The following is a 142,381-nucleotide window of genomic DNA, read 5'->3' as shown; positions in this document are numbered from 1 at the left end:
GGTTGATGATGCAGTACTACTCTAGTTGACTATATATATATATATATATACACAAAGCTACCAAGTCGCCGAGCGGTATCGCTCAAGTGTAAAAAAATATTTCTAATTTAATGATTAAAAAAGTAAATTTAAATATCTTAATTTATTTTTTTATTTTTTTAAAAGTGTTTAAATATATTAAATATTTAATGGTTAATGTTTATATGTGTGTATGTGTATATATATATATATATAGATGATCAGTTGTCACCTACCAAGAAATTTAATCATGCGTAATTGAAATCTTTTTTCCTTTTCTTAGGGCACACGTAAAGAAATTAATATTGCATTAATGGAGGTACTTTTCTTGGAAAATCCACTAGACGCTGTCTATATATGTATAGATGCATATTGTCTGATTATAATGTAGTTCTGAAGAAAAAACAAGAAGAAGAAGAAGGAATATTATAGTACGAATTAATGCGTGGATACATATATGCATTAAAAGATCCAACTCTCGAGCATTAATAACATATATACACTATAACAAATTTTGACTTTTGAGACAAAATTATTTTGAGATAAAATGAAATTCGTCTCAAAATATGACTTTAGAGATAAAAATCATATTTCATCTTAAAAATTAGACCAATGTCGTTATCTGTTTGAATATGTAATTGTCCGTTCGAATAGAATATATTAGAATGAACAAATGTCTTTATTTGAACAATCATTCGAACATATACTTAAACGTGTGATTCAAATTAAAGTGAACCTTCAAATAGTTAATTGGAACTGTTGAATATTAAATTGGCAGGTTAAGTTATAAAATTATAATGAGAATTTGAGTTATCGTTTGAACAGTTAATTTTGATATTTGAATTTACCATTCGAACGGAATTTACTTGTCCAAACGAAAATATTTGGCGGGTTAGATGAATAAAGGAAAGTATGGCGGCAGTATTTAACTCGTACATTCAAATATTGATCATGACCTAAAACGTGTGTGTGTGTGTATATATGCATGGTTCAGTTGAAATTTGACAATGTGAAAACCACCAATGTACAAGATCGAGCATGGAACCCCAAAGTTTTCTACAAACAATGGGATCTAGCTCCTCGTCATGTACGTACACTGATATTTTAAGGGATATTGCATTATAAGCTGTTTAATTAGATTTGATATTTTCTTTTAAATTGCTTCGATCGCATATATTAATCTACGTACGTAGTACTGGTAGAGACAAGAAAACGCCCATCATGAATGCTTGTAAATGCATGCATTAATCCAAGAAGATCAACAATAATATTACATGCATGATGACTCGGAGTCGGAGACGCCATTGTCTCTGTACTGATCTCTGCTGAGGTCGGTGGTTGCTAATGCCGGGGCTTCTTTCCATCATCATTGATCTTCTTTTATAAGGAAATTAGTATGCTATGTAACCTTTGATTTTGAACCATTAAGTAGGTCAATTCCATAGCAATATTTATTAGATACTTATTGCTATTAATTTGGGAAATTAGCATGATATTATGTGCATGCATGGTGGGTCCATTTCATTTGTTTATATATATTTCTCTCACTACCTACTTGATCTAGTTCGTCCTAGAGTTCAGTCAAAAACTCTAATTATGGGTCTAAACCCCATTTTGTGAAGTTTATCATGTGGGCTAGCTAGCAGCTTCTTTGTCCAATTAATTTTTAGCTTGGTTTTGTGGAGGAGGATGCATCCTAATTTAAACTGACTGTAAACATGGGAATTTTTCCTTCTAAGTTTTATCAGAGCTTATTATTGCCACACTTCGATTCTACGCATGCACATGCAAACATCTCTGATCAATCGAGGATGAACAAGTACTCCAAAGTATATATGTGAGTCGGTGACAAACTGTACGTCTCCTTTGGATATATTCCTCATGGAGGTAGCAGCTGGTAATGCTAGCAACTGTATATACGACTGCCCCGGGACACAGAGACTCTCCATATATATTTGTTTCCCCATGCATATTATTCTATTCCCCGGCCTCCACTCATCAGTACTCCAGATCACTTTTGTCAGCTAATTCATGTACGTTTACAATTAGGACATAGCACCATTCCAGATTTGCATTAATCCATCTCATTTCTCAGTTTTAGATTTCATTAATGTATATATCATCATGTATATATATTCCACCAACCTGCAAACAGATCATTTTTAAAGAATATATCTTCAGTACCACTCTTGCTGATTCATGTACGTATATACTGCAAATGTTGTAGGATTTGCGAGCCATTTATGATCTCTCCCTTTTTTAATACCTTTCTCCAATATCCCAACCCGCCATATATATATATATATATATATGATGATCTTAGCCTAGCTACCTTTCAACCCCACTAACTAGGAAGCTGGCCGTAACCAAGTTTTGCCCGCGGCCATGATGATCATCACCATGCATATATATATGATTTGCAAAACCCCAAAAATAAGAAAAGCATAACATAATAATGGAGATGAAAACCGCTTTGTAATGAAGTATAAAAGGAGTTTTCGACTTATATAGATCATCTAGAGTAGGCTATATATTGGCCTTATTATTCCAACTAGAAATTAGAACTCATCAGAGCTTATCTATGATTACATACCCAATGAAACTGTATAACTTTATGTAATCGTTTCTTATCGAAATCGACGGAACTTTAAACCCACCGGAAGCCAAAGCATCCTCACAGTGATTGGCATCGTCGGCGGCGATTCTCACGTCATAGCTGGCAACATCAACGTCATCGTCTAACTCTCCGAGTGCACTTCGGAATGATCCAACCGCTGAGTCGTACCAAGAGGAGCACTGTTCGAGGGGTGCACTAGTGCGGTTTTTCTTGAGCAAATCATCACTACAAGAAAAATGGCATTTTGCGGCCAATTTATAGCGGCGAAAAGACTATTAGCAACCAAAATTGGTTGCTAATAGTCTTTTCACCACTATAAATTAACCGCAAAAGACCATTTTTCTTGTAGTGCATCAACGTACGCCTCGCTTACTGTTGCATTGGCTAGACCTAATTCCAGAGCAATTTTAGCAAGAGCTTTGAGATTCGATGTTGTTCGAGTTCGGGAATCAGATTCCAAAGCTTCCAAGCAGCTGTCATAGGTTACAATTCCTTTGGTGTCACGTTCTACAGCTTCCTTGCAAACACATTCGACTAATTCGGTTGCTGCATTCGTTCCTAAAGGGGAGTAGAAAAATAAGCTGAGCATGGAAATTATGGCTAACCCTAATACCAAACGACCTTGGGAATCCATTAATGGCATCTTGCAATGGAGATTGATGTTGCACCTGTTGAGGTTGATGGATCGGAGGGGCTGTGGCTGGCTCTTTTTATAGTCAAAATTAAGAAAGAGTTTGGAAAGTCTTGCATGGGTTTGTATTAGGAAGGTTCATTAATTAGTGTAGGTGAATATATAGTTCATTAATTAGGATGGTTTGGTTTCACATCTTATATCATATAATTATTACAACTTTCTCAAACTTCTATACAAAATATAATAAACAATTCAACTTTTTTAAATTTCAAAACAAAAATTTCATTAAAAGTTTATATTATAATAATATTTTATTCAACTTTTAACAAAATATCTCATCTCATCTTAACTGCGTAACCAAACACAGCTTAAGACAATAAATAAAAAATACTGCTACATCTACAAATGAATCACACAAAAATAATCTTACAAACTGATGTGAATTCATATGATCTATTGGATCTGTTTTATAATAAAAACAACTTTACAATCTGACTAACCACATTAAGCCACATCAATTTATAGGATTACTTTTGTATAATCTCTTTGTACCTAAAGTATTTCCCATAAATTAATAGTTGAACTAGCAGTTCATAGTATAGCCAGTTTAGGACAATCATCTGTCAAAGCTCAATTGCCATTATTTGATTACACATATTGTCTTCATTGATCTCTTTGTTTTAGTGGGATGAGCTGAATTAATTACTAGTGATCCGATCCTAAAAATACCAAAAAGTTGTTCATTGCTGCATGTGTTTATATATATAGGATAGCGCCATGTAATTATTGTATGAGCTAGCTAGGGTTATGATCATCATGATCATCGTTTTAAGATATATATAAGTTCCTCTACTGAATTTTTAATTAAAATTTGAATTATTATATTTAATTTCAATTTGATCATCAGCATTTAATTATCACCTAATTTAGGGTATTAATCTTGCATGACAATTGATCTCTTCCAACTTCGTCGTTTCTTACTAGGTTGAAAATATTGTGACATTTTACAAACTATACTATGTTTACATATGGATCCCTAAGTCATTACATGTATTCTAGATTTATGTTAGAATGTGCACCTTCTTCCCTATTTACTACTAGTCGAATATGTGCAGAAATAATTTAATTTATTAAATAAAAAATATTCTAAATTATAACTTTGGACTGAAGGTGAAAATAAAATAAAATATTTCTTCTCCAAGAAAACCTTTAGTCTCCATCACTAAAACATATACGGGTTATGGCGGCAAAACTACTTGCGGAGAGATCAATGTCTGCAATGAAAATTCAAGAATGCAGGTACTGATCAATCTTCATTATAAACTGAACGGCTTGAAATGAGGAATTTACTTTCAAGTTCAATGCTGTGGGTTTTATTTACACAAAAGAATAAAGCCAGAACTCGAGAATTGATCCAAAAGAGCAAAATACACAATATCCATGGATAAGAAAAAGAATAAAAGGAACAATGGCAAAAGACACTTTCTCCTCATCTCTCAAACAATTACACACATTTATATGCTTTCTGAAAAATAGTAAAGCTACCATTCCCACATTAAGAAATAGATGTCCTATACCTGAAAGGTGGGTAAATTGGAGTCCCCTTGGCATAATTGTAAACCTCTCATCAATCTCAGCTCCCTCCCAAACAAGGAAAAGAACATCAAAGTAATCACACATCACCCAAGTGGTGGTCATGCTCACACTCAAATAAACAAATTACCCTATCATTGACGTGCTTCCTTTGCGGCGACATAACTTCTACTTTCAGTGACATTGGAGTTTGCAAAGACTTCTGGGGCAATTTCCCAGCTCCCACTTCTTCTTCCCCAACTTGAGTGATCACGAGCATCAGACTGAATGGTAGGAGCTCGATGATCCGAACCCAAAACTGAATCAGCATCCAAGATATTATTTGGAGGTCCATTGCTCCCTCTGCTGCGTATGTCTTCATCAAGTTCATCAATATTACGACGCTGGGAGATCTTCAATAGGTCTTCACCAATATCTAGATCATCCTCTACCTTTGAACGAGCATCCACACCTAAATCCTCTGCTGCTACTCCATCCCGAGGGGCAGGCGAAGGGGTAGGCCTTTGTACCTCCTCTTGAACAAAAGCCCGGAAGTTGTTCCTTGAGGGCTTCACTTTTGTGCAAAATACCTCGAGAAAGTTATTCAAACAACCCTGGTCAAAGACATTTCTCCTGTTGTCTGCTCTCTGCCGGAAATTTCCATAGGTAGTCTGAACAACATCAACCAATTAATCAAGCTGGTAAAACCCATATGGTAAACAATGCTGCCAATCTTTCATTTCAACGAAAGAAAAGGTTGATAATAATGATCAAAAGCTACTTGGAACTAAATATGCATATTTCTTGTATATTGGCCACAAACTCATAAAGTTCACACTCAAATGTTTCCCGCCCAAAAAAAAAAAGTTAAAAACAAGGTCTTAAAAAGTTATATACTCAGATAAGGTGATATTTCCTCTCTTTTCCATACACTTTGCCTTTTCAATGTACACGCCTTTTCAGATCATACATAAAATGAGATAATCAATTTCCTCTCTTTTCTACACTGTTTCTTCTTTTTCTGGTGTACTAAACCTTTTCCAATCCTTAATTGAATGAGCTGAGCCTAACATGGAACTTGAATTGCTCAAAGGATCATGCTAAAAGCACAAATTTACAAAAGATAATAACCGACCTGGTTTGTGCCAATAAGGTACAAATGGAAGCCAGTAAGTCCACCGACAAACCACAGAGAAATGAAACAATAGGCCATTAGTATCACAGATGCAGGAGATTCTTTCATTGCTTTCCAGACTGTGCCATCAGCATCCATCAGAACCTTGATGTACAAAGCTGACATGGCAAACACGTAGATGCAAAGAAGAGTTGCAGAAGAAACAAACATAAAGAAGTAACGATAGTTGCGCTGCACAAACAGGGGCCAGGAACACAACATTATGAAAAAAATAGTGGTGTAAGTACAGATCTCATAAGTGAAATAAATTTGATTTCAATGTTAAACAACATACCAGACCAATGCATTGGCCAACCCAAGGGCAATGGTGGTCAAAACGCTCCACACAGTTATTGCAAATGGAGCAATGGGAGCAACGAGGAGGTCTATATAGCATGCAGGTATCACAATACTTCACCTTCACAGTATAGCCATTGACCGTTACTTCTTTTATTCGAGGGAACTGAAGGCTTGGTGTTTGTCGTCCCCCAATGTCGTAAGAAGAGTCGTACCGAATTTCTTCCTCTGGTGGATGTAAATTACGTGGAATAATACCTGGGTCCCGGGCTGAAGTAAGAAAAAGAAGTACCAAGACCTATCAAGATCAACAAAGAATATTAAAGCAATGCCAAAACCTAACAAATCAATAATGAGGAAATTACTTTTAGAACCTATCCAAGAGATAGTTCAAACCTAGAAATTAGAATAATAAGAGTAAAATGAAGAAAAAATACATCTCAGAGGATGAAGAGATTTGTTATAACTCCTTTCCAAATCTGTGCTCATTAAACCCACCCCTGGAGAGAAGAACCCCGGATACCATCCACCAAAACCATGTATCAAATAATCAGAGGAATTCCTAGTGCGAAATCAAACCCAGGATGTTTGAGACTACAGCTCATCCAAAGCCATCCTTTTGACTACTAGGTTGCACGCTGACAGGTAGTTTGTTGTAACTCTTTAAAGGAAAAATACAATTGGTACCTTAATATTAAACTTAAAGTTATACAAGAACACCCAACTCTCCCCAAAGGAAAAACAACTAATATGAATAATCAATTTGTCATTAGAAGGTTAGTAAAATCAGGTTTCAACCACCAATTGTGATATTTACACTCCAAAGTGTTGCGACAGCTGACTTAGGACCTACATATTTTTCTTTTTTTTGGTCACAATTGAAGGGAAAATGACTTGGCAAGAAAATATTTTGAGAAAACGAGCAGAAATAAAGTTGTAAGAAACTCAATGGGTATGGAACGGTTTATGATCAGCTGACAAAAAAATACAGCATCACAATAACATCAACTACATGACACATTTCTACTGACTCTAGTGCCAGATATGTTGCACTTTGGGCTTGGGACTTGGATGTAACGTGTTCTCTAGATCAGTGAGGTCAGATAACCTAATAATGAAATTTGTTACTTGTCTTGATCATAAGATTACAATGCAAAACTTAAGTATTATGTGCCTGTTAATGACTGCACAAGCATTGGTCATCCATCTGAACATGAACATATACCAAAACATGCGATCAAACAAATTCACATCATAACATGAAAATGTTCGGTGGCAAGTAAATAAGAGATTGAGCAGACTTACGTAGATAGTGAAGACAATCGCTACCACCAGGATCACATATCCCACATTATGCTGCAAAAGTTCATGCCGAAGATGCCTTGCAACAAATGCACAAAATATGATAACTGGTACAAGAATAAGCAATAACGTAACAAGCAGTGATCTAGCATCAGGTCCAAATATCAACCTCCCACCAAGGATGAACTTCTGCAAAAGGTAGACGATAAATACTTAAATACAAAATTGAATGGAAACATAACATTCATAAAGCCATATCTTTTGAAACAAATGCAACAGAACATTTAGAGAGACAGATGAGTGAGAGAGAACTTACCTGGGCATATCATCCCACTGAATGGGTAAATTATCTCACATAAGTATGCCCACAAAAAAAATAGCCTTTCAATTATATTACTAACCCAGGATTTCCAATAAAAAATTCTCTAAATTTTCAACCCACGAGCCTTACCTGGGTATACTACCCAATTTCAAGCAACCTCCATTTTTTTCCCCTTTTAGATGACAATTTCACTTATCTACAATGAATAGCATGTGGAGACTGCATTAACCAATATGAAACCTTCAGAAGCTATTAAACATGGTCCTGTTTAGTATGAAACTACAAAGGTTCAAGGAAGATGAAAGTCAAGTATCACAGGATTGGACTGATGCACTCACCCTCAACTTTCTGCCTTGATGTGAAACAAAGCAATATCGCAACCACTCAAAAATACATTTTTGCAACAAATAACACATTGGGAGCTTCATGCGAAATGCCCTTACCCACATAGTACTCATAATTTCATAAACACCCAAAATCAAGCATAACATTACAGCTGGAAGTTAGGGGTTAGGGGAAGTATAACCACCAGTGCAAAAATAGAAAGTTTTTTTTTTTGAAGAGTGAGCACGATGGACTTACTAGACATCTCTGCAAACCTAAACATAAGCATCCGTGTGTCTTGAAATTGAGCCCAACATACAACCCTTTTGAATCAGGTGAGATAACAAGATACTTAAAAAGTTAAAAGATGAATCTTTTAACCAATCAAAGATAATTTCTATGATGCGTCCTTTGACCACCGAACCCAAGTTGATCCCAAGTCAAACTGTAAACAAAATTAAGAAAAGAAAATCAGTCCATAATGAAGTATCTTCATCGATTTTCTTGCTCACTGGATTCTTCCTCCAAACCAGCTCTTGCCACCTCCATTAGTTCCTAAGGGTGTTGAAAATAAAATAAACTTTTCGAAAAGGATTTCTGATTCTAAGCTTAAAATTTCCATTACCGCCAACCCAAATCCACTAAACTAAGCATAACACGTCGAGTTCATCTTCTTGAAAAGAAAAACCTGATGATGATATAGCTAATACGTACGGTCAAACTTCCATTTTATCAGCAAAAAAACACGGAATTAAGTAGAAGCGACCTAATAACCCAATTCCGCAGATGAATTCATCAAAATTAACAAACCTAGTTCCGCACATTCACCGAAAAAATAACAGAATCAACGAAGACCCAGTAATTTTTTCACACCGAGATAGCAAAAAACAAGCTTAAGTTTCAAATGCAAACGGTAAAAAAAAGCAACAAGTGCCTTACATTACTTCCTTTCCAGGTTTCGTACACGCGCTTTGCCATGAGAGAATCGCACGCTGTTAGTCACACTCACGCGGGCACAGAGTCGAAGACTTGGAACATGTGGTTGTTCATCTCACTCGCATTTGGACTCCCCTCCTCCAAATCACTGAAACCACACTCGATTTGCCGTGCTTTTGAGGTGTTAATATATATTGGGGCTCATACCAGGGCCCTCTTCTTCGAGGGTTTCCTTTAAGATTTCAGAGAGAGAGGAAGAGAGGGTGATATCTGAGACTGAGATGGCGGTTTGAAAGTTTGGAATTTTCGGAAGCGTGCCGTCTCTTTTTCCCTTTGCGTGAGATGAGAGAGAGAGAGAGAGAGAGATGCCTTTGTAGGGAAAATGTTCCACACTGTGATAGTGTGATATATGGGGAAATGAAATTCCCCCACTTTTCCTCAGGTCCTTAAAAAGTGAAATTGATTAACTTCTTGAAATGTCTAATCTACCCCCCATTTTAAACTTCTCTTTTCTGCTCTGATCCTGCCACGTCATCAAAACTGATGTTCTTAGTGACGTGGCAAGATCTCAGTTGGGTATGCAGGGGAATATGTGAATATTTTGGTCAAAACATCTGGGAGATCAAAGACAGCCTAGCTGTTGTTTTTTTCTTTTTCTTTTTTTTTTTTTTTTGTAGTTTTGGATGAAGAGAAAAATAAAATAAATAAAAAAGCCAAAAAATAAAGGAAAAAAAAAAAAAAAAAAAAAAAAAACAGTGCCTTTGCCCAATTGTTAGATTCTTTGAAATACCCTCGACTAGGCATTTTTCATGTGTTGCATGAGTCTTTTTTCGCTTAATTTAGATATAGAAATAGTTTCATCTCATTTTATTTTATTATAATAATTTTTTAAAATTTTTATATAAAATATAATAAATAATTCAATTTTTTTAAATTTTAAAATAATAATAATATTAAAAAATAATATTCTAACAATATTTTATTAAAAATACTACACTCACCGACAAATAGATCCCAATTAGGTCCCGATTATTATTATTATTATTTTTATTTTGTGATTAAAGAAGTAATTTTTTAGTATGTTATGAATTTTTAAAAATAAATAAATAAATAAATGAAAAAAAAATTGTTCTTCTCGAGATCGAGCTCATGTATTTTGTTCAATTTTTAACTTTTATTTAAAACTATCTCATCTTATCTCACTATCCAAACTGCACCTTAGTATAATTTGTGTATTTTGTCTTGCCAAGTATTAGTATTAATGAAATGCACTAGATGAGCATCAAAATATGATTAGGCAAATAAAGTTCTTATGATCTATGATGATTTCATGAGCCAACAATTGCAATGTTTGGAACCAAAAAAAAAAAAAAAATCATGATTTAACTAACAACTACTTCCTATCTACAACTATCTGAATGCCTTAAAAACAATTGTCACTTGTTAATTTGAAAAACAAATCAATACCATAGACTTTATAAGGATGCATCATGATTGATATTTGGTTGACTGATTACCACATTACTACATTACTTTTTCAATTTGATTAAACCAAATCAATAATTTGACTTTGGTTATTATCTTCATTTGATTACATAATTACCAAATCTACTGATTTAGTTTTCATAATTATCAAATCAAAAATATTTGATTTTTAAAGATATTTATTTTATCTCATCTTCATGTAATTTCTCTATAAATAGGAACCAATTTTTTTATATTCCATCAAACTTGTCACATTTGAGAATAGCAAATATGTAGCTGTCAATTCTCTTTTATTCATATTATTTTATATTATAATAAGCTATAAGAGTCATTGGCTAATACTAAGTTTGATGGTATAGATTATTTATTTTAAAGTTATTTCACTAGCTTTACATCTCGCAAAATCTTCATTACCATTTTAACTCTGTTTCATCTGAAATCCATATATTCGAAGTATTCTTTTATTAGTTGTGAGTATTATTTGAAGCTTCAAACCCAATTTTGTTCTTTTGATTATGGTCTTATAGTTAATCAAGGTCATATATAGCCCATTGTCAGTTCAATTTTTCGATTTATTGTTAGCCCTTTATTGGTTTTAGTTTATTATCAATTTATTATTGGTCACAACTTTAAATTTGATATTTTAGCTAGTCGTCACTTTTATTATCAATGATATTTTCATCATCTCATCGACAAGTAAAAGTATAGTTGCAAACACAATTGTACACTAATCTGTACACTAATATGATGTGATTAGTAAAAAAATATTAAAAATAGTGTTAATTTAAATTTTAAATATGAATAAATCAATTTTAATACACAAATTAATACGTGACTATATTTATATATAATAAAACTCCATCGACAATCAATCAACGAATATAAAATATATATTCAAATTTCAAACTCAAGACTGATTCTATAATTTGGAGGATGATGTCCTAGATAATAGAATGAGGCCCAACTCTTGGAGGGACTGCACGGTTCGAAATTCGAATCCCACTATGCGGCCTACCAACACTAGACTAACGGCGAGTCGTTCTTCAAGCTTCTCTACGGCGTCGTTTGACAACTTTTGCTTCCCATTCTCTCTCTGCGCAGGCGAATTGGGAATCCCATAAACCCTTGCTTATGCAATTCAGCTTTACGGGCACGTAAGTTTCTCATCTCCATTACATCTTATGATCTTAAAATCATCGAAATTCCAATCATTTAGCTAATCTTCTTTCAGTCTTAATTACATTGCGTAACTTTTTCCTTTTGTTTTTAGAGAGTATGTTATAAAACCTATCAAATAGCATAAAACTGGCTAATTTTTGCTGGTGATGACTCTACATTTATCCCTTTATTTTCAGTATTTGATTTTACTGGAGAATGATCATTCATCATCTGGAGAGGATACGAGAACTGCATGTGTTTCGATTTTGAAATTTAAAGTATGAAGAACTTGAATGTTAATCATGTGTTTCTTGATTTTGATGTGTCAGATATTTAGTAGGTATCGGTGTTGCTTGTAAGGCAGTAAGGGGTTGTAGTTCTGCATTTGCTTAACCAGCCGAAGTGATGCTCGTTGTCTAAGGATTCTGTTTGGAATCTCAATGGTATGCTACTCATTTTTGCTATATGCTTGAAACTTTTTTAGTTTTCCGGACGTACTTTTTCTTAATTTTTTTTATAATGTAGCTTAAACATGTTGTGTGCGATTTTGTTACACTTTCTAAGTTTAACTTGTGAATATGGGGTTTCATACATCTTAATTTATTCATTTATTTTATAAAGTACAATGTATGCACTCCTTATTGATATTGTGTAGCTATCATTGAACTTAATGTCAGTCTGTCCTTGTTTATGCTCTCAGTTCCACTTCACTAAATAATATTTTTTAGTTTCTAGCTCCAATGGGAGGCCTTTTTCCCCTTATTTGTTCCTATTTCCAGAACTTACGTAAGTAACATGGACTATGTTTTGCTTGAAGGACCAACACACTGAAGATCTGCCAGAATATATTGAAATCAATCAAAATGATTTCTCATATCGAAAGTAAGATTTCATTTTTTAGTTTTTGGTTTCCTTTCTTCTTAAGGTTTTCTTTGCTGAATATGTCCTGTTGACCAATTATTTACTTACTTCTTATTTCCTTGCAAGTGAGGCATAGTTATCTATTTGAGAAATCATATAAATACACATTTGGTTCTTAAATAGGTGTATTCACATGTACACTTCCAGTGCACCTGGGCTATGCCTATCTTTATATCAATAAAATTATTACTTATGAAGAATAAATAAATACATATTTGTATGAGACTGAGAGGGAGGGGAAATGGCATATATCCATGGATGATTCAAAGGAAGTACTAGAGATTTATTAGGGCATCATTTATTTATTTTTAATATTTTCTATGTACTAGGCTTGCAATCCTTTTGAAGGTCTGTGAGAGGACGTCAGCAGAACTAAAAGCTAATGTTCAGCTCTCTTGATGATTGTAGGTCTGCTGAAAATAGCTCCTAACGCTCTAGGGTTGAGTCCCTCTGTGCTTGCAAAAAAATTGCATTACTTATATATTTAAAAAAAAAAGTTTACACCCCTTTAAAACTCTAATAAAATTTGTTACTTGTCCCAAAAATTAGCTAATAACTTAGAGCTTTTGAGAGAAGTAGGGTATAAACATGGTTCAAACTTGATGTTTTATGGGCTAGGTGAGATTTTAGCATAAGTATTTTGATTTACTTGATGTCTACCTACAACTGGTTCTTTCCTGGTGAACTGGCTGCTTTTGGATGATTTTCATTTTAATTTTTCATTTTGAGATGTAATCTCTGTTCCCTCTTAAAAGAATTTTTCCAGGCATTCATAATAAGATGTTTGTGGACCATTCGTGGTCGTTTGCGGGGTCAGTCTTGGCTTAAAATGGTTCTAGGACGCCATGGCATATCCATCTTTTTGGGATTGTTGCGATATACTTCACAGTTTCCTCTTCTTACTAGGGAATCATCATGGAAGTTTTGGGATGCTCTATGGAGTATTGAGATATACATAAAGGCTTTGTTAACTATGAGGACATATTGTGGGGTTCTCTTGTAACTTATAACTATAAAAGAAGTGAACATATTGTCCACTTTAGCACGTCTTACTCTGTGGTCAAGTGATTAATAGATGCTGAGTTGTTTTAGATGATATCATCTATTTTCTACCCGCAGCTAGTGTTTTCTTGAGAAAATGGATTCTTATATATATATACATATATATGTATATATATCTTGATATGAGATTTCTAAATTGAGTTCCTTTTGCAAAGGAAAATTTATCTAGGGGAGCACTAAATGTAGCACACTTGAAAATTAAGCTTCAATCCTTTGTGAACCACGCACTCAATCAAAGTGTATGGCAAATGAGTCCTTGGTTAATTTTTGGATTGGTCTTAGTAATATAATCAATGGTTGAGTCTCTTTACATGTAGTTATTTGCACATGAATGGATGTGTCTGCTAACAGCTCTTTCATTGTTAAGAAGAAAATCTCACCTCAATTCTCATATCTAGCTAAGCTTATCTTCAACTGTGAATAATAATAATACAAATAACAGCAATTGTAATTATGAAGAAATTGCGTTTACCAGTTAAGAATAGGAGTTTCAGAAGGTATTCTTGTGTTATCAGCAGCAACCTGTCTTATTAAACAACCATACTGCAGAATTCTGTGAATTTGTACAAATACTTGAAAAAGAGAAAGTGGGGGAGGATCATGAGTGGTGAATGTTAGTTTTTAACATGTTTGTTAATGTTTTTTTTTTTTTTAATATGTTTGTTAATGTTATAAATTTATTTACAAAAACTTAATGTTATTAATTCAATGATACTTACAAAAAAAAATATTATTAATTCAATGATAATATAAAGACTTGTCACTTGTCTATATAATAATTTTTATTTTATTTTTATAAGTATCTATATAATAATTATAGGATGCCAAGTTTTTTTTTCTAGGCACAAGAAGCAAAAGGAGGAGGATATTGCTATCTGTGAATGCAAATATAATGCTAATTATCCTGATAGTGCATGTGGGGAGAGTTGCTGGAATGTACTAACCAGCACAGAATGCACTCCTGGTTACTGCCCTTGTGGTGTCTTCTGCAGGAATCAGGTAATTATGGGATGCCTTTCATGTCTATGTACATCATACAACTCCTTAATTGTGGTAATGTCTTCTTTTTTATGCAAACTTTAGGAGAATAACATGCTCAAAGTAAGTATTCTTTGAGTTTCCTTTTTAATTATGATGATTCTGATATTTGATCCTTTTTATGTGTTTTATTTTCATGTTACAGAGATTTCAGAAATGTGAATATGCTCGAACAAGGTTGTTTAAAACTCAAGGCCGAGGGTGGGGTCTTCTTGCTGATGAGGATATAATGGTTGTAGTATGCTAACCTCATGCAAGCTTTTGCAATCACATAATAGGCATTCATCAGTTGCCCGATATCTGCTATTCTAACATTCATTTCATATCAGCCTACCTATATTATTCACAAAGACGTGACATTTTTTCCTGCTTAGTATATCTTGTTAAAAAACGTATTGTTCATCTGGCACCTTTTTGACCTCATTTATGACAGAACTTACAAATATTAAAAAGCATGATCTGCATTGTTAACTCGTTAGCATGGGATTGATAGAGTAGATTTATGATTATAATTTTTCGTTAACTTTTTTTTTTAATCCAATTCAGGCAGGACAGTTTATCATTGAATACTGTGGAGAAGTAATATCATGGAAAGAAGCCAAGCAAAGATCCCAAGCTTATGAAATTCAGGGTAGAGCATAAATTTATCTTATACATGCCTATATTACTTCTATCTGAAATCCCAATTTACCATCATGTCGATTGATGCAGGTCTCAAGGATGCATTTATCATTTCTCTAAATGCTTCTGAATCTATTGATGCTACTAAAAAGGGAAGCCTTGCTAGGTTTATTAATCATTCATGGTTAGCCACTTGAGACCAAGTTTTTTTTCTTATGAGACAAGTTTAAGTTCATAAAATATGTAAATAGAAAAATATGGCTTGTTATGCTTGAATTTCATATTGACTAAGTTCTTTCTTCATGTTTATAGCCAACCGAATTGTGAGACAAGGAAATGGACCGTGTTGGGGGAAGTAAGGGTTGGAATATTTGCAAAAGAAGATATATCCAAAGGAACAGAATTAGGATATGACTACAATTTTGAATGGTATGGTGGTGCCAAGGTTCGCTGCCTCTGTGGTGCAGCAAGCTGTTGTGGATTTCTTGGGGCAAAATCTCGTGGTTTTCTGGTAAATTTGGATGAAGTAATTGAAGTGCTGACTTGAGATTTTAAAGATACCTTAATTGGTAGAAAAGTGAAGGTGCACATTCACTTTAGGTCATATATTTGGAGATTGGTTAAGTTGGAAATTGGCCAATTTCATTCTGTTGTATCGAACAGACAATGAAGCAACTTAGCAGAAATTAAAAAAAAAAACGAAAATCAAATAGAAAGAGTATAGAAATGAGGAACATTTGGAAGCGGTGCTGAGTAAACTACTAATACAAGCATAGGAAATATCATAGTACCCACGAATAAAGTTTTCTTAGTGCCAGAAAGAGCAATAGTAACTAAAGGTCGCATCATTGCCATTTCCCAATGATCTCTTGTTGTTTGAACTGTTTTGGCATTTTCCAATTGTTGTTCTTCTGATGGATTACTGTTTTCTTTACTTATTTAGGCGGGAACCAGTTTTCTTTTGTTGCCACTTTTCATGATAATTAATATATTTATATCTATGCTTTGTGTGACTTCTTCAACAGGAGGATACTTATGTTTGGGAAGATGACGATGAGAGGCAAGGAACTTTTCATATTTTATGATGCATATTTTTTTTGTTCATTTCCAAGTACTGGGTGCTGTCAGTTCCTTTTTACAGTCTGGATTGTAGTGATTGGGCCTTGCTCAACTGGTCTGGTTGTGTGTGTGTCGGTGTGATCGTGTTTCATTGTTTCTCCTTATTTAGTTTTTGTATTTGGCTTAACTGCTATTTTAGTTCCTAAAACGTGACCTACCCTTAGTTGAACTTAGTGCTAGCAGGTCCTCCGATCTGTTTCTTAATATGGCTTAAAGCTGACATAGCATATGTCAGATGACCTCCATTCTTATGCTTATCAATATATTCTTCTTATCATAAAAAATAAATACAAAAAACCTAGCAAAACCACTAATTTATTGAAAAATATCTTTCTCCAGCTCAACCTCCCACCTCTATCACCCAAGGTCATGACAACCCACAACGGTCATCACTGTAGGATCCTGTGAAGATGATGTTGAAAGAAAGGAACAGGCCATCAGTTCAATGAGTGACTTGATCAGAGTTGTACCAAAAATTTGATAACTTCATTGAAAATCTGAAACTCATAGACCAAGAATTCAGCTAAAACTTGTACATGGACCTTAGCGGTTGATTTCAATGGTTTGGGGCTACATGAGTTCCTTATATCCATTGTTCATACCTAGATGTGGTCTCTAATCTTGTATCAGGCTATTGCCTTCTTTTGATAATATAATTTATTTTACTTATCAAAAAAAAGAATTCAGCTAAAACTTATAGCAATGGCATTATTAACTATTTCTGGTTATTATCCCGTATAGATGTCAGCCCTGTGACCTGATCACTTGTGTTGGATTCTTTCTTTTGTTTGTTGCCTTCTTTTTGATGGCCAGTAAAGGTGGTTTGACCATAGTGACTATATCTTCCCAACTTCAAGAATTCAGTAAACTGATATACTGTGTTTCCTTTTGTTTCTTGTGTGTTGAATCTTTGTGATTTCTATTTTCCTTCTCTCTTTTTGTGTTACCACATTTATTTTGGTTGCAGGTATTCAGTTGAGAAAATCCCGCTTTATGATTCTGCAGAGGATGAGCCTTACTCTAAGCTCCTCAAAAGCATGAACTCGTCAAATTCTGAACATAATGTTGATGGGGAAAATAAATATTCCCTGACAAGGGCTGTTAGTGGAGGATCTCAGAACCAATTTGAATACACTGCTCTTGTTGTCCAGCCACCTGATTTGGTTCCCATGCTAGATGTCGTGAAAGAAATAAAAGCTGAAGCAAGTGAGGAGATTAAATTGTATTCACAAGATACTCAACAGGCCTTTTCACAAAAAAATGCAATGATATCTCGTATTCGAAGTAACAGTGCATGCCGGAATTATCACATAAGTCTGGGGTCCTTGTCAAACAAAAGGTCAAAACAGTATTTCAATGGAAGGCCGAAACAACTTGCACAAAAGCAAGTTGATGCAAAAGCTGCTGCCCTACTTTTTGCATCAAAGGAAGCGCAAGAGGAAATCCTAAGAAATGAGGTAAAAAAACTGATATTCATGTTTTTACCCTGGTTTATGCAATCTGATCTGTGAATCATTTTGGCTTTAAGTTCTTTACTTCAGAATCATGGAGAAAGTGATCAGGCTTTGGGTTGTTTGCGATAGTAATTTGGTGTTGATATGTTTGTTACCGTGGAAATGTAGATTCAGGAATTGAATTGATAGATTCGCCACTAGCATCTGAAGCTCTGCATATTGTCAAAAAAATAAAAATGTAGCATGAAACTAAATGACTTATTTTGGCAATGCGATTCAACTTCTGAATGCTTCATCTAAATGCAGTTTTCTTCTGCTTTCATTGCATGCATATATGGAAATTGGTGAGGTAGAATGATCTTATTATTATTTTCCGTTTGATGTGTTACCTAGAAGATTAAATGGCATATTCTCACAGTGATGATGGATGGATGTTTTATCCTCCACTGCACCAAAACATTTTGTTCTCAATTTGTTTCATGAGACAGTTATTTTTCTATTCTCACATAGATAAGGTTCCATGCAGGCAATAAAGAACGATGCCAACTCCGAGCTTGATTCCTTATACAATGAAATACGACCTGCCATTGAAGAACATGAGAGGGACAACCAAGACAATGTAGCTACTAGTGTAGCAGAGAAGTGGATAGCCGCTTGTTGCTTAGAATTGAAGGCAGAATTTGATCTTCATTCCTCGATTGTTAGAAACATTGTCTGCACACGCCAAAGGCCAATTACCCAAGCAAAACCTTCGGAAGGAGACAGCGAAAATGGAATCATGCATTTAACAAATTAATGTCTGTCTATTGAATGGTACGTCACTATCCTGCCATTATGATTCCCATAGAGACAATTTCCATTAAAAACAAGATGAACTATTGATTACCATTCAAGTACAGATCTTTTTGTTTTTGTTCATGAATTGAGCTTGTTCAAAAGTCTTTAGGAAAAGGTACAGATCACTTAGCTAGGGCAATATTGCACTTATTTCTTCTTGCTTTTTTTTTTTTTTTTTTTGGTTGTATAATTCTAAGTAGGTTGGCTGGACAATAGTTGATAAAAGATAATAGACCTGCCTGTTCACAGGGTTTTTCAAATTTTAATGCTACTTGAATAATCGTTCCAAGTATGTTTCTTTTGTAGGTAATTTTCAAAACCCAAAAATCTCTGAATCTCCTTATCTTAAATATGCAAATGCAATGTACATGTCTAATATCAATCGATCGATCGATCGATCGTTGTCCTTGTATGATCACCGTTGCTAAATGTTTTGGGGACAATATAATATCAGGTATTAAATATAGGCATTTATTTAGAGATAAGTCCCTACAAATTAAAGTGAAGAAGTCGTTGCCAACAAAGTGGAAATCTTCTATTGATCTTCAAATATTGTACGTATTTTAGGTATAATTGAACAAAAATTTTGTGTAGTCATTTTTACATACTTTTTGCATATTTCATTAATGTAATTGACTGCATCACTTTTTTTAATATAAAATAAATGGTTTGACTAATCACATCAATAGAATGTATAAAAAATACGTAAAAGTGATTGTATATAACAAAACTCTTAAATAATATGATTGGTTGCATCATTTTTTTAATATAAAATAATTATTTTAACCAATTACATCATTAGAGGATATAATAAGTATGCAAATCTAACTGTATATAGGATAACTCGACGTTATCTCTATTATTGTATTAAAAAAAGAATTGTGCTATTTTTTTTTTATAAATAATTTCGACTGATTATATTTTAAGAAATAGAGACTTAAATAGTTGCAACATCCCCATCATCAAAATGTTTGTAGTAAATAAATGAATGAATCATTTTTGTCCTTTTTCACATAATTTCCAATGGTTTATATCCTCTCAATTTCCGAATTGATTGCGAAGTCGACCTCTCGAGACTCGAATACTTGGATTCTTCCGGTAAATTATATGATGCATTATTGATTATTGGTCCACGAGTCCTTTCTTTATTTTTTTCTTTCTTGTCTGAGCCGGTGTCCTCGATTTTAGGAAGGACCTACAAAGATAGCGGAGATCCAACCCATGGTTGTTTGGATTTTTCTAAAAGTTTATAATCGATTTATATAATTTTATAAGATATGATAAATTTATGGTATAATAAAAATAATTTTATAATTTAATATATTATAATAAATCACTTTAATTTATAATTTTATTTTTTTTAAAATTTTTCGATGTTAAAACATTTTTCTTTACTTATTATATATTTGAACATACAAAAGATGATGAATAAAGGTTTGATCACTGGATGATCTTAAATGATGTCAAGGGGTGATATTTCCATATTTATGTATTTTCAATACAAATTTGATGAATTAGATGCTAATGATCACACATGAGTTTCGATCTCGTTTATACAATTTCCTGCTGAAATTGATAGTTTCGTGTTTTTTTCATTTTTTCAAGATCAAACAAATGAGAGTAGATGGAAACTCTAAAGCATTCCATGATTTTTAATAAAGAAATACTTTAACCACAAAAAAATTATATAAAAATAAATTTACAAACTGATATGACTTGATATAATACGTTAGATTATAAAATTACTTTGATTATAAAATAGATTTAACATATTTCATGAAATCATATCGATTGTAAATTTATTTTATATAATCTCTTTTTATCTGTAATATTTTTTTTAATAATGGACAATTGCATATTGAAAAGAGGTAGTTAATGAGACTATATATATATAATCGTGGTTTGAAATAATTGAACCTTTTTAACATAAACAACAAGACCATTTAATCTAATGATGTCAAAAAACAAATGCAAATATTTTCAATGTTCATTAATAGATTTTGAAAATATAAAAATATCATCAATGTAGACAATGGTGAAATGAGTAAAGGAATTGTCAATTCGTCTTTCTATCTCTCTCAAATGGTTTTCTCGTGTTACTATTATTGTTTGCTACGAATTTAAGTTTTATGTTGTTGCCATTATTGATTCCGAATCGGATATAAATTGTATTTAAGAAGGATTAATACCTAGTAAATATTATGAAAAATCTACTGAAAAATTATCTGCAGCAAATGAATCTCAAATGAAGATCACTTATGAGCTAAATAATGTTCATGTTTGTCAAGATAATATTTATTTTAAGATTCCTTCTGTTTTAGTTCGAAATATGTCCCACAATGTCATATTAGGAATTTCTTTTATTCCAACTTTATATCCTTTTATTTCTGATAAAGATGAAATTATCACTAATTCTTTTGGACAACAAGTAAAATTTAAATTTGCTTCAAAATTTGAAATTGGCACTAATAAAAATTTAAAATCTTTGCTTTCAACAAAAAATCAACATTTGAATTTCCTTCAACAGAAAATCAAATTCAAAAAGATTTCTAAACAATTATCTAGTCCTCTGTTTTAATAAAAAATTACTGATTTTAACAAATGATGACTATTATATATATATATATATATATATCTTCATTCCTTTTAAAAACGTGATTTTAATTTCTTTTGTTTTCTTTTATTTGGACAATCTCACCGACTCTGACCATCTATATCCTCTTGATCTTAATGATTCAGAACACATGTGGTGAAGAATAAACAATGCATATATCACCCCACCCCCCACCAACCCATCCCCACATTGTCGTTCTATATATTCCGTTTCATGAAACGTGTCCTTTAAGCTTTTTTTTTTTTTTTTTTTTTTTTTCTTTCCTTATTTATTTATTTGGGGACCTCTCAATTTTTATATGATCGGTTTCTTCCCTCGATATTTAGGTTAAATTCTATTATACTAGAAATCATGTGATCTGATATATTCATAATCATAGGTTGTTGTTTCCTAATATATATATATTGATCGAAGCCTCCGGAAACATGGCTTATAATAATTATTTTCTTTAGCTATACATAATAATTATTTAAGAGAATTTATCTGAATTATTTTATTCTCAAATCAATATGTAAACATAATAATTATTTAAGAGAATCTATCTAAATTATTTTATAATCAAATCAATGTGTAGAGCATATTATTTCTCGTCATTTATTATGTCTTTAGGTAGATATAATAATTATTTAAGAGAATCTATTCAAATTATTCTATTATCAAATCAATATACAAATCACATTATTTTCTATCATTTAAATAGTAAAAATATTTGATTTGTAATATTTAAATTTAAAATTTCTTTTTCAACTCAAATTATATAATGTAAACATTAGTACCATCGCCAAAGGCCTGTGACCTGATTGGCATTACCCCCAGCCTCTAAAATTGGGGTGAGTTTAAAACCCCTCTCTCCAAATATATATTAAAAAAAAATATTTATACTATCATCTACATTTGCTTATAAATAGATTTTTTCTTTCCAATAATAGCATATATATATATAGAGAGAGAGAGAGTGTGTGTGTGACGCCCCCAAATTCCGTTTGGGATCAGACGGACATTTGAAGCGTCGAGACATGCAACACAAGGTTACCTGCCCCCGTTCATGACATATGAGATGCAATATTCCTAACATGCATCTAACATTATGCAATATTCGCAGCGGATAATTTTTTTTTTTTTTAGCAATACTATGCACCAAATTGAAAATATCCCAAATGCTTAAAACATACTTAATATATAAAGACCCATTGAACAACTAAGATCATAACACTAGATCAAAATGATTATGATCCAAAAAGTACTGGAGATGCAATTCCATCGTACAAGTAGTAATTTACGTTAACTATTATATTAACATTGACGTTGCATCATCGTTCAGTCGACTGTGTCTAGTTGGTCAGCTCCTGATTCTCCTTCAAGTCCTGTAACAAGATCTACCATTCGGGGGGAATGGTAGTTGGGACTACCACAGTGAGATTTGATTACAAATCTAAGCAAGTTAACAAAAAACTTCCACACAGGCTAATGATGCATGGATGACAGTAAAAGCATAAATGCATAATCAAATTCATAAGTAATTAAAGCATACCTTAGCGTACAACATAGCATAATTGACATAACCTACACAAATTTGACTTAACATGAAAAATACATACTCCACAGTTGTTGTGGCCCCATGTATTCTACGTATAAATACATACTCCACAGTTGTTGTGGCCCCATGTATTCTACACAAACTGAATGTATTCAAGATGAAACGTGACTGGAAAACGAAAGGACTGGAGCCCTGACGTAACATAACGTGATTTGAACATAACTTGAAATACATGACCAACTTAAGATAGAAACATTTCGTAACATGACATAACATATAATAGACAACATATTTAACATGACATACTTGTAATGTATAGTAATACATGACAGAATATATTATGTAACAGATAAAAATTGATGACAGAATAAATTCTGTATAATAGATAATTACGTGATAACTTGGCATGGCATGACATATATGATAACATACATACATACACTATAGTTCCTTTACTTAGCACACATACACAGTAGACTGCTAGTAAGTTAAAAGCTAACTTACCTCGATCTCCGCGTTTCTTATTAAAACCTTAAGCGCGATCACGAGGAACTGTAATTAGTGATTCTAAAAGTTAGCGCTAAATCACTAATAATTTGAAATATGGAAAAATACTAACTTAAAGAGTAAAATTTCTATTTTACTATCTACATGTAGGAAAATGACCGTTTTACCCATAACTTAAGGATTTTGCATACTAACTCCAAAAGTCACCAAAATTTACATGCCTCATATAAATTTTATCCTCAATTCAAATATCAATTTAGAAAAATTTAAAACTAATCACAACTATTAAAACTCCATAGGGCCGAAATTCTCATATGCTATTTCTATTGATTTTTGTTTCCAACTTGTTTTGATCAACCTTTTGATCTATGACTTATAAATATGTGATCTTCAAACCAAACCATCACATGGTTTAAAAGGACGTCCTAAAACATATATAAGCTTCTAATTCAAGATCACATGGTTAAAAATTAACCAAAACATAAATTTAGCCAAGAACATCTACACTTTGGCTTATCTGAATATCTCTTTACATAAAATTTCATATTTTTGAAACTAACATCAAATATCTTCAAAATAATAATATAACATGTATATAAGATGCTTAGGATCCTCCAATAAAATTATCAAAGTCATTAGAATAGGTTTAGACCACTAAAGAGTTAAACTTTCTCAAAACAGAAACTGTTTTTCCTCTTCCAGTTTCTAAGTTTCTAAATCTAAGAAAATTTTTCATCAAAACCTTTAATCATGCAAAAATCCTCAACCAATAGTCATATATACATGTTAACAATACTCCATAAAAATTTCGGACCAATATCTATCCATTAGCTTGGTCAAAAACTCCAAACTATAACATACTCTCCAGATTCACGCCTAGAATGACCTTTCTATGGTTAAAAATACTTTTGACTGACCAAATGACCATGGAATGATACGAAAAATACATCTACAGAAACTAGACTCAAAGAGAAACAACTTATATGAAGGAGACTTTATGATAAAACACTTACAAAAGCTTCGAAATGGGTGTGCAAAAGAACTCCTAAAAGCTGTCCGAGAGAGAGTGTTTGGTATTCTTTCAATGGAAAGCATAAATGAAGATAATTTCGTGGGGAGGGGTGGCTGGAGATACTTGTGGATAAGATATGGAAGAGATGAGGCTGGAGTGAGAGTTAAGTGTAGGACTCTCTTACCCGAAGTGAGAGTTAAGTGTAGGACTCTCTTACTGGAGTGAGAGTGGAGTGTAGGACTCTCTTACCTAATAATATCTACAAAAATCAACTCAAGATATTTTTACCCAATAATATCCACGAAATTAGCTTAAAATATTTTTATCTAATAATATCTACAAAATTAGCTTAAGATATTTTTATCCATTAATATCTACAATTTTGAACAGACGTTTCGCCCGAAATTATGAAAAAATGTTATTGCGCCATAAGACCTTAAATAACCCCCCGAGTCTAATGGCACAAACCATAATACATTTTGACACTTCTAACTATCTCAAATAATCAAAAACACTTCTGATATCATAATGAGTAATAACACTAACTATGTAGTTAGCCTAAAACCTATATGATTAATGGATTCGTGAAAACTTATAGACTATTCACGAGGTTCCTAAAGTCAATAGAAATTCCACAATTGAATTTCTAGCGGGCTGTTACAGAGAGAGAGAGAGAGAGAGAGAGAGAGAGAGAGGTTAATGCATCTAATTACTATATTAATACGTACAGTCCTCATGTTAAAATCCAATAATTAAAATGAATATTGTAAAATATATAGATCATGTCACGTACATAATGTTAATAATTATATCTCAAAGAAAGGTGCATATAATATGTTTTCTTTTTCGGAATGAGTGTATATATATTATAATATTATATAGTTTTGATTACAGATTACAACTTTTTGAGTCGTGCACGAGGTATTTTTTTTTCATATATATTTTTTACTTAGTGATTAAAAAATATTTTTTTAATGATGTTATGTTTTTTGTTTAAAAAATGTTTAAGAATATGAAAAAAAAATAAAAAAATAAAAGATTAAAGAGTTATTCTTGTGCTATACACCCAGTCCCTTTTTTATTTAAAAAAAAAATATTTATTATCTATTTTTTTATTATCATCTTATCTTATAATGTAGAATTAAATAATATATTTATAAGTAAAATATAATAAATAATTTTTAATTATTTAATACCATGTTATAAAATAATGAAAAAATAATAAAAATTAAAATAATGAGTATCAATTACTCTTTTATTTATTGAGGTAGAAATCAGACTGCAATCAGTGAAGGGGAAAATAAGTACATCATGGGGCAAACTTCCAGAAATTTTTGGAGGATGCAGTCTTTCATCATGGAAGGAAGCAGTGAGAATTAATTGTGGCTTATATTTAAAGGTTGAAATAATAATAATGCAGATGAACGATCCTACTAAAATAATGCAATACAGCTGTTTGATAATTGTCTGTAAAGTATTGTACTGTCATCAAATCTTCATCTGCCTCTATATAAAGCGACCTGTTTGGTCCAAATTTCTTTGCAGAACAAACCCATGAGGACTACCATGGCTGGTTTTACTTCTTTTCCTTCTCTGCTTTTGATTTCTTCTCTTTTACTGGCTTCCTATGGCGCCGCTTGTGCCTCAAAGGTACAAGCCTCCGTCACTATAGTGGACGGACTCTCGTGGACATTCTACAATTCTAGCTGCCCTGAGCTTGAATCCATCGTCAGAACCCACCTCAAGACTGTGTTTGAGAAGGACATTGGCCAAGCCGCAGGCTTACTGCGCCTCCATTTCCATGACTGCTTTGTTCAGGTCACAAAAAGATCATCTAACATATTTATATATGTTAGGCAATTGGATCCTAGGCTTTTTCAACTTCTTTGTTGCAGATAATTATAAGCTAAAACGTCGTTTGAATAATATAATTGGCAATTACCCTTTTGTAGGAAAATTGCTGAAAGAATAAAAATTAAGCCAATGAGTTAGCTAGCTAGGTGTTCCTCCATGAAGGCATTTAGTGATTACGTACAGTACATGCAGCCCATGGATCGATGGAGTAGTACTGCTTTGGAAGTTAGTTTGATTGAAATGTCGATGATCTCTTGGTTATGTGTTAATTTCAATGCAGGGATGCGACGGTTCGATCTTGCTTGATGGAACAGACAGTGATCCCAGTGAGAAGGATGCGTCTCCGAACCTCACTTTGAGAGCTAAGGCATTTCAGATCATCGAGGACCTCCGAGAGCTCGTCCACAATACGTGCGGAAGGGTTGTCTCCTGTGCAGACATTGTTACTGTTGCTGCGCGTGATTCTGTTTATCTGGTAACGCTGTACAGCCTCTTTACTTTGTTGTTGCACTGCATGCCCTCGATCATTTATAAATATTGTTCCAATGTGGCCGTCTTTATCTAAATTCTCTGCCGCAAAGAATTGGTGAAATTACGTATTTTTATACTTTCAGTATGAATTTCCATGCCTTTAATTTCCTCGCTCGATTGCTGCAGGCAGGAGGTCCCGAGTACAGTCTGCCATTGGGAAGGAGGGACGGGCTAACCTTTGCTTCACAAGAAACAACGGTGAACAGCCTCCCCTCATCCACAAGCAACGCCAGTGAGCTTGTCGCAGGGCTAGCCAACTTTAACCTTAATGCCACAGATCTAGTTGCCCTCTCGGGCGCCCACACCATTGGGATCGGCCACTGCACTTCTCTAACTTCTCGGCTCTACCCAACTCTAGACTCTACCCTGGACGACACTTTCGCCGACGAACTCCTGGAAATCTGCCCCGATGCAGATTCCAACAGCACCACCGTGCTCGATATCCGGACGCCAAACAAATTTGATAACAAGTACTACATTAACCTCGTGAACCGCCAAGGCTTATTCACATCAGACCAAGATCTTTACATGTATAACGTTACAAGTGACATAGTCACTAGCTTTGCGCTCGACGAGGAGCTCTTCTTTGACAAGTTTGTGGATGCCATGATCAAGATGGGGCAGCTGAGTGTGTTGACGGGCGAGGAAGGGGAAATTCGTGCCAATTGCTCGGTGGCGAATTCCGATAGTACTGTAAAATTGACATCTGCGGAAGGAGATCAAAAGGAGACGGGATCAGCTTATGCTGTCTAAGTAATTATTGTAAGGTATTTTGGGAGAGTACTGTTTGAATGTTTAGCTGTTTAATTCAGACTTTAATGGAACCAGAGTACGTACGTATGACGTTGCAAGTTTGTCTAAATAACGTATAATAACTGGCTGCATGCTTCAGTATCTCGATCGGTCTCTGACTCTCTATGCATGTAGATGATCAGTTTACATAATTTCTTCGGAATAATATTCAATCTTATATGTAAATTAGCTTCGATATTCTTAATTTGTTTTGTTTATAAATAACAGATGGATCCATTAGTGATCATGATAGGGTCTGTCATTAAGATCCATTAGTACGTGAGAGGTAAATGTTATCTTTTGATTATGGGGCACCCTCAAGCGCCTATATATATGTGTACACACACACACACACTCATGATCATTGATTTGAAAAAAGAATTAGTCACAAGTGATCAAAAGCAAAGGTAAGGTTTGCATGATCTCGTTGATCTTGTGTAGATAGGTTGCAATAATGTGAGCTGAGTGGCATGCATGCATGAAGCCTCACGCCTTGGCAAGCCACACTTAATCAGAGCCATGTGCATGACTAATTACACATGAATACAAAGAGCCATATTGTAAAACAGAGTCACAGACACGGCCTCGACCAGTTTGGAAAATTATTGTATTCTTGGGTCAAGCCATGTTTGCCTAAACAGGTTAAAAAAAAGAGCAATGTTACATACAGTCGTGGACCTATAAACGCCAGACAATCGCTTTAAAAAAGAGTGGGGTCCACGATTAAAAAGTTAGTTTTTTTTTTCATGTGGGTTCCATATTAATTCATTTTTTTCAAAGCGACTGCACGCCGCTTATACAACCACGACTGCAAATATCATTTCTCTAAAAAAAAGGACTTTGTTTCCACTTGTCTTGATTAATTTACTTGATCTCCTTGGTAAGTGGTTAATTTCTATAACATCTATATCTTTAAGCCAAGTTGCAATGTAAAACAACGACAACCAGCCGCTTTCAGATCCGTGCAACATGTAATTGATCATGTTTTATATTGTTTCAAGACATGATCGATCAATCCCTTGCATGCAAGTCTAAGGCCATACTTTATTTTAACTGTTCTTGATGAGGTAGCAGCCAGAATTTTCTACCCACCTAAAACCTTAATATGAAAATTTTCCTATAAATAAAGAAAATCCTTAATAATTTATGACTAATCTTATTATAAATAAACCTCAGGCCTGTTGCCTATTGTGCTTGCCAAGAAACCAATTACCATGGCTGGTGCTGCTTGTTTTACCTCTCTTCTTTTCATTTCTTCTCTTTTGCTAGCTTCCCATGATGTTTGTGCCTTAAACACAGAGTCCTCTGCCCCTCTGGCAAATGGAATGTCATGGACTTTCCATGAGTCGAGCTGTCCTGTGCTTGAATCCATCATCAGAAACTACCTCAAGAAGGTATTCAAAGTGAACATTGGCCTAGCTGCCGCCTTGCTTCGCCTCCATTTCCACGACTGCTTTGTTCAGGTGAAGAAAATCTCAGGTCTCCCGGCATTTCTAGCTGTCATGGACGTTATTTTGCTTTAGCGCTTATGACCACTTAGTTATGAACTACGAAGTTTTCCTGTCTCAAATGAAAGTCAATTTTGTTTTGCTCGGCTAATATTTGAAACTGATCCACAGTTTTAGCTACTCCATGAACTTTCCATTAAAATTTTATACTCATTTATGGAACTTTGATGCCCCAGCCCTTTGTATAGTAAATTTTTTTAACGATCATTATTACTTATGTTTTTACATATTTGGAAAAAAGATATATATTGAGAAACAATACGTGGATAGGAAATATGATTAGAATATATAATATTTTGCTGCGATATCGTCTTAAATCATCACCAATTGTCTAAATAACTTAAACCGATAATAAATTGTGAATTTAATCATTTAGAACATAATTTCATATGATAATTTCGTCTATTTTCACCTCTTAACAAGAAAAACAATTGCAGAACTGTGGAAAATTCTCTCTCTCTCTCTCTCTCTCTCTCTCTCTCTCTCTCTCTCTCATCCGGTCCTTCTCGCTTGTAGAAACTGACCCAGATGAAATATAATATTGAATGAATGACGACAATATTTGAATTTCCAGCAAGTAGCTCGTATTCTGAACTTCGCTATCAGATGAGATAGCCTTCAACTACCGTGTAGACATTTTGCTCTTGTAATAGACCTTTTTCTCCCATTGTTTTTTCTTCACAACTTTAATAATGGAACCTTGACTTGTCCATACATGCATGCATGTGACAAAGACTAAAATTTGGTGTATTATATGCAGGGATGTGATGGTTCGGTGCTGCTTGATGAATCGGCGAGCAGACCAAGTGAGAAGGATGCCCCTCCCAACCCAGCTTAATTGAGGGCTGAGTCGTTTCAGATTATCAATAATCTGCGCGAGTTTGTCCACGAGCGGTGTGGAAGGGTCGTCTCTTGCGCTGACATAACTGCCATTGCAGCACGTGATCATGCAGTTTCACTGGTAAATAGTATCTGATTTTCCTCTAATTTTGCCCAAAACCCTGCTGATCTGGTATATGTAACGACACTATCTAAACACTTTGTCCGATTGTAATATTACTACTGTAAGGGAAAATGCTTTATACCGTTTTGAAGTCTCACGCACTCTCTTTGAAAAATGTAAAGAAAATCTGGAATTCATATGAAAAAATCTTTTTCTAATTGGCCAATCCCATTTGAGAATACAAGATTTACCCACCTCTAAAACTGTATTTGGTATTATTCTACTGTAATACAGCCTCCGACGTTGTTTATGAAAGTTAGTTTACTTTTCAAAGCATATGACCACATGGATGCCCATTGAGTTGTTCGATCGATCGGAATATATCAAATAATTAATATGCATGGTTTGTGTTCTTTCTGTACATTATATTTCTTTAATTAATTATTGCAGTCAGGAGGTCCCAACTACAATGTGCCACTAGGGAGGAGGGATGGACTAAACTTTGCTACAATAGAGGTAACATTGGCTAATACTAAAAACTTCGATCCCACCGATGTTGTAGCCCTCTCGGGTGGCCACACCATTGGGATTGGCCACTGCAATGCTTTTACTAACCGTCTCTACCCAACTCAAGACCCAACCATGGATGAGACCTTAGCCACTGAGCTCAAGGAAATCTGTCCCTCTTGCAAATTCCACAAACACTGCTGTGATGGATGTTGGGTCCCCAACTTGTTCGATAACAAGTACTACGTTAATCTCGTGAACCGAAAAGGGTTGTTCACGTCGGACCAAGATTTGTACACTGACAGCAGGACAAGAGACGTTGTTAGCTCTGCTGATGATGAGAACCTGTTCTTTGAGAAGTTTGTGTTGTCGATGATCAAAATGGGGCAGTTGAATGTGTTGACGGGCACGCAAGGGGAAATTCGTGCAAATTGCTCGTCGAGGAATCAAGACATATCGTATTCTTCAACTTTGGAAGAGGACCAGGAACGTGCAGCTGAGCTATGAGCCTATCTATGAGGGTGTTTCTATGTTATATTATAGTTTTTTTTTTTTTAAAACTATATATATATGGGGAATGTTTTAATATTATGTTTGGAACCAGCTTCAGCATGTTACACTACTTATTATAAATAATAACTGGTTTTGCTCAATTATATATCTTTATATTAATAAGTGCCAATAACTTAAGCTACAGTATTTTCGTCTAATATTTTTATTTCCAATTTTTACCCTTAAATTTATTCTAAAATTACAGACAGCTTGTTTTTATTTCTATTTTACCGACAGATGTTTTAGTCTTTTTACATTTATGATCTTTTTTCTTCTTCTTTAGCGCCGACATTCACACCCATTTCTCACAAACCTCTCTCTCTCTCTCTCTCTCTCTCTCTCTCTCTCTCTCTCTCTCTCTTCACTTATTCCTCTTCACCGCCACACCCTCGCCTCTAGCAAAGCAAAACAGAGACACCACCGCCTCCGTCAGTGAAGCACGGTCTCTCGCGTTGGATCTCTGACCCGTGGTTTGATCATCCATCCTCCGTCATACGCATATAAGCATATGTGGCTTTTTCCCTGTTGAGTTTTTATTCAGTATGGTTTTTATTAACTGTTTGGTAATTTGTTTTCCTGTTGCGTATATGCATATGATGTATATGATTGAGCCATTTGCTTTGTGTTTGCTGTGTGGTGGTTGGCCTTGCATGGAAGCTCTGGTTCGGTAGCAGAGGAGCCCGTGTCATGCCGTGTTTAATCTAGGACTTCAAACATTGGGTTTGAGTTTCACTTTCTGAAAGTTATTATTTTTGTTTGTTGAACTTCAATTTCGAATTCAATCGTCTTTGTGTTTGGTTGTTTTTTACTCATGCATATGTGTATCACGAATTTTTTACTCATGCATATGCATATCATGAACTTCATTTTGAACTGAGAGGACAAGAAGCAGAAATCATACCTACGAAATGCCCAAATTATCTCTCTGTATTTTTTTAATTTATGTATTATTTTCTTTATGGATTTGATGATATGTTCTGTGATTTTTGTTTGCAGGAGAAGGAGAATATTACTCCGATTGGCTCAAAGATCACAGTAATTTCAACTTCGTGCCTTGTTTTTTTATGTATTTATTTATCATAACCAGTGTTTCATTTGTTTGCTTAGGAAAGCCTAATGGGTTTTTTATTACTCTGCTTGATTGAAGTGTTTGGTAGAGTTAAAAATTTCCTGAAATGTTTAATTTTAAATTAATCTCACTGCCTTGTATCAGGATCACATGCGACAAGCTGGGGATGTTTGTTTCTCCCAAGTCTTCCGTGAGAATGGTAGGTTTTTAGTTTGAGGATTGGGTTTAATAGTTTGTTGTGATTGTATCCGAACAGCTTGTGGTTTAGCCTTTTATCCGTGGTGGGAAATAATATAGTTTGGGTGAGAGTTATTATGTGCTCTTGTTTTTACTATGGTGGGAAGATTAGCCGCTAAACGATAAAAAAAAAAATCCATTCGTGTCACTAATTTGGTTGCTTATGGAAAATCATTGTTGCTAATTTGGTTTCTTATGGAATTGTGTTATTTTTCTTCGTCTCAAAGTTTGCTAATTTGGGTCTGTTAATTATGCCCCAAGGTTTTTAGTTTCTTACATTTGCTAGAATTATTGATTGTGAAGTTTGGTAATAGTGGATATTAGCTCAACAAGATGATTTGTATGTTTTTTTAACCCATATGTTACTCTGTTTCTTAAAAGCAATGGGACATAGAATTGCTTCACATATCTTGCTTTTTTATTTTGGGTTAAATTCATGCTTAATTTAAATCTTATTAATGATAGAATTCATGAAGTCCATTTCTTTAGTGTCTTGGAAATGAGGAATCATAATTCTTGGAGATTTCAAATCATTTGACTTTCTTTTTTCATCTTAGACCTTTCATCCTTTTTTTTTTGCAATACATGATGGGATATTTGAATGAAAATAGACAAAAATGTATAATTTTTCGCATTTGAAATAGTGGGTTTGGACTTTTGGACGCACGATCACATCACATGGTCTCCTTTTGTTGTTATTGAATTCAACAAAGTAAAGGCAAAAATCTAGATTTTTTTTGTTTGTATTTATTTTAGACATGAGTGCAAGAGTTGGTGATGACTTTCAAAGAAAAATACAAATGTTTTAGCAAATGGGAGATCACATATATGTTAATTATTTCCGGATGTTACCATATATAGATTAAAATATTTTTTTTCTTATAGTATCAGATGAGAGAATTAAAAAAATAAAAAATAAAATTGCATGTGCTCCCGCATATATATATATATATATATATATAATTTTAAATATAAATCCATCATTCAATATACTACATATCATTTATTTTTTTAATTTTTTAATTTTTTAGTATATGAATAATAAATAAAAAAAATTAAATTAATCTTAAAAAATAAATCTAAAAAAATTTAAAAAAATATTTAAAAAATAAAAATATAAAATATGTGGTGTACGAGACTCATTGTATGATCACCGATATAAAAGAATGTTGAAATCAAATTTTGAAGGGATCAAGAGTGGATGCAGACGTTGAGACAGGAGGGATACAAAAATAGTTGGGGGACCTACATCTTGAAACGTGATAAAGTATTTTGAAATTAAGCCAATTCAGACAAATATCAATCATCTATATCGAGTGTTAGGTGTGACATGTATGCTTTTTCCTCATTCTTTAATTTTTAAGTGAAGTAGAAAAAGAAATTGAATTTGAAGAGGGTCAATTTCCAAGTACCTAAAATGGATTGGCTTAACCTTACCTGCCAAAATATTTAAAAATCAATTTAAATAATTTAATTAATATTATATTAATTTTCTTATGTACAGATTAGATTCCTAACACTCAATGGCCACGACTGACGGCAGACAAAAACACATACATAAGAAGACGAGAGATGAGAGCGAGAGAGGTGGGTGCCATGTAATTCCCAATTTTAACTAATAGGCCCCACCATATTTAACAAAAGATGAGCATAACTCTATCATCTAATAAGACAAAACGGTCCTACCATGAGACGATAATTGAATGTGTACAACCTGAAACTGATCATGACTTGGACAGGTAAGAAAAATAAGTCGTGTCTTGGACCAGTTACCAAAATTTGAAGAATTATATTTATTATCTTTACCCAGTACACATCTCGATGTCACCGTCTACAGTTCCCGCGTCTTTCCTCTAAAATCTTTCGAGACTTCCACTTTTGCATTATTGATATGCATGTGCTCGAGATCATAAAAGATATATTCTTCATGCATGTATGCATGCCTTTTAACTTTTTCTTTTCTCGGAAAAGTCTTTCGAAGAAGGCAAGGGATAAGGTTTTAAATACGATCACTTTCAAATGTCCAATATGAGCAAGACTACTTGATTCTTTTCTGAGATGGTAAGTGGTAGTCTTTTAGGATATGGACAATTTCAAATTTCCAACACTTGAAAATTTTCTACATTTTATATGATTTGCTTTGCTTTCAAGAATCATATCGCACTTTAAAAAAATACCAAACACAAGAAAAAATGTAATAGACCATGTATGAGCCAGCCTACCAGAGCGTTGATGCGAGACATTTTAAATTGAAAATCATAAAATTTAAAATAAAAAATAATATTACCTTATTATATTTAAATAGGAGTAAAATATAACGGAAAGGAAGACTAATTAAACTGGCAAAATCATATGGATGGGTTATGTGGTCTTCTATTTTGAACACTTTGTAAAGTATATAGCCTATAGGGTTGGTATAGATATAATAATGAGGTGTGTGTAGGGTTATCCAAGTGCAGGTCACCAAAACCTAATTTTCAAATCGAAGCCAGGGGTCTCTGGTCTGTGTTGGTGTACGTCCCTTTCCCTCTTTTGGAGTTTGGGCAAAATACGCAAACCTTCTGGGGAGTTTTTTTTTGTTTTTTGTTTTTTAAAGAAGAGGACAGCACCTCCAACTTTATTAACAAAATCTGTCATTTATGTTGGAGGAAAATCATAACCAGTAAAACAAATGAGTGAAATGACCAACAAAACAAAAAAGAAAAGGCCTAGAAGGTGGGTGTCGTGGCCTGATTTCATGGGATATTCTCACTTTCCTTGAGCATGCATATCCTGCTTTCTTTAACAGGTCATTAAGTGCAAGTGACATTTTTTTTTCTAACAAACATGTCAGTGTCTTGATGTTGACAAATTGCGTTATGGTATTGAGGATTTGGAGGCTCATGATGAAAATTATATGCATGAAGAATAACTTTTTCCATGTCTCTTAGTAAATCTTCTGGCCATGGAATGCATATATGCTTGCAGCATCATAAATGGTATGATCTGTTGTAAGCTGTTTGTTATATTACGTGGCTCATATAGAATAGAACATGTATTCAGAGGAAAGCAAGTTGATGCTAGAGTAAAGTGCAAGGTATACATTTTCCTCATATTTTGAAATTAAAAATTTTTACATGGTAGTTAAAATATTTTATTTACTGATATCAACGAATGATAATTTATTTATTGCTGTCAGGTGTCGAGTTTACTTAAATGTGTATGATGATACCATATCGACACCCGTTGTTATTTTTGAAATCTATACAATATATTTATATGTTTACAAATTTATATATTTTTAAATTTATACATTTAAATACGTTTAAAATTTTGTATACATTATCTTTTTATATGTTTTTTCATTGTTACAGGAACATCTGCCTTATATTGAAAACATTGCAAACAACATTGAAAATAATGAGTGGATCGTAGTCTTGGGCGCGCAGATTAATGAATCAGTATATCTAGATATACTGATTATTTTTTCTTCTTTTGTAAGAACATGATGAACAAATCGATTGATCCACTGTATTTTTAAGTTGCTTTTTACAATCTGATATGGGTAAAGTGGAGCAGGTCGATAAAAGTTGTATCATAAAGCTATATATATATATATTTAATATTATATGGAAAAGTAATCACGTAGTTAATTCATTCTTTATAAATAGCTAATTAATTAATTAATTAATTAATATCAAAATGCTTGCTTTTGAATTTTGAGCAGACACCAACATATAATTATTATATGATTAGGTCTAATCTTATGATGGTTTAGGCAATGCTCATGAAGTGACATCTTGGTACAACACTTTGGAGATTCTTTTGATCAACTTGTATTATTTTATTGCAAAACAGGACAATTACTTACCAAATTGCATGCATGCTGACAATTTCGTGGATGTGCAGCAGGCCACAATACAAAACAGCATGCAGTATCCACTACTATTACTACATCACTCTTAATTATCCTCACCCCCTTGCCCCCTTGCCCCCTTCAATTTTTTGTTTATGAAAGCATGACATAAGAGTGACTCCATCCATGAATTAATATTGTAATGCATGAAATCGTAATTCGTAAAAAGATGACAGATTTTTTATTTTATTTTTTAGATAATTTAATTAAGATATCTTATTTCTTAAAAGTCAGAGAGAACATTATTACTATTAGAGAACAAATTTGCTAAATATTTTTTAGAGCGAGCATGATCAGAGCTGCATGTCATGTTTTTTAAAGAGTCACACTAATTATGATTTGAAAACGCAACTGCCCATGTGGCTGCGGCATTAATTAATTAATTAGTACTAATTATAATAAGCTGCAGCTGCCTACATCTACGCCAATTATATAATTTTCCACGCCGTGCATGCACGGATATTGCGCCAATTTCGCCAATTAATTTCATGTCTCCTGTCTTTTATTCTATTAGAAAATAAAATAAAATAATATGGACAGCTATTGAGAGTTTCTGCTAGAGCTCTCGTTAGTCCATTTTATTTATTTAATTTTTTTTTTGCTTGCTTGTTTTTTAACATATATTTTTTAACTTTTTAAATATTTTTAAAAAATTAAAATATTATTAAAAAATACTTCATTAATCATTAAATAATAAAAAAATCTCAAACCCCTGCTAAATGACTAGCATTTTCTAAAAAATATTACAACAACCCGGTTTATATGTTTTCTGTTTTTTTTTTTTTTAATTTTTTTTTTCACCAGTTAATCATTGTTAGGTGCTTGACTTGAATAGCGCGTACCTTCGCCGGGAATTGCGTTTAATTTGCTTACTTTTGGAATGAAAGAAAGCAGTCATGAATCATTATGTCTATCGATACTTTTTGGGGGCTTTACACTTACACATGGATCGATTCAGCCGGTGTTATTTTTTTTTTTTTGGTTACTTTTTTAATACTTTTAAAAAAATTCATAATATTATTAAAAAAATTCTTAATTATTAAGTAAAAAAAAAAATTTTAAAAAAATTTGGGACAGGCTAACAGCAGCATTTCTCATACTTTTATTTAAAGAATATTATAAAAGAAAAATATAGTTACAAGTATAATTATGCACTAATCTGTATATCAATATAATGTGACTGTTTAAAAAATAGATTTGATTAAAAATAATATTAATTTAAATTTTAAGTATGAATAAATCAGTATTGATGTATAGATTAGTACGTAACTGTACTTGTATGTAGCAAAACTCTATTATAAATTAGATCTGCTACCGCCACATACAAAAGTCACTGTAGCTATCAAATAGGTTTTTTTTTCTTTATATCTTTTTTTATATCTTTAAATATTTTAAAAAAATTATAATATTATTTAAAAATATTTTCTCAATTATTAAATAAATAAATAAAACAAAAAGAATTGATAGCCACATTGCATGTAGGTTTCCCTTGTGTGTATTGTCACGTACACAAACCTCTCACATTCCTCTCACGAAATAAAACTGTTCTCCATTGACCCACCCCGACTCCTATCATTTCGCTCCTCACCTTCTCTTTCCTCTCACTTATTTTCTCTACTTTGTTTTGTCCTATCTCATAGAATTTGCATGTGGGTTTCCGTTTTTGTTGATAAAGCTCTGTACGAAGAGATTTTGGCCGTTGTCTTCTTTGGTTTTCTCTTTTTTGCTCTGTTTGGAGGGTTTTCTGATGGAAAACGGTGCGGATTCGACCTCCCATGATTTTTTCAGCTGTACCCATGTCTAACATCTTCAGTTTCAGTGGTAAACTCTTAATTGCTTTAGAAAAACATAAATGATATACTTGAAGTGTTCTTCTAAATAACATACTCAGTAAAGAATTCATCAAAATTAAGCTGTTAACCTCTCTCTCTCTCTCTCTCTTTTTCAACAAAAACGGTGACCCTCTGTTTTAGACCAGACAACTCTGATCCATAAGATTTTTACAGGTCTTCTGTAGCTGTCAGGCACCGCAGCTATGATACTACATCGCTCTTCTGTATCTGTCAGACGCAGCAGCTATGATGCTACATCTCTTGTCTCTTGTAGAGAGATGCTTCACGAAAGATGTTATGAAGCAATAGAGTGATATTCTGTCATAATTTTCTCTATAAAAGAATTATTCAGCTCATCTTCTTTCGCATCTCATCTTCTTCACTTTTCTAAATTTAGTCTGCATTCTTACTCTGTAATCTCTTTCTGCTTTCTCACTTTGCAATGGCTCAACAATCTTCTCATTACCAATATATGAGGTATTCTGCACCTCGTTCACCAGTTATTTTTACTTCTTCTGTAGGTACTATAATGCAATCCAATGATGATCTGACTAATAAGTCAGATAATGAAATTATCTACGACCTTGTGAGTCTTGGTATTCGATACTCATCAACCCTTGTCGCATATTCTCAGCGACTACAATCTAGGACTGGTGGGGTTGACAAACTTCACGAGAATATTTTTATCCTTCAGCGGCTTCTTATGGAGTCCAATATGAAGATGGAAGCACTAAAGCGAGAGAACAGAGATTTAAAATCTTTGCTTAACTCTTCTTTTCGAGTGGCTACTCCTTTAGATAGGAAAGGCATGCAGATTTTTGAAGAGCAAGAGCGTTTAAAGATTGAGGCAAAGAGCCTCAAATTTCTGTAATTTTGCTTTGTGATAATAAAATAATACTTCACAAATATTCATATATGTGTTTCTATCTTCTGTTAGATCTTTTATGTGTTCCATTTTATTTCTTCTTTAATAATGCACAATTTCTTACAAAACCGTAATATGAATCTGAAATACTAATTGTATTTAAGAGATGATATTTTAGATCTAATAATTTCATTCATCTCCTCCATGAATGTTCTCTAAATCCCAATTGAAGCTTGTCATTGTACAAATTTTTTAGTTACAATTCACTTGTAAAATCTTTGCTTGTTATTTGGAAAAATTCCAGTGGATCAAGATATCAACAATCATGACAGTGTTGCTGGTCTCCTTCTAAACAGGTTGATTCACATGAATAACCTCAGTTGCTTCAGTATACTGAATGAGATGTACTTATTTCTTTTGTTCTTTATTTTAGGACATTTTGAACTTTTGTCATTTATTGTAGTAATAACATAATTGAAGATGAACTGATGACTACTGCATAATATGCATGGAATTCTACCTGCAATGTACTAAAATGAAGTAATTTGTTATGTTATATGTAATCAACACATTTCCTAATCAATTTGTGCTATTATCTGCTTCTACAAATTATTGATATGTTTTAGTGTTCCTAGAATAGCAAAAATTTCATTTTAGCAGATGAAACAATAAACTTCACTTTAGTCTCACATACAACAATAAAAGGAAGCTCAAGGGTGCCAAATTACATGGATGAAAAAGAATCGAGCTAAATGATTTTTTCCACATCGAAGTGATGTCAGGGATTACGTATATTAAAATTTTTTTTTATCAATAGTGATAGTGCACTGGATAACTGATATTAGACGTGTGGATTCGAATTGTCATTAGAAAGTAGATGACAAGTCCTTATTCAATGTTGGTCCCAGCTTGTCCTCCGTATTCAAAGCAAACATATCTTCCTTTTTGTGGGTTCCTTACTTTTTTTTATTATTTTATATTATTATATATATTTTTAAATTGTTAGGGCTAATTTGGACTATTTTAAAGGGAGAAGGGAGTCCATTACAAGTTTTTGATAGTTTAGGAGATGATTGCAACAGATACTGTTATAGTTTGAGATGATTGTGCATATTTTCCTCAAATTGATCTCAACCTTAAAAAGACTCAACAAATATATTAAAAATCAAGAATTTTATTTATTATACTGGGTGATTAGTTTTGCATTTGTTTAAGTACATTAGCTTGTGTCGGGTTTTGTGTTTCTAAAGTTTTTTCAAAAGCAAATGCCTGCTTTATAATATTGGTCTTGGATTATATAAATGTGAAATGTAAAATTTAACTCATTTTTCATAAAGTTCTTTTGTGAAAAAAAAAAAGAAAAAAAAAAGAACCTTAACAATCATGCGGTAAGTGACAAGAAGGATAAAAGTGTAAAGTTGAGAAAAAAGGAAAATAAGGAGGAGGAAGAAAGAGGACTTGAGGACTTCGACGCTTCTTCCCGCATGACTCTTGGACGACCGAGAAACCTCTGGATGAAAATCACAATTTGTACAATGAGTAAATCTATCATTATCTTATTATTTTATACTAAAGTTATTATTAGAAAATGTTTGTATATCTTCTCTATTTGCCTTTTCAAAGTGGTCATTAGTCACAATTTTTTTTTAATTTTTTTATTTAATAATTAAGAAAATAATTTTAAATATATTGGTAGATTTTTTTATTTTTTAAAAATGTTTAAATATATTAAAAAATTATATATAAAAAAAAAGAAAAAAACTAAGGGCGGCATGCTCAGCAATAAACACTGAGCGACATAATTTCTTCTCAGACATAAAAGGTACAGATCACTGTTTAAGTTAAAGCAATGTGCAAGTACTTCATAATCGTCAAACATGTGTCGTGGAATGTGAAGTTGAGTAGGAAATTCCAAGCAGAATTTGACTGCACTACTGAAAAATAAAAAATAAAAAACTTTTGATAAAGTCTCAAATCTCATGCTAATCGCGGAGGCCGAGAGAAAAAGTCTTCTCGAAAGAAAGAGATTGGATTGAGGATATGACATGTTGTTAATTAAACAATGGATTAAGCTTAATCTCTTTCTTTCAAATTACAGTCTCTAAACCTACTAAAGTAGGATTTAAAAAAAAAAAACAATAATAGAGCTATGTATGAATTAAGAGACATTAGGTAACATGTCAATAGCAAGCTTTTAAAGGATCCCTTTTGTCATCATGGTGGGTAACACACGCCAAAAACAATTGAAGAAAAATAAACCTTTGGGTAATATATCGCAACTTTTTTTATTCAAAATCTTTTTAGACGCAGAACCTATAATTGAACTTTCAAATGTCTAATATGAGCAAGACTACTTGATTCTTTTCTGAGATGGTAAGTGGTAGTCTTTTAGAATATGGACAATTTCAAATTTCCAACACTTGGAAATTTTCCACATTTTATATGATTTTATTTGCTTTCAAGAATCATATCGCACTTTAAAAAAATACCAAACACAAGAAAAAATGCATGCGCGCTAATAATAGACCATGCACGAGCCATCTTTCACTAAATTTTATCTTCTGTAATGAACACAATGGTGTCAAGTAATTGGGCAGACATCATACAAATACGACTAAAGATATACAGTAATAGATTATAAATCATCATGAATCCGCAAAAAGATTTGGTTGCAGCAGTAGTTTTGCAGCGTGATAGGACGTCTGGATGATTGAGGACAATAGACACCTTAAAACGGTCTTTATGGCTCATTTGTGTTCACTTCGTCTCGTATAGCTGATTCGATTTTTGTTTCAAAAGGTACGTATTTCCTTAATTTTATTTCTTTCTTCATGGTAAGGAAAATCTGCCTACACATAATCTGCCTATGTATATATATATATATATATATATAATACAATTAAAACTTATAATGCCTTTTGTGTCTAAACAAGAATTGTCCTCATCAAGAGATCTAAATATATAAAAGACTCTCTATTGTTCATTTCAAGACCTGTAAGTGCTTTTATATATATATATATATATATATATATATATTATATATCTATTTTTGCTGGTCTCTACTTATAATTTTTTTGTGAATCCTTACTTTGAATGGCAAATTAATTTTGAAAAATATTTTATTCAAGAATTTTGATATGTGATATCGATCTATGCTTTTTATAAGTTCCATTTTCATGATATTTTTTCATTCCATGTGTTATTTTCTTATCTTCATTTCCTTGTTGATTTAAAGTATAAATAATTTGGTTGTATGTATTTTTCAACATATGAATCAACGAAATTGTTTATAGCATTTAAAATGCATCATGGAGATATGGATTTCGCATTAAGTAATTATTATTTATTCATTTAGTTTTGGTTGTGTTGAACAGTATCCAACTTTTAGAAGAATCATTTGCTTTGTTAACATAATGAGAAGTGGTAAGATTGTGTTAATAAGTTATGTAGCATTTTTTTTGAAATAGTAATATTAATTTTGTAAAAGTAAAGTTTGGAGACTATTTTTTGAAGATCAAAGAAAACAACGAGCGGAGAATATCCCGTATAAAGATTTACCAGAAGAGAAAAAGGAAGAACTCCATAGAAAACAGAGATAAAGATATGCTAAAAAAAAAAGCATCTAGCAGCAATTCCCTCCAATTGAAAGATTCATAATATGAAAAATCTTATTAAAATTTTAATAAATAAGTGTTAACAAATTAAATTATATTAACGTTATTAACAGATTAATTTTTGATATGTTAATATAGTCTTATTTAATAAATAATAATATATTATCAGAGTGGTTGTGTGATGTTTTATAATATATTCATTTACAGCAAAGTTGTTGCATGTGTCGTTGTCTTTATGCTCCTCGATTTGCTGGGTCGTGATCTCCTCATTTTCCACTGATCTTTCATTTGTCCTCTATCTCCAGGTATGTTTTGTTATTATCCATATAAATAAATGTTCCTCTATTTATTTTGTATTATTTTATGAATTCATTTGTCTATGTTATTTTACAAATCAATAAGATTGTTATTTAATATTTGGTTTGATATGAATGTTAATCATATGCTATTATTTATATATAATATTTCTTTATGCTTTAGAGATACATAATTGCAAGCTTGTTTTTTTTTTTTTCTTTCCTTGGATATTCGTTTCTCTGTTTTGTATGTCTGCGTGTTTGACAAGTTGTTATTTATGTCTTCTTAGTCTGTCAAATTCCTACAAAATTTGTGATTCGTTCTAAGAATGCTAACTGGTAAGCCGATCTTATTACATAGAACATTAAAATTTCATAAATTGTATTTTCACTAATTTGTATCTAAAATTCTTTAAAAATAAATTTTGAAGAATCTGGAAATGGTGTTGGAAAAAAAAAATTGGTACGCTGCTCAATCAGAGGAGAAGAAAGAAGAACTACGTCAAAAAAAGCGGCAGAGGTATGCTGAACTGAAACAATGCAGAAGTAAGAAAAAACAAATAGAAACAAGATTTTAACGTAATGTATCTTATAATTCAAACGATGATGAAATTATTTGTACAAGAGAAATCGGATCTTCGTCAAATATTAACACTTCTGGTAACATTATACATAGGACCGCATCTACTCTATCTAGAATAGAAACTTGCAACTCTGGCAGTGTTCAGAAAATTTCATCAGTTGGTACTTCTTTGAGACGAATATTACAAACTGACATTTTGGAGGCAAACCACTTATCCTTTGTGCTTTCGTGCCAATATTGTGGAGCAAGAAAATTTTACCATGAACCAAACGGCTTTTGTTGCGCTGATGGGACAATAGCGTTGAGCCGTAATCAATTTTCAGATGAGCTTTATCAATTATTCACTTCTAATTCAGTCGAGTCTAAAAAGTTTTGTACATATGCACGCACGTACAATAATAAATTCGCTTTCACATCATTTGGAGTTATATTTGATAAAGAATTATGCAGACGAAACAGAGGAATCTACACGTTTAGAGTTCAGGGACAGATGTATCATTATATTGAGGATTTAGTTCCTGAAGATGGGCATCCTTCATATTTACAACTATATTTCTTCGATACGGAGCACGAGTTAGAAAATCGTATTCATGACGCAGAAAGATTAGATCCTTCTATCATTGCTCGATTAATGGATATACTTGAGGTTAATCCATACTGTCGCTTCTTTAGAACCCTCAACAACATTTCAAGTCTTGAAAATCATACAATTCGTATAAGATCAGATATTGATTTAGACCAACGTGTTTACAATGCTCCATCGGTATCGCAAGTAGCAGCTATATGGACAGAAACTGACAACTGTACAGAACAAAAAGGTCAAGACATTATTATTTTTAACCAAGCAGGAGGCAGTCATATTGTTCAGTATTATTTTGGATGTTATGATCCATTACAATACCCATTATTGTTTCCTTTCGGTGACTCGGGTTGGCACCAGGGAATCAAAAAAGTAGAAAGAGGAACAATATCGTTAAATGCCCAGGCATTAGAATCACACTTTATTGAACATTCAAATAGCGCGGAAGAATTTCTTCGAAAAGAAGGCCAAGGTAATAAAAAATTTATGTAAATTTAATTATGTATTTTAGTTTCATCTAAGTTTTCTAAACTATATTTTATCATATTTTTAGTTTTGAAGAATAAGAAGAAAGTACCAACGGTTTCATGTCGTGAATATTATTGTTTCAAATTACAAATAAGAGATATGTACATGTCGATTTTGTTACTATCTGGTCGTTTGCTGCAACAATTTGTTGTCGATATGTACATTAAAATTGAAACATCAAGACTAGATTATTTTCGTTCGAAACAACATGAGATTAGATCATATGTGTATCAAGGTATTGTAAATAGTCTTTCAGTTGGAGAAACTTGCGCATCCAATATTGGAAAACGGATTATTCTACATTCATCTTTTATTGGAGGTCCAAGAGATATGCGGAAGAGATATATGGAAGCAATGGCATTAGTTCAACGTTTTGGCAAACCTAATATATTTCTAACCATGACATGTAATCCAAATTGGGAAGAAATCTTAGAACAACTAAATCCACATGAAGAAGTTCAGAACCACCCTGATTTAATTGCAAGAATCTTTAGAGCAAAATTAGAAGAATTGAAGATTGATCTGTTTAAGCGAGAAATTTTTGGTAAGGTTGCAGCATATGTTTATACCATCGAATATCAAAAAAGAGGTCTACCACATGTTCATTTCTTAATTATACTTCAGAAAGACTGGAGAATTTATGCACCTGAAACTTTTGACGAAATTGTTTCAGCAGAAATACCTAACAAAACGAGAAATTTACATTTATATAAAGTCGTCCTTAGACACATGATGCATGGTCCTTGCGGAATATTAAATCCAGCCAATATATGTATGGACAAAAACGGCATTTGTAAGAATCGATACCCCAAAGAATTTACGGCTAACACAACTGTTGGAACTGATTGTTTCCCGTCATACAAACGTTCTAACAATGGAGTCATTGCTAGAATTAGAGGAAAAGATTTAGACAATCGGTGGGTTGTTCCATACAATCCATATCTTGTTTCCAAATATAATTGTCATATTAACGTTGAGATTTGTTGTACAGTTAAAGCTGTTAAATATTTATACAAGTATATTTATAAAGGACATGATCGTGTTGCTTTCAATATCATTAGCAAAGAAAATAACCAACAAATTGACGAAATCGAACAATTTCAATCGGGAAGATGGATTACTCCACCTGAAGCAATGTGGAGAATATACGGTTTCACGCTTAACGAAATGTATCCATCAGTTTATAGTTTGCACCTACACCTAGAAGATCAACATTTGGTGTCTTTTCGTGCACACGAAGATCTAAACAATGTGTTAAACTCGTATACATCCAAAAACTCGATGTTGACAGAATTCTTTTATAGAAACCAAATTGACGAGAATGCACGAAAATTGTTGTATAGAGAATTTCCTGAAAAATTTGTTTGGGATTCACAATGTAGAATTTGGACTCCAAGGAAAAAAAAAAAAACTGTTATAGGCCGAATTGTTACAGCCAATCCATTTGAAGGTGAAAGATATTATCTACGGATGTTATTGAATCATATCAGAGGAGCAACGTCATTTGAGAAATTAAGAACAGTTAATGGTGTTGTACTACCAATGTATCGTGAAGCAGCTACTTCTCATGGTTTGTTAAACAAAGATAGTAGCTTAGAAGATTGTTTAGAAGAAGCTTGTCTATATCAGATACCAAGTAGTTTAAGACACCTTTTCTCAACAATTTTGGTGTATTGCAATCCTACGAACCCAAAAGAATTTTGGGAGCGATTTGAAAAAGAAATGTCTACAGATTTTCTTATAAGAAACGTGTCGTCAACAGTTGTTAGGAAGATGGTTCTACAAGATATTGCTTCCACACTAGAATCTATGTGAAAAGATATAAATATGTATCGTTTTGTTCCTGCTGATATATTTTACGGTCAAGATGAATTTACAAATAGAGAAATTGACGACGAACGAGTAGTCACAATTCCAACTGAAGATCTACTTGCATCACAAGTCCTAAATTCTGAACAAAAAAATGCGTATGATTTGATATTGCATACATTAGTATCAAATAAAGCTGGTGCTTTTTTCGTTGATGGCCCTGCTGATACCGGTAAAACTTTTCTATACAGAGCACTTCTAGCAGAAATTAGATCGAAAAATATGATAGCACTTGCAACTGCGTCATCCGGTGTTGCTGCCTCCATCTTACCTGGAGGACGAACAACACATTCAAGATTTAAGATTCCATTAAATGCAGATAAAAGCAGCACATGTAATGTGAGTAAACAGGGAAATCTTGCTAAATTATTACGACTTGCAAAATTAATTATATGGGATGAAGCACCCATGTCTACAAAACATTCAATAGAAGCATTAGATAAAATGTTGCAAGATATTAATGATACAGATCTCCCTTTTGGTGGGAAAGTTATTGTTTTTGGTGGAGACTTTCAACAAGTATTACCTGTGATTCGTAATAGCACAAAAGAACAACAGATTGATTCAAGCTTAGCTTCTTCTTATTTATGGTCTATTTTTAAAAAAATAAAATTAACAAAAAATATGAGAGCCAGATTAGATCCAGATTTCTCGCATTATTTAATTGAAGTTAGCAATGGTAACGCACCCATAACTATTGACGAAAATATCGAAATTTCCAAAGAAATGACCATTCCCTATACCAATGATCTTGACTCTCTAAATTCTTTATTAGATGCTATTTTTGGAAATATTTCTAACTATTGAGACAATTTAATAGAAATGTCAAATCGAGCTGTATTAACTCCAAAAAATCGGTCAGTTGATGAAATAAATACTATTCTCATTAACAAATTCCCTGGCGACGTTGTACGATATTATAGCTTTGATGAAACAATTGATGTATCTGAACAAGGTATTATGGAAGATTTTTTAAATACATTGACACCGAACGGATTGCCACCACATGAATTGTTACTTAAAAGAAATTGTCCTATTATGTTAGTTAGAAATATTAATCCTTCAGAAGGTCTTTGCAATGGAACATGATTAACTTGTTGCAATTTTAGTCGTAATTTGATCGATGCACGAATTTCATCTGGTCACCACAGTGGTAAAAGAGTTTTTATACCTAGAATTGCATTTTTACCAGAAACAACTGAAAATAACGGCTTCCCATTTAAGAGGACACAATTTCCTGTTAGGTTAAGTTTTGCAATGACAGTAAATAAATCACAGGGACAAACGTTAAATTCTGTCGGAATATACTTACCAGAACCTGTCTTTTCTCATGGACAGTTATATGTTGCACTTTCAAGAGCTAAGACTGCTGATTCGGTCAAAATGCTCATAAGACCAACGACAAGTGCTGTTTATGAAACAAATTATACAAAAAACATTGTATATAGAAATTTTTTAAGATTAACAAATTCATTATAATATCATGCAAGTGTTCCAATTATTTTGATGTCTTTTGTAATATCATGTGAGTGTTCCAATTATTTTATGTTATTATTATTTATATACTGTTTTTTTTTTTCATTTTATAATTCTATAAATTTTTTTTGTTATATATTCACATTTGTTTGTCATCTAATTTTTAATTACAGTGAACATGCGGACCGTGTATACATCTGTTAGGGACATTACTCCAGCCACAAGAAATTGGAAGATCAAAATGATCGTTACAGAAAAAGTCACCAAAACGTACGGCGCAAAATTCAGCAACAAAATACCAAAATTTAATACTTTTAGATTCTGAGGTATTAAAATATTACTCTTCATTACTTATCATTATTTTGTGTATGGTTCAAAATTAAACAATTAAATTTATTCATTGTCTTCTTACAGGGAAATCGCGTGCAGGCAGTGATCTTTGAGAAAGACATCGATCTACATAATGATACACTGTATATCTACCAATCATACTATATCGCAAATGCTTTGGTAAGAACAATGGATCCAAGGCATCAAAGAGGACCATATCAGTTTCAATGGACAATAAACTCCAAGACCATTGTTGAAGAGATCGAAGAAGACGAGCCAACACTTAGACCGCCAGAATATAACCTTGTTCCTTTGAATGAACTTGGCGTACACATAGACACAGATGCTGAAATAGGTAACTACTATATAAATGTCGATATTTTTATAAAGTTCCCTCTCACTGCAAAGTAACAATTTCTTTTTTCCTAAACTAGATATTTTGGCACTTGCAATTCATATGAACCCGCCAAATGAAATGAATACGAACCATGGAAAATCATTGATCCAAGAGATATACTTGATTGATCCAGGGTATGAACGTATATTGTCTCACATTGGTAAAATTTTTAGATTAATATATTATAATTGTTTTATTATGATGAATTTAATACCATTTATCATTTTTAATAGTCTAAAACTCCTGCGTTTAACAATGTGGAATCGCTTTGTTCATGACGAATACCGCGAAATTTCTGACCTTATTCTGGCAAAGCCAATTATTTTAGGAACACGGATCAAAGTTTCTTCTTATAATGGTACTTCCTGTTAATATTAACATTGTTGTTAATTGTACATCTTATACTTGTATATTTATTCATTCATGTTTATAATATAGGCCTATCGCTGTCATCAAGACCGACGAGTGTCTTTATTGTTGAACCCCTTCTTTCATCTTCTGTTGCATTACGTACATGGTAAATAACTTATTTAAATACACTATAAATTTAATGTGATTTTTTTCATTGTAAATCTTTCTTTGTTTCTATTGATGTTTAACTTTATTTACTAATTCAAATTTTCAGGGCAGCACAAAATGATAAATTGCTGGAAGAAATCATTGGAAATAGTTTTGGATCAGCTTCAAGTAGTTCTACCGATCCAATCATAAAAGTATCTGAAATCGTAGAAAAACTGATATCTGCTCCAGCAATGGCGGTATATTTTTCTCTTTTTTTTTTTAAAGCCAAATTTCTTATTTTAAAGAATACAATTCATTTTTTCACTCTTTGGAATTGTTTAATTTTATTCTAAGTTTTTGGGACATGGAGATTGGAGGTTGGTTGGAATGAAATGGAGATGGAGGATGCCAATTTGTGAATTGTGTGCTGTGGATTCAGAACTGTGCATATGCTTCAATTTGAAATGTTGATTGTTTGTTGGATTTAATTTATGTAATAAGGGTGAATTTCGAATCATTCTATACGGTATTGTTTAGATGTTGATTAGTGCACATAGTTATTTTGTCTTAATGCAGAGGTCCACATATTTGGTTAGAGGCAAATTTAGAATGGTTGATTTTCACCAGTCATTCCACTACGTATCATGCGAGAATTGTAACAAGGCAACTGGCTATGACCTCGGTGAAAAATTCATATGTTATAGTTGCAAGAATGCAGCAATTGCACGGGTAAGGTAAACATTTTCCTCATATTTTGAAATTAAAAATTTTTACATGGTAGTTAGAACATTTTATTTGCTGATATCAACGAATGATAATTTATTTATTGCTGTCAGGTGTCGAGTTTATTTAGATGTGTATGATGATACCACATCGACACCCGTTGTTATTTTTGGATCTTTGGCAGAGGAAATTTTGGGATGCACAGCTGTTGATCTTATAGACCGTACAGACGAGGTAAAATCTATACATTTAAATACGTTTAAAAATTTTGATACATTATCTTTTTATATGTTTTTTCATTGTTACAGGAACATCTGCCTTATATTGAAAATATTGCAAACAACATTGAAAATAATGAATGGATCATAGTCTTGGGCGCGCAGATGAATGAATCTGGGAGGTTACGCCAAAACAAACTTACTGTATTATCTGTTAATAATGTCCCAGGAACAGCAAAATGAGTTTCCAGACTTTTCTTTTGAAACTTTTGACTATTGTAATATATAAGTACATGGTACTCGTGTATAGTTGTAGTTATGTTTATTAGAGTGCTGTATTATAGCAATGAATATTTTGCAAACAATATATATAATGTTTATTATGAAGAGGAAGAAAATTGTTAAAATATAGATAAAATTCTATCTATTTATAGCTAAATTGAAAAATTTTTAAATTGTTACACTTAAGAAAAATATCGACTGGGCACACGTGCATCGCACGTGCTACTTTACTAGTATATATATATATGTTTGACATGTTTTTTATTAGCATTTATTTGCCAGCCATAGATGCTATATATACCATGCACTATTAATTGAACTTCTCTTACTATTGAATTTGAAAACAACAATTAAATGATTTTTTTTTTTTTTTTTTTGAAAAAGCACTAGATCATGAGTATATCTTTAGGATATTGAAAAACTTAAGATCATTACTTATTAATGATAAATACAAATTTACAAATCCACTAGAAACCTTTGAAAAAAATAATACCAAGAGAAGATCAAATGTGCGTAAGGATGCTAATTATATATATAGATATTTTTCAAAAAGATCCCATAAAAGTAAATCTACAAATTAACATGTTTTAATATGATGCATTAGATTTATTTTACAATAAAAATACTTGACAATTTGATGTTAATATACCTTGATCATATCAAGATAAGTCATTTGTGAATTTATTTTAATGAAGTTTCTTTATATTTAAAGTATGTATATGATCTCTTGTCAAATACTTGGGAGTAAATAGCCCTAAACGTGGTACACCAAAGAACGGATGGTGCTACGGCCACCGCTGGGGCTCCCGTTAGGCCAAAATTTTTTTTTCTATTTTTGTGTTTTTTTTTTCATTATTTTTTAAATGTTTTTAAATATTTAAAAAAATATAAAAATTCACAATAATATTAAATAATTTTTACTTAATCACTAAAAAAAAAAAAAAAATTAGCTCCCAGCGGAATCCCCCAACGGGGGATCTAGCATTTTCCCCAAAGAACCAAGAAAAGAGGTGCAAACTCTTATACTATAAACACTAGAAGTTGTAATATTTACGCCTGTTTGGTTGGAAAGGGTCAGTCATTGAATAGTTAGTTAGAAAAGAGACAATATCGTAATATAAACACAAGTGTTTATAATTTTTTGGCAAATATAAGAACATTTATAAGCTACGTACGACAGCGTTTAAATAAAAAAGGGAATAAATTAACACAGCTTAATTATAAGAACAAACGCACGACCAATTTCATTTAATTTTTAATATTCAAGCACTGTTTTATTTGTCACAATCGCTTGAAACTGATATATATATGATGATGAATTGGCTGGACGTACAATTTTTCATATCTCTCTAATTAAACATGATCAAGATGGGCCAGCTAAGTGATGTGTTGACGGGCGAATCAGGCGAGATTAATTCGTGCCAAATGCTCGATCGGTGGCGAATCCCAGTAAATTGACATCTGCTAGGGAAGAAAAGGAGGTGACTGATCATATTCATTACAAGAAAAATGAGTTTTTACGATTAATTTATAGTAACGAAAAGATTATTAACAATCACTTGTTTGCGTTTGAGTGTAATTTGGAATAATTAGATGCCGTTGCTGTCGAAATGTAAGGGCCGTGATCATCAATCTTGGAGGCCGAATCCAAGCGACAAATGAAGATCAAGCAAGAGGTTAATTAAAACCCTAGAGGCATCAAAAAAGTTTCTCCCACAAGATTTAATGATCAGTACGTGGTATAAGGTTAAGTTCCATAGAATCTCGTGTCCTTTCGTCTTTCTCTTGATATTCATCGTGATGTCTTCTCGATCGACATGCTTTCACATGTGCCAATCAGCTTCCGAAATATATATATTGTAAATCATATTAATATAAGTGGATTAGGTTTAAATTCCAAAGTATCTATCCATCCCTGATCTCATCATGCATGCATGTCAGTTTCTTTTTCTGATCTCTTAATTAATAATTATTAATTCCTTTCTATCTTCTCGATTGATCGGTCTCATCCACATATTTTAACATTGTTCATTGTATCATGTACGTGTCACCGATCGAAGTCTTAAATTTTTTAACAAAAACTCTATTAATAATACAAAATATATAACAAAGTTTAAATTTGCAAAGCTACGTACGTACACGGCCTATACATACCATATATGCACAGTACGTACGTACCATATGAGAGATCGGAGGAAAACCGAATGCATCGACTGTACAATTAAAAACATCATCAAGACGCAATGAAAAAACAAAATAGTACGTGACAAATCGATTCTAGGTGGATGATCACGTGGGTATCTAACCAGTAGATAGTAGTATTGTTCGATTTATGTGCAGAAATCTGAGTCTTAAAAAAAAAAAAAAAAAAAAAAAAAGAATAAATCAACTTAAATATGAAAGAAAAATGATGTTGGGATCCCGGTGTGATGATATTTGTCGAGTTGGTAATTCGTTGGACTACTTTAAAAAGATAAATCAACTTAAATATGAAAGAAAAATGTGAACGGATTGAGACAATAATATTAATTATGCATTTTTAAATATTTTGATTTTACTTTTGGATATGCGTATCAGATCGAATTAAGCATATATCTCCAAAGAAATGGCCAATTAATTAAATTATTGGAAGCTGAAGAGAGTAAACTTGATTTGGGCCATCAGGCAGTACTTGCTTTGACACAAGATGCTAAAGCGACTGGTCAATTATCGTATATTGATCATGAATTCATATATGCCACAAGATAGGGTATAAACATAATGATCTGAAATCGTTCATTTCTTGGTCCCCAAGTTTGATTAGATTGGCCGGTATAGTAGAAAAAGATGCTCTAATTTCTTGTACTCTGTTCCTCGATCTATTGCTAGTCCAACTCATAAATTAAAGATGTCAATCTCACGTGGAGCTTCAAGCTATCCCGTATCTTCCAAGTTGCAACGTGCATGATCAAAACATATCTGATATCGTAAGTTTAAGAAAAAAAATGATAATTTCAAGCTCATTTAGGTTCCATTTAGATGTTAAGAGTATCTTAAATCATCTATGAATCGTATCTAAATAGCTTGTAGATTGTGATGCAAATGTAATAAATAATATTAAACTATTTATAAATATACACTATAAGAAAAATGACTTTTTACGTTATTTAAATTCGTTGAAAATAAATACAAAATGTTTCGCTAACAAATAATTGTAACGTACTTTATATTTTTTGTAACAAATTTAAATGATGCAAAAAATTATTTTTCTTAGCGAAGTAATTTGATAACAGTTCAGTTTCAAACATGCCGACTCTTGGTAAAATATCATTATACAATATTGGTATCATGTAAAGTATCAAAGACAAGTTTATATATAGGGATCTTTTCGTACCATTTATTAATATTTGATGTTCCTGTTCAAAATATTCGAACCGACATTATGAATCCGACTATATATATATATATATATATATATGCAACGTGACTTTTGATATTTTGAAGACTTCCGAGGCACCTGATTCCTGTTTCCACGAAAAGTCCAAGCTGGTAAGAGCTAAATAATTCAAATTGCGGGTCTTGTAAGCTTTCCAATTTCCATCAAAGCTTAATTTGTACGTTGTCTGCCTTTTTATAAAGCCTTGCAGCTTGCTCTTTTCTTTGCACAACAAACCCACCATGGCTGGTTTTACTTCTTTTCCCTCCGTGCTAATTTGGATTTCTTCTCTCTTGCTGGCTTCTTATGCTTGTGCATCAGAAACAGGATATCATTCGGTTCCTTTGGTGAAAGGGCTCTCATGGTCATTCTACGAATCTAGTTGCCCTAAGCTTGAATCCATCATCAGAAAGGAGCTTGCCAAGGTTTTCAAGGAGGATATTGGCCAAGCCGCTGGCTTGCTGCGCCTCCATTTCCATGACTGCTTTGTCCAGGTAACACAAATATAGCATACATACGTATGTAAGCTCATGGGCCAGCGTTTAGCTTTCTCGATCATAGTCTTTTGAAATTGGCAGATTGTACAATATTGGAATCATGTTTTGATGTTTGAAAAACTGTGTAGATCGAAAAAGGGTTCAAAGCATAGAAGCTAGCTAAAAAAGACACGTTTAGATGCTAACTTCCCAGAAGAAAAAAAAAAAAAAAAAAAAAAAAGCAAGAAGAAGAAGAAAGCTAATATTCTGAACTTTTATCGTACGTGATTGCCTTTTCTAGGAATAAACTGGTTATTGGATTTCTCACGAGCGAGCTGTTTTGGGAGTAAACTCTTTTAAGTTTGGTTGCAACTTTACTTAAAAATGGATGGATGTAATTTTTCGATGCAGGGATGTGATGCTTCAGTCTTGCTTGATGGATCAGCTAGTGGTCCGAGTGAGCAGGATGCGCCTCCGAACCTCAGCTTGAGATCTCAGGCCTTTGAGATCATCGACAACCTCCGTGAGCGCGTCCACAAAGAATGCGGAAGTGTCGTCTCTTGCGCAGACATCGTTGCTCTCGCTGCTCGTGACTCTGTCTACCTGGTAATTGAGTTCTGCCTTCGGCACAAATTTTACTTAGAACGTAATATCATTTATGTTACAAATTATAGTACTGGTGGGTATGAAGTTTAGGTATTTACACGTACAGAGACTGCATATATATATATATGCAGAAATTACAGTATTGGTAGTTGTTCCTATCTCCTTCTTTACTTAATTTTTTTTTTCGCCGAAATGGAGGAAATCAACTTCAAAATTAGAGTGGCCAACTAGATCATTAGCTTATACGGTTTCAAAGTTATGACTTTTGGAACCACCACCCGAGTACTCTTTCTATTTTCATGTCATCATGTCAACATGCATCCTCCACAAATTGCAATAAGTATCAAAGTTTCGACTGTTGTTTGGATTCTTTCTCAGCAAGTGGTTTAGCATTTCTGCTTCAATTTTATTAATAGCTCTTATTTATAAATTAGGAGAAATACCGTGATTACATCTAGACACCTAAGGGTTACACATGTTCAAAAAAACAAACTCGGGCATCTAAACTAACTAGAAAAAAATTAATCACTATACAGTACATCAGAAAACATCAAAAATACCAAAAGCAACAATAATAAAGATAAACCAAAATAAAATAAAAGGCAAGAAAAACAAACATGTATGATGTAACTGTTATTTTTGATGAAAAACATGTAAACCAATTTTATCTATGGGAACATCTCCAAAAATGTCTTTTCATTAGTAGATTGTGATAATAATAAGCTTGCACAGCCTCTAGATAATGATAATTCTTTTTTGAGAACTACTACAGATATAAAGAGATTATACAAAGTAAGCGTACAAATAAACGTAGTTTCATTAAATCTGTTAGATTTGCTTTATAATAAAAGTAACTTTATAATTGACGTATCATATTAAACCTATTAGTTTATGGGTTTATTTTTGTGTAGTCTGGCTAAATTATTTTCTTCTTTTTCACATATGCATTAAACCTCTTTTTCCATGAAAATTCCTCACCACAGTCGGGAGGCCCCGAATATGATGTGCCATTGGGAAGGCGGGACGGGCTAAACTTTGCAACAAGAGAAACTACATTGGATAATCTCCCCGCACCCACAAGCAACACTAGTGTCCTTCTCACCAAGCTGGCTACCAAAAACCTCGATGCCACCGATGTTGTCGCCCTCTCTGGCGGCCACACCATTGGTATTGGCCACTGCACTTCTTTCACTTCTCGGCTCTACCCGACTCAAGACTCTACCATGGACCTAACTTTCGCCAAAGACCTCAAAGAAATCTGCCCCACATCAGATTCCAACGCCACCACCGTGTTGGATATCCGCTCGCCCAACAAGTTTGACAACAAGTACTATGTTGATCTTATGAATCGACAAGGCTTGTTCACATCAGACCAAGATTTGTTCACGGATAGCAGGACAAGGGACATTGTTACTAGCTTTGCTCATGACGAGGATCTCTTCTTTCAGCAGTTTGCGAAATCCATGATTAAGATGGGGCAACTCACTGTGTTGACGGGCGGGGAAGGGGAAATTCGTGCCAGTTGCGCTGTAAGGAATTCTGATAATGTACACTTGACTTCTGTTGTGGAAGAAGAAGATGAAGAGGCTCATTCTGAGTTGTAAGATCAGCTGATCAATTAACTGGTATTGCATTTTGTAATTCCATTCTAGGTGTTCGTGTTTCCGAATTTTAAGGGAGTTTAATGCTTAATTGTCGAATATTATACTGTTTTACTCTAGTATCTGGCAATAATGTTAGATTGATCTCGTTTAATTTGATTCTTTCTACTTTTATTATTTCTTTTCTATTAGTTGCTCGTTAAAGATTAAATGCATGGCCGGACAGCTATTTTAGTTGGAAGTTGGCCAGAACCATCACTGTGATTATCTTTACTAACAAACATAAAACTTAAAAGAAAGCTAATGCTTTTGCCAGTTCTGATATATATTGACTCTATTGTCAGATCATAATATCATCTGCATAACATGAGCCCCCCGTCTAGCTTCGCTTCTTTGCACCTTTTGCTGTTATTTTCTTAGGAAATTACTGACATTTTTATTTGTGTATCAGAGGGTACTTTGGATGATTACACATCCGAGCACACACGATTAATTTTAATTGTTCTTGATGAGGTAGCAAAGAGACCATCCTTAATTGATCTGCCTATAAACAAGCGTCCTGTTGCATGCTTTTGTACGGCAGGTAAAGAGCAGTGGCATTTGGCTCATGCATATGCATATGCAAAGACATATTTGTATAATATCACCTTCAATTTCATTATATTAGATTATGCATCTCTATATTTTTGCATAGTTATAAACAGTACTTTCACAAATTTAGTACTTTCACAAATGTTGTGCCTCTGGTCTGTCCAAAAATCACACAAGATGATAGAGAGATAATATTTAAATGGTTCGGCAACTTGCCTACGTCCACTGAAGCGAAAAATCAATATTTTTAATATGTTTGTACAATTTTACAAACACTCATAAACAACTCTCTATCTCTCTCAAATGGTCTCTGTTCTGGATTTTCCCAGAACCCAAATTTCACCCAGCCCTCTGCCTGATCTCTCACCGTAGTGAGGATGATTTTCATCTTCAGAATTCATCTCCTTTTATAGGAGAACCATGGGGGACAAGACACATGCAATTTTCAAGTCTTCTTTCGGTGCAGCTTGATCAAGAGCTCTCTTGGTCAATATTTGCTATAGAATTACGGTGGAGTGGGTGGCTGGCTGGGTAGGTAGCTGTCCATGCAAATTCCATTTCACACTTGGGGGGTTTTCCAACAATCACCCCCTCCACCCAAGTGTGCCATACTAGGATGCTACAAACGGTTGCATCCTTCAAATGATTGCACTCCTTCATTGGAATGTTTGTCAGCCATGAGAGATCCGCTATCAAATGCATCTGCAGGTACGTCTTCAAATGGATACCCTGATGCCTCTCCAAATGCATTTTCAAATGCATTAGCATCGTCTACACCCACGGAGCTTGCAAGGGATTTTCTTCAGAGGAGATTTACAAGTGTTCAACTGCACAATCTCAACTCTCTAGGATTCTTCTTTTGCTCGAGTCCATGAGTCCGCACTCATGTACACCTTGAGCAAACTGAGTTTTGCTCGAGCCATAGTTGAGCAAACAATCTACTTGGTGTCTTTGCAGCTTTCAAACCAGGCTCCATAATCCTACAATCACACCAATCTCCAACTTGGAGACTGGTTCTCAACATTCTAGTCTCTATCTCTAGCATGATCCCTTATCATCTATACAATTTTACAGCTCATGTCTTCATCTTAGAAGACTAATTAAAGTGATGCATAACTTTAGTTCATCACGTACAGTGCCCTTTATCAACACATCTATTTAGGGCAACACATCTCCCACTGCACTGGGAATCAATGGTCTCGCACGGACCTTGACACATATCAGAGAACCTGTTGCTGAGGTCTCCATCTCTGACCTAGCCGACTGATTCCTCATCCTGCTGCTAACATACCCTTTCTTCAGTCGATGTACCCATTTGTGTGCAGTCTCCGACTTGCATAATCTCCCTTCTTGCAAGATTTGTCTTCATACCGTAGTTCACTACCTTCATTCAGCTGGATACAATTTAAGGTAGTAATCACCATGGAAGTTTGATCGTCTTGGCAGCCATGTAATCATCAACTTTAGGTGTAGATATCCATGGAACATCTGACGTTTTGTTCCCATCTCTCACACATTTGCTTCATGTCGTGGTCTAGGGAAATTTTTTCATGTCCTTATCTAATTCACACGACCATTACCACAAGCCAAGACCAATAAATCATTTGTGACCTTTCACGCTCTTTTGAGAAAACACACCTGAATGACTGTTGTCTTCAAGCTGTCTTTAACAGCATTATGCACTGCAAGAAATACAACATCTTGTATTTCTTCAGTCACCATATTCACAACATCATTCTCAGTTTTCTCCTGATTTTAGCAGTTTCTTGTGGTCTGTCTTGCCACAAACTCGAGATCTTGACAGAATTTCTTCTTCGCACCTCCTCATCTAGGATAAGATCTCTTCAACTTCGTCTTCTTTGCAGAATTACTCGTAGCCATTCTCATGACCTCCCAACTTTTTGACCGCAATGCCAAATACTATTGGGCAACAATAGTACCTTCTACCTTTTCTGAAGTTGAACAATTTCTTCATCAGCACTTTGTTATTTGCAACTAGCTTTTCAAAGAAAGTCACAATGAGATCTGATGCGGTTCTCCTCTTAATAACAATATGCTCCATGAATTGTATGACTGTCAAAACCTGCTGATATAACAAGTTAATCAGCATCGTCTAATGATCTGAAATTTGCTCTATCAAATTTCACAATCACAACTGACTTAAATCAAGCCCAAACGAACTAAGTCTATCTCGACTCCAACTGGCTACGATCAAGCCCACAGCAAATGAATCTGTCACGACTCCAACTGGCTACGATCAAGCCCACAGTAAATGAATCCGTCACGACTCCAACTGGCTACGATCAAGCCCACAACTAATCTGCAACTATGAACGGTTCAGATCGAAAGTAACGATGGTGAATCTCAACATTCCCACCGTACCGATGAGTTCAGAATGATCCAAATAGTTTGTCAGCACTATTTGATCATCGCAATGGAACTCCAACTGGCATGGATCTAGCCCAGATGATCTGCAACACATTGATAGTTCAGATCGACAGTACCGATGGCGAATCTCAACATTCCGACCATACGGATGAGTCCAGAATGATCCAAATAGTTTGACATCACCATTTGATCATCGCAATTAGACTCCAACTGGCATAGATCTAGCCCAAAATGATATGCAACACATCGACAGCTCAGATCGACAGTACCGATGGTGAATCTCAACATTCCCACCGTACGGATAGTCCCGAATGATCCAAATAGTTTGTCAGCACTATTTGATCATCGCAATTAGACTCCAACTGGCGTAGATCTAACCCAAAATGATCTACAACCCATCGACAGTTCAGATCGACAGTACCGATGGTAATCTCCACATTACAACCATACGGATGGGTCCGGAATGATCCAAATAGTTGAAAATCACTATTTGATCGTTGAAATCGGATTCCGAATGGCTTAGATCTAGCCCAACATGATCTACAACTGATGCACGGTTCAGATCAAAAGTACCGATGGTGAATCTCAATATTCTAACCGTACGGATGAGTCCAGAATGATCCAAATAGTTAGAAACCACTATTTGATCGTTGAAATCAGACTCCGAATGGCTTATTACTAACCCAAAATCGATCTGTAACTTTTGGACGGTTCAGATCAGCCTTCTGCTACAGTAGCGCGTGGGAGAGTGTATTCCACGAGTCTTCTTCCTCCAGACGCGAGTAGGGGTGTGTGGGCACGTGTTTCCCACTCGTCTTCTTCCTCTGACGCGATTTAGGCGCGTCTGTGCACTCTCCAACTTCCAGGGCGCGTACAGGCTCCTCCGACATCCATTTTTTATGTCGTTTGCGGCAACGGATTTATCTTGATGCGAGGAACATCACTGTGTGGTCAAAATTTGATTTCGATCAACTTGATTTTTCTACACAATACGAAACCAAAGCTTTGATACTAATTGTTGTGCCTCCAGTTTGTCCAAAAATCACACAAGATGATAGAGAGACAATATTTAAGTGGTTCGGAAACTTGCCTACGTCCACTGAAGCAGAAAATCAATATTTTCAATATGTTTGTACAATTTTACGAACACTCATAAACAACTCTCTATCTCTCTCAAATGGCCTCTGTTTTGGATTTCCTCAGAACCCAAATTTCGCTCAGCCCTCTGCCTTGATCTCTCACCGTAGTGAGGATGATTTTCATCTGGAAAAATATAGTTGCAAACACAATTGTGCACTAATCTGTGCACTAATGTGATGTGATTGGTCAAAAAGTAGATTTTATTGAAAACAATGTTAATTTAAATTTTAAGTATGAATAAATCAGTATTAGTACATAGATTAGTGAGCGACTGTGCTTATATGTAGCAAAACTCTTTTCATCTTCAGAATTCATCTCCTTTTATAAGAGAATCATGGGAGACAAGACACATGCAATTTTTAAGTCTTCTTTCGGTACAGCTTGATCAAGAGCTCTCTTGGTCAATATTTGCTGCAGAATTACGGTGGAGTGGGTGGCTGGCTGGGTAGGTAGCTGCACATGCAAATTCTATTTCACACTTAGGAGGTTTTCCAACAACAAATTTAGAAATTTACTGTTCACTCATCAAATATTATTTTACTAATTATTTCTCTTTCCTCTCACTTTCTCTCTCATAACCCTTTCCCCTTTTCTCTCCCTCGACAACACAACAAATTTTCACTTTCACCTTTATTTTTGAAAGGAACCAGGAACTTTCTTGATTACCGCCTCATGATTTCTTTGGGGAGGAAAACCGTATGAGGCAGATTGACTCGACAAAAGCAATAAGTATATGTACAACACTCAACAGTAAAACTAGAAACAACACGTGAAAAAAAGCCAAAACTTTTGCTATTGTTATAATTAATAATTTGTAATTGACAAGGGATTAATCCAGCTTTGTCAATCACAAAGATGCCCATCAAATGCTAATTATGTACTTCTTTTAAGAAGTATGATCATAACCAGCTGCGCTCCATAATTGATTAATCCATCCACGAGGACATTACCTCATCTATGCACATGCATATATATATATATAATCTCAAAAGAAAACCAATCTCAAAACTGAAGAAAATATTTCAAAATATCTCCACAGTGGTTTTGTAATAGCGCCTATTCTTGAACCAATTCACAGATATCAAGGAAAATGACTTAACAATGACTTCCTACACAGTCACGAGTTGATAACAAAGAAACTAATGGGCTTAGTTTATTTTTAGAGATAAGATGAGATGAAATAAAATATGTTGAGATAAGTTGAATGAAATATTATTAGAATATATTATTTTTGTATTGAAATTTAAAAAAATTATATTAAAATTTAAAAAGGTTGAATTATTTATTTTATTTTATATGAAAATTTAAAAAAATTGAAATTACTAAAGTCTAGCTGGCTATGGCTCAAACCCAATTTGAGAGAGAGCGCACGGCTTCTAACCATCTTGACCCCTCTTGTCCAATTGTTAGTAGTCGGGTTGGATGTTATTATGGTCATGTCCAAATAGGAGGCTATCTCCAGTTGCCCCTACAGCTTCCCTTTTTACTTATAAAATAATTCATGGTATAGCAATAAACAAAACAATACAAAATATTCATCAACAAATCATATTGTTGGTGCCATGATCAAAAAACTTGAAGAAAGAAAAAAAAAAAAAAGATAAACAAGTTGATCATATGGGCTATTCAAATCCCTCCACAACCACTAGGCCGGCCCAAGTTCCCTTTGGGAGCCTGTATTTTATTTGAGCATACCAAATGGCATGGGAGAGTAATCCACCTAACAAGAAAAATGTCCCGTAGTTTACACTTTTTTTGTTTTTTTGTCAAGATGATTTCATTACTTAAAAAAAGAATTCCAACATGAGGGGAGTGAAGCTCCCAACAATTGCCCCGAATCGGTAGAATAATTAGTGCAGAGAATTTGAGAGCATTCTAGCTATAATTAGCCTAGTTCCAAAATTTACCTCTACTAATTAAGTCATTTGAGAGCATTCTAGCTATTAGTCAAATCGCTTGGAATCATCTTTGTCTTATATATGCATCATGTATCGAGATAGTGGTTAATTAAAGATCTCCAATTCAGCTTTCTTTGCATTCTCGATCAGATAGTGTATGTGGAGAAAAACACTTCTTAGTTAAAAATAAAGTACCAAAGTTCTCTCAAAAATCAGGTGAATTAGGCCCCCTGAAGATGGTTGTTGATCACTTCCAAGAATGTCCTTCAAAACAAATAAAAAAAACAGGCATAGATCTGCTGATCATCATATAGGGATGCAGGTGTTTGAGTGAGAGAGAGAGAAAGCAGGATTGTGGGGTTTTTCTAGTGAAGGTAGGGTATTGGTGGTGCAGTGGTGGTCATGTGCGCTGAACAATGTGGGGGTAGTGATCAAGGGCTGTTGTGGGGAAGAAAACATGGGAGTGCATGGGACCGAAGGGTTGGGTGAACAGTGACTTTTCAGATCAAAAGCACACGTGAGATCCATGCATGCGTGCTGTAATCGGTGCTGCAGCTCATCATACACCGATCATATGAAGGTAGTGGCTATCTTTTCGAAAAGTGGATAGAGAGGAAAAGTACAAAAGGTGTACTTGTGCTGGATGGTGGTGAACAGAGGGCTGAAGATTGTAGTTATAAAACTTGCTTTACGAAAGGGGAGGAAGGGATCAGGAGCCAGAGTTCCTCCTTGTATCCCATTGGACTTCCGTGGAGGAGGGTTGGCACTGGTTGGAGTTTTGAGAGAAAAGCTATCATGAGGAGCTTCTTCCTGGCCTACACCTTAAATATATTGACTGGAGAAATATCCAGCATATTAAGAACAAGAGGATTATAAGTCTTAGAAACCAACAGGCAACAGGCAAGTCTTAACTGGCCAGAGACTGCAAAGAAAGAGCCAACACCCGTAGCTAGAGAGCAATCATGAAACACATAAGAAACAGTTTCAGAATTGCCTTGAAGACTCAATTCATTAAGTAATTAATTAAGCATCCTAAAAGCTTGATTTAAGACGATGAGAAATGTTAAATTATTTTAATTATCTTCCATTAACCATTATTATTTAAACACCCTAGCTACAACAATAAAATTCTGGCCTATTAATAAAGACAAAAGAAAAGTAAGATCATCAAAATGGTTTATATCTGCCATGCATGTACTAATAAAAGGTCTTTCCCTAGCTAAGCTAGCTCTAGTTACAAAGTAATTAATAATGCAGTTCACGCCATTACTACAAGTTATGAATTGGAGTTTTCGTCCGGGCTGGAGTGTAGTCCATTGCTATCAACTCTCCTTCATGATCATTAATGCACCCCTCTTGATCTCTTCCCACAAAATGATTTCCACGACTCATATCAGAGCCATCAACAGTACCACAGGAGTCTTGTCTGATGCTCCGAGCTGCCGGCCAAAGACATACAGAAGATGCATGGTTATATTCTATATAAAAACTAGCTACTATTCGGATTTAAAGAATTAGATCGTACCTGTTTTATGAAATTTGATTCTATATGCATTACTATTAACAGAAACCACATTGTAGTAGGGATTTAAGTACCTTTGATGAGAAGAGAAAAGAAGCAGAGAAAGAAAAATGCCACTGCTACAACGTCCCTACGCGTTGCAGCTATCTGCATTTTATACCGTAGAAATTAATTAGCTATGCAGCTTATTCCCCAACCTTCTCATTTATATAGGTAGATATGACGATCAAGATATATATTGTAGATTCATTGGGTTGAACACTCCAAACGGTGCAACCCAACGGATTTACATCGTCCCCATGGTGATGGTTCTATGGGAGGTGTCAGTTGAGGAAGTGTCAAGACACACAACAGTTTGATTGATTCTGAAGGCCTCTTGCCCACTGCTACGTGGGGTCTATTTAAAACCAAATATATATGAATAATTTGCACTGACAAACAGTACCCACACGGGATTGTCACCGGTTCGATCCAAACACCAACATATATATATATATAATAAGTTATTCATTAATTATACATACCACATAATTCTCAATGTACGTGTAGTTCTAACTGGCTGAAAAGTGGCCACGGCATGATGCCAACAAAACAACTTCTGTACTTACGTGTACGTACGTATTAATTGCAAAGATAACTTGGGAACCTCTGGATATATATATATCTCTTTTTGAGAGAGACAGCGATCGAGGGCGTTAGAGGTTTGATAATTTCTTTGCATGCATGGCGAAGAACTAGCCGATGATCAATTGAATCACGCGGTATAAGAGTACTGATTATTGATCAGTAACCAACTCGTAAGTGATTAATTTGTAGGACAAGATTGGATTAGTACTGTACGTTCTGATCAGACATGTTGGGATCGGACTGGGAAGCAGCTCACGCAAGCCAGACATGTTTTTAGATATTTGGCTACTAGAGGTACCCTGCAGCTAGCATGACTGTGACCATCAGAATGCAGGACTACGAAACCTGCATGGCTTGTCCTGGCTGGGTTAGATGTTGATGAGATGCAGCGCCTCCACCGCAAACAAGCTAGCTATATCGACACTATTAATTGAGTCCGATCGATCTTTTCAGTTGAGGAGCCCACGCAAGAACATGTCAAAGCTATTAGCTTGGCATGCAGCTATATAAATATAGTACTGGCCAGGGCCACGTGTTTTGTTTCAATAATTAAAAATTTACGAATTATTATATTTATAAAAAAAATTATTATATAAAATAAATATATAAACTGATATAATTTTATAAAATTAGTTAAATTTACAATCTAACGTATCATGTCAATCTATATCAATTTATAAATTTATTTTTATACATATATTTCTTTTGTAATTAAAATATTTTTTAATTCTAAAACTAGGCTCTTATAAAAAAATTATAATCATTAATAAAACCTGATTACAATTAAGAACGGAGAGAAAAGAAAATTAATGATAAAACGTGGGAGTTCAAGATCAATATCTCGGGACTATTTTAGAAAAATTTTACAAGAAACTACTGAATGTGATTATTGTTCGATTTCGCTGCAATTCCCCTTATTGGGAATGACTGTATTATGTATGAAAAAACAATATATATATATATATATATATATTATACCCACATAAATTGCAGAAGTACGCGCGCATGACTAATTTCATACTATTTCTGCATGTCCAGTCTTGTCTGATTTGGACGTGTACGGTACAATAATTTCATGGATCGCACTGCTTCTGAGTTACATAAGATTTACCATGCTCAAATCCTTCTGGCGCCGTATGGTATCTATGCATGGACGTAATTGAGCAACGTGTTCAAATTTATGACGTTGAGGGAGGGAGGGAGGGAGGGAGGGGACCCAAATAACACATTGTTATATATGTTCAATTGACAACAACTTGGGTCGCAGATTGATGTTTTATTCGACACAACACTTGACTAGATCGTACTTTCTTCAACTTCTAAACAGTCTAAAAAGATAAGGATGGTGTTACATTCACCATCAATTCTATCGAGAATTTGTCCCGATCGACAAGGCCATTTGGCCTCTTCGTATATATACATATATGTATATATATTTATATCCTTAAATGTTTTAAAAAAAAATTATAACATCATTAAAAAATATTTTTTTAATCATTAAGTGATAAAAAAAATATATATATATATATATATCGAGACTCATTGTCAGGACATATCATCGATCAAGACACCCAGCATTTTCCAAAAAATAATTGCGCAACATAAAGAAACATTTCTCCATCTCATTATATATATACAATCATTCATTGAAATGGTAATATTCCATATGAATGAAGAGGGGTATATTTAAAAACTCTACTGATCTTTATTTGTGTTGATATATGAACAAATTAGGTTAGGTTTAAATAGTGAGTTGAGACAAAAATTGAAATTTTAATAAAATATTATTAGAATCTTTTTTTTAAATATTAATTTAAAAAATTAAATTATTTATTAATTTATTTTGTGTGAATATATGTATATATATATATATATATATTATCATTGCTAGTATTGATAATACTACTGAAGCAGCAAATTTCAAAGAGTGATTTCGAATTATCCAATTCGATTAAAGAATTGGAGAGAAACCTATTTCCAGCTCAAGCTAAAGGAATTATATATATATATATATATATATGTATATATATTATTTATATATAATGTCATCATGTGTTTTTAAAGCCATGTACTGGTCTGGCTATATTCAAACTTAAATAATTTAAGTAGCCTAAGGAAATTCAGCTTACAGCTAGGGCCTGAAATCCAGTACTCCAATTATAAGTACCATTTTTAAAGACGCATAGACCGTACGTACGTCCAATTGATCATACGGTTCACAACTGACATGATCAAATCAATAACCTAATTCCGATCACAAAGCATGCATGCATTAGTTATTCCTAGCTAGGCCGATTATGGAGAGATGGGTGATCGTGCATGCACACAAGTTGATGCCATTTGGGATGGGGAGTAGATCGAGCTAACTGCCGGCTGGCCCTGGGGCAGGTCTCGCCCGGCCAATATATGGTGGCCTGGGTTAACTTAAGGATCATTGATAATTCAATGCTTTGAGAGGGAAATTAAAGGAATATTAATGATCAAGAAGAAACTGCATGACATGCATGCCCAAAGCCATGCCATTGGAAACCATGTGTAAACCTCGCCCGATCATGGTGAATTTAGGTAAACATGAGCAGCTTGCGCACTTTGGTGAGCCAACATGAGCAGCAGCAACATGCTCGGTGTACAAAATAATTGGCCCTTCTATCTCATGTTGGTGCACTTCTATGATCGATCGGGCCTTGACTTTCGATCTCTTTATGGCCTCTAAAGTTTTGTGGTGCTATTCTGATGGAGCCCCTAAAATTTGGGCATAAGTAGTACTGTTGTTGATCTTTATCTCTGCCAATGTGGTCCACTAAAATTTAATCCCTTCCCTCTATCTATCCTATTCTTTTTCTTTTAAGATTACCAATGATTTCTTCTTTCCATTTTAGTTCTTTTGATCCTTTTTTCCTTCCATGCAATGTAGACTTCTGTTGATTATCTATATATATATACATATATAGAGAAATACTTCAACTACAAAAAAATTATACAAAAGTAAATCCACAAACTCATGTGATTTGATGCAATACGTTAGATTGTAAAGTTAATTTTAATTGTAAAATAGATCTAATGCATCACGTAAAATTACATCAATTTGTGGGTTTACTTTTGTATAATCTCTTTATATATGTAGCAATATATATATATATATATATTTATATGTATATATAAGAACAATAATTAACCATTTCCTTTTCTTTGAATCCACCTAATCTAGAATTGACTAACAGTATGGTCATATATATAGTAACAAAAAAATTTATGTGCAGTCACTTTTACGTATTCATTGCACATTTCATTACTGTGATTGTCTACATCACTTTTTTTAATATAAAATAACTGCTCTAGTCAATCACATCAGTGAAGTGCACAAAAAGTTTGTAAAAGTAACTGTATATAAGAAAACTCATATAGTAATTGTATTAGTAATACAAATGTTTTAAACTGATCGACTTGGATTGTTAGATTAATATATAGACTACTCAACAAGCCACTCAAGGTTGACTCGCGATCAACAAAACTAGAATTTGCTTCAATTCACTTATCAAATGAGCGGTTTATGAATACATAATTACCAATTTATATAGTACTTGAATGACTATATATAAATATATTTACAAAAATTTAAAAATGATTTCAAATTAAGATTTTATTAGTAGGTGTTAGATACAACAATAATTTATTCTTAAAAATCAAGTAGCTCGTTCATAAAATAAATAAACTCTTTGTGATCAACATATAATATATATATATATATATATAACTTAATAATTGATGATAAACTCTAATCCTCCACGGCCTATATATATGTATATATATATTACAAAAAAAATAATTTTTTGTGTCGTCTAAATTCGTCATAAAAAATACAAAATGCATTGCTAATAAATAATTAATCACGATATGTTTTGTGTTTTTTGCGACGAATTTAAACAACTCAAAAAGCTATTTTTCTTGTAGATATATGCATATAATTACGTAATTTGAAGAAAAAGTAAATCAAACAAAACTAATTAATAACTCGATCGATCACTCTCGTCCAAACTGGACTGATCAGATATATATATATATAATTAATATAGTCCAAAGCTATGAAACTCAAATCATTATGAATCATATATCAAAGTGCAAATAGTTCTTCCCGTGTCACAAATGCCATGATGATGTTTTGGCTTTTCCATAAACTGAGCTAGCGCGCAGTACTGCATGCGCAAGCGCAAGCACAAGCACGCAGCACTGCTTAATTAATGCTAGTAGCACTTGGCATGCTAAGTGAAGCAAAATCAGCAGGATCCATTCCGATTTACTTTCTGCATGGAAATCATGTTGACTTTAGTACGAAAGCTATCTAGGGATCATATCTATTAATATATATGTACACAGAAGATGCGGGGATTTTAGGGGCGGACTTAGGCATAAGGCATGAGGGTCTTTTCAAGATTTGATAGCACAAGATTTCATGCATATATATCTAGATGCCGCAATATCAACGGTCGTGGCTGTTCCAAACAATCAAGATTATACGTACGTAGTACTTAGCACTAGGATTTCATGACTACCACGATCGAGCATGCTAGCTAGCTAGATATATATGCGATCGAGAGAAAGTAGTATAGAGTACTGATCGTGATATTAATGCCTAATGCATGCATATATGAAACAAGGATGGCCCATAGAGCATTAAGCCGGCAAAAGTAGCATCAAGTGGGAAATGACTCTCCATTGCTAGCTTTTCATAATAATGGTTATTAGCAAGCTAGCTAGCATGGCTTATAACTCAACCAAAGTGTCACTATTCTACAAATTGACACAACATTAATACATGAAAATGCTTGGATTTGCATATAACATCTCGTCTTGTCAAAGTTTATCCCAAGAAAAAACAGTTCAAAGATATGTACCCCGGCCGGCCAAATAGGCCCCACAAGCAGTACCCCCTCTTAAGTGGGTCCCCCACCCACAATTTGTGATCTCATTTTAGCTAATGCATGCATGGCATCTTCTACATGTAGACCCCACAACCACCATCAGTACCACCACTGGCCTTCATGATTCCCAACAGTCCCAAGACCAAAAGAAGCCTCCCAACACCACGCATGGGCTGCCACCACACCAAATCAATGATGCTTCACTACAACACTTTCTCTAACATGCATTTCTCTGGTGATCTCCTCCTCTCTGGTACTCTATATATCTATAAATACACACACATGCAGTATACACACATAAGTAACACGAAGAATATTATATTTTTCATAGCTAGAAAAGTTGATTTTTGGGTCATGGAAAAGAGCAAGTCATTCCCCGAGTATTCCTCTTCTTATTCCGGGGAATTTGAATTCCGGGAACGCTCAAACTCGTACAACTTTAACGGGCCGTGCGAGAAAGGTCACGGGTTCGCTACCTCGAGCGATCCAGAGCTGAAGAGGAAGAAGAGGATTGCATCTTATAACGTGTTCACCAAGGAAGGTAAGGTTAAATCAAACGTGAGGAACAGCCTCAAGTGGATCAAGGGCAAGTTCAGCGACGTACGTTATGGTGTGTGACTCATTATCTAAGAGTGGTGTTCAAATTTGATCATAAGTAGTGCTATGATCTCCTTGTTCTTAGTCACTTTCTCAGGTTTCATGCATGATCCTCTGTATATTTTGTGTCATGGTTTTGTTTGATTGTTGATGATCATCTAGGTCGACGAGGGAAAATCTCCACAAAAGAGAGGGAAAAAAAATGAAAAAGACTTTGGGAGATGCTATTCCCTCTTTGAAACACATGTCAAAAGTGTCATGATGTTCAACAGAAGTACGAACGTTATTTGGGGTTTGATATATATGTTTTTGGTGACATATATATGATGAGTGTTTTCGTTCTTTTCTTGATCTCCTTCTTCTCTAATGCATGGAATAAGTAGAAATATTTAAAAGGAAAAAAGAAGAAGAAAGAATTTCAAAAACGATCGATCGATATTCCTTGCGTTCTTTCTCTGGACATGATTCCATTTGGTTATATTATGAATGAATATTAGACCGGAGAGCAAATACAAGTACCCACATGACATACTTGACCTGGAGATTCTTTCTTCTCGCTTTACTATGCAACAATTATCAAAACAAATTAAGTTTGGAGAGCAAAATTGGGGCATCAGTACGCACCTAAATCATGCGACGATCGAATTAAGACATCTTTTCCATATTTCTGATCATGGAGACAGATCAAGTTGGAGTTACAATGCAAGATTAAGGTGTCGTTTGGATAGTGAGTTGAAATCAAAGTTGAAAGTTAAATAAAATATTGTTAGAATATTATTTTTTAATATTATTATTATTTTGAGACTTGAAAAAGTACTTGAATTGATTATTATATTTTGTGTGAAAATTTAGAGAAGTTGTAATGATAAGATAAAATAAGATGAAACACTTTAACTATCCAAATAGGGCCTAAAAAGAACTGCCACTTGTCTAGCAGTTTGCAAGGTTGAACCACTTCGCAAAAACACTCTGATCTCTATGAAACTGCCTACAATACCACCTGTACTTATATATGTTTCCTTTGATATCTCCGGGATGCCTTTGATCTCTTTTTTATTTCCCTCCTCCTTTCTCCTTAATTTCATGCTCTCTCCTATCTTCCTGATCATCTCCTTCAATTAATTCCTCAATTTCCTCTTCTTTTCATCGCATGGATCTACCGAAATCACACAAGTACGTCCACACTCCACCAAGCTGATCTTAGGAATGGTTTGTTTCTTCCATACATGCACGACCTAAAAGAAAATTGATTAAAAAATAATTCTGCAGCATATTTTTCTATGAAATACATCATTTTTTTTTCTGCGTAGGACACATAGAATTGGGAGGCAACAAAGCAGCCATAAGAAAATCAAGCAGACTGTCGTTCGATATTGGTCCAACATGAGTTTAATTAATCCAAACTACCAGACAACCACGTACTCGATCGCCTGTAGGCGAAGAGACTAATTATAAAATTCTGAGGTATTTAACGAAATCAAAATATTATAAAATCTGAAGAAACTCCTTCACAGTTTAGATAGAACATCCACTACAAGAAAAGTGGGCTTTTGTGACCAAAACTTTGACCAAAATGATTATTTCTGACTGTTTTCGTAGGAAATAGTTCTTTTGATCACTAAATTTTAGTCATAAAAACCCACTTCTCTTGTAGTGATCCTTAATTCTTTGGCTGGCTTGATGAAGCCTATAACATATATTGAAGCAATTTGATCAAATCTTGAAAAGACGGGAAGAAAAGATCTTTGATTCTTTCATACAAACTGATCTTTACAAGAGATGTACAGTATTTATACATAAAGGATAAAGTCAAATAAAAGTTAAGTAACTAACTAAGAGAAGTGACTAAGTAACTAACTAGTTTTCTACCAATTACAATATGCCAGCTCAGAATAATATATGTAGTAGTCTCCCTCAAGATAAATGGTATATGTTATTAACATTCATCTTGGACAACAATGAGTGAAAAATATATAGCAGACCCAAGAGATTTAGTAAGTAAATGAGCAAATGAGCAAGCTAGTGACTTGAAGAAACATGAAATGTTCCGAGGACTCCAGCTTGAATTTTTTTTATGATCAAATGACAATTCAATTCAATATGCTTAGTTTTCTCGTGAAATACAGGGTTGACTGCAATATGGATGGTAACTTGGTTGTCACAAAAGAGTATGGAAGCATGAGGATGTTGTTGTTGCAAATCTGAAAGTAAAGATTAGAGCCATGTCAATTCACAAACAGTATAGGCCATGGACCTATATTCAGCCTCTGCATAAGACCTTGATACCGTCTTTTGCTTTTTGGATTTCTAGAAGATGAGTGAATCACCAAGAAATATACAATAACCAGATGTAGATCTTTTTGTATCGAAGCAGCTAGCCCAATCTGAATCAACAAAGGCCTTGAGATGGATTAATTGAATAAGAAGTTGAGAAGAAAATACCATGCCCTAGTGCCATTTTAATGTACTTTAAGATTCTAAGGGCTGCTTACATATGTGGAAGTCTAGGAGAATCAAGGAATTGACTCAAATGGTGTAATGAATATGTAATGTGTGGTCTTGAGTTGGTGAGATATAGTAATCTACCAATAAGTCTTTTGTAAGAAGAAACATCTTCAAGTAACTCACCATCATTCTTTGATAACTTGCAATGAGTATCCATTGGAAAATTAACAGGTTTACATCCTAACAAACCAGCATCTGAAAGTAACTCTAAGGCATACTTGCACTGACATAGAGAAATACCTTTCTTGGATTGAGCAATTTCCATGCCCAAAAAATACTTGACGGGACTTAAATCCTTTAACTTGAAGTGTTCACTCAATGAGGATTTAATGGACTATATAGCATCCAAATCACTGCTTACTAACAGTATGTCATCAACATATACCAATAATGCAACAAATGAATCATTTTGCTTTCTTGTAAACGAGTAATCTGACTTGAATTGAATAAATCCCAGATTCAACAAGGTTGTAATAAACTTTGAGTTCCACTACCCAGAAGCCTATTTTAGTCTATATAAGGACTTTTGCAATTTGCAAAACTTTGTGTCCCCCTTCTTCAAATACCTAGGAGGTGGTTTCATGTATACTATTTCTTCCAAATCTCTATATAAAAAAACATTATTGACATATAAATGTATCAAATGCCAATTATGAATAGCTATGGAGGATAAAAATTAAAAAAAAAAAAAAAAAAACAGTGCACTGTTACCGTTTTGCAACAGGAGAAAAAGTTTTAGATAGTCCAGGCCTTCCCTTTGTGCATAACCATTGGCAACTAATCTAGCTTTGTATCTCTCAATAGAACCATCAGTATTAAACTTAGTTTTATATATCCATTTACAACCAATTGGAATTTTGTTGGGTGGTAGGTCAATTAGAATCCATGTGTTATTTGATTCTAAAGCAAGTAATTTAGTGGACATAACATCTCTCTAATGAGAATGCTTAACAGTTTGATGATAAAATTCAGGTTCTAGAGTAGATGAGATAATTCAAGATTCACGAAAGTACCAAGCTATTACAGCGATCCCACACAGCATATAATGGATCTGTGTCGATCGGCTGAACAATTGCTCCATTTATGAACCCCATTTTATTCTTGGCCTTCAACGCCATCTCCATCGATCTACACCAGCTATGATAATTGTCTCCCATAAGCAACTTGGACACCAGCATAGATACAAGTAAATCTCCATTTTGTAACTGGTAAGGTTTTGAATCATCAATATTTAACGATACAGAGGCTATTGAAGCCATTCGCAGCGGACAAAAGCGAAATCCTAAGGTATCCTCTCTGATACCATGAAGCAAATCTTGGAAAGACTGGAAGAAAAGATCTTTGATTCTTTCATACGAACTGGTCTTTACAAGAGAGATATACAGTATTTATACAGAAAGGGTAAAGTCAAATAAAAGTAAACTAACTAAAATAAGTAACTGAGTAACTAATTCTCTACCAATTACAATATGCCATTTCAGATTAATATTTGTGATATATATCAGATTAAAATTTGTGATATATATCAAACAAAAAAGACAACAGAAAGTCCATTAGCATTCTACAATAATGCATTATCTATCGAGCTCAAGGGCATATGATCATAACAAATAATAGGAGACAATTACAGCATAGTATGTTGCTAAATAATATTATATGGTTATTCGTTCTGATCCACAAAGGAGAACAAAAAAAATGGTTAACAAACTCTCAGGTAGTGATCAGCAGTAACTTAGGAAAAAAATCTCTGCGCTATATGCAGTCATCTCACTTGTCTTAATCATCAACTGCATATACATCAAAATGATTCCTTCGGCCTGTTTTTCTGAAATCTCTAGTCGATGCAGACCTTTGGACATGATTTGACCTGAACCTGCCGTTATCTTTAATGTAATTGGCGATGTGTGTTCTGGTGGTGGGTGGTGGGGGCAGGTTCTTGATCATGTTGACGTTGCTAGCATTAGGATGATCTTGTGTCTTTGGTGAAATCATTTGATTAAAAGAAAACACATCTGGGGATAGAGAGAAATTTGAGCTCTCGGTTTGGCTGGAGGGCTTTACACCACTAGAGGAAGTACTACCTGTAGTCAAGGTTGGTCTCTCTTTTCTGCTGGCTGGCTTTACATGATCAGAGTAGATGTTACTGGTTGTGCTACGTGGCTCTTGGCTTTGCACATTTGTCTCAGGAGTCTTCTCCTGCTACAAAAAATTTTAAAGAATGACATATATCCATGATTCCATTTCAATTGCAATGTGAAACCAACATTGATAGACGTCATTGTATGGAAACTCAAAAAAAGAGGGGTGCTGATTTCAATGCCTTTGTTTTTCATTTTTTTTACCTTTGTAGTATAATATACAGAATCTTCCTCGGGCTTTGCAGGGGCTAGATCTTTTCTCCTGCGCTCACATACTGTCCTAGACGGTTGTTTCATTCTAGAACTCCTGTGCCTGAGAAAAAAAAAACTAGGATAATAAGTGGATTTCTTGACCCGCAAAAATTCTCATCCCTAAAGCCTTTGCTGTTTATGGAGACTGAAGTGTTCAGAATTACAGTATGAAGTTCTTCTCTTAAATTACAAAAACAGCAACATCAATATATCTAACCCTCTTCTTTTATAGTATTGAAATGTATTGGTTCACAGTTTTTCACTTCATGATTGAGAAAATACTATAACATTTCCTGAACTACAACCTAATTTATTCAGTTTTCTCATGAATAAAACACTTTGATCAATTTACAAGACACTAATTCTGTGCTGTTAAAAACATTATTACTAGTCAGAAAAAGCACTTTGTTTGGTAAAGAGGAAATGCGTTTACTTTCTCTCTTCATTAGCTTCCTTCAGTTCATCTTCTTTGCTGTGGACAAACGGTAGATCTGAAAGGTTGCATGCCAATGGACTAGTGTAAAAGAACTGCAAAAGCAGAATGTTTTGCCTGTTAGAATGCACTTCTTAACTAATCTTTCAAGCATGTTTGCCACGATTCGTGCCATAAAGACACAAATTAAAAAAGTTCTCGCCAGCATGCTGAAAGGTCCCCTCAAAACATTGTTGTTTTTCTTTTTATGTTTTTTCTAACAAATTTCAGATCATAATGTAAAACTTCCAGCTACTACTTACTTCATTTTGGAGAGCCAAAGAGGCACAGCCCCTATATGCTGGGTCCAGAGCTAAAAGAGTGTTCAACAGACCCAAAGAAGATGCAGGAAATTGGCTGAATGCCTCTGTAATACTAGGCCTGAACTGTGGAATTTTGAATTTTGAAGGCAGTTTCAACTTTTTCCAGTATTCCTCCGATGGTGTGCCACATAGTTTAAAAATCCTGTGAATTTGCTCGACCTAAAGTGTACAGAAAGAAGGAAAAAAAAAAACCAGAGAGATGTTGAAAAAAACTTTAGGGAATAGATCGATTACAACAATTGACTGGACCTATTACCTCTGTTCTACCAGGCATTATTGGATGCCCAGCAACCATTTCTGCCAAAAGGCATCCAGCACTCCAAAGATCAATACCAACACCATAATGGGTAGCTCCTAATAACAGTTCAGGGGCTCTGTACCAAAGTGTCACAACTCGGTTTGTGAGAGGCAGATTATGGTTTCGAGTGTAAAAATTTGCAAGCCCAAAATCTGCAATCTTTAGCACCCCCCGTTTATCGATCAAAAGATTTGCTCCTTTAATGTCTCGATGTAAAATCCCCCTATCATGGCAGTGCTGCAGGCCTGAGAGCAGCTGCTGCATGTAGCATTTGACCTGTGATTCATCAAGTTTTCCTTCAGAGCGAGAGATGATTGTTGCCAAATCTGTCTGCATGAAATCGAAAACCAGATACAGACTGTATTGCAATCTTGATGTAGCCAATCCTTCTAGTTTTATTATGTTGGGATGATCCAACTTCTGTAACATCGTTATTTCTCGTGCCATAAACTTGATACTCTCAGGTTCTGATGTGTCGAAACGGACCTTCTTTAGAGCAACAATTTTGTTGCTCTCTCTATCTCGAGCTTTGTACACATTGCTGTAAGTCCCCTGGCCCACCTGTAAAATACCACACACTTTCATAGAAGCAAGTGGCTACCCTCCCTGCTTCCAGTATCAACTCAAACAAAACAATATGTTCTGTTTGGGTGCCAAGATTATGAGGTAAAAGGAAAGAAATTCATGTTTCGGGTCATATATTTTTTTTTAAACTAGTACTATCAACCTGAGAATTAAAATAAATAGCAACAATGGATCAAAACTGAAATCATGAAAACAAAAACTTTCTAAGACTATCAGAAGAATCCGGTGAGATCAACAATCACTTCCTACTTCTGACATTTTGGAAAAGAAAGCATCCATTTTGCAACATACAATCACTTTAAACCTCAGCTCGAAATTATAAAGAACGAAAGTGAAATCGAACAGACACGCTCGTACTGACATACCTTAGTAAGCATAGTATAGGAATCAGCACTCTTGGGAACCAACCCCATCAATACCTCTCTTGGAACATTATCCATGAGCCATTTTGGCCATCCATCCACCAACTCAACCTCTTCAATTGGCTTAAAAAATGACACTCTCTGTGAAACAATATTATTCCCATCGTTACCACCAACGTTTTTCTTTTCCTCTCCATTGATCAACTTCCCTTCTCCTCTAGTACTGCCGTCTGCTTTACCATAAGGGGCATTGTGCTTTTTCGACTCAGCCCTAAACTGCCTACCTGACTCCCTATGCATATCCCTTTGACCTGTTGAACGTCGATGATTATCCATAAATCCATCTCTTCCAACGTAGCCACTTTCTAGTTTCAACTTGTTTATGCCTCCAAATTGTGAGCTCTCTGGTGGCTTGGTCTGAACACAGCCCATGCCTGCCTCGGTCTAGTCCGAGTATTTCCTTATTTCCTAAAACTTAAGAGGGAATGTTGATCAACATAATATCATGATGAAGAAGGAAAGAAGAGGAGAAAGAAACAGATGACATCTGGGCTAGTATGAGAGAGAGAGAGAGAGAGAGAGAGAGAGAGAGTGTGTAGTGAGGGGCTTGCCGCTTGGCCGTTCTGGGCCGGCTTTTTGGGGAATCATACAACGTGGAAGGAACTTTTCTTGTTCTTCTGAGACTTCTTAGTTTTCTCCGCTTGAGTTGTGTGCAAACAAGAAAGGATTCTACGGAAGTACAACTGCATAAAAAACGTGACGTTGTAGCATAAATCATTGTCATAAATCCGAAAACAGTACTCCCAAATAGTAAACTTTATATTGGATTTGAAAAAAGAAAAAAAAAAAGGTCACAAGCGATTCTGAAACATACAATCAAAACTCATAAACCTCAAATTACTTTCAAATATTTAATTCTTTATGAAATATAAGCCGTCTTGTCTCCATTAATTCATGTTCATGAGCTTTTCAAAAATATATAGAACAGTGCACTAAACACCATATCCATATAGATCATCTTCTGTTTGAAATAATGTAAAGTTTATTAAAAAATTGACATGATACAACTCTATTTATGAATGAAATTTAAAACATGTGTCCAATAATTAATTCTTAAACGCTCAAATAAAAAAAAATATTAATGCTAAGATATATGAAAGGGCCATGCATAACGGCCGAAGAGTGTTTATAGTTATTACTGTTAATTAGTTTTGAACAAGTCAGAGGGTGATTCACGTGTAATTTCAGGAGACCATCATAAACAGGAGTTTCATTCTGATTTGGGTGTGGTGGGATATCGATTATCGAGGAGGATAATATTCATTTGACTCTCTCTGTCTCGGTTTTCTCAGAATCAAACAATCAAGCAAAAAGCTCCCATCTTTTCGTTCCTTACTTCGCGTAAATTCTTGGGCCAGATCAATCCCGTAAAACAGAGTGTGTTTTGGGACGTTGGGACGTCGTATTAGTGGAGAAAGAAATCTGGGTTCGCCATGTTTTTGTGTGTCAAATTTGTGTGCTTTACTCTCTGTTTTTTTTTTTTTTTTTTTTTTTTTTTTTTTTTTTTTTTTGAGTTCCAAGAGTAGAGTGGAAGGGTGTCTGTTTTACCGATCTTGTTGAGGCTTTGTTTGGCCGTTAAGATAAGTCTGTAAAACTCGCACTTCCCCGGACTTTAGAAACCAGAAACGCGCCTAATTACAAGCATTTCACCTGCTAATTTGATGGAGTTGTTCTATCTTTCAAGCAACCACGAAGGGAGAAAAAAATAAACACAAAAAATGTCGTTTTTACCAAAATGATTTCTATAGTGTTTTCTCATCGATGCCTTTTTTCTTTCAATCCCTATTCGTGTGATTACATAATTCTTGGAAGCAGAAAATAAATCTTTCTGCCTGCTTTAAGCAGCCATTACTTATTCATTTTGGAGTCTAAACCATGGGCAGCGTATAATGTTGCAATCTGTCATCAAGAAGATTGCAAAAAATGCTCTGAACACAACAGCCGGTATAATCTTGGGGATTTGGTAAGGCAAAATTGGGGGTCTTTGGTTTAGTTGCTCATGCATTTAGCCAGGTTTGCGCCCTCACAGACATAAAACTGTTGCAGTCATCAGTTTAATAGTGCAAAGATCTTTGAGTATTTGGATGTGAAATTCAGTCCTCTCATATGTTAATTCTTAAATAAAGAAGTAATCGAGTATGAAAAAGCACATGCATTGAAGCATAAATGCCATGTTTGATCTCATTGAAATTCTCCCATGTACATGCAAATTGATCCTACTGGCAATCCCAGTTGCGGGGCATACAGATGTCAGAAACTAGTTTTCCTATGCAAAACTTTCAAACTAACCTCTGGTTCCATTTTCGTTTCACCTGAGTCCCCTTTGCTGGTTTGGAAGAAGCAACATTTTTTTCCATGGGGCGTAACACATGAAAATGAATAACTCAACTGGGTTTCATTTAGCCTTTCTATCTGATTTTTCCTTAGAGTTGATTAGCATCCAATTCATTAATAGACATGTAAATGCATTTTATACATCTCCTCACTTTAGAGGTTGAAGACACAAATCTTTCCCCCAAAGTAGTCTTAAACGATACCAAAACTTGAAAAAAGAAATTAGGAGATTAATTATAATAAATTAGGAATGGAGCAACCTTTTAAAGGGGTGTGCAGCACAGGCATTGATAGGACCTTTTTTTTTTTTTTTTTTAAAGATGGACGGTACTCTAAATTTATTGATGGAATACACAACTCGACAAATTAAAAAAAAAAAAAAAAAAAAACACGATAACAGCTTGAAATTTATTCGAAGAATACCAAACTTTTTACAGTGCGGTGAACTGTAAAAAATTTGGTATTCTTCCTGTATATCTGATACTAGTCTCAAGAGTTAACTGGCAAAAAAGAAAAGTGATGAACTAGTATAGTGAAGATACACCTTGATGATAGGAGATGAAAATGAAACAAATAACTCAACAAGGTCACAAATCAAGCAGAGGATGTGGCTGGAGAACAATCAGAAAGTATCAATGGTATTGAGCATCTAACAAAAGAGTCATTCCAGATCAACTATCCCGAAATTGGAGAGAAGGATCTTTACTTGGTCAACAAAGTCCGAGCCTGTTGCATACTCAGTTAGCATCCCAACAGCAAAACCAAACATCGCCCATCTGTTCGACCGAAACCCCAGTTACAGAAAAATAGAAGATCCCGGATCAAAATCCATGTCATTTCAAAAAAAAAAAAAAATGTATACACCACTATATTAGATATATACGACATTAAACAAAGGATTGACATGGCTGAAATGACTATGACTCATGCACTCATACCAAGAACTGAATTGCTTTGGATATGCATATCCAGGGACCAGGATAACCACGTTCTAAACTACAACCATCAGAGTTCATGTATAATTACCAGACAACATGGGAAAATCATACTTCTCAGAAATATGTTTATCTAGGTTCAATTTTTATAGTTTTCTAAGGTAACTAACATTAAGTCAGCACTAATATAGCCTCTTGCTTTGTAACAGTAGCGTATAACCCAAACAATAGGATTCCTAAGTATATATATTACGATCAATATTACATCGTGTTCATCACCCTATATTGCTAAGTTTTACCATTATTGTAAATTTAATTTCGTAATCTACTCTAAAATAGTAATACAATAGAATTGAAGCAAAGGGTATCGTAATTTTGGTTTAAACCCGGGTTGGGCCGGGGGGGGGGGGGGGGGGGGGGGGGGGGGGGTGTGGTGGTGGTGGTGGGGGGGTTGTGTGCAGGAAGAAAGATGAAAGCTTTACCTTCCGTTGGAAATCTCATTCTTCCCAACGAACCCAAAGAACGGACCTTGATTTGCATCTTCAAGCTTCTTCTGCTTAAAGTAATCCTGAAGCTCCTTAGCCTTCTGCCTCTGAAACTCCAAAGTTATCACATTCTTATCACCCTCAGTAACCACCGCAGCCGGCTTCGGCGGCGGAGCCACCGTAGAAGACGAAGGGGGAGAAGGAGGAGTTGGCTTGAGAGGAGGAGAAGGGGGAGAGGGTTCTCTGACAGAAGGAGCCGCAGGTCTTCTTAGAGGTCCTTCGGTTTGGGAGCTCCTTATGGTGACTGAATGAGGCTTAGTTGAACAGAATCTAAAAGAGAAAGAAGAGGAGGAGGAGGACGGTGAGGAAGTTGGGATTTTGATTTTGATGCATGGGATTGAGGATGTCACTGACATTTTCCTTCTTTACACAGAGACAGGAATTTTGGGTATTGGGATTGATTATGGGTTGATTTTGTTTGGTCGCGGGTTATCGGGGTTTAGAGGGATGTCCATGCGCGTGTGGATAAGATATGGCCAAGTTTCAACAGGGAGATGGCTAGTAAGTTATTTGTACTTGTATATTGGAAAGCAACGTGTCAAGTTGGGATGAAGTGTCCAAAAAAGAAATTGCCATTGCCCTTTTTTTTCACTCTGAAAGGAACCTTGGTTTGTGAAATTTTTCAAAAACGTTGAAAAGCATAACTTTTTCGTTCCAAACTTCTTCATAAGGCTTTTTATCTCTTAAAATCGAGAAACTGTGCTAAATGAATGTTTTAGTTCCATGCAATTAAAAGAATTACCATGATAATGGTTAGTTTGACAGTCCTCCAAAGAGTTATGGATCATTTTGGTTTGCTTTTAGTGATAAGAAGTGCAATAGGTACAAGTGATTATATATAGAGCGGTGCTACTCTGCCGCTCAAAGTGCACCACTCATTTTGATCGCATGCACACTTTTTTTCTTTTTCTTTTTTTTTTCAAATTTTTTTAATATATTTAAATATTTTTAAAAAATATAAAAAAAACAATATACTTAAAATTACTTCATTAATCATTAAGTAAAAAAAATTTTAAAAATAATTTTTGTGACCAGCAGTCAGTTTGAGGGGGTACCGGAAGAGGGCACACAAGCATTTTCCTTATATAAAAATAACTTAACCAACATGATTTCATGTAATCTGTTAGATTTATTTTACAATAAAAATAATTTTACAATATGATGTATAATTTCAAGACATACCATTATAAATTTACTTTTATATAATCTCTTTATAGTTAATATATTTCTCTTATGATATTGTGCTGAGCAGAAATGTACATTTCTAGATTATTATGAGAGGTTGACCCAATAGCTACACTTTTTCCCCATATAAAGGAGTGTGTTGATTTTGCTCTTCAGGGAAAAAACGATGAGCCAATTAAGTATGGAGTATTGGATAGATCAAGACTTTTGTTCACATTCAAGACACAAAATATTGTATCAGCAATGTGGAATGTAGGCGGTTAGTTATTAAAGATGTAAAGTCAAAGAATAGATTGAGGCAACAAGTGTGATTTAAAAGCCTTTTAGACACAACAAAGATGTGTGAGGCCAACATGCCTATTGAATATATGCTCTACTTTTTTTTTTATTCATATAACTTCAGGATTACATCTATTGTTAAGAGAACTTGCACGCATGACCTCTAAAGGCCCATCTTCTAACCATATCATCTCGTTCTCAACTGTTAAGCCTAATTTAGCTGCTGTATAAGCAGCATTATTACAGATTTTAGGAATAAATTAAGACTCCACTTTTAATGAATCTGTAACTTTGTCTTGATATCTTCCGTAAGTTAGCCATGCCATGAGTTGTTGACTGATCTGGAATTAACAGCATTTATTATCACTTTAGCATCCCTTTCAAAATCAACTTGAGCCAAGTCCAGCTCCAAACATAACTTCATTGCTCTCACCATAGAGTTTCCTTCTGCTTGACTAGCAGAATATATATGATCCTTTGCTGCTGTAAGAGTTGCATGCACTGCTCCATCACTATCTCTTATAATTATTCCAATGCCCATTGTTCCATTTTCTTTATCAAAAGCGGCATTAAAATTGACTTTAAACCGAGACCCCACTAGAGGAAACCAATATTGCTTAGCTCTCCCATAATGGACCCTCTCTAATATTCTGGTATCTCTTTGGTGCACCTGTTGGAATTGTGATAATTCAGTAATAGCCACCTCAAAAACGTCCGTTGAACTTTTGAATTGGTTTTTAAAGATGAAATTATTCCTTCTAATCCACAGCTGGTGTAGAACAGCAGAATTATGCTCCACACTTTCTTTTGGTAATCTTGAAATCATCTCAGCCCATAGTATGTCAAAGCTTTCATAATTCCTTTTCCATTTTTTGACTTAACTTCTACTATCCTCCCAAACATCAGCTGCTGCAGGACACGTCCACAAAGCATGGATAACGGATTCTTCCTCTAATTCGCAAATGGGGCATATGTTGCTCTTTAAGCATTTCTTTTTAAAAAGATTTTCTGTTGTAGGTAGAATATTACTTAGTGCCCTCCATATCATCTGTTTTATTTTTCCTAGAATGTTCAGCTTCTATAAATGTTTCCATCTTCCATTATTCTGTCTATCACTAGATGATTCACCGTGTTTATTTTGATATTGCATTGAAGCTTTGAAATAGGCACTCTTGACAGAAAATTGGCCTTTTTTTTATTCCATCCATATTAATTTATGTGCAGACCCCCTATAGCTGATAGGAATTTCAGAGATGATCTTTGTTGTTCATGTAGATTGATGACTTTTAAATTCAAAGGACTCAATGCCATAGAAACTGGACCGAAGCCATTCTCATCATCCACTACGATTTTGGGCAGTTTTATTTGCAGTAAAAATCAAATGTTTACCCTTCTATATATATGCACAAGTTGAATTAACATCCTCTACAGTTAGGCTGTCTGACCATGGGCAGCCTTGGGGTGCAGTACCATCTGCTCGAGGTAAATGGACCCCGCGAGCTCCCTCTTAATAAAATTAGGGTAACCAAATTGTAGGAAATCCAGATCCACACTAGTCATTTAAGCCTGTCATTCATGGCTTCACTTTCCAGTGGGTAATGGCCCCAAAGCTTCACAGCATCTTACATTGATCACACATGGGTAAAGATAAACTAAATCTAATAAGATAAGGAGGGGAAAAAATAAGAATAATACATTAATTAGAATAAAACAATAGACAATGAAGTCACACAAAATGAAGTGAAACCAAGAGTGCCAAAATTAAAACCAGCAGCAATCTAATATAGACACAAAATTAACAGTCGGATTAACCACAGATAAAACTCCTTGCTTTGTGACTGTATTCCACACGGCTCAAAAAACCTGCGTTTTCTTTAGCCCGGGACTAAGTTGAGCAAAAGAAGGAAACAGACCAGGTTTGCTACCAGATCCATCATTAAATTTAAATTGAAGCTGAGCCCGCATAGGGTAAGAGCTGCACTACATGATTGCGCATGAACAATTTCTTTCATTACCGTTGTCAAATTCGTCATCTGATCCATCCACTTCACTGCAATTGGATCAGATTTTCATCTCAGCAAAAGAATTATAGATTAAGGGAATCAAGGGAATGAACCAGAATAAACAAAAACAGAGAAGAATATAATGGAAGATAGGGGAAAATCATTCTGCTCCCAGCATATGGCACATCCATCAGAACATGGACAAGCAAGCATAAAGGATGAAGAGCAAAGGATAATAGCATAATGCTAGCATTCCTTTCGAAGCATTTAGTATCAACTACTTCCCAAGTGCATTTTCCCAGACAATAATATTCAGACCTCCTAATTTAAATAGCTAAAAAATACTGAGTTTTGATCCATCCTGTTAACCAGCTCATTTATCATGTGGCTTCAAGTCGCAACCATCTAACATTTCAATCACATTATTTTTCTTCTACCCTGCTGCGTATCTTTCATAATTGTCTCAGATCTCTACAATTTTCTCCCTACTTCTTTGTCTATCAAAACTTATGTTTATGATCTTTTGGAAGTTTTTCCCATCTCCAAATCATTCTCGAATTTCCTTTATTTCCAATATTTCTACAACTCTTCCTCTTCTTCTTCCCATCTTGCATGAAAGATAAAAACTCAAATATGACAATAACTTTGGGTGGCTCTTGACAAATTGGGGGATTCGTGAAAAAAAGCTTTAATTTATAAGCTAAAAAACAGTGGCCTCTGCCTCCATATGTAGCAAATAGCACTCTAAACTGAGTCATAATTTTCAGAACAGAGGGAACCTGAACCGCACACATTCAAGTAACTCATCTCCCGGAGGGGTTGGTGGGGTGGGGTGGGGGAAAGGAACAAGATTTTTCACGTGGTGGCTAATATCAATAAAGATTTTGAGAAGCCAAGATCAATGACTTGCTCAGAGAACTAATGGTGACTGAGAACTCCTAGAAACAATTTATTAGCTTAACATCAATGACACAAATGTTAACGTACCTAGACTTCCTAACATGTTTAGGAGACATCCATGACCACAGACATCATTGGAGAGATAAAGGGAGACGGGAGGAACTCCAAAAAGTACTTAAAATGCAAATAATTGAGTATTAATCACATTTTTCTGAATAAGAAGTACAAGAATTTCCATACCTGGGCTCAAATTCCCTGATATCAACAAGCTCACTCCCACACGCATCCGTCCACTGCACTTTCCTCCTTTCAGTATGACCAGGGATATCACTACCATTTTCACCCAATGCTTCGCATTCACTAGCGTTCTCAACAGAAACAGGGGGTTTGTCTGATGATGGCTTCTTCAAGCTACTTCTAAGAGCTACCTTTCTTGCATTATTGTCATAATCTGTATCAGTGGCACAATCCTTGACATTGTCAGAAGTAAGAGGATCTGGCAATACATCTTGATGTTGGGCAGGGCCCACTTTAAGAGGCGAGGGGGTGTCAAGCCCTGGGGAAGCGCGACCAAAGCAGACGAAGGAAGCGCACCCACGGGAAAGCCAGTTCTTCGTGGAAGCCAGCTGGAGGTTAGGATCAGATTCTTGGTCCACCAACTGGTACTGATTCCAAGGCGAAACTCTCATGGGTTTATCTTCATTCTTCTGACCCAAGAGAAGGAGGGCCAGGCCCTTGCTATAACCAGAAGCTGAAGAAGAGAAGAAACCTCCACCTTCTACCGCCAATAACATCAGTTCTGCACATCGGGGCACCCAGGATAAATTTCTTTACAGCTTCCTCCCCTTAGAAGGATAAAATTAACCTGTTACGACTATCAAAAGTATCAGAACTGGCATGTTCTCAGGATACCAAACATAAATACTGTTCTCAAATTCTCTATTTTATTTTTTCTTGTGCAGATGTCCAGTTGAAACAGTTTTAAACTTTTTTAAGCATAGTCAATAGTGATAACAAGACAACTCATATGAATTGTGGCACATAAACAAATTCACATTATTCTAATAAATTAGATTTGTGCCAATCCAAAATTATTTATGAACGTTCTCACTGTAAAGTCAAGTACTCAGAAATCAGAAAGATTACGATAGACAGTCTCATCAAAAAAATATCAAGGGAAGCTGAGAAGTTTGAGATTTTGTATAAGAATTAGGGAAAATTACTAACATGCTTTTGCAAGTACCATTTTTCCGAAAATATCAACATTGAGAAAAAGGAAAAGGATAAAAAATGCAGAGAGAGAGAGAGAGATCACATAAGAGAGCAACCTAGAACCAAGCTAGTGATGGCAAAGGGGAAAGAAGGAAGCTAATAAAAAAGAAAAAAAGAAACGAACAAAATTGAGGCGACTATTAATATAAATTAACCATCAATTAGTTTTCAGAAAAAAAACCAACATTATTAATATTTTTCTCCTGGCCATCGTCAGGTTAATCATCATTACAAGCAAAATTACTACGTAAACCACCACATCACTTCTAAAAAGAATTTGCTATATCGATCCACAGTTAGGTAAAAAGGTTTCACACAAATCAACAGAAATTCAAAAAATCAAAAGTTGAAGGGGAGAAACCTCGCTATGCCATGGAGATATCGCACCATCAAATCCTTATTTTGTTAAGTTGCAGAAAACTGAAAAGTTAATGGTAATCATAAGTCACAAAATAATGGAAGACGTTGTAGATCTCCTAACTTCCGATCAATAAGAGCATAAAGGAATTAAATTTGATATCATACTTCGTTACCCACTCTCGGTGAAGTTTCAATATCTACGAAAAATTACTACTTTAATAAGCGTTCCAAGTATTATCTCTATATGAATCATTTTATAAATAAATAAAAAAAAAATGTAGAACTTGCCATATAATCTACTTAAAGTAGCAGTAATTTAACGAGGAAAATAAAAGAAGTTAAATAATATCACCGCTTCGATGAGTGCTCTGTTTGATTGAAAATAAAATGCAGGAAAGGAGATGAAATTCAAATACTGAATCTCAAATTTTTACGATCCAACTTATAAAATAACTGAAGTCGCCACTTCTCGGAGCTTGGTTCGACTAGTTAATTTCATTGTGCTGAATTTTCACGTTTTTTAAATTAAAAGAGACAGATAGAAAGAATAAATGCATCAGCAAAGCATAAGATTCAAAACTTTTTACTTAAATTCTCGAAAACTAATCTGAAAGTCAGATCAAACTAGAAGGAAAAACGAGTAATACCCCCAAAGAGATGTAAAATCAAAGCGAGCTCTCCGGCGAGTCTTCGCGCCGGCGGGAGGTCAAATCGGCGGCTGCGAAGTCTCCGATCGTTGGTTTGTACGAAAAAGTCGCCGAGGAATTGGGAGAGGGAAAAATTAAATGAAATAGAAAAGGAAAAAAAAAAAAGGATTTACGTGAACTTCTGGACAGAGTTATTTAAAAGGACGATAGGGATGGTGACTCCCACGGCGCATGATAGCGATGGGTCCCCTATCTAATTTTTTTGAACTATATGCTATTCTATTTTATTTTATATCCCAAAGTGAAAAATTAAATAATAATTGGAGTATCTTGCTTTTGTTTGATTGCTTATGTTTTTTTTAATCCGTTTTATTAATTTAATTATAAAGAGTTCAAAGCTATGATAATTAAGTAATTAATTAACGAATTATGCTACATATAGTTACTTTTACGTATTCTTTATACATTTTACTGATATGATTGGTCAAAATAATTATTTTATATTAAAAAATAATACAAGCAATTACATTAATAAAATATGTATAAAGTATATAAAAATAACTGCATATAAAATTTTTGATAAAGTAAAAGGAATAAAAGTATGAACAGTACTATTTCACTATTTTTTTTCTCAAATATTATATGATTATTTATATAAAACCAATATGTTTATTTCTTAAAAATTTTATTTTCTTCACTTTATCTTATTTTATTTTAAATCTAAATTTTATAAGTTTCTAGTGCATAGTTTATTTATTTATTTTTATATAAAACCTGACTTTTTACTTTTTAGATGAATTATTATATTCTCAAATCGGTATGTAGAACATATCATCTATATCACTTAAATCAGATTATGGCACGTAAATATTTTATTACATGTAATTTACACACCAACTTGATATTAGAATTTTTTTTTCAAGATATTATATACCCCAAGTGGTACTTCTATTAGGGTTTTAAAAAGAAATTAGGGGAATATCATGTCCATAAAAAGACTATATTAATTTATTTATTTATTCAAATTGTTGACATAAATGATTATTTATTTTTAAATTCGTGACACATTCTTGCTTTTTTTATGCCAAATATTAGTCAAAGAAATATTATTTTTTTTTTAAGTTTTTAGTATAGACCATAGAGCACTAAGAGGCTAGCGTGCTCATATTAATAATTGAGATCCATCATTTGATGGCCCTCAAAGTATGAAATCTTATGTCAAAATTGCACCAATCCATGATTTTTTATTTTTCAAGAACTTTGATTTTGTTGGAAATTAGTGTTTAGGTATATGATGAGTTATTATTATTAGAAAAATTTTTTATACAGTTATTTTTACATATATTTTATGTCTTCTATTAATGTGATTGGTTGTGTCATTTTTTTTAATTTAAAATAATTTTTTTAATCAATTATATCAGTAAAATATGTAATAAATATGTAAAAATAATTGTATGTGATAGAATTATTTATGAAATTAGTTTTTATTTTTATTTTTATTTTTATTTTTTGAAGGAATTTTTGGATAGGAAATATTAAAAAGTGCTCATGAAATAAAGTAATTTTCTTGGAAATGTCTTTGTGCTTTTTCCTAATAAAATAAGTTGGAGATAGACCAACTACCCATTCAAGTAATTATGTCCCTTTAAGGTGGGAACCACATTCTTGCAGACATTTTATTTAAGAGGTTTGGACCATGTTTTGCAGACACACAAAAAGTAAGAATGAAGAACCCAAAAACAGGGAAAAAGGTAAGTGAAAAGAAAGATCACTTATAAAACTTTTCCAAATTCCCTTATTTGAGAGACAGACATGTAATAAATATTACAGAGTATGCCTATTTTTTTTCTATTTTAAATTTTTATAATTTTGGACTAAATATTAGATTATTTTAAGAATATTCTATTATTATTAATTATTTTATTTTTTTTTATTTTTTTTATTATTTATAAAATATTTGACATCATCTCATTATCTAAATACAAAGTAAAAAAAATCTAAAAAATACAAGCGTGAAATTCAATAAATGATGTACATTGAACAAGAATTGAGTAATAAAAACTCCAACAAATGATGTTCAATGAACAAGAAATCAATAAATGCTAACATTTATGGCACAAAGACTGGCCTTTGATGGATGAGTGACGTTGGGGTATGATCTCAGAACTATGTAAATGCATGGATGATGGTTAGGTGGTGGGTTAAAAGAAGCTGCCTTCCTACGTTGGTAACTTCATTCAAATTTTGTTTGAGATTCAACCCTCCTTGATGCCCAGTCCCACCTACCAAAATTAGCAAATAACTTTATTCCCAAATAAGGGGACTCATCTTACTTGGGAATTGCAGTATTTATGAGGATACATGAGAGGAAAGCCTGTAATAAGAAATTATGTATACAGGAAGTTGGACAATTTCATGAATTTAGTTTCATGGTAGGTTCCATTTACCTATTGAGTTTTTTATAAATAGTAATAAGTTAAAAGAATAGAGTGAATTTTATAGAACTGACCTAAGATAAATTTAAATGTATTTAGATGTTAAGATAAATTTAGATGTCTTTATAAAAAATTAAAAAAAGTTCTCAGTCCCACTTGTAAAGAAATTTTAAATTGAGATAAATTTAATAATTTAATAATAAAATATTTTGATGTTAAACTTAATTTAAAATTAAATTAAATTAATTTCAGTTCATCCAACTTCTAAACATGATCTAAACATGTCATGTGATCCAGAAGCGCTCTTTCTTTGTGCAGTGAAAAGCAACCCATGATAAAAAATTAAAGTGGGAAAGTGTTGAAAATTTGGAGGTGGTGGTGACTATGAATGCACCTCAGTGCCCATGAATGTTTTATGTACTTTTAATGGAGTTAATTGTTTTGACTTTTCCAATAAAATGGAATCTGTCTCCGTGGCCTCGAGACGCGAACATATATAATTCCCAATGAAGTAATGATCTCTTTTTAGCAAAGCATATCAACCAAAAAACAGTGATTTGTTGCTTAATGTCCAACTGAATATATGCTCCCAAGGAAATCGAACGAAATTTCCAAACTTTTAAAACAAATAAAAATTAATTAAACATAAGAGAAATGCTTTATTGTTCCTTCCCTGCATCTACTGGAAAAAGGTAGCTGAAACAGTCTCTAGTAGTGAGTCACAGTCATGATCTTATTCTTGCACCCGTTAACTTCAGTCTATGTTAAAAGACAAACACAGTAGAGATTCTCAAACCCTGGGGGCCCCAAATTTTCTTACATTTTTTTTTTTGGTTTTTTTGTCAACTCCAATCTTATCAAGTCGTTTCAATTTAATCAAGACATGTGCTACAATCACAATATAGATATAATTGGATCCAAGGATGTAAATTTTGATTATTTTTAACATTTTAGGTCTACAGAAGCCTCTCAGTGATTTGCCATACAAAGCAGATTGGCAGAACAATAAACTTGAAAGAAAACACTTCAAGGTAAATAAAAACTCCTAAATCAGTTTAAAGAAATGAAAACAAGGAAGATTAAAAAAGGAAAAAAAAGACAAGCATAGGAGCCAATTTAGATATTCCAGATGTATTCAAACACAAGGGCATCTACAGACGATACAATAGACCCAAACTCACATAGAAGTAAAATAAATGGTTATGGTATCAGTTCCTTTCCTGTGCTTTCACTCATTAATGGAGATGTGTGAAGAAGCCTTGTAGTCACCTTGCTTCTTCCCAACTGCATGGCCAGAGACCGGTATGATGGTCAATTTTAGTAACTGGAGTCATTAGCAGGACTATCTGCATGCATATCCATGGCAGAATCGTTAGAACTGTTCCTGCTGGGGGAGTAACCTCCCCGAGTAATGTGATAGTGTTGAAGACTCTGGCGGAGAGGGCTTGATAAAGCATTTGAGAAGACTGAATTCTTGGATTGATGATCACAATGCTCAGAGCGACTTCCATGCCCAGCGCTTGTTAGGCCAGATGAGCCTGAAGATAACAGGAAACCTGAGTTCATGACATGCATTGTAGCTTGAGAATGCTGATGTTGCACGGGAGCTCTAGGGGACATTGATGGCTCCTCCCCGCAGTAGTCCACCTCATTCTGCTAAGAGACCAGAAGAGTTTCAATTTTTAAATAAAGTTAAACCAATATAAACAGCTAATACCAAATGTTTGAATTCTCAATGTAAGAAAAGAAAATCTGTGCCATGTATACAAAATACGTGTGTGCCCGTGTATTATAATGTCTATTTACAGATACAAATTCAACTATTTGCTGTGTATTGATTGAGGCGTCCAAAGAAATGCAATAACAAGGATGCTACCGACTTCAGATGTGATTTAAAAAAATGGGATCTCATTAACCATTTATTAACATGTACCCATTGGATCAAGGGCCGTACTACATTGTACAGGTTTCAGAATAAACAAAATATGAAGCACTACTTTAAATCCAAGCTATTACATTATAGGTACATTTTGTAGGCAGAAGAGGATCTTGAAATGGAGTAGGAATTCTTTTTTCTTTTTCTTTTTCTTTTTGATTTCGTTGTTGAATTGCACCTGATACTTAAGGACCATCTATAGGGTTATCTGGCATGTCTTAGCAAACAGATTACAGTAAAATGGTTGTCGTATGCAACCAAGTGAGAAGTACATACGCAATCATGAGGCATGGAAGCAATATACACAGGAGCAAACGACAGAATGTGAATAATATAAAATGGTGCAGATATTTACGGCTGTTTCTCAATGGCCTCTTAACTAACCAAGTTAAACTCTATATCGTATTATTTGAAATTGCATGACACAATTTTCAATGTCAATTCAGAGTTCATACCTGTTTAATACGTTATAAGAGTCTGCTTACAATCACAATAGAAGACCATAAACAACTCGAACAGGGTGAATGGTTAACAATACCTGAATGTAATTAAGAATATCAACTGTTGCAACCCTAGATCCTTCCTCTTGTTGTCTCCGGATCCATTGATAGAGTTTTTCCTGAAAAAAAAAAGTGACCAGGCTACATCAACAGAATGTCAAGGCCATTAAGGCAAGACTTAACTGAAACACAATATAAAATATTACTGCTAAAACCTTCAGAACATGTTGCCTACTGCTTGATACAAGAAGTTTTAAACTAGAAGGATTAAGTGCCAAACATCATTCAACCAAACAAGAGCCCAAAACCACAAAAATCCCTGATTATGTTCCAATGACTAATAGGAAAATTCTATCATGGGACTTCATGCAAACAAACATAACCTCCCAACTCTCTAATTATGTTCCAACAGCACAAAGCCACAAAAACCCTCCCAATTTTACCTGGAGTTTCACGAGCATTAAGGAAGAATATGCTTCAGTGATAAGTATTTAATACAAACCCCGGAAGGTAAAAGAGATTTTCCACTTTTAAGTTCAATGCCAACCAACTTAAGGATAACATCAAGAAAAAAAAACTTTGGCTACCTTATCATGGTTTCCTTAAGAAGGTAGATTAATTGTCTGCTTGGACATTTAAGCCACAACACAAACACAAAAAAGGTAAAGGCAGAAAAGAAGCACCAGTAAATTACAGGTGCTTTGCTAATGAGAGCCATACAAATTTCTGAGAAAAATACGACCATCAAGTAGATCAGTCCTGAAAAAAGGAAGGAAAGTGATTCCATGATTGCTACTTTGCCATGGATGATTACAGAGAAAACAACTACTGGAATCTTCATTACAAAATAGAAAAGAATAATAAAGTAGTACTCTGAAGTTACACCTTCTAAGCTTGGTTCAAAAAACAAAATAACAAACAGAGGAAGTGCGAAGAATTCAATCTCGATTTTCCTTTTCTATGATATGGAAAAACTAGATTTCAGTTTAAGAGTTCCTGCATACAACAACAGCACCTCACCATGCATCCCATTGCTCTATCCTTGAAAAGCAAAGATGCAAGTACGAGATATAGATGTAATGAGAATATATTGATATGGCGAACCTTATAAGTACAAGTGTGATAATGTTCATTCAGTTTCTATAAACTCTGAGTTCTAACTTATAAAATAAAACTCAAGCATCCCTGCTTTTGCAAGTAAAGAAAGCACTAGCACTGAAAAACGCACATCAAAAGGGTCATTACTCAAATTTCCAAATAAATTGAAGTCTAGATACCTAATGTTCAACACATTCAAATGTGTAGGCGTAACAATATTGACTTTATTGAGACTAGAAAGAGCATGAATCCCCAGTACAGATGATGTATACAGGAAATCCACCTAACTGAAAAAAGGAAAAGGAGTTGGGAAGTCTAGAGAAGTAAAATCAGACAAAAAAACTACAGAGTTTTGGGCCACTGCCCATTGAAAAAGAGTATCCCCAGTACAGACAATGTATACACAGTTTTGGGAAGTTTAGAGAAGTAGAATCAGACTAAAAGCTACACAGTTTTGGGCCACCAGGCACCACCCATTAAAAGAGTGTATTAAAGAAAGATGAGACTTATGACTAAAGCATCTTCAGTTCGTTGTTTCAATGCAAGGTCAAGATGTAATACCCTTCAATGAGAACTTCCAAAAAGACTAAAATAAACCTTAAATCAACTTCCACCATTGATCAACATCCTCCATTTTTACTTTAGGGAGTTTTTGCATTTCAATTTATCAGATTCAATGCCCAATTATTTGCTTCTTCAAATTCCAAGACATCTAGTTCTTTTATCATTTGTGCAAGTAACTTCCAAGTCATTTAGTTAGTACAGATGAGCAGGGATTTTCCACAACAGAAAAAATGTCAAGTATCATCATCATCGATACCCATATGATGCTCTTGATAGTTGATTAAATTTCAGCAGAAATGTTTCTTTCAGATTGTTCATATTCAATGAGTAATGTATATAGCCATTGATGATTTTTTGCAGCATGCCCGTGATATACATTCCATTATCTAAAATATCATATTTTGATAAAGCTTACTGCAAACTATACTAGATGAATCTTCACGGTACATATCATTGACGACACATACTAAGATCTGATTCAGTCATATTGTAACACCCCGTTCCCGTAGGATAGAGACGTTACTAACCAACATGATAAAATGCCCGGTAAAGAGACTCATTACTCTGAAATACCTCATTTATTGGAATAGACTTAAAAGAAAGGAAATAAATAGTCTTGAAAACTGAAACTGAATAAAGCAAAAGTGAGCTAGTCTTAAACAAAACTAGTTATTGAAAAGACATAAAGGAAACTTAATCCTTGTGTAAAAGACACTTATTCATCTCTAAGTCCATATACTAAATCTACTCCTGGCCATCCAGCTCTGCATCATCATAATCACCATCTGTGGCAATCAACATAGAAGAAAACAAAAAGACAAACAACAAAATGAGTCGAATACTCAGTAAATAATACATCATACCGTAAATACTATCTAACTTAGCATAAATTTGATTTTTAAAGCCTTATCATAACTTCCATATAACATTTATGGATTAACATGAACGGAAACATTCATAAGCATGGCAAACTTGAAACGTGAATGCATGAGTAACTTGTTTATCTTGAATTATACATATTTCATGGTGAACCACGCTTGAGTCCATGGCACCACATAACTTGTCATGTAGTGAAACACGCTTGAGTCCGTGTTTCACTTAACTTGCATAACATGAAGTGAAACACGCTTGAGTCCGTGTTTCACTTATCTTGCTTGACGTGGAGTGAAACACGCTTGAGTCCGTGTTTCACTTATCTTGCTTGACATGGAGTGAAACACGCTTGGGTCCGTGTTTCACTTATCTTTGCTTGACATGGAGTAAAACACGCTTGGGTCCGTGTTTCACTTATCTTTGCTTGACATGGAGTGAAACATGCTTGGGTCCATGTTCACTTAACTTGCATGACATGGAGTGAAACATGCTTGGGTCCATGTTCACTTAACTTGCATGACATGGAGTGAAACACGCTTGAGTCCGTGTTCCACTTAACTTGTGATAACCACGCTTGAGTCCGTGGTACCTTCTTAGCATAACTATGGTAAACACGCTTGGGTCCGTGTTACCTTAAAATGCTTATCTTTCTTAATGCATGATAATTTTCTTGGACTTCATAGACTTCTCTAGCATGGCATATTCTTGTACATGGCATGGCATAACATGATATATTCTTGTACATGGTATAGCATAGCATGACATGGCCTAACATGATTTAATCATTTTATGACATTTCATGGCATGCATGATCTCAAAACTACATGAATATGGCATGCATGATCTGGCTATTCATTACATGGCATGCTTGACTTAAGTTATTGCATGAACAATACATGGCATACATGGTCTAAGCACTACATGAATGAAGCATGCATGATTTGGCTATTTTAATTCATAGAATACCTATCTTAATTTATTATATGATAATATCATGGCTTCCATGTGATGTTAGTAACATTCAATCCATCAATCAACGATCCATAAAGGTTCAACATATATATAGGCTTACTTTCATGTAAATCATCATAATTCATAGAAGTTCATGAAAGCGATCTAACCTTGACTTGGCTTTTAGCGCAACGTAGATAACCATCAAAACCATAACATATTATCATACCCAATTATAATATTTACATTACACATACATTTATATGACCATATTATTTACCTCTTAGCGCTGCTTCCGAATACTCACGTCGTAGCTCGTGACCTATACGAGGCACTAGACGTTACTAATCTTTCTAGAAAACGTGTCGTAGCAATCTAATTATTTAAAATCTTACCATAGAGGTAATATAATGAATATTCAAATATAAAAAGATTACCTAAAATAATATTATTCCAAAGCTCATATGATAATCTTAATGATTTTATAAAACTTAGTTAAAGGTCAATTGAAATATTAGCTAAGATAACAAGCTGAAACAATATAAAAGAATTCTTTAAAATATGCTTAAAAGCCCTTCAATATATTGTATAAAAGAATGAGTCTGAGACTAATACATTTATTTAAGTGAAACTTTGGTCTGATTTAAGTTTCAGCCCAGCCCCAAGTACAGAAAACATTTAAGGTTACTAGAACAGTTTCTGTAAATACAACCAGCCCAATAAAAATAATCAGGCCCACAAGAAATCAACTCACTTATCAATTAAAACAAGTTTCTGAAATATACTAGAATCAAGCCCAATTTAAAACAAAAGTCCATATTAATGAAACATGTCTAATAAACCTCAAGCCCAGCCCACAAGGAAAAAAATAGCCCACGTATAAGATCAGGTTTAAAATATAAAGTCTGCCTAGTTACTAGAGGGTAAAGAGGTAACTTCACCAAAAGTTCCTTTATGAGGTAGTTTACGGAAAGGTTAGGTGCAGTGGGTTGAAGGGCATTTGTGTAATAACCAAAACTTGCATGTGCTTTTCAGTAAAGTAAAAGAAATAAGAGGATATGTACAAAGCAAATAATCATTTGCTGGAGAAAGCAGGCCAGCTATGGGATCTAAGGCTTGCTAAGGAAAGGTAACGTGTGACAAGAGAGAGAGAAAAAAGGTGACAGACTGCAGTGGCTTACCAGATAGTGGGGTGTTCAACGAAGTGGTTGACTGGCAGTGTCTGTGTAGATCTGAAGGTGCTCTGATGAGGTGGCTGGGTAACAGAAAAGAAGGGGCTGCACGAGTGCTATCCTTTTCTTTTCCCTCTTTGTCAACTAAAATTTCTGAAACATTATTCTGAGGGTCTGGTAAGATTTTATAAAGGTGAGGGAAAGGGTTTTACGTGGGTTTTCAGGAGATTAGCTAGAGTTTTCAGGGGATTAGCTAGATCTGATTTGGTTTTGATCTTAGAATCTTTTCAAAAACTTTTAAACCTATCCGATAATAACAAAGATTACAAGATAAAAGGAAACCACCTAAAAACTAATTAATCTGGTTCATTATCTGATTTAACAAAAAGATAATTATACGTATCTGAAAATAAATAAATAAGTAATTAATAAAAAGAATAAATATAATCAGAACATAACTAAATAATTCTAACTGAATTAACCTAAATTCTAGGTTCGTATGTTACAATCTCCCCTCCTTAAGAAGAATCTCGTCCTCGAGATTACGTACCTCAATCGAACAGGTATGGGTACTTGTTCTTCATGTCCTCCTCTAGTTCCCATGTAGCCTCTTTTTCCGTGTGGTTACTCCAAAGTACTTTGACCCTCGGAATGGTCTTCTTACGGAGGACTTGAGTCTTTTGTGCAAGGATCCCAACTGGGAACTCCTCGTAGGTGAGATCCTCACGAACTTGGAGGGGTTCGTATTCTAAAATATGTGTCGGATCTGGTATATACTCCCGAAGCATGGAGATGTGAAAAACATCGTGAATGGCAGACAACTGCGGTGGAAGAGCCAACCTATAAGCTGCAGCTCCAATCCTCTCCAGTACATCAAAGGGGCCTAAATATCTCGGACTCAACTTGCCCTTCTTTCCGAACCTCATGATTCCCTTCATCGGTGCAATTTTCAAGAATACTTTGCTTCCTACCTCAAAATGCAGCTCTCGACGCCTCTGATCTGCATACTTTTTCTGTCGTTCTTGTGCAATGGCGAGCCTTTTCCGAATGACAGCTATCTTTTCACACATATCTTGAATAATTTCCTGCCCAAGGATTCTACGCTCTCCAACCTCATCCCAATAAAGGGGTGACCGACACTTACGACCATAAAGAACCTCATATGGGGCCGCCTGAATGCTCTCTTGGTAACTGTTATTGTATGCAAACTCGATCAGGGGTAAGTATTTAATCCAACTGCCCTTGAAGTCCATCACGCAAGCTCTAAGCATATCCTCCAAAATTTGCACTGTCCTCTCTGACTGCCCATCTGTTTGCGGATGAAAGGCTGTGCTATAGGTCAATTCTGTCCCTAACTCTTTCTGTACACTTCTCCAGAACACTGAAGTGAAACGAGTATCCCTGTCTGATACAATCTTTGAAGGGATTCCATGCAACCTGACAATTTCGCGTACATACAACTCTGCTAATTTGTCTGTAGAATACGTCATCTGAACTGGAATGAAATGAGCTGACTTTGACAATCTGTCAATAATCACCCATGCCGCATCCTGACCCCCTGGTGCCTTAGGAAATCCTGAAACAAAATCCATACCAATTTCATCCCAGGTCCAAACTGGTATAGGGAGTGGTTGTAATAGCCCGGATGGCCTCTGATGCTCTGCTTTGACCTGTTGACAAGTTAAACACTGAGCCACATAATTAGCTATCTCACGTTTCATACCGCTCCACCAGAACTGTTGCTTCAAATCTCTATACATCTTAGTGCTACCAGGGTGAACTGTATAGAGTGAGCGGTGAGCCTCTTTCAAAATCACATCTCTAATCTCTTTAACATTCGGAACACAAATTCTTCCTTTAAACCTCAGAGTGCCATCCCCAGATATTGAAAATTCCAGCCTTTTGTCTTCTGGTACCTCTCCTTTGATCTTCACTAAGCCTGGATCACTATTTTGGGCAACTTTTATCCGATCTATTAATGATGATCCCAAAGTCAGACTGCTCAACCGAGCCTGTGTGTCCATAATCATCTCTATCCCTGCTCTCTCCATATCCAAAAGAATGTGCTTCTGAGAGGTGTACATAGAAGTGAGGGTACTAGAGGACGATTTCCGACTCAAGGCATCTGCCACTACATTAGCTTTACCCGGATGATAGTTGATGTTGCAATCATAATCCTTTAAAAGTTCTAACCATCTGCGCTGTCTCATATTCAAGTCTTTCTGAGTAAAGAAATACTTTAAACTCTTATGGTCGGTATAAATCTCGCATTTCTCCCCATAGAGATAGTGTCTCCATAACTTCAAGGCAAACACGACAGCTGCAAGCTCTAGGTCATGCGTCGGATAATTCTCTTCGTAACTCTTGAGTTGTCGAGAAGCGTAGGCAATAACTTTCCCATGCTGCATTAAGACACATCCCAAACCCTTAAGAGAAGCATCACTGTAAATGATAAATCCTGTATTGCCCGAGGGAACAGTGAGTACAGGAGCTGTGACTAGTCTCTTCTTCAGCTCCTGAAAGCTTCTTTCACAATCTTCAGTCCATATAAATTTCTCATTTTTCCTCGTCAGCTTAGTCATCGGGGCTGCGATACTGGAGAACCCCTCGACGAACCTCCTGTAATACCCTGCAAGACCTAAGAAGCTTCTGACTTCATTAACATTGGTTGGCGTGGCCCAGTTCACAACTGCTTCAATTTTCATCGGGTCTACTGAAATTCCTTCTTTTGACACGACATGCCCCAAAAAGGTAATCTCTTTCAACCAGAAATCACACTTCTTGAATTTTGCGAACAACTGTTGCTTCCTTAATATCTGTAACACAACCCTCAAATGTCCTTCATGATCTGCTGGGCTTTTAGAGTAGATTAGAATGTCATCAATAAACACAACAACAAACTGATCTACATACTCCCTGAACACTCTATTCATCATGTCCATGAAGGCTGCTGGGGCATTTGTCAAACCGAATGGCATAACTAAAAACTCATAGTGTCCGTAACGAGTTCTGAACGCCGTCTTGGAAACATCTTCTGACTTGATTTTGAGCTGGTGGTAGCCTGATCGTAGATCAATCTTGGAGAAAACTTGGGCCCCTTGTAACTGGTCAAACAAATCATCAATTCTTGGTAAGGGGTATTTGTTCTTCACTGTCACCCGATTCAATTCTCGATAATCAATGCAAAGTCTCATCGAACCGTCCTTCTTTTTCACAAAAAGAACCGGTGCGCCCCATGGTGACACACTAGGGCGGATGTAACCCTTCTCCAACAGCTCCTTCAACTGCTCCTTAAGCTCCTTCAACTCCACTGGAGCCATACGGTAAGGTGCCTTCGATATGGGTGCTGTCCCAGGTAGGAGATCAATTGAAAAGTCAACCTCCCGGTCTGGGGGCAACCCTGGAAGATCCTCTGGAAACACATCCGGAAATTCCTTGACAACAGGGATATCTTCAAGCTTGGGTCCCTCTACAGGTGGTGCTACAAGACTAGCCAGAAACCCAAAGCATCCCTGTCTTAGTAATCTGGTTGCTTGCAAAACTGAGATCAGTCGAGGTGGGGAGTTTCCTCTCCTTGCACAAAAGCTAAATTCCTCTTTGCCCGGGGTTTTGAAAACTACTTCCTTTTTAAAACAGTCTACACAGGCGTGATTTCGGGATAACCAATCCATTCCCAGAATTACATCAAACCCCATCATATCAAAAACTACCAAATCTGCTAGAAGGTGCCTCCCACTAATATCTATAGGGCAATTCTTAAGTATGGTGTCACATACTACGTGTTCACCGGTAGGTGTCGCAACAGATAGGGGACAGTCAAGCCTCTCAGGTACTTTCACATCCAAGCATGCATAAGCACTTGCTATAAACGAGTGCGTGGCACCCGGGTCAAACAAAACAGTAGCAAAACAAGAGAATAGTGGAAGGGTACCTGTAACCACGTCGTTAGATGCCTCAGCATCTCCTGGTGTAAGGGCAAAAACTCTGGCCGGTGCCGTAGCCCTCTGGCCACCCCCTACAGCTGGAGGTGACACAATCTTCCTTGGACAATCTCGAGCCATATGGTTTGGTTGCCCGCATCTGAAGCAAGCGTTCTGACCCACTAAGCAATTTCCTTGATGCCTTTTCCCACAAATCTTGCAGACCGGGTTAGTTGGAATAGTCTGAAGTGACTGTGGCCGGTGGCTGGGAGCAGGCTTCTTGTTCTTATTGGGCTCGGGAAGTGGTTGTTGGCGTTTCCTTTGATTGAAGATCTCTGCATTCGCCCTCATGTCTTCTTCAACTAAAGTGGCCCGTGTAACTAAGTCGGTGAAGTTACGGATCCTCAGGGGTATCAGACGACTTCGGATCCTCGGATGCAAGCCTCGCTCAAACTTTTCACACTTCTTTTCCTCATCAGGAATCAGATAACTTGCAAACCTCGATAATGCCACGAAAGTGGCGGCATAGCGTTCCACCGTCATGGTTCCCTGAGCTATGTCAATAAACTGCCTAGCTCTTGCCTCCCGGAGTGCAGGAGAAAAGAATCGGTCCAAAAAGGCCTTTTTGAAGCGGTCCCAAGTGATGGGTACCCCTTCACCAAGTTCAAGCTGCAATAGCTCCCGGGTCGAGGTCCACCACTCATCTGCCTCATCAGCCAGCACATAAGTGGCATACTCTACCTTCTGTTCGTCAGTACAGAACAGAGCTCTGAAAATCTTTTCCATTCTTTTTATCCAACTCTCTGCATCAAGTGCTTCTGCTTTGCCGTCAAAAGTCGGAGGGTGCTGTTGCGTAAACTGGTTTAGGGTGCAACCGACCCTGGGATTCCTCACTCCTAAACCCTGATCATCAGCAAGGTACCGAAGAAGTCTGGTAGCAGCAGCAGCCAATACCTCAGGCTCATTCGGTGGTGGTTCTGTGGAGCCTTCAGGGTGCTCATTACGTCTAGTAACTGGTGCCATTCTAAAACATCGTTCATGCAATGAGTATAACTAATACAATCAATCAACAATGAAGCACTCAATCAAGCAAAGCAATAATTAAAACATAATCATAAAGATCCTCGTGGACCTCGAGCTGGCCAGGAGTTGTCCTAGGTAATTTCTATCCTAACTTATTTATTTATTTTTTATAAAAACAAAAGGAGTCTACAGAATCTCTCGACCTGGGCTCTGATACCAATTGTAACACCCCGTTCCCGTAGGATAGAGACGTTACTAACCAACATGATAAAATGCCCGGTAAAGAGACTCATTACTCTGAAATACCTCATTTATTGGAATAGACTTAAAAGAAAGGAAATAAATAGTCTTGAAAACTGAAACTGAATAAAGCAAAAGTGAGCTAGTCTTAAACAAAACTAGTTATTGAAAAGACATAAAGGAAACTTAATCCTTGTGTAAAAGACACTTATTCATCTCTAAGTCCATATACTAAATCTACTCCTGGCCATCCAGCTCTGCATCATCATAATCACCATCTGTGGCAATCAACATAGAAGAAAACAAAAAGACAAACAACAAAATGAGTCGAATACTCAGTAAATAATACATCATACCGTAAATACTATCTAACTTAGCATAAATTTGATTTTTAAAGCCTTATCATAACTTCCATATAACATTTATGGATTAACATGAACGGAAACATTCATAAGCATGGCAAACTTGAAACGTGAATGCATGAGTAACTTGTTTATCTTGAATTATACATATTTCATGGTGAACCACGCTTGAGTCCATGGCACCACATAACTTGTCATGTAGTGAAACACGCTTGAGTCCGTGTTTCACTTAACTTGCATAACATGAAGTGAAACACGCTTGAGTCCGTGTTTCACTTATCTTGCTTGACGTGGAGTGAAACACGCTTGAGTCCGTGTTTCACTTATCTTGCTTGACATGGAGTGAAACACGCTTGGGTCCGTGTTTCACTTATCTTTGCTTGACATGGAGTAAAACACGCTTGGGTCCGTGTTTCACTTATCTTTGCTTGACATGGAGTGAAACATGCTTGGGTCCATGTTCACTTAACTTGCATGACATGGAGTGAAACATGCTTGGGTCCATGTTCACTTAACTTGCATGACATGGAGTGAAACACGCTTGAGTCCGTGTTCCACTTAACTTGTGATAACCACGCTTGAGTCCGTGGTACCTTCTTAGCATAACTATGGTAAACACGCTTGGGTCCGTGTTACCTTAAAATGCTTATCTTTCTTAATGCATGATAATTTTCTTGGACTTCATAGACTTCTCTAGCATGGCATATTCTTGTACATGGCATGGCATAACATGATATATTCTTGTACATGGTATAGCATAGCATGACATGGCCTAACATGATTTAATCATTTTATGACATTTCATGGCATGCATGATCTCAAAACTACATGAATATGGCATGCATGATCTGGCTATTCATTACATGGCATGCTTGACTTAAGTTATTGCATGAACAATACATGGCATACATGGTCTAAGCACTACATGAATGAAGCATGCATGATTTGGCTATTTTAATTCATAGAATACCTATCTTAATTTATTATATGATAATATCATGGCTTCCATGTGATGTTAGTAACATTCAATCCATCAATCAACGATCCATAAAGGTTCAACATATATATAGGCTTACTTTCATGTAAATCATCATAATTCATAGAAGTTCATGAAAGCGATCTAACCTTGACTTGGCTTTTAGCGCAACGTAGATAACCATCAAAACCATAACATATTATCATACCCAATTATAATATTTACATTACACATACATTTATATGACCATATTATTTACCTCTTAGCGCTGCTTCCGAATACTCACGTCGTAGCTCGTGACCTATACGAGGCACTAGACGTTACTAATCTTTCTAGAAAACGTGTCGTAGCAATCTAATTATTTAAAATCTTACCATAGAGGTAATATAATGAATATTCAAATATAAAAAGATTACCTAAAATAATATTATTCCAAAGCTCATATGATAATCTTAATGATTTTATAAAACTTAGTTAAAGGTCAATTGAAATATTAGCTAAGATAACAAGCTGAAACAATATAAAAGAATTCTTTAAAATATGCTTAAAAGCCCTTCAATATATTGTATAAAAGAATGAGTCTGAGACTAATACATTTATTTAAGTGAAACTTTGGTCTGATTTAAGTTTCAGCCCAGCCCCAAGTACAGAAAACATTTAAGGTTACTAGAACAGTTTCTGTAAATACAACCAGCCCAATAAAAATAATCAGGCCCACAAGAAATCAACTCACTTATCAATTAAAACAAGTTTCTGAAATATACTAGAATCAAGCCCAATTTAAAACAAAAGTCCATATTAATGAAACATGTCTAATAAACCTCAAGCCCAGCCCACAAGGAAAAAAATAGCCCACGTATAAGATCAGGTTTAAAATATAAAGTCTGCCTAGTTACTAGAGGGTAAAGAGGTAACTTCACCAAAAGTTCCTTTATGAGGTAGTTTACGGAAAGGTTAGGTGCAGTGGGTTGAAGGGCATTTGTGTAATAACCAAAACTTGCATGTGCTTTTCAGTAAAGTAAAAGAAATAAGAGGATATGTACAAAGCAAATAATCATTTGCTGGAGAAAGCAGGCCAGCTATGGGATCTAAGGCTTGCTAAGGAAAGGTAACGTGTGACAAGAGAGAGAGAAAAAAGGTGACAGACTGCAGTGGCTTACCAGATAGTGGGGTGTTCAACGAAGTGGTTGACTGGCAGTGTCTGTGTAGATCTGAAGGTGCTCTGATGAGGTGGCTGGGTAACAGAAAAGAAGGGGCTGCACGAGTGCTATCCTTTTCTTTTCCCTCTTTGTCAACTAAAATTTCTGAAACATTATTCTGAGGGTCTGGTAAGATTTTATAAAGGTGAGGGAAAGGGTTTTACGTGGGTTTTCAGGAGATTAGCTAGAGTTTTCAGGGGATTAGCTAGATCTGATTTGGTTTTGATCTTAGAATCTTTTCAAAAACTTTTAAACCTATCCGATAATAACAAAGATTACAAGATAAAAGGAAACCACCTAAAAACTAATTAATCTGGTTCATTATCTGATTTAACAAAAAGATAATTATACGTATCTGAAAATAAATAAATAAGTAATTAATAAAAAGAATAAATATAATCAGAACATAACTAAATAATTCTAACTGAATTAACCTAAATTCTAGGTTCGTATGTTACACATATATAAAAGACTCTCCCTTCAATTGTATTTGTGTAAACTAGATATAGTTGTTCAAAATTATGAATTTTAAAGGATACACGATAGGTCTAGGGTTCTATTCTCACGGACACATAATATGCACAGACAAGAATACACATACACTGCCGCCTTTCTCCTTTAAATTGCTGATGTCCCTTGTGCATCTAGCCGCAGTGCCACATTGCTAGCTAGACCTTGGAAAAACTTGAAACTACTTTCCCAGTTCTAAATTTAGTATTTAGATATCACCTGATATTTTCTTACAATTGAGCGTATTTCAGTTCTAATCAATACTTGCACTATAATCTAAAGGTGCTCACTTCAAATATAGGAAATTTCAAACAAGGCCCATATAGTGGGCTATAAAAAAAAAAAAAATTAAAAAAAAAATACTGTGCACACTCTTGTGATTAACACTATATGCTTGTCCAGATTTTGACACAATTGGCTATTTATTCATCCCTAACTACTATTCTAACACCTCAAGTACCCCCCTACGTCAATGAAAAGGTAGTATTCTTAGAAAATTGAATCTTTTCTTATCCCAACACCCTCTCAACGGTTCTCGCAAGTGAAGTACAACTCACCTAACGAAAATAAAAAAACTTACCAAAAAAAATAAAAATGGCAATAATATAGATACAATATATCCCATCGATTAATGCAATAAAAATTAACAATCAAAGTATAAACGAGACAATCCAAAAAAAAAAAGGAAACAAATAACAATATATACATATATAAACATTTCTAGTCCAGCAAGCATAGAAAAACCACAAACATAGAAATCAGAATAATACGTGAAAACGAAAAGAGAGATGAGTGATACGTACAAGGCCGTGGCGTTCACCGGCTTGAAAGGAGAACTTGTTGTGATTCATGGACTGGGTGTAGAGCTGAGAGAGGGAGTTGGCCGCGCTGCAAAACGACGCGTACATGGTCCGATCCACCTCGTCCAGGGTCGTCGCTACGGACTTCCTCTTCTTCCCCATCGCTCGGTAGACAATTTTGATTCGGCGATCGAACGTAGCGACGATATGGAAGGATTTTGTTATGGGATCAGGAGAGAGATAGAAAACCAATGTGAAAGGGTGAAAGGGCCGAAGGGAGGGGTTTTGTACCACTACGAGTGGGAGAGCAAAAGCAAGTTGCAGAGCAACGTAGGGACACATGGTAAATATCGTGGAAATACGTCCCACGTGACTCTTGCTCTCACACAATCCTATGTAATCTATCATAAGATACTAATTTATTAAAAATAAATATTTACACAAGCAATATTAATGTCACGATATTAATGAGTTTATGGCTTTTTTTTTAAAAAATGTTTAAGAGAATTTTAAAAAAATTATACTTATCGATAGTTTTTCTCAAAATTCATTCTCGATAGATATAGCAATGTCTGTTCTGAAACTCTCTAATTCTTTTATATAGAAATCTCTGAATAGGATTAAGGCAACATAATCTTGAATCAGTCCAAATGAACGATCGGATGAAGATTCAATCAGGAAAACTTAATACCGATTGCGGGCTAATCAATGCCAAAAAATCAACCCAATCAGCTCGAGTTTGATGAGATTGATTATTGCATAACAAGAGTTCAAGTCCATCTTGATCACCACCTGATGATCATCAATGTGTTGAGGCAGCAACATCAAGTGAAGTCAAACAATTAGTAGTCATAATTGTTGTAACCTAGGATATGATTAATGTGTAAAGAGTATAGTGTTTATTGCAATGACGTGTGTGAGAAATCGACTAAATTAACCACCTTACAACGTTGTATTATAGCTTAGGTTATGTATGAAATCAACTCACAAATCTTATGACCAAATACATGATCCTTATCATAACAATCAAGTCAAGATAAGTAGGGATAATGCATTCATCAAAACAAGTAGGAATCACATTCAATTCACAAGTCCACCACGTGTATTGACCAAGACGAAGCCCATGCATTTCTCCAAGATATTTGAAACCCAATCAAATTAATGGACTTATAATTGTTATTCTACATTATATGAATATTGCTACAAATTACAGTCACAAAAAGATGTTATAAAAATAAATTTATAAATTGATGTACCTTCATGTGATATATTAGATTTATTTTTCAATAAAAGTAACTTTACAATATAACATATCACGTCAAATTATGTCAATTTATAATTTATTTTATTTTTTACCAAGATCCATGTCAGAGTCTCAAAATTAGCCCCTTTCGAAAAGGGTCCGAAAGAAAAGAAAAGCTCAGTTGTGGGTAGTCTCCATTCTCTCTAAACTAACCCTAAATCTCTAGAACCTCGACAGGGGGTGGAGCTTCAGCTCCCTCCCTCTTCCCTTCTCTTCCCTTCCCCCTCCCTTTCTCTTTTCATTTCTTGCATTTTGTGTTTTTTTGTTTTCATTTGTAGTTGTTTTTTGGGCAAATAAGGGTCGAGTGCCAACCGGGTCGTTCTAATTGTCGACCACCAACACACGCCCCACCAGGATGTTGGCCATCCGCCGATCTTTAAGTCCACCAAACGCGGCGCCAAAAGAAGTGGAGCATAGCCCGCACGCGCGGTATGAAGTCTCGGATCGCACCAAAGCGTGGGCACCAAGTGCCACTAAGGAGCCACCTAACGATTCAAAACTTGGCTTTTTTGGAATATTAGACTCCAGGATAACATAGACCGACTGTCAGGTCTCCTCCAAAGTGATTTTGCTACACTTGCACTATAGCCTCTATTTTTGTATTTTGTTCCTCCGTTCCAGAGATGTTTTAGTGTTGTTCTTGATTTTTGTTTTAACCGAGCGGGATGAGGAGTGGTTTGATCGGTCACAATCTGAGGCTAGTGCTAGTCAAGAATGGTGGAAGATGTTATGGCCGGTGGACGTACGGCCAACCTCTGTAGTGGAGGTTTTTGTGGTCCATATGTGAACTAGGTACTCATGCTGTTTCTGGGCTCGTGATGTCGATGCCTGCGGTGGGTGTGTCGTCGAGGCTCTTGCCAATGATTGTGTTTATGTTTCGATTGTTTTGTTATTATTTTGTAGTGTAATATTATGTAGTTTTATTAGTAATATTGTAATAATAGGCTTTTGAACTTAGTATCCGTAGCAGTATTGTCCCATACTCCGCCTCTTTAAGGGGATGGAGGGGCCTTGTCACTCTGTTTATTTAGAGTGCACTCTCTCTTTTCAGAAAGTTTTAGAAGTTAAGACAATATCCACTAATTTATATGTGGGATACTCCAAAGCAGATGCATAGGTTAGCTTATAGTCTAGATTTTCCTATATTGATAAGTCACATTCGTAATTTCGGTATAATGAATGAATTCACCATTTCAAAAAATAAATAAATAAATTTATTTTTAGGAAATCTCTTTATAAATAAGTTCTCATTCTGTATGAACCAAAAAAAAAAAAAAAAGGAAACCCACGATAAGAAATAACCATTTTATTTATGTTTTCATGAAATGTTTTTGAAGTTTTCATATAATGAGCATGTAAGACTCACACGCCACCATATTGTTGTACTTCTAGATCAATTGATATGGTCACTTACACGTCTTGAATGTTGCCAAAAGCAATATACTTAGATTCTACCTACAATTTTGCTATCTTACTATTTTCATCCAAGGCTGATGTTAACATACTTCTCTACCATAGAACAAGAGAACAACAACAATCCATCTCGAACCCATGTCTATGTACACTACCACACCTACGGCCAGAACATAACATTGCACTCGTTTTTAATGTCCCTTCAATGTTGTTGTTCCTTGAACTAGTATTATTCTTACCACCATCGCTCTTCCAAGTTGCAAGCAATTCATTTTTGGTATTGTATCTTGTTTCTATATAATATTAATCATGATTTTAAAAAATAGTAATACTGATAATGCAAGTCTTGTATAGTTCTTTTGAAAATAAGAAAAATGATAGTTGCATCCGTGAGTATACAAGCACTATATAATCGTTTAGAAAAGAGTGAATAAATATGAGATGCATATAATAAAATAATAATAATAATTAATTTTTTAATAATAAATTTTACTTTTTTTTAAAATGATTACACGATACTTATACATTTTATAACTGTATAGAGCATTTCTCTTAAAATAATTATAAGTACTAGAGTATAGAATATAATGACAAGGGCTTAGAATGTGTTTGGGTGGCGGCAAGGACATCTTGCATGAGCTCTTCATTTCCCAACAGAATCTCGAGAAGGGAAACCTTGTAAAGGCCAGCAGAAAGAAACCCAACATGGATAACATGGATGCCACTACAACGTCCAAACTCCCAACGCTCTCTTCGGTCTTCTAACTGACTGCGCCTCAATGCGGCACCACTTTCTCTCTTCTTACGTTCCATTCCGTTTCTGCAAGCTCTCTCACTCTCTGGGGGAACTCGCCCTCGCTCTCCCTTAGCTCGCTCCGTTTCGCCGGTACGTACGTACGTACCCTGCATGCCTTCGTTTTGGAACCGTATGATTGCGGTAATTCGATGTGTCTGTAAAAATTTGATTTGTAGAAGTTGTTAGTCTTCTCTTTTGTCGTCAATCTGTTCTTATGGTCGCTGAATCGGATCCAATTTTTCAAATGTTTCGGATCCAAATGACATCTTTGTTTCTAAAATATGGATCTGGTTTTCGGAACTGTTTCGTTTTGCGAAGATGTGGAATTTCGGCAAGTGATCTCAAGCATTTAGGATTTTTTTTGTGATTGATGAAAATTCTGGTGATGGATGATCGAAATGTGCTTTAGGAAATTTAAACGTTTTTTTATTTTTCCTTGGGATTTGGACTTGTCTGCCTTGAACTTAAAGAGTGTATGATTCGTCAAAGCTGAGTGTTTTTCCATGCTGTTTCGTTAACCAGATGATGATTTTCAATTTGTTTGTTTTATCTGAAAAAATATTTAAAAAGAGCGTACGCGTTTTCATACAGTAATGCATCATAACGCCAATTGTGATAGGATTCTTATCATTTTCACTATATATGCTGCTGAGTGGGTAGAAATCTTGGACTTCATGTAGATGTGGATGGATTTCTTTATTGAAGCTGAGGGATAACGAATTTGCATCGGTCAATTCTCGGAAATATAATATAATAATGGCTCCGGCTGGCAAGGCTAATGAGAGGGCTGCAGCAGATGCAGCCGCATGGATGTTCAATGTCGTCACTTCTGTTGGGATTATCATTGTCAACAAAGCCTTGATGGCTACGTATGGCTTCAGTTTTGGTAAGTTCCTCTTTATTTATTTATTTTTCCTTTCTTTTTGATGTTCTTTCTCTACATTTTAATGTTGACTTTTCACATTAAATTTATCAGCATGATGTTCTGCCATTACATAGTAATTAATGATCTGTTTACTTATTAAACAATGCCTTTGTGCACTTTAAAACCCTAATGCAAATTTTAATCTTGAAAACTGTTTTGAGGGATTGTTATAGATATAGACACGCTGCACATAATCCAGCTTTTTATACTTCTAAGAAATTGCTATCTTTTGCAGCTACTACATTAACTGGTTTGCATTTCGCAACTACAACTCTGATGACTGTGGTTTTAAGGTGCCTGGGATATGTTCAAACGTCTCATCTACCATTCTCGGAGCTTCTAAGATTTGTTTTCTTTGCTAACTTCTCTATTGTTGGAATGAATGTTAGTCTGATGTGGAACTCTGTTGGATTCTATCAAGTAAGTTCTCAATGACCTTGGTTGGGGCTTCATTCTGGTAAAATATTGCACCAATTATTTTTTAATTTAGCTTAAGAGGATCAACCGTGTGTTGGACGTGTAAAAAATGTAGTTTGCATGTAATGAATTTTTTTAAAATAAATAAATACTAGAAATGACTGCGAACGTTATGTATCATCAACTTTATATGCAGATTGCTAAGTTGAGCATGATCCCAGTGTCCTGCTTTTTGGAAGTTGTGTTGGATAAAATTCGATACTCTAGAGACACGAAGCTAAGCATAGCAGTAGTTCTACTGGGTGTTGGCGTTTGCACTGTCACCGATGTGAGTGTTAATGCCAGAGGCTTCATTGCAGCCTCTATTGCAGTATGGAGCACCTCTATGCAACAATATGTAAGCTGTCTATTCCTCTAGACATACCCCCATAATTATCAATATTCCTCCACTATGTCATATACATCAGGGCCTACCGGATTTGAACATTGTGTTCATTTGTGCGTATGTGTTTACCTGCATGATATACCGTTAAATTTCAACAATTCAAACTGTCATTTTCTCGTAACTCTTTTGTTAAACTCATATAAACAGTGTTGTCTAAGTTGCAGTTTAGATAGTGAGTTGAGATGAAAGTTGAAAATTGAATAAAATATTGTTAAAATATTATTTTTTAATATTATTATTATTTTGGGATTTGAAAAACTTGAATTGTTTATTATATTTTGTATAGAAATTTAGGAAAGTTGTAATAATAAGATGAAATGAGATAAAACACTTTCATTATCCAAAATGGCTTATTGTTTTATCAAACCTCTGTATGCAGTATGTTCATTTTCTTCAACGGAAGTATTCCCTTAGCTCTTTCAAGCTGTTGGGACATACGGCTCCAGCGCAGGCTGCTTCATTGCTGTTCTTAGGCCCCTTTCTAGATTATTGGTTGACAAAGAAAAGAGTTGACAGTTACAACTATAACATAGAGTCTATGGTAAGTACAACAGCCATTTATTGCTTGTGGTCCATTTATGATTCTTACACAAAGTCATTGTCATTTTATCTTTTTAATATGCAAATGAAAAATGCATCAAGAGTTTTGAAATTATCATGTTATATGCAAAACATTTGTGGGCATGGCCATATAGTGTCAATTGCTTTTATGCAATTAGAAATGTATTTAAATTTCCTCAAACAGTTTCCTTGGACATGGAAGGAACTTTAAAAAGTTTCTGTTCATGACATCCCAATGAAACTGCAATCCAAACAAAAATCTCTCTCTCTCCATTGTTTTGTGCCAGAATGATCCACGAATTTGCTTTCTAATATATATTGTGTTGTGCAGTTATTGTTAAGTGAACCATTTGTAGAATTGTTTGTAGTAGTTCCCGTTTAGAATGACCATGGTGGCTACTTGTAGTGCATTTCGAGGTGGTGATATTAGTTTACATGACTAGTGTGCAACCCATTTGTTCTACTTGCATAGAGGGGCGAATGTATTCTGGCTTCTGTCTTATTCTTTTTTATTTTAGTAGAATGGTAACTCACAATTTCAACTGTAACTTGGTCTTAACAGATGTTTATAATTCTTTCATGCACTATTGCCGTGGGGACCAACCTCAGCCAATTCATCTGCATCGGCAGATTTACAGCTGTCTCTTTTCAAGTACTTGGTCATATGAAGACAATCCTTGTTCTGATTATGGGATTCTTTTTCTTTGGGAAGGAGGGCCTCAATCTGCATGTGGTTTTGGGAATGGTTATAGCTGTAATTGGAATGATTTGGTATGGCAATGCCTCATCCAAGCCTGGCGGAAAGGAGCGTCGGAGTCGGAGCTACTCACTCCCTACTACCCGACAACCAAAACAAAGAAGTTTATCAGAATCCACTCAGCTTGATGGAAAAGTATAATCAGATTCAGATCATTAGGAATTAGGAAAACTGAGCATACACAGGTAGCCAATTCCAGGATGATCTTTAATTAATCAAGATGGAAAACCACTCATTCGTTTCTAATTATTTTCCAAACTTTATGGGATTCCTAGTTTCATTTCTTTTTGTTCCGAGTTCCCCTTCCCCACCCCTCAAGAGAATGGATGTTTCTAGACAGGCTTTTACGTTTCTTACAAAATTTTCCGTCCCATGATTGTAATTTATAGTGATCAATTTTTTATTTTTTTTTTGTGCTATTTTTTTCCAAACCAATAACATTTTTCACTTTTCAAATATATTCTGGCTCCTCGTGTTTTTTATGCGTTGTATTTTTAACTACCGTCACAAACGTCTATGTGCATGCATACGCAGGTAGAACAACAGCGATTTTACCCAAGGATCTAATTTCACAGTTTTGTCATGTATACAAGCTGTGAGAGAGAGAGAGAGAGAGAGATTAACATTCTCTCTTCCGAGTTCCTTAACTTCCAATATTCATGCAGCTCTGTCGCGTTCTTGTGGTAATAATCAAGAAGTGGGGAAGACAGAAACATACGACGATGTTATTGTGCTTGCATGGACATGGTGGAGATAAATGAGTTCGTGGGTAATGCTGATTTCTACCAACAGTTTCTTTTGCTCTGGAAGTCATTCTCGAGGTCCCGTACCGAAGAGCATGCAAGATGAAGATGGCTCTTTGCTTTGGATCAATGTTTCTTTCATTATCTATTCTATGATCATCGAACATTAGCGCATTCAAGTGCACATCAATGCACACCAGATTCAGCCGCTAAATAGTCATAGTCTTTGTTTAAATCTTAAGTAAGCTAGTTCAAATGGTAAAATAGTTTTACAAAACACACTTAAAATGAAGTTAAAAAATGTTTGAAAGAAGTAGTAGATTCCATATGTAAAAAGAAATTTAGTTTAAAAAGATTATAAGTTTCATCTGTAAAAAAGTTGATTTAAAATGAATTTAATGATTTGAAAGTTGAATGTTACGATGTTAAACTCACTTAAAATTAATCTGAACTTAGTTAATCTCAATTCAGTCCAAATTAGGCCTTTTCACAAGTAAATTCCATTAAAATTGTATATACCTTTTTACGTATGATTAGGAATTCAGGACCAAATTTGAAGGGGAAAAGCTCGAGCCAAACAATATTCAAAATCCAGATGAATATGCTTAAAAGTTTAATTATCAGGAATTCTTTTAGAACTTAATGAACTATATTTTTTATTAGAAAAAAAAAAAAAAAAAAAAAAAAAAAAAAGAAAGAAAGAAGAAGAAGAAGAAAGGTGACTGGGAACACCTTCGCCTGAGATATGTTATTCCCCTATTACTTGACAGATCATTGGCGCCAAATTATGATGCAATCTATGCTCTTATAATTCTGCCTCGAAATAATATCCACAACAAATTGTGTTATACCTCAGCATCACAGTAAGAAAAGAATCAAGCTTTTTGCCAAGTAAATTAGAAGAAAAAGGTAGGCGATCCATCAAACTCCAAACCACAGAGAGTACACCGGATTAGCTTCTTAGAGCCATCCACACAGGTATAAGAACACTACTTAGATAGAAGCATTTAAAAAACCAAAATTGAAAAAAATAAGATAATATGGTTAAGTGGATAAGAACCCAACAGCAATGTCCCACCCAACCACGACCACAGTACAAAAGTCTAAAGATGTCTGATCACATGCTAAATAACAAAAATCATCGTCGAGCAATCATATATTAATTGCATAAAACAAGAAAAAAAACCTCAACGCTTCTTAGAGACACCGACAGTCTTCCCCCTACGGCCTGTAGTCTTGGTGTGCTGGCCACGAACACGAAGGCCCCAGTAGTGCCTCAGACCACGGTGGTTCCTGCATAAGTCTCAGTGTCAGCTCAATTTTATGTTTCACTGGCCGATATGCTTAACTGCAATGTTCAAGATTCAGAGACTGGAGAATTTCTGTACTATATTTTGGGAACTGATTTAAGAAACCAGCCCATGATCATATGTAAGTGAAAAGTTAAAGAGTATCTTCAAGACTGGTTTTGAGAAAGCAACCAGAGATTTGTAACCACCAAAGTCCTATATCAACTATTTGGCACAAATTGCAAATGTCTTGAGATGATGGCCACCATCTCAGATTCTATTTAAATTAAGGATCAGGGGATGATAATTATTTTCTAGCAATATATACCCTATGAATTCCACGAGGCAAACAGTTAACAAAACTATTAAACATCCTAGGTCCCAGGCATCTATGAGTCTTGGGTGCTGTCGTTGAAAATTGCATCATTCATGTCCTTATAACAAGTGTGTGCCAGCACGTGGTCATTGCAAAAATGGATCACTTGTGCTCGCAACTCAGATGGTTTGAGTTATGATCATTGCAAAAATAGATCACTTGTGTTCGCAACTCAGATGGTTCGAGTTCAGATGTCGGCTATAAATGTAAGTATGAAAACAAAATAAGTACTTTCGATCACTTGTAGTGTAGAAAACGTTAAAGTCACCTGATCTTCTTCAATCGTTCCAAATCATCCCTCAACTTCATGTCAAGTGCATTGGAAACCACTTGAGAGTACTTGCCGTCCTTGTAATCCTTCTTCCTATTCAAAAACCAGTCTGGGATTTTGAACTGTCGAGGGTTGGCAACAATAACCATGAGATTGTCCAGCTCAGCAGCAGTTAATTCACCAGCTCTAGCAATAACAATATCACAACAAATCAACAGAGGTGTCTAATTTTAACTAATTGGAACTTATAATAAAGGCACATTAGTTGGTTATAAAATGAAGTAATTAGCAAAAGCATAGATATATCACAAGATAAAAATCCTATAACTTATAAAATACCAAGTCAATAGCAAATCGATACAAGTCTTAGTGTGACACCATAATACCCATTTAACACATGATTCTCTGAGTGTGACGCCACCAATTTATTCAAACATGCAAGACGGGCAATTTGAAATGTAATGTGCGCGCCTATGGACATCATCGACCATATTATGACATGATTTTCTTCAGTCAGTCTACACCCATCAGCTGTTGAATATAGATGCCAGTTCTTAAAATGTAACTTTAGAGTCATATTTAATAGAAATTCCAAGGATTCTAAACAAGCAAAATACTAATAGGTCCATGAAGAAAAGCCCAATTGAGCTTAAATTTCCTACACACAGAGAGAGATAGATAGATAGATTCAAACATCAGAGTAACACGATCCAAATATGAAACTTACTTCAATTTAGCTAATACTTTTTTTATTGCACCGGGTGTCCGATAAAAATTATCGGTTAATCCCGGGAGTGCTAGGCCCTCACCAAATATTTTCCCACAAGTACAACTTAGATAATTCAAAGGGAAGTTCCCCAGCCCAATATTCCCTAGAAATTGTTTGCATCCAATAGGATTCAAACCTTAGAACTACAACGATAAACTTAACTAATACTTTTTTTTGCCGTCATCCATACATTCATTTTCCAAAAAGTTAAGAAATTCACGACGACGGCGATAGAGTGAGCGAGAGAGACCTCTTGTTCATGTCGACGTCGGCTTTCTTGCAGACGATGTTGGCTAAGCGGCGACCGATACCCTTGATGGAGGTGAGGGCGAACATAATCTTCTGCTTTCCGTCGACGTTGGTGTTCAGCACACGCAGAATGTGCTGGAACTCCTCGTTCGCTACCAGCGCCTGCGCGCACAATTTTCACTCAGATCCATAACTATCGAAATTCACATACACGCACGCACACAAATAAAGAAAACAGGGTCATTACCATTTTGGACTCGCAGAGAGGAAACAAGAGAGAGGATTCGGAGGCAGCAAGCAGGCGGAGCCAAATCGGAAGCTGCAAGCTGAAGCTAGGTTCTTCTCTGAGATCTTTTTATATATACCAACTAAAGCTGCAGCCTTGGCACTCGTAAGAAAGCTAGGGTTTTGTGACTTTTGCACCGTTTGGACGATTTTGACCTCCAATTGATTTCACGAACGTCGAATTTGGGCTATCTGGGCTTTAGGTAAAGGCAAAATTCCAAAACATTGGCCCGTTTGAGAACTTTCTAACTGAAAGTAAAAAACTGTCAATTTTAGGCCCAAATTAACGTTTTCATATGAAAATTTTTATTCATAAGTCACCTTACAACATACACCTCCTATATTATTAGAGTTAGAATTATTCTATTCTTAAATAGAAATAATATTTACAGTTATAAAATACATAAACATCATATAATTATTTTAAAAATAAATAAATAAATACATGTATCTTTCATATTATTGTGACATGTAAGCACTGCTCTACACACCTATCTTTCATATTTTTTACAAGCTTATGTGAAAAATACACACATATTATATTTAAAATTTATCTTTTAAATCAAATTATGTCATATAAGTATTATACTCTACATATAGGTTTGAGAATATAATTTTTAATATTATTAATATATATAAATTTAGAACTTACAAATTAAATCATGTCATCATGAAATTCGTAAGTCTTATCCGTGTTTGGCGAGCTGGCAACTAAACCAAGAAGATAATGAAATTAATGATACAGATGGTGTATTCTCATACCGACTTGTGAATAAAATGAGTATACATAAATTAAATATCGTTTCCCAAATAAATAAAAATAAAAATACAAGCTACAGAATTAAAATTACCATAGAACAAGGCAACTGGAGCAAGAGTTAGATATTATATTTTCTTTGGAACACGTGTTTCAAAAATACTGATAACCTTTTCCACGCATCTTGCATATTATTTAGTGATTATTTTGAATTTTAGTTTGTGAATAAAATGCCGGGATCAACCAAAAATATATTCCAAATAAACAAAGAAATAACCCCTGTAAGTGTAGAGCATCAATCGGCTTTGAGCTTAATCTTTAACTGCTTTGATGTCTTTAAAAATAAAATAAAATAATTATTATTACTTTATTTTATCATCACCTATCATACTTCTTGGTGTAATATTTTAAGTAGTTGTCCATTTAAGTAGAAGACATATAAAGCCATTTAAAAGGAACAACACTGGTTTAAAAAAAATACAAAAAAGTATAGCTCAAATTAAAAAGGCAACAAAACTTTTTTTATTTTTTGGAAACTGACTTTATTCATTCTATCAGAAAACATTTACAATCATGACCGGATACATGAAAATTCTAATATCACACGCCAACTGCTGCTTTTGAAGTTCCACCACTACACAAAATTCTTTTGTGACTAGTATAATCTTAATTATTACTGTAACTCTCTACAAATAAATCATCTAAGAGAACACTGCTTAAAACAAAGACTTATACATCATCCTCCAAAATATGAGAGGACTTAACCTCTACAGACAAAATGTCCAAAAAATAATATATTTTTTTATTATTTAACAAAAGAAAAGGAAACAACAATGAAAACAAAAAAATATATGTAAAAATGACAAATTACAATATAGATTTACTACGATAGACTTTGAAATCAACTATAAAAATCAGATCTTAACTGTCTAATGGTAGGAGAAGCTGCCGAAATGGGTGATCCGTCACCATCTTCCCATCGATCGGCCTATGAAGCATGTTATGCTGCTCATGTTTCACAAGAAGTGCTAAAGGACTGTAAATCCATCTTTTAAGCTTGAAGGAAACAAAATAAATTAAGTTAAAAAGAAAAATGAGGGAACGAGAGGGAGAAAAGAAAGAGGGATGGAGAGAAGAGGGAAAGAGGAAAGAAAGAGCAAAGAGGATGGACAAATGAGAGAATGAGAGAGGAGGAGGAGACGCTCTCTAGCGATTTGGAGTATTTCAGAGTTTGAGAGGAAGACACCAGAGTTTCTCGCAACAGAATTAAGTTATCATACAGAAGCAACTTGAACTAAACAAATGTTAAAAGCACCACAACATAACAGATAAAAGCCTTACTTGTGGATTGTGGCACTATCCACGCACAAACTGTTGTAGAAGGATTATATTGTCTGGCCAATGAAAGCGCACTGTAATTGACATTCTCAGGCTTTTCTGGCCTTTTTTTTTTTTTTTTTTTTTAATATCTACAACAGAATTCTTCATAATTACTTGCCCGCAAATCCATGTCCTCCAAGGCAATAAATAAATAGCGTCTGTTTCTACGTGTAAGTCTCACTAGAAAAAATAAAAAAAAAGGATACTCATAAACCTAAAAGGGGCTGGCAAAAGCTACTCTGTTCATGTCATAGGGAAATAGTACAGCCTAATTCCTTGGCGGCAGCATCAAGAAATTGGATAGGCATTCCGGCTGCAAGTCTGCTGTGAGCTTCCCATGCTAAGCATTTCTCAATGCTTGCTTGCCAGTCAATAACGTCTAAACTGAAATACTGATAGGAGGGACCGCGGATGCCATTTATGTCGACAGGTTTAGAATTAGATTTGAACGAACCAGTGTGCAAAATATCTCGAAGAACTGATGTGCTCAAAGCGCGAACATGTGCACTCGGATGAGAGAGGCATCGGATGGTAGCTGGTACCCGACACTGCAGAGCATTAGACCAAGCAACTGATGTTAGTAAAGGGTCTTCTCTTAGAATTAGTAGCATTGCACTGCCACTCATTAGAGAAAATACTGCTTTTATCCTATATTTTGTCACACTTAGTCACACATGTTCATATAAAGTAACTACATAAAGTGCCAAACGTATAGAACAAAATCTAAGATGAACGATAGAGCAATAAGAAGTTGCCGGTACATCAGAAATTTGGAGTTTCCAATGCCCAAGTAGATAGCAAAGTTTACGATATTCAGCCTGGAACCCAACTCCATGGAGTGCGTCAATGATGGATCAGTGTTTACCTTTAAGAGGTTTGAAAGGCCATCTGCAACCGCCAACCCAGATTCTCCCCACTGCAGCACCGGCTGAATTGCTCTAGCCGTGGCTTCCAGTAGCTGACAATTTTCATGTTTTGATTGATATATCAAGAAAGCAATTATGGTTCAAGAATAAACTAAAAACCATAAGGAGCACACTCTTTTCGACATTTCAAATCATATCAGCAACCTTGTAGAATAAAAAAACAGAAACACCTATTGCAACAGGATAAGGAGAGTAGAGAACCACAGACTCCAAATTTAAACATGGTCGCTGACTATATCTGCTGGAACTGAAAAACATGAATTAATGTTGTGAGAGCTTACCTCCAGCTGTGGTAAAGTGCAAGCTTCTCCATCAACGAGCATCCCGTCCGTTGCGCGCAGAAGTAGATCTGATGCACTTGCCAAAATCACCAATGATTCTGGCCTATCGTGATTCCTCATGAGCTCCACAATCAATCTTACAATCCGTTGGTTGATTCTCCACATCTTCTGACCTTGATCATCATCTTTGGCAATCCAAGGCTGCAATTCCCTCTCCGCCTGACAAGAGCACAAAGGCCAGAAAGTGAAGAAACAAATTATGTAATTCAAATAATGATATACCAGTCAATACGTGGGTGATAAGAACACCAGCTAGGCAAACTTCATTCTTCATTATCAATGTATCATACAAGGTTAAAATTTATGCAATCCCTTTGCCCAGAAGCTATGTTTAGGTCCTATCTCAAAAGCCGTTCTGAAATTTATGACCTTTAGAAGAAGAAAAAATTGGTGGTTTCAAGTCAGGCAAAAAGCAAATCTAAAATATATGTAATTGATGATTTATAAATTGAACAGAAGTTTGGACCTGAAGAACAACTGCTGTAGCTGCTTTTGTTGGTGAAGATGACACGACATTACATAGCGCATCAACAACCTAGATACATCCAAATATGTTTCCATTAATAATAGAAACAATAATTCAGATGAACTGTAACAGAAAAATATTAGATGAATCAACTGTCCCAAAAGCCTGTTGATAATAGCAAAAATCTTCTACTTTAATGAAAAATGTAGAATCCCATATACTAGTCAAGGCAAATATTTTGTTCCCCAGTCAACCTTTCGAGTCCCCAACACAATCTATGTTAAATGTTATAAAAATTATTAGTGACGATAAATTACAAAGAGAAAACAGCAAATAAATGTTTTTATCTTATTTTTCACGAAAAACAAATACATATATTATATTATATTATAGCATTCTCTCTCTCTCTCTCTCTCTCTCTCTCTCTCTCTCTCTCTCTCTCTCTCTCTCTCTCTCTCTCTCTCTCTCTATATATATATATATATATATAAAATAGTAGCAGGAGCATATCCTTTAAATTCCATGGTTCCTTTTAAATGACAAGAATTCACTTCCCACATCTTGACAAGGTACATTCAAACTTGCATCATACCATTGAATTATTGCGAAGGAATAAAAATCAGCGTAGGGATACATTATAGCCGGCAATGTATGTTGGCTCTGTTCATAGAGCTCATGTTATGAAAGACCGAAACAAAAAAAAAAAATGCAATAGATATGACACATATAAGATTACCTGCCTCCAACCTTGATGAGCAGAAGTGCTTTCTGCACTTGGTTGGGTTTCAGGAGCCGTGATCAACTTGTGCCACAGCAATGACACAACAGAGAAACATAACTCTTGTTTCTCTGCTAGCACAGATCTTAGAAGAACTTTTGCACTGCAGTTAAATCCTATATGCCTGTCCATCGTGAGGAAGTTGGCCAAATCTGATGCATCTAATGGGAAATTTGCAATACCTTTACCCAAGGTGTTCCCTAAGCCTTCATTCAAGTGTGGTGCTCTTTCAGAATTAAATTTAGTATCTGAATACAAAGACACTGAGGTAGATGGCTGCTCTGGATCAAAGCAAACACCATTTTTGCATTGATTTTGTTTTTTGCCATCAAAACCCAGGAGGGAATCTCTCCATACTGGTGTATGTATTAAGTGTGCTTCTAATGGCTCAGCCTTGTCGACGATGGATGCAACAGCTTTGCTGTGAATATCAATGAGGTTGTACAGTGATGATGCCCTCGTGTAAATTTCATTGTCCCACTTGCATCGCATCAAGACCGAAAGAGCATGCATGCAAGCCTTTGACCTTCTAAATAGTCCAGAAACATGAGCGGCAACCATGGCTGCAGCAACTATCTCGTTTGAACTGTAACTCCATGAGGTTCCAATAGAAGATGGCTTCAGCGAGAAAAGTGCCTCTAAAATTGCCAAGATTCTGTGAGTATGGCGAACAGCTGAGTCAACACCATTTTGGAACTTGTCAGCAGATCCATTTATTTTCATTGGCTTGGCGGCTACATGTGATACATCTTTTGAACTCGAGTAATTACCAGCCCTTGAAATCATAGGAAACAACTGAAGCTCGCAGGCAAGAGCACAAACCGCAGCTAGAACATATGAATCAAATGCTGCCACAGGCCCTTGTTTTTTTAACTTCCTAGTTTTCATCTCTCTTTGCTTTTCAGATATTGCTTGTAAGTCCTCAATGACTTCATTAGGAGGATAAGTTTCTATTCCACTTGACTTCTTGTTCCCATTGGACTGAGCCTCATGACTAACGCACACAGTTAACACCACAAAAAGCAGGCGTGAAGCAAGCTCTACAGAGGCACATGATTCTAAGAAAAGTGAATGGACCATAGTACGAAGCTCTGCCACAGCAAGGTTTTTGGAGGCAGATCCTATGACAGAGAGGTATCTTGTTTTTCTGGTTTGTTCTTTAGAGGACTCAGGTGGAAACGTTCTCTGAAGAATCGCTTCAACGGTAGCAACAAATATCTTCATGAGACATGCTTCTGATGGACTACCACGAGGAAGATATTCAAAAACCTTTAGGAGAGGTATGTACAGATTCCATGATAATATGGGCGGTTGCAAAGGAGTTGCAACTATGATTTCTGGAAGATCAACCGCAGAGGAACTTAATGGAATCAGGCCGTATGCAGCTTCCCATATGGTACAAATCCTCCATTCAACCTCAGGGCCATGGGCACAAAGCATTGATGCAATCCCTTGGGCGGTAGCTTCAATAGTTGCTTCAACCGCAGGCACTTCTCTCTGATCACGATTAACATTTGAGAAAATATTTAGGTTGGGTAGATAGATAAAAAAAAAAAAAAAAAAAATGAATAATATTCAATCCAACTATAATAAAGTGTTTTTCTGCGTTTGTAGCCATAAAACAGAGAAAGATGGGAAAGACATGCCAACATTGTCAATTGTACCTGCTTTTTATAGGATGAACCATAATCTCCAAAAGATTCAGGTTGAACTTCGACTCCCTCCACTTGCTGTAATGGAGGAAAAAGTAATGCAGGCTGTGAGAGTACGCGGAAAAGTAAAGCTGCTGCAGCATCAGCAGCTATTCCTGCTCTCATGGACATTGCAGTCCCAATTGCACGCAAGAAATGCAGATGCATCCAGTTCCTTGGAAGCTACATGAACAGACAGGAAAGGAATTATTACAGCAAAAAAGAGAAATGATATAAGCCTTTAGATCAGTCAGTTCTGAAAGCTATCATGAATCTTTCATTTTGTCCCGAAGAGGAAGTAGAAGTGCCATAGCAAGTCATCCCATGGTATATAACTTTACCGAAAGGAACAAGTGCTGTATATTAGATTACTTTGTTCCAAAAATATGAGAGAAATATCCACAGCCCTGCCAGATAATATGGTTATCAAACTATTCTCCTAATTGGCCTCCACTCCCAATATGAGATGCGGTACTGGATATATGGTAACTATAAATATGTCACTTTTCCCAAACACTATTTGCTTTTCTGCTCCCTTGCTTACCCTTAATCCTAGGGCCATCCAATTCACACTTTTCACCCCACAGCTAGCAAATTCAGTTAGAAATAATTTGTCTACGCTTTGATTGAAATTGGAGTTTTGGTCCATTCCAGAAAATATTATGGCCAGAAGTAGGTTGACAGAATTAAAAGCACAGCAAGCTAGCCCAACTTTTGGAGAATCAACAGAGAACAAATTTCTACTAGCAGTGCCCATAAATCAATGTAACATTTATTAAGGAGAAATTGGTTGATTTAAACCATAGGTTGTGTGGCTAATGATGATTTAGCCAACGCTTTAATTTGATATAATTTAAAAACATCAATCATATGGAACCCATTAATAAGCAGTAGTTGAAATATCAAGGCCCATATTGATAAAAGTGAGAATAGAAAACTTAGTGACATAATGCCATGTATCAACCTTAGGTTAAAGTGCATGGTCTGTAATTGACATCTAAATGCTTAGTTCAAGGGAAACAAAATGTGTCAATAGAATAAATAATTTGCATACACACTTCAGGTTTTCCATATAAACAAAAATCTTTCTGCAGATCGCTGATACTAATGAAGCAGTCTGTTAATGGGATGACAAAAAATGGTATGGGTTTAACCGAGTTCCATTGAATATTTGATCAGAAGAATGGAATCACAGCATATACAAAGTTTGCAACCTCAAGTATCTGGCTTACCCTAATGCCAGATACATAGTCTTCAGCAGCGCGAAGGAGTTCCACAAGCTGGACAGCAGCATCAAGTGCATCTGGAGCCCATGATGGTGGTGCTTCTAGAAGTCCAAGAAGCAGTCTCTGGGTGGCACTCGGAGTAGCAATGGCATAATATCTAACAGACCAAACAAAAAGATTGAGTAAACATATCCAGTTAAAGCCAAGATGTACACCGATTCATTTCTTTTATTTTCCTTTTGTTTCTCTTTTTCACTGAAAATAAAAAATAAAAAATAAAAAATAAAATAAATAAATAAATAAAGGAAGAAGAAGAAGAAAGGATGCAAGGTTCAGATATTAACCTATGAAATAGGCGTGCATATGGCTCAAGAGCTGGCAGGCCAGCAACCAAATGCTCATCCAGAGCTGTTGTTGGAGGAGGAAGCAGAAGTGCTGGGACAGCCACTGCCGTTAAAGTAGCAGTTTCATAGCGAGCAACTTCATCATCGCATACACTTAATATGACACCAGCACCATTAGCAACAGCCCACCGTGGCGTTGATGGCATGAGCTGAGGATGCTTTCCAGGTCCACGAGAAGAAGCTGAAAGAAAGAGAGTCAGATGGGCTTTGGTCCTTGTCCGTCTCAAGAAGTGAAGTTTCTTATTAAATATCATATTTAAGAAAATTAGAAGAGGGTTTGCATGTAGGCAATGGTAGTGCTAAATTGCTAATCCGCATGATATGGAGAAACTGCCTACCGTATTTTAGCAATGTAGGTAAATAGAGAAACAAACCACTCTGTCGTGGATCTCTTGATTTCTTTTTCCGATTTGATGTCTCAAGCTATTAACACCACATGTTATCAGAGCCCCAATCTTAACCTAGACCATCCATGCATTTTTTGTCCCTTTTTCCTACTTATTTTCTCTCAGCCTTACTACTTGAAGACCCCAGAACTCAAATGTCAGTACAAGTTGTTATTCAGTTTTCACGTAAAGGCATGCAAATCAACCAAGAATTTCACTAGCTTCAGTGTTTTGTGATGTACATCAGTATGTTTTCCAATCATTTCAACTAAAATTATACGCTACACATATTTGTTTATTTATTACTTACAGTAGAAAAGCCTTCTCTCGTATACATCCCATGTGCTTGGGCTAAGCCTATTTCCTTTATTTATTGGTATTAACAAAAATCTGTTTTACCTATCAAAAATCTATTATGACTTGAAGAAATAAATGACATTCCATAAAATGTGTAGCAAAAGTAAAGTCTACAAATGACAATTTATTGCAAATTTGATACTATCATTCAAATTATATGTAGAAATATATATCAAAAAGTACATACTGCAAAGTCACATTCGATGACAGAAATTTAACTGACCAGTTGTGGGTGGCTTGAGTTCTCCAGCAGCATATTTACCCATTACACCACTGCACCTATAAATACATGAAAAACAACTCTAACCTTACATAAGGACATATGTAAACAAACCAACAGAATGATTAAATATCTCAAATATCAACTGTGAAATTTTTACTACCAATTGACAACTATAATCAAATATTACCTTATAGTTCATACTTGGTGTTGTTAACCATCAATAAAATCAGCATGATATTGAAAGTTATCAAGACACTGCTAATTTTGGAATGTTACAAAGAGTATGATATGGACCAGCAATAAAAATTGCTGGACAGGTCTACCTCAATACCATTGGCACAAACCAAAAATTGCATGCCCTCAACATTTTCCCCCAATCTGGCACAATGTATCGCACCTACTTGACTGGTCAAGAATATCATGATAATGGTACAAGCATAATAAATTCCAGTTTACTAAGCAAAAAACAGGTGTGCTGGTAGAGAGCGAGAATAAAGGACAAACTGTTATAAATGTTGAATTGCAGTTTGAAGAGTATAATTAATTAATGAAAGGCAGTTTGGAACCACTGAATACCAGTTTGTCAGTAACAAAAAAGAGGCAAAAATAATAATATAACTCCTTTTTTTTCATTAATGTTATTGCTGAGTATGAATTTGTGAATTGAACAAAGTATCTCTGAATAAAGTACCACCAGGAAAAATATATATATTAAACCAAATTTGTGTTTGTTTCGTTTTTCCCTAAGAAATGGATCAGATAACAGTTAATGGTTCACCTTCCCAACACAAATGACTTATTATCAACAACATAAGCTTGATTTGATGACTTCCAAACTAGATTGGAAGCACTATGCCACATTCAAATGATGCACTCACCATCGGAAGTAGTCACTCCTGATAGCGAGAGGAGCAGCTAGCAGTATGTCCGTAATCCAGGGAGACAAAGGCCTCAAAGGTTTCCTCTCTTTTTGTGCCAAAGGAATATGGATGGATTGCCTGTCAATAGAGTCACTTGTGGAAGCCTCACAGCCACTACTGCTTCTTTCTGTATCACCATTTGGTTGTTCCATCTTGTATATTGGGCGATTGTAGTGAGTTAAAACTCGCAAGATCTCTCCACATGCCAAAGCCCACTGTTCAGAGTATTCATTCTGCAAAAACTACGTAAAAGACTATTAGTATGAACTCCCTCTACAATTTGTAAAGCACATTGCAGGCTCTAATGAAAACAAGAAAATAAAAGAGATCAGATATAAGCTTGGAATTATTAAGATAAAAAATACAGTCCATCAAGTAAGGCAAATTTTCAGTATGAAGTGAAAGAGACTTGGAAGTAGCAACAATTATCTCCTTAGGGTCATACCTCACTGCTCGGGCAGACTAGGGATATGAAAGAGGCAAATGGAGGACTGGTCCTATCATACACCAACGTACCATCAATGATACATGAAATAATTGGAAGAACAACTGCATGCCCATGCTCTGGATGGTGAAGGACAAACGTAGCTGGAAATATATTTACATACACAAAGCAGTTATCATCCAGCTACAAGAAAAATATTTTCAAATAATAAATTCAGGTTTTATCAATTCATGTCACAACTAACATGGGTAAAGCATCAGTACCTAATACATCATCAAAAAGACGCTTTTCTTTTGATGGATAGCGGTTGCGGATCAACTGTCATAAAGAACATATTAATAGTATTAGTTCAGTTCAGGATAACAAAAATGATTTCGGAAATAAGAATGCAAAAGCATACCTCGGCAATATCCTCTGGAAACTGTTCTGATGTAAATTGACCAAAGTACTCAACATAGGCAGTAATTTGAGCCTGTGGAAGAAGGAAAGAAAGAAGCCTGTGTCAAAATAGACTTAAAAGAAGCAAAAATCAAATAACCATAAACAATCAAGTAAGGAATATTAGAGAGAGAGAGAGAGAGAGAGTATATAAAAGCATCTGTCCAAAAATACAAATAATTCATGAAAGATTGATTTAAAGATAAGATACAAACTCTTAACCCTTGATCGGAACTATGAATGTTTCAGATCTTTCTAAGTTACTCTATGCTTTCTCTCTTTGAAAAATAACTTTAATGACCTTAATCATTTCTAAAGTTCAATGAAAACGTTTTCAGTTTATGATTCATGTAAATTCCTTACATCAAAGTTGATACCAACAGCATATATCAGTAACTTCCACGTATTTTATACCAAAAAAACTGCAAACAACTTTGGTATATGAAAACAGGATTTTAAGCACTTCTTTCAGAATAAAATTTCTCGGTGCCTAAGGAACAACAAAATTTACTCCATATCAGGAAAAATAAAAATCCTAGCATAGCACTCTGGAGACTGAAATTTAAAAAACAAAAAATAAAAAAAAATAAATAAAAAAAAAAAAAAAAAAACCCTCCATATAAGCAACTTCTAGCAGTGAACACTCTGCCATATCATCCTCGTTCTGAGGCACTTACGGGAATCCAAATTATCTTTCCAAACATGCACTCATATGCACCCATACCTATGATCACAAGTCCTTCAATATTCAGTTATCTCCAGCATATTTACTTACTCGGATAGCTTTCAGGGGCTTGACCACAGAGAAATAAACGACGAAATGAAATGAAAAGAACGCAACAAAAATTCAACAACTGAAATAAAGATTTCCAACTTTCCAACCATGCACTCATATGCACCCATAACTATTATCGTAAGCCCTTCAATATTCAGTTATCTCCAGCATATTTACTTACTCGGAAAGTTTTCGGGGGCTTGACCATGGAGCAATAAACGACGAAATGAAAAGAAAATAACTCAACGAAAATTCAACAACTTAAATAAAGATATTCAACCACAAAATCCCGAGACCTTAGAATTAAATCTACCGCACCTTTCGTTGCTGCGCATCCTGTGGCGGAGGCCAGAACAAAGAAGAGAATTGAAGACCATCAATCCACCTCTCACACGAACCAGCCATAGAAAATAATAATCTTCCAACAAATAAAATTTAGCCGTAGCCGCAACCGTAACCGCAAAACCGCTACCAATCAAGAATCAAAATATCGTAATTCAACATTCCGCCCTTAACGTTTTCCTGCGATCCATTAGCAACCAAAGATTTGAGCTCCACAACTAGGAAAAAGAAATAAACTCAAGAAACATAATTCAAAATCTCTTCCTCGGAAAAGCTTCAGACCTCCAGGCTGCAAATCTCGGTAGCTTGTAGGAACACTTTCTAAATCTGATTTCAGTGAGAACAGATTAGAATTATGCACCAAAATTTTTCAAATCAAAAGCATGAAATCAGAAATCTTAAATAAAAAATAAATAAAAATCATAATCTGAACACTTGGCAACCAGAAGATAGCCAGCTCAACTAAGCTTTTTCTAGGTATAAATTTGGCAAACGTATCCTAAAAATCACAGAACCTTTCAACTCAAAAGTCCTAAACTATTTTTTAATGGCAAAATCGCGACTTATAACGTCAAACTAAGCATGAAGCATCAATGAAAATTATCTAATTATCATATATACATGTATAAGAAAAATCGAGTTAAAAATGAACAAAGCACCTGCTAGTTCTCCGCAAGCCGATTTCTGACCAAAATCTTCGTGATATTTTACGCCGACTGTAAATTTTTTTTTCCTTCTTCTGCGCGTTCTTTTCTTTTTTTCAGATTTCTGAAATATTTTTGGGAGGTTGAAGAGTATGGGTGGTGAGAGAGAATATCTTTAGGACCTCTGTGCTGCGAGGCTTAGATTTGGATGTATACGTGGCAATGATATTTTCCGCTCGGCTTAGAGGCTGGCTGTCACGTCATGTCAAGCTTTCCCATCCAATTTCCATACCATGCATATGCATACATACATGATACAGACATCCATTACAATAGATTTGTACTACAACTAGTTCTCAGTCTATTCGTCAGGCACGAGGCCCACTTACGACAGTAGGTTTTTGAATGACTTAAATATGCCCCCCTCGTTTCTTAATATTATATTCTGGTGGAGTTCTTACGTGGTAGCCGGTGATAGGCTACTTGCTAGATATTTTCATTGGGGTTTCACTTGACATGGTACTCAGGTGTATGTCTTCCTCGTGTTTGTGCCGTTCGATATTTCATTCGATGTTGATGAAAGTGGTATTGACTGTGAAAATTAGCTAATGAAAAAAATCTACTTCTCATTTCTCATCATTTCATAATATAAAATTAAATTATTTATAATATTTTATTTATAAATTTATTATTTAATATCATATCATAAAAAATAAAAATTAAGATAATAAATAGTAATACTAAACTAAATAGTAATGGAAATATTAAAGAAATATTTTTTTAAATTCAATTTAGTAAGTGAGAATTTTGATATTAGAATTTTAAATTTTAAGATAAAATATTAAAATATTGTATTTAATATTATTATTATCTTATAACTTGAAAATTTTTTAAAAATTAATTATTTATTATATTTTGTATATAAATTTAAAAAAATTATAATAATGAGATGAGAATTTTAAATTTAAGATAAAAATTTTAAGGTACCAAACAAAACCTTAATGAATTCATAAAGTGACAATAGATTCACATAGTATGTTAAATTATAAAATTACTTTAATTTTAAAATAAATTTATCAAATTACTTTAAGATAAATTTTATTTCCCATTATATTAATTACATTTTCTCTTTCTATTTTATTCTTGAATAATGTTACTAAAAAATATATAGTTTATTATTAAAAAATTATTTTTTATGTAAATTTTATATTTATTTATTTTTTAAATAATTATACGACGGCACTCGTAACTATAAAAATTATTTTTCTTTATTCTTTATGATCACCACCTTGTTAAGTAAACATAGGTACTTTTACCTCCATTACCCTTTTCTTCTATTGTAATATTGACGTTTGCATGATGCATGGTAATTAATCCTATTTATGTGTTTTTTTTTTATGTTGTGGCTAACACTTTGAATCATTAGAAAGCTAAGATATGATATAATTCTGTTACTACATTATAAAGTTTGTTTTTTAGATTTATGTATTATTAAACTTTTTGAAGGGTTATCAATAACATCGAAAGTAGAGCCATTCTTTATAAAAAAAAAAAAAAATTAAAAAAAAATCAAAATATTATCTTGGCAGATTAATCACCAAAGCTAAAGGGAAAAGCTGTAATTTCAACGACATTTTTATGCACCTTTAGAACTTTGAGCTTTTTGGAGCGCCAAGTAAATTCCATCACGTCTCATACAAAACTGGATGAATAATGCTATTTTTTCTTTTTAGTTTGATTACTTCTATATATTTTTTATTTTATTTATTAATTAAAAAATTGACTATTAATATATTATTATTTTTTATAATTTTTAAAATATTAAAAAATATAAATAAAAAAATAAAAATATGAGTTTTACATGCCAGCTACCACTGCTGAACGCAACCGAGCAGCACTCAAACTTTATAGTTTCAACTTTCCATCAATACACGTGTTCATTCTCACCCCCTTATTATTTTACACAAACTACTCTTAATTAATGTTTATGATGGGGACAATGACAATGCCACGTCCGACTAATAGAGGCACGAGTTCGAAGTGTTGGATTTTGTTTCAGTTTTAAAATAATATTTATTCTATTCTCAAATTAGTATATAGATTTATTCTTTAAGTTTGTGAGGTCTCTATTAATTTATGATGTATGGATGATACCATAATTTATGGGTGGAATATTGGCACAATCAATTGATGTGATATAGTACATGCATGTGTACAATTTTTGGTAGTCTTTAAGAAAAAGTTCTATTAATCATTATTATACCATATATTAGAAATAAGTTTTTATTTTTTTCCTTATTAAATATGTGATGTATGGATGATAAGTAAAAAAATTTAATTAAGTTATGAATAAAAAATAAATAAATAATATGTATTTAATCTCATCTTATCTTATCTCATTTCATAATTATAATTTTTTTAAATTTTCACACAAAATATAATAAATAATTTAATTTTTTTAATTTTTAAAATATTATTATTATTAAAAAACAATATGATAATAATATTTTATTTAATTTTTAATAAAATATCTTATCTCATTTCCTTTATACTGCGTAACTAAACAAGACATTTGAGTTGAGTTGAAATAAAAATTAAAAATTAAAAATTAAATAAAATATTATTATAATAAAGTATTTTAATATTAATTTTGTTTAAAAATATAAAAAATAAATTATTAATTATATTTTATATAAAAATTTAAAATAATTATAATAATAAGTTAAACTAAGATAAAATGAGATGAGTTTTGCTACATACAAGCACAGTCGCACACTAATCTGCATATTAATATTAATTTATTCATATTTAAAATTTAAATTAATACTATTTTAAATAAAATTTATTTTTTAACTAATTATATTATATTAATGTATAAATTAATGCATCATTATACTTCTAATTATATTTTTTGAATGGAATTCCAATCCTAACTCAGTATATGAACCGTACCTAACTTTCTGTGCACAAGTAAATGATTAGGAAGATGTGAAGAACTTTTGCCAGCCAAGTTGCTTTGTCTTTTGGGATATGTGCTTGAAAGCTACATTTCATCGTGCTTCCACAATATTTTATATATAAATATATATATAATTTTATTATGTATAAATAAATTTGTATAATAATTTATATATTAATATTAATTTATTTATATTTAAAATTTAAATTACTATTATTTTAATAAAATTTATTTTTTAACTAATTATATTAAATTGATGCATATATTAATATGTAATTGTGTTTGTAATTAAATTTATATATATATGTGTGTGTGTGGTTTTTTATGAGTGGACTTTGAGTGAGTCATCCTTAATTAAAAGATTTCTTAAATATATATATATATATATTTTTAAGCAAGAAGATATATATTAATAAAGAAAAAGTTAGAGTCTATCTCTTCATAAATTATATTATAGGTGGATCTTTGCCACTATAAAATTGCAATAATAAAAGAGAGAATTTGGATTAAAGGGATATTTCCATAGGCTTGCATTGAAACTGCCCATTGCGTTAGGTTATGCGCACATCGATTTGAAGATCGATGAATTTTCCTTACTTGCCATCTTGTAAAAGATTTTAAGAGATGCTTTATATCACTTATGATGGAATATAAAATCCAATCCTGGGCAGTTGAGGAATTTCTAATTGCTTAAATCACCACATTGGAATCTCCTTCGATTATTATATTCTGCAGTTTCATTCTTTCAGCTTCTTGAATGGCCATTAAGGCTACTCTGGCTTCTCCTGTATTTTGATGGAGGCTGTGAATTATGTCTGTTTTAGTAAAGAGAATTGTCCCTGCAGCGTCTCAGCATAAAGCAGAAATTGTGGATCCCTGTTTCCTCACAGCAACATCAAAGGACATAATCTTGGATTCTTGTGAATCTTGTTGTATTTCTTCTATCGGCCCGAAATTATCAAAAAGTAAATTCTTTTCTTTCTTTGTCCAAGCAATTATATGATCCTAATAAATTAGATGACTTAAAAACAATGAAAGAATCCAAGTTTATTTTTTGGAATAAAAAATAAAAATAATAGTTACAATTACGAATATACAAACGTCATATAATTACTATAAAAAAGTTAATAAATACAATATTTATATAAAAAAATTAAATTTTTAATAATAAATCTTTTTTTTCAAAACAACGACACAACACTTATATATTCCATTATCATACATAGCATTATTTTAAAAAATACTCTTTGATCTTTTTTTATCTAGAAGGACAGAGAGTTTTTCAAAACTTTTAGAGAATGATGAGAAATTCTCCTAAATTTTAAAGAAGACCTTGCACCCTTCCCTTTGTCCTTCCATAAGGTTGGTGTGCTGCTTTGCAACTATAACAAATAAGCTTTTTGAATTATGTTAGTTATAATTTCGTGTGTAATACATAATTTATTTTGGGATTTATTACATTATTAAATTGAGTCAAAATAATAATATTTTATATAAATTAATGTGTCAGATTTGATTTTTCAATAAAAATGATACAAAAAATAATATTAGATATAATTATAAATTATGAAAATGTTGTTTAATTTTTTTTTAAATAGTGATATTTATTATTAAAAAATTATTATTTTTTATATACATCATATATGTATTTATTTTAATTTTTTAAAAATATATAAAATTTTTATAATTATAAATATCATTTCTCATCTAATAAATCGGTTTTTACTGACGTGAATCTAAATCCGGAGGAAATAAAGCGAAAGGCACAGGTAGACCCTGCCCCTAAAGCTAGAGGACCACAGTCTCGCCACGCGGGCAGATTGATGGAAAACCGATTCCTCCGGAAGTGGAACAAAATCAAACGCAGACGAAAGCAAAAGGCAACCGGGCAGGTTGTGGCTGGCTGGCTGTGCCCCGAAAAGGCAAAGTTCCACTACAGCTCGCCACGTGGGCATTTTGGTGGCTCGAAACGAAAGGACCGAGAGCCACGTTCTTCAGACCAGAAATATCTGAAAGGCAAAACGCACCAATTCTTTAGCATCATCCCCTTGCCTTTAGATATTTCCTTTTTTTCTTTTTAGGAGGACACGGCAGCTGGTGGAGCAGTCAACCAATCAGAGCGCAGCTCTTGATAATCTATATGCCTACAGCCTAACGCACACATGGCTCGATGCGGTGTTAGGAATGTATATATCTTTGGCCCCCGCGATTGGTGTGGGACCCCCCTACGTGTTGTCATGAAGATGGTCATGATGCCATGCTCTCGTTATGATTCATTATGCATGTAAATTCCGTTTAGATTAAAAGAAAAAAACGTTTTATCTCATTTTATTTTATAATTATAATTTTTTTAAATTCTTGTATATAATATAATAAATAATTTAATTTTTTTAATTTTAAAATAATATTTTAATTAAATTTTATTTAAATTTTATCTTTATCTAAAATTATCTCATTTTATTTCTAAATTCAAACTAATCCGTATTTATTTTGTTAATAAAAAAATCTCCAAAGTCATTTGAATAATAATAAAATATTAAATAATATGAAATAATAATAATAAATAATAATAATTAGATAAATAATAAAAATAAATAAAAAATAGTAATAAAATCTTTTTATAATACTCTAATATTCAAACTAACCTTAAGAGACACATCATTTATACACTGTACATTAATAATGATTTGTTATTTTTGTCATTTTATTTAAATACATATAATTATATATATGTGTGTGTATTTAGATATAAAATAAAAATAATAAATCACATATTAATATATAATATAAAAAATGATAAATATAAATTTTCGTTTCATATGTGTTCATTTCTTACTTGTTGAATGTTGCGTACGGTAATTAGCCATTCCATTCCACGTAATGCATGTTTGAAATTGTGGTGAGAAATATAACTTATAAATTTGAAATTTATAACTTATAACTTAAATAACAAACTCTACTATTAAAAAGTCATTTATTGTTTGATAACCATATCTCTAAAGTATTTTTAAAGTTAGTTATATTAATTTTTTTAAACATACAGTTATCTGCAAGAACTTCTTGATAAAAACTTCAATTTGATGCTTTTTAAAAAAAGTAGATTTTTAATTTTTTTAAGGGCTAGTTTTGAATTTGATAAATGAAATTATTTGAAATAAAATATTTTAGTGAGTTTTGATAAATGAGGGAAAAATAAATATATTATAAAGTTATAATATTTTTAGAATGTAATTTTTTTAATATAATCTTTATTTTAAAATTTTAAAAAATTATATATTTTTTTATATTTTATAAGAAAGTTTAAAAAAGTTATAATAATTAAGTAATAATTAAATAAAAAAGTTCAAATTAAAACATGTTTTACATTTAAGTGAATTTTGATAATGATTTATCTGAAAATAACCATGTACACAAATAAGACTCGATTCTTGAAGCTTGCTTGATTACTATACCCCTGAATTATGAATTTTTAACTAAAATTAGTTTTGTTGCCCAGATGATCAACACAAAAGGGGGGTAAATTGAGTTGTATTAAAAAAATAACAATTATAAATCAAATATATAATATAAAATATAAACAAAATATGAAATAATAATAAATATAAAGAGTAAGGATAAGAGAGAAGCAAACTCAGTATGTTAACGAGGTTCGGCCCCACTACCTACGTCCTCGCCTCAAGCTACCCCTTGAGGATTCCCAAATTCACTATTCAACCTCCTTCAGGTGGAGATAGAAACCTATTACACTTTTGAACAACACCGCTACAAATGATCCGTGTAGAACACCCTCTACACTTGCAATCACCTTACACGTAGTGATTCAACTATTCCCCGTGTAGAATACTTTCTACACGCACAAGGGTTATACACACCCTTTTTTCTGATAAAAAGCTGATAGTAGGTAGATTATCAGAAAACACTCTTCAATGAGTGAAATAAGAACAATACAGCGCAAACTATATCTCTCAAAATGAACAAGGATTAATGCTCAATGCTTAGAGAAGAGAGAATGAAAGTTTTGAATGAATGTTGTATGCTCTTAGTGTTGTGAATGTGAAGCTCTCAAATGATCTATTTATAGGCATATGAGATTTCATATTTAAATTTAAAAAGATTCACATGTCAAAGACAACATTATTCACTGTTTCAAAAAATTCAAATAAAATGTTCTTCTTTTTCAATTGTCAAAAACAACATCATTCACTTTTTCAAAAAAATCAAATCTAATATTTTACTTTTGGCATATGACAAAATGAGCACACTTTCCTTTTCAAAAAATTCAAACCTAATCTTTTACTTTTTGTATATGACAAAATGAGCACACTTTACTTTTCAAATTTTTCAAACAAAATCATCTACCTTTTGTATAAGTCTAAAAAAGCATCAATCACTTTTAAAAATATTCAAATAAAACATGCACATGTGAAAGATGACAATCAATCATCTTTAATATTTTCAAAGTTCAACCCTTTAATCAAGGCATGCACATGCAAAAGATGACAATCAATCATCTTTCAAAATTTTCAAATTTAATTTTCAAAAATATTCATGCACATGTGGAAAATATATTTTAATGCTTTATGATAAAATATTAATTTTGAGCATTAATCCTAATTTCGAATTTTGAAGAGATTTACAACATTACTCTATAATTTTAATGTGAACTTGTTCCCTTATTACTCATGCTTGTTTACTTGATGTGCTTGACTCCATTATATAGACAACTTGAACTTGAAACTTCTTTATTCTTTGAATTCATTTGTTATTATCAAAATCTATGTGTAAATATATAATTACACAAAATTTGAAATCTTGAGTTCAACAAGTTTTTTTTTTTTAAAAAAAAAAAATGGTATCTTAGTTAAAATAGAATATCAAGAATGTATAAAGAATCTCCAAATCCTTATATGAATTTCAGAGCTTTAAGTAATACAGAGATATTAATATAAAAAAATGTCCTACAATATTATTGTCTATGCAATACTTCAAACTTTAGACAAAAATCTTAATCCTTAAGGATGTATTATTGAGAATTTTTGCGTGCAATAAATGATAAAGAATGAGATATATTATCTTATTATTACCTTATTTTCAGTTGGAGAATCCTTCAATTGGTGTTTAAGGCCTAGTTTAGATGTTGAACTAAATAAAAATGAGTTTAGTTTTTTATAAATAGTAGTGTGTTAAGATAGTAGAGTAAGTTTTGTACAGCCAATTTAAGATGAGTTTATATGTATTTGGATGTTAATACATGTTTAGATGTATTTACGAAAAATTTAAAAAAGTTGTGGGTCATGCATATAAAGAGGTATTAAGTTAAAAAAAATATAGGTCTTATGTGTAAAGAAGTTTTGAATTGAGATGAGTTTAGTAATTTCAGAATTGTGTATTTAGATGCTAGACTCAGTTTAAAATTAGACTAAACTAATTTGATCTCTTTTCTTCTTCCTCAACAAATATGACATTTATAAATAAACTGACGGATACAAAATACAAGTTTAATGGAGTGGGTGTCTCTTACAATCTTCTAAAAGTCAACACATATTATAACATAAAGCAAAGAAAAAACAAAGGGTGATCAAAGCTAAAAGATTGGTTCTCACCCAATTTTTCATGAAGGGAGACCGCCTAGAGACAATTTTTAAATAGTATAAACAGATTATAAAACTGCAGTTAGAATCCGTAGTAAAAATGGGTGTGATGGAACGTGTTAGTCTAGACTGGCTGGAAGGAACGGCCACAACTACTATTACTTGATCTTTGGTTAAGGAAAGAGGGAACATAAGAAAGCAACGAAGAACAAAGATGAATCGTTGGTGATGGCGTGTATACAACATGTGCTGCAACTAGAGATGAGTGGATGGTCAGAACAGAAAGATCCAACACCGCTGATCCCAACCATGCTACACATGGCGGCAAAAACCATCTCTAAACGTGACAGCTAGTGAAACTCACGTACAGCATAAGTCGCGTGTGAGGCGAACGCGCTGTTTGAAAGAACATATTTATTCTGTCGACTTGAAGATCGATGCCCAGGAGGCTGATGGCGGGGTGCATGTTGGACCTTGAATGCCAGAAAGCAGCAGATCGTCTAGTGTCCATGCTAATGGTAAAAAACTAATGGAAAAACCTAAAACAGCGGAAAAAAATAGTCCTAAGCGGAAGCTGAGGCTAGCGGATGAGGGAGGTTGGTGGAGCCGAAGCTCCAACCCCCATCCCCTTGGCAAATGGACCTGAGCCCTAATGATGGGGTTTATGGCAAAGGATTTAGTAGGGAGAAAATGAGTTTTATGAGAGAGAAAAATAATTGAGTCGATGTCAATTCAATTAAACTTCCAAAAAAGGCCTTAATGGTGAAAAATTGCAAATCTAGTCTGATCAGGTCATCAAGAATAAAAAAGGCCCATAATTTAATATTACCCTATAAAATTTGACTTATAATACTCTAATGTAGGCCTGAACAACAGCCCGCCCAATCAAGATTTGGCCCGACCCGTTGTGGCTCGCAACCCAGTGGCATCGCATGATGGCCCGATTCGACCCGAATGATTCGGGTCGGGTTAAATCTGCGATTTTTTCGCCTAAATGCAGAAGTACAAAGTTGTGGTGGGAGACACAACAATTGTTGCTAATCGCTCCTTATATGTTGATTTCACTTTGCCTTACTCAGAATCGGGCGTGTCAATGGTGGTTCCAGTGAAAGATGAAGAGAAGAACAACTTTTGGATTTTTTTAAAGCCACTAAGCTTGGATCTGTGGTTAACAACAGGTGCAGCATTTGTCATTACAGGTTTGGTGATTTGGGTTCTTGAACACCGAATAAACAGTGAGTTCAGAGGCCCGCCAGATCAACAACTTGGCATGATTTTCTGGTTCTCCTTCTCAACAATGGTCTTTGCTCACAGTAAATATCCTTCAACCCCATAAAAAGATTTTCTTTCCCTTCCCCCCCTCCCCACCAAAGTTTAACATAATTGATTGTGTATATTGACATCATTATAATGAATCCAGGGGAGAGAATGGTAAGCAACTGGTCAAGATTCGTAATGATCCACGCAGAGAAGGAACATACCTCCTTCTTGGAGACCCACGCCGAAACTGATCTTGAAGCTACAGCCGAAGAGAGAGAGAGAGACCCACGCAACCGTCTGTGTGAGAGAGAGAGAGAGCGAGAGAAAGAGAGATCACGTTGGTGAGAGAGAAGTTGAGAGAGAGAGGGAGGGGGGCTAGGGTTGAAGGCGAAGGGAGATGGGAGTCGGGAGTCTCGGGACTGAGGGATACGGGTTGATTTCTTCAGCTGCGGTTTTGCCCGCATAACATTTCATATGACCCGTTTCAATTTTAACCCAAAAGATTATCGGGTGGATCTGATCGGGTCAATCGGGTCAACCGGTTTATAAAAATTTATGCACACCCCTACTCTAATGTTTGAACATGACTTCGTTCTTGAATTTTGTGAACTATTCATTATATTTGGGTCATGTTTACATTGCAAAACTTGTATTAAAGTAATGCAACACTTTTGATTAACTCTTAAATGTTAGAATATTGGCATTGATTTAATCAAATACTGAAATTAAACTATTACGAGATAAAATTTTAGCCGCATCGGCTTAGCCATCAGAAAAATATATTGACCATCCTCTACATTTCACCAACATATTTTGATGAAACTGCTTTATAGGAATTTTAATTTTACATCTTATTTTTTCTCTCTTATCTACTTCTTTGATATCCAAACAAGAACTTCTTCTTCTTTTTTTCTTTGGAAAATTATGAAAATGAAAATATAAAAATATTTTAAAAATCAAATAAAATAAAATTAAATAAAAATAATAAGATTTTATTATTATAAAGAATAAAATGGCTAATCTAATAATAAATTTAAATTTATAAGAGGTTTAGATAGTGAGTTGAGATGAGATAAATTTAAAAAATTAAATAAAATATTATTTTTATTTAAAATTTAAAAAAAAAAATTATTTATTATAATTTATATAAAAATTAAAAAAATTATACTAATTATTGAAATGAGAGATTTTTTTTATATCAAAGCCAAAACAATAAAAAGCCCCAATACCCATACTTTATTTAGAAATTTGCCAAAACCAATGTCTTGTAGAGCTAACGCTAATGCAAACAAGGTACAATTTTCCCATTAGAAAACGTAGCAAAACGAGGGTATAAAAGTAAATTAGATTCAATATAGAAATCGAGCCTCTAATGGAACAATCTAGAATGGCTGATTGAAATTTGAAAAGACAAGTGACCGAAAGGTCGCCGCAGTGACATTAAAATAAGCAATCATGTGACAATTTGTCGGTGGCAACAACCAAATCAAATAACGAATATCCTTCCATATATTATTGGTATTAAAGGATCCAATCAAACATCGCGAAGAAGAAGAACGGGGTAACGTGTCATTCTAACATCCGCATGCGTGTCCTAAACAAGGTTGGTGGGCCACGAGACGGTGCATCTCGGCCGATGGTGATGTCATATTAAAGAAGTTTGGACGGTTGAAGATAGCTACTAGCTCGATAGCATTGTCTGGCTTAACTTCCACGTTAACTGTCAAAACACTATTACTTCTAGCGTCCTTGTTTACTTGGATTAAACTTAATAGTTAAATTTTAATGAAATGTTATAATTATATAAAAATAATTTTATAAATTAATATAATTTTTTAAATTTATTTTATAATAAAAATAAGTTAACAATTTTAAAAATCACGTCAAATAATATCAATTTTTTTTAAAAGAAATGTAGAAACTTAAACACTCCAAAATTATAAATACTATTTAAAATTTTAATGATAAATTGAGATGAGATGAGATAAGTTGATATAAAAATTAATTAAAATATTATTTTTTAATATTATTATTATTTTAATATTTAAAATTTTTAAATTATTTATTATATTTTATGTAATAATTTATAAAAATTATAATAATAAAATTATGTGTATTGAAATGATCTTGCCATTCAAAAGTCTTTTATTGATTATAAATCCTCCGTTTCAGTCCAGTCCAACCAAGTCCCTTCTTGTTGACTGTTGAGGTTGCAATGTTGCATACAGTGGTTGGTGAAAAGTTTATTCATAATATTTTCCTATTAAAAGAAATATTCTAATAAAATTATTTATTCATTGAAATGATCATAAAAGTAAAGTTTTGAATTCTGTTATGATGATGATTTCGGTTGACGCACTTAAATAAAATATTTCGATATTAGTATGTTTTAGTATATCATTTCAAAATTAAAATTATATGAATAAATTATATAAATTTTGTATACATAAATTATATATTAATATGGGAAAAAAAATTTAGATAGCATATAAATATCATAAAAATAAATCATATGCTTAACATATAAATAAATGTAGTTATTAAAAAAATAATCGCATATAGCAGAACTTGTTGCATAATTATTAGCCTATTATACAGGGTCCAAGTTCTTAATTATTATCAACCCATTATTATATTTTATTATATTTAATCTTTTTTATTCATAATCTTTTTAATCATTTAGTATATTTTATTTACATTTTACTCCTAACTTAGTTATTGACACAGCATGCCACTTTTCTAATATTTTACATAAAACACTTTAACTATATGGTTAATTGGTCAATTTAAAAGCAAGTTACCTCATTTTTTCGTCTCATCATTTCGAATGAAATGTTAATTTGGGTTGAAATATAAGTTTTCGGCCGAAATGGACTTGAACAGATTGAAACTGTCGGAATTTTAACTGGTACAAAATATTTATCTCAACCATTTCGATTGCTATTCCGACATGAAAAATTCCGACAATTCCGACCGAAACGGAATTAAAATAAAAACTATATATAAAAGTCACTTTAATATATATATTTTTTAATTTTATTTAATAAGGTATTTACTCATCGGAGTGCTCAATGAGAGGTACCTAGATGCTAGATGAACAATGAAATATATATATATATATATATATATATGTGTG

General features: G+C 34.3%; 15 protein-coding genes, 1 long non-coding RNA gene and 1 pseudogene across 27 annotated transcripts; 8 read left to right on the top strand and 9 right to left on the bottom strand.

The window, feature by feature from the left end:
- Positions 1-2,586: 2,586 nt before the first annotated feature.
- On the bottom strand, positions 2,587-4,967 carry LOC122296049. The gene is made up of 3 exons (XM_043105435.1): positions 4,847-4,967; positions 3,009-3,193; positions 2,587-2,907 (listed from the first exon to the last, which is right to left on the bottom strand). The coding sequence occupies exons 1-3, from the start codon at positions 4,965-4,967 to the stop codon at positions 2,587-2,589; spliced, it is 627 nt and encodes a 208-aa protein (XP_042961369.1).
- Positions 4,660-9,614, bottom strand: LOC122297308 (protein S-acyltransferase 8-like). The gene is made up of 5 exons (XM_043107331.1): positions 9,200-9,614; positions 7,618-7,803; positions 6,311-6,610; positions 5,977-6,207; positions 4,660-5,512 (listed from the first exon to the last, which is right to left on the bottom strand). The coding sequence occupies exons 1-5, from the start codon at positions 9,236-9,238 to the stop codon at positions 4,997-4,999; spliced, it is 1,272 nt and encodes a 423-aa protein (XP_042963265.1). The 5' UTR covers positions 9,239-9,614; the 3' UTR covers positions 4,660-4,996.
- Positions 9,615-11,677: 2,063 nt separating this feature from the next.
- LOC122297064 (histone-lysine N-methyltransferase ASHH1) lies at positions 11,678-19,024 on the top strand. 3 transcript variants are annotated; one of them, XM_043106859.1, is made up of 11 exons: positions 11,678-11,835; positions 12,169-12,282; positions 12,657-12,721; positions 14,665-14,821; positions 15,006-15,092; positions 15,407-15,491; positions 15,572-15,665; positions 15,794-15,992; positions 16,507-16,541; positions 17,568-18,057; positions 18,581-19,024. In XM_043106859.1, the coding sequence occupies exons 2-11, from the start codon at positions 12,280-12,282 to the stop codon at positions 18,848-18,850; spliced, it is 1,485 nt and encodes a 494-aa protein (XP_042962793.1). In that variant the 5' UTR covers positions 11,678-11,835; positions 12,169-12,279; the 3' UTR covers positions 18,851-19,024. The 3 variants fall into 3 exon arrangements, with proteins under 3 accessions (XP_042962793.1, XP_042962796.1, XP_042962794.1); XM_043106862.1 differs by having other exon boundaries at positions 14,652-14,821; XM_043106860.1 differs by having other exon boundaries at positions 14,643-14,821.
- A 7,064-nt stretch (positions 19,025-26,088) lies between these two features.
- LOC122296511 (peroxidase 12-like) lies at positions 26,089-27,840 on the top strand. Its single transcript, XM_043106278.1, has 3 exons — positions 26,089-26,379; positions 26,696-26,890; positions 27,073-27,840. Exons 1-3 carry the CDS (start codon positions 26,116-26,118, stop codon positions 27,697-27,699), a joined length of 1,086 nt encoding a protein of 361 aa, XP_042962212.1. The 5' UTR covers positions 26,089-26,115; the 3' UTR covers positions 27,700-27,840.
- A 1,087-nt stretch (positions 27,841-28,927) lies between these two features.
- LOC122296510 lies at positions 28,928-31,349 on the top strand (annotated as a pseudogene).
- A 12,780-nt stretch (positions 31,350-44,129) lies between these two features.
- LOC122296047 lies at positions 44,130-46,562 on the top strand. Its single transcript, XM_043105434.1, has 2 exons — positions 44,130-44,691; positions 44,773-46,562. The coding sequence occupies exons 1-2, from the start codon at positions 44,130-44,132 to the stop codon at positions 46,560-46,562; spliced, it is 2,352 nt and encodes a 783-aa protein (XP_042961368.1).
- A 12-nt stretch (positions 46,563-46,574) lies between these two features.
- Positions 46,575-47,423, top strand: LOC122296046 (ATP-dependent DNA helicase PIF2-like). Its single transcript, XM_043105433.1, has one exon. The coding sequence runs from the start codon at positions 46,575-46,577 to the stop codon at positions 47,421-47,423; it is 849 nt and encodes a 282-aa protein (XP_042961367.1).
- Positions 47,424-48,497: 1,074 nt separating this feature from the next.
- On the top strand, positions 48,498-50,572 carry LOC122296509 (replication protein A 70 kDa DNA-binding subunit B-like). The gene is made up of 8 exons (XM_043106277.1): positions 48,498-48,777; positions 48,857-48,953; positions 49,053-49,177; positions 49,258-49,336; positions 49,445-49,577; positions 49,897-50,054; positions 50,157-50,277; positions 50,352-50,572. The coding sequence occupies exons 1-8, from the start codon at positions 48,612-48,614 to the stop codon at positions 50,502-50,504; spliced, it is 1,032 nt and encodes a 343-aa protein (XP_042962211.1). The 5' UTR covers positions 48,498-48,611; the 3' UTR covers positions 50,505-50,572.
- A 3,564-nt stretch (positions 50,573-54,136) lies between these two features.
- LOC122296508 (peroxidase 12) lies at positions 54,137-56,798 on the top strand. The gene is made up of 3 exons (XM_043106276.1): positions 54,137-54,452; positions 54,846-55,040; positions 56,024-56,798. Exons 1-3 carry the CDS (start codon positions 54,201-54,203, stop codon positions 56,642-56,644), a joined length of 1,068 nt encoding a protein of 355 aa, XP_042962210.1. The 5' UTR covers positions 54,137-54,200; the 3' UTR covers positions 56,645-56,798.
- A 7,019-nt stretch (positions 56,799-63,817) lies between these two features.
- Positions 63,818-64,616, bottom strand: LOC122297408. Its single transcript, XR_006238764.1, has 2 exons — positions 64,255-64,616; positions 63,818-64,097 (listed from the first exon to the last, which is right to left on the bottom strand). It is a non-coding gene; the product is annotated as an uncharacterized LOC122297408 (long non-coding RNA).
- A 9,765-nt stretch (positions 64,617-74,381) lies between these two features.
- Positions 74,382-78,011, bottom strand: LOC122295582 (probable serine/threonine-protein kinase At1g54610). Of its 2 annotated transcripts, none has more exons than XM_043104658.1 (6): positions 77,262-78,011; positions 76,270-76,872; positions 75,954-76,172; positions 75,652-75,746; positions 75,171-75,279; positions 74,382-75,027 (listed from the first exon to the last, which is right to left on the bottom strand). In XM_043104658.1, the coding sequence occupies exons 1-6, from the start codon at positions 77,688-77,690 to the stop codon at positions 74,605-74,607; spliced, it is 1,878 nt and encodes a 625-aa protein (XP_042960592.1). In that variant the 5' UTR covers positions 77,691-78,011; the 3' UTR covers positions 74,382-74,604. The 2 variants fall into 2 exon arrangements, with proteins under 2 accessions (XP_042960592.1, XP_042960593.1); XM_043104659.1 differs by having other exon boundaries at positions 74,382-75,024; positions 77,262-78,010.
- A 2,040-nt stretch (positions 78,012-80,051) lies between these two features.
- On the bottom strand, positions 80,052-81,601 carry LOC122295533 (light-harvesting complex-like protein OHP2, chloroplastic). The gene is made up of 2 exons (XM_043104575.1): positions 81,070-81,601; positions 80,052-80,428 (listed from the first exon to the last, which is right to left on the bottom strand). Exons 1-2 carry the CDS (start codon positions 81,486-81,488, stop codon positions 80,314-80,316), a joined length of 534 nt encoding a protein of 177 aa, XP_042960509.1. The 5' UTR covers positions 81,489-81,601; the 3' UTR covers positions 80,052-80,313.
- A 2,669-nt stretch (positions 81,602-84,270) lies between these two features.
- Positions 84,271-87,955, bottom strand: LOC122297457. 6 transcript variants are annotated; one of them, XM_043107514.1, is made up of 4 exons: positions 87,779-87,955; positions 87,133-87,191; positions 85,740-86,298; positions 84,271-84,646 (listed from the first exon to the last, which is right to left on the bottom strand). In XM_043107514.1, exons 3-4 carry the CDS (start codon positions 86,291-86,293, stop codon positions 84,577-84,579), a joined length of 624 nt encoding a protein of 207 aa, XP_042963448.1. In that variant the 5' UTR covers positions 86,294-86,298; positions 87,133-87,191; positions 87,779-87,955; the 3' UTR covers positions 84,271-84,576. The 6 variants fall into 6 exon arrangements, with proteins under 6 accessions (XP_042963448.1, XP_042963447.1, XP_042963445.1 ...); XM_043107513.1 differs by having other exon boundaries at positions 85,740-86,373; positions 87,779-87,954; XM_043107511.1 differs by having other exon boundaries at positions 85,740-86,364; positions 87,779-87,954.
- Positions 87,956-91,530: 3,575 nt separating this feature from the next.
- Positions 91,531-93,681, bottom strand: LOC122296045. The gene is made up of 3 exons (XM_043105432.1): positions 93,670-93,681; positions 92,688-92,768; positions 91,531-91,866 (listed from the first exon to the last, which is right to left on the bottom strand). Exons 1-3 carry the CDS (start codon positions 93,679-93,681, stop codon positions 91,531-91,533), a joined length of 429 nt encoding a protein of 142 aa, XP_042961366.1.
- A 15,979-nt stretch (positions 93,682-109,660) lies between these two features.
- On the top strand, positions 109,661-113,436 carry LOC122297143 (UDP-rhamnose/UDP-galactose transporter 6-like). Its single transcript, XM_043107049.1, has 6 exons — positions 109,661-109,939; positions 110,530-110,735; positions 111,010-111,194; positions 111,388-111,588; positions 112,016-112,177; positions 112,760-113,436. Exons 2-6 carry the CDS (start codon positions 110,606-110,608, stop codon positions 113,093-113,095), a joined length of 1,014 nt encoding a protein of 337 aa, XP_042962983.1. The 5' UTR covers positions 109,661-109,939; positions 110,530-110,605; the 3' UTR covers positions 113,096-113,436.
- A 1,157-nt stretch (positions 113,437-114,593) lies between these two features.
- LOC122297142 (40S ribosomal protein S18-like) lies at positions 114,594-117,061 on the bottom strand. Its single transcript, XM_043107048.1, has 4 exons — positions 116,899-117,061; positions 116,653-116,813; positions 115,631-115,819; positions 114,594-114,990 (listed from the first exon to the last, which is right to left on the bottom strand). The coding sequence occupies exons 1-4, from the start codon at positions 116,899-116,901 to the stop codon at positions 114,885-114,887; spliced, it is 459 nt and encodes a 152-aa protein (XP_042962982.1). The 5' UTR covers positions 116,902-117,061; the 3' UTR covers positions 114,594-114,884.
- A 1,954-nt stretch (positions 117,062-119,015) lies between these two features.
- LOC122297140 (protein GIGANTEA-like) lies at positions 119,016-129,648 on the bottom strand. Of its 4 annotated transcripts, none has more exons than XM_043107044.1 (16): positions 129,451-129,644; positions 129,074-129,118; positions 128,768-128,971; positions 127,637-127,708; positions 127,500-127,554; positions 127,237-127,379; positions 126,750-127,033; positions 125,872-125,927; positions 124,846-125,086; positions 124,508-124,658; positions 123,249-123,458; positions 121,543-123,081; positions 120,807-120,875; positions 120,281-120,499; positions 119,939-120,031; positions 119,016-119,621 (listed from the first exon to the last, which is right to left on the bottom strand). In XM_043107044.1, exons 3-16 carry the CDS (start codon positions 128,852-128,854, stop codon positions 119,322-119,324), a joined length of 3,519 nt encoding a protein of 1,172 aa, XP_042962978.1. In that variant the 5' UTR covers positions 128,855-128,971; positions 129,074-129,118; positions 129,451-129,644; the 3' UTR covers positions 119,016-119,321. The 4 variants fall into 4 exon arrangements, with proteins under 4 accessions (XP_042962978.1, XP_042962979.1, XP_042962980.1 ...); XM_043107045.1 differs by having other exon boundaries at positions 126,750-127,024; XM_043107046.1 differs by lacking the exons at positions 119,016-119,621; positions 119,939-120,031; positions 120,281-120,499 and adding an exon at positions 120,506-120,709 and having other exon boundaries at positions 129,451-129,648.
- Positions 129,649-142,381: the final 12,733 nt, after the last annotated feature.

Source organism: Carya illinoinensis, chromosome 15, assembly GCF_018687715.1.
Source record: "Carya illinoinensis cultivar Pawnee chromosome 15, C.illinoinensisPawnee_v1, whole genome shotgun sequence".
In the NCBI taxonomy this organism is placed as follows: domain Eukaryota; kingdom Viridiplantae; phylum Streptophyta; class Magnoliopsida; order Fagales; family Juglandaceae; genus Carya; species Carya illinoinensis.
This window is presented reverse-complemented; position numbering and strand designations above follow the sequence as displayed.

Excerpts from the sequence above, each read along its gene's own strand:
- LOC122296049 (XM_043105435.1), bottom strand. The coding sequence starts at position 4,967 with ATGACCACCACTTGGGTGATGTGTGATTACTTTGATGTTCTTTTCCTT. Across the intron at positions 3,194-4,846 it reads CCAATTTACCCACCTTTCAG|GAACGAATGCAGCAACCGAA; the intron begins GTATAGGACATC and ends ACTCCCCTTTAG. Across the intron at positions 2,908-3,008 it reads TAGGTCTAGCCAATGCAACA|TCTTTTCGCCGCTATAAATT; the intron begins GTAAGCGAGGCG and ends GGTTGCTAATAG.
- LOC122297308 (XM_043107331.1), bottom strand. The coding sequence starts at position 9,238 with ATGGCAAAGCGCGTGTACGAAACCTGGAAAGGAAGTAAT. Across the intron at positions 6,208-6,310 it reads TTGGCCAATGCATTGGTCTG|CGCAACTATCGTTACTTCTT; the intron begins GTATGTTGTTTA and ends CTGTTTGTGCAG. Across the intron at positions 5,513-5,976 it reads ACCTTATTGGCACAAACCAG|ACTACCTATGGAAATTTCCG; the intron begins GTCGGTTATTAT and ends GATGTTGTTCAG.
- LOC122297064 (XM_043106859.1), top strand. Across the intron at positions 15,093-15,406 it reads TTGCTGATGAGGATATAATG|GCAGGACAGTTTATCATTGA; the intron begins GTTGTAGTATGC and ends AATCCAATTCAG. Across the intron at positions 15,492-15,571 it reads CCAAGCTTATGAAATTCAGG|GTCTCAAGGATGCATTTATC; the intron begins GTAGAGCATAAA and ends CGATTGATGCAG.
- LOC122296511 (XM_043106278.1), top strand. The coding sequence starts at position 26,116 with ATGAGGACTACCATGGCTGGTTTTACTTCTTTTCCTTCTCTGCTTTTG. Across the intron at positions 26,380-26,695 it reads TCCATGACTGCTTTGTTCAG|GGATGCGACGGTTCGATCTT; the intron begins GTCACAAAAAGA and ends ATTTCAATGCAG. Across the intron at positions 26,891-27,072 it reads CGCGTGATTCTGTTTATCTG|GCAGGAGGTCCCGAGTACAG; the intron begins GTAACGCTGTAC and ends CGATTGCTGCAG.
- LOC122296047 (XM_043105434.1), top strand. The coding sequence starts at position 44,130 with ATGTATCATTATATTGAGGATTTAGTTCCTGAAGATGGGCATCCTTCA. Across the intron at positions 44,692-44,772 it reads TCTTCGAAAAGAAGGCCAAG|TTTTGAAGAATAAGAAGAAA; the intron begins GTAATAAAAAAT and ends TCATATTTTTAG.
- LOC122296046 (XM_043105433.1), top strand. The coding sequence starts at position 46,575 with ATGTATCGTTTTGTTCCTGCTGATATATTTTACGGTCAAGATGAATTT.
- LOC122296509 (XM_043106277.1), top strand. The coding sequence starts at position 48,612 with ATGGATCCAAGGCATCAAAGAGGACCATATCAGTTTCAATGGACAATA. Across the intron at positions 49,578-49,896 it reads TATCTGCTCCAGCAATGGCG|AGGTCCACATATTTGGTTAG; the intron begins GTATATTTTTCT and ends GTCTTAATGCAG. Across the intron at positions 50,278-50,351 it reads TTATAGACCGTACAGACGAG|GAACATCTGCCTTATATTGA; the intron begins GTAAAATCTATA and ends TCATTGTTACAG.
- LOC122296508 (XM_043106276.1), top strand. The coding sequence starts at position 54,201 with ATGGCTGGTTTTACTTCTTTTCCCTCCGTGCTAATTTGGATTTCTTCT. Across the intron at positions 54,453-54,845 it reads TCCATGACTGCTTTGTCCAG|GGATGTGATGCTTCAGTCTT; the intron begins GTAACACAAATA and ends TTTTCGATGCAG. Across the intron at positions 55,041-56,023 it reads CTCGTGACTCTGTCTACCTG|TCGGGAGGCCCCGAATATGA; the intron begins GTAATTGAGTTC and ends TCCTCACCACAG.
- LOC122295582 (XM_043104658.1), bottom strand. The coding sequence starts at position 77,690 with ATGGGCTGTGTTCAGACCAAGCCACCAGAGAGCTCACAATTTGGAGGC. Across the intron at positions 76,873-77,261 it reads CCTATACTATGCTTACTAAG|GTGGGCCAGGGGACTTACAG; the intron begins GTATGTCAGTAC and ends GGTATTTTACAG. Across the intron at positions 75,280-75,651 it reads GAAGCTAATGAAGAGAGAAA|GCACAGGAGTTCTAGAATGA; the intron begins GTAAACGCATTT and ends TTTTTTTCTCAG.
- LOC122295533 (XM_043104575.1), bottom strand. The coding sequence starts at position 81,488 with ATGTCAGTGACATCCTCAATCCCATGCATCAAAATCAAAATCCCAACT. Across the intron at positions 80,429-81,069 it reads AATGAGATTTCCAACGGAAG|ATGGGCGATGTTTGGTTTTG; the intron begins GTAAAGCTTTCA and ends TCGGTCGAACAG.
- LOC122297457 (XM_043107514.1), bottom strand. The coding sequence starts at position 86,293 with ATGTTATTGGCGGTAGAAGGTGGAGGTTTCTTCTCTTCTTCAGCTTCT. Across the intron at positions 84,647-85,739 it reads ATCAGGGAATTTGAGCCCAG|TGAAGTGGATGGATCAGATG; the intron begins GTATGGAAATTC and ends ATCCAATTGCAG.
- LOC122296045 (XM_043105432.1), bottom strand. Across the intron at positions 91,867-92,687 it reads ATATTCTTAATTACATTCAG|AATGAGGTGGACTACTGCGG; the intron begins GTATTGTTAACC and ends GTCTCTTAGCAG.
- LOC122297143 (XM_043107049.1), top strand. The coding sequence starts at position 110,606 with ATGGCTCCGGCTGGCAAGGCTAATGAGAGGGCTGCAGCAGATGCAGCC. Across the intron at positions 110,736-111,009 it reads TACGTATGGCTTCAGTTTTG|CTACTACATTAACTGGTTTG; the intron begins GTAAGTTCCTCT and ends TATCTTTTGCAG. Across the intron at positions 112,178-112,759 it reads ACTATAACATAGAGTCTATG|ATGTTTATAATTCTTTCATG; the intron begins GTAAGTACAACA and ends TGGTCTTAACAG.
- LOC122297142 (XM_043107048.1), bottom strand. Across the intron at positions 115,820-116,652 it reads GACGTCGACATGAACAAGAG|AGCTGGTGAATTAACTGCTG; the intron begins GTCTCTCTCGCT and ends TGTTATTGCTAG. Across the intron at positions 114,991-115,630 it reads GAACGATTGAAGAAGATCAG|GAACCACCGTGGTCTGAGGC; the intron begins GTGACTTTAACG and ends AGACTTATGCAG.
- LOC122297140 (XM_043107044.1), bottom strand. The coding sequence starts at position 128,854 with ATGGCTGGTTCGTGTGAGAGGTGGATTGATGGTCTTCAATTCTCTTCT. Across the intron at positions 127,034-127,236 it reads TAGTCTGCCCGAGCAGTGAG|TTTTTGCAGAATGAATACTC; the intron begins GTATGACCCTAA and ends TCTTTTACGTAG. Across the intron at positions 123,082-123,248 it reads GTTCATCCTATAAAAAGCAG|AGAGAAGTGCCTGCGGTTGA; the intron begins GTACAATTGACA and ends AATCGTGATCAG.